The sequence below is a fragment of the Macadamia integrifolia genome, chromosome 8, assembly GCF_013358625.1.
Source record: "Macadamia integrifolia cultivar HAES 741 chromosome 8, SCU_Mint_v3, whole genome shotgun sequence".
Taxonomy (NCBI): Eukaryota; Viridiplantae; Streptophyta; class Magnoliopsida; order Proteales; family Proteaceae; genus Macadamia; species Macadamia integrifolia.
Genome location: NC_056564.1, coordinates 25725602 through 25869179, shown reverse-complemented (window position 1 = coordinate 25869179; position 143578 = coordinate 25725602). Strand labels below are relative to the sequence as shown.

The window sequence follows — 143578 nt, the reverse complement described above, 5'->3', positions numbered from 1 at the left end:
TTTCATACTATTTTTTGATCGCAATAATCGTACTCACTGATTGAGAGATATTGTGATTGGAATTTCGACGTGCAAAGAGACCTTTCAAGCAAATCCAAAGGTGCTATGTGGCACTGCACAGAGGCAACTTAGGCCCTGCCTCTTCAATGCTGCAGAGGTTGGGTCCATTGCCTATAAATGCCCCCCACCGCCACCTCCCAATTTTAAGCAAGTCTGGGAAGGGACCTTATATTGTAGGGTGACAGTAGGGAAGGGAACGAGAGTAAGGGAAAGGGAGAAGAGGAAGATACCTTATTTCATTCAATGAAAGCAAGGTTTCCTCTCTCCTAAAGTCATACTTCCATGGCAAAAAAAAAAAAAAAAAAAACCCTATTACAAAAGAAGAGGAAGCCTCTCCTTAACCAATGAAAGACAAGGCATCCCTCTTATATCCCCCAATAAACAGCCCAAAGAGCATCCTCAAATTAAATAGAGAAATTATCTTGTACCACCCCTAAAATTGAAAATAACTTGGAGTAACCCCCAAAATGAAAACAATGTCCAGTAGACCCCTCACTTTCATAAAATTAAATCAAAAATACCTATTCTGTTAGGTTTAAGGCGTTAAGTGATGATATCATCAGTCATTTTTTTGCTAAATGGCCACTCTACCCTTATGGGTATGTTAAGTTACTATGGTGACCTTCGTCCCCAATTAGTAAAGCATAGTTTGGGAAATACTTTTCCAAAATCGACAACCGCTGCTCTGATATCCCTAACCTCTGGTCGTCGTTGTGCTGCTCTGCTCCATTCACCTGCGAAGACTACATGAAGGAGGAAGCACCTCTATACGACGAAGCTGAGCACATGGTGAAAGCCCTAACCTCTGCTTGGACTTCTTCTGCAAGGTGAAAGCCATTACCTCTACTCTGTTTACCCTCAAGGACAAAAGGAAAGTGGAAGCTTCACAATACGACGACGACAAAGCTTCTGCACAATGACGACGAAGCTTCTGCTCCGTTTATCTAAGAGGTGAAAGCCCTAAACTCTATGTGTTTGTAAGGTGGATTTTTTCTCTAAAATCCCTCTATCTCTCGATCTCTGTGTTTTGCTACTATCTTTGTCTCTGTCTCTATGTTTTTCATTCACATGTGAATGTGAATCTAGGGTTTGGGTAACTGAAATCTATTGAATGTATGGTCTCTGTCCAAATAGAAATCCCACTATTGAAATCTATTAAATGTGTGGTCTTTGTCCAAATAGAAATCCCTCTATTGAAATCTATTCAATGAAAAATTCTCAATGCTTGCTATGATGAAAAATTCTCAATGCTTGCTGTGATGGAAAATTCTTAATGCTTGTTGTATGCATTGTACAAATCTACTGAAGTCCCTCTTTTTTTTTTTTTTTTTGGAAAATTTAACAATGCTTGATGTTCTTGCTCTTTTTGACTTGTTGATGGACTTGCCAAAGCTGGGATTTCACTATTGTTTCTCTATTGAATGGTTTTTCACTTCACTCTTGTTTCTCTATTGAATGGTATTTCACAATCACTGATGTTTCCTGTGATTGTGAAAGCCCAATGCTTGCTGTGAAGTGACTGTGAAAGATTTTTGTATGGTAAATTTTTTTTTTCTATTTTCTTTGAAATATTCTCATAATGCTCTTACAATGCTGTGACTGTGAAATCTTCCTTGTAGTTTCTCATATAACTTATGTAATGTACAATGCATGTTCAACCTTTTATTATATCTTGGTTTTCCAAATTGCCATTTCTTTGAACAGGTTTGTGATCAATTTCCCAATTTTGACTGTGGTTCTGAAATTTATGAGCAATGGAGAAAAGATATCTAATTCACTACCCTTACTGTGGGAGGCATGTAGAGCTATTAGTAGATCCAAACTTCTATTCACACTTGAAAATTGTGTCAGATGTGTATAAAACTGTTATCAAAGAGTTTACCCCTGTAGGTCATACTGTAAGCTTCAAGTTGAAGTCTATATTGCCAATTCTGGAAGAAATGGATGCAGATGATGACAAGTCTGTTATTACGATGTTTCCTTTACATAATGATGTGGATGTGATAAATGTATGTGTATATAATCTGTATGTAAGCAAGTATAGTATTTCAAAGTATACCATTAATAGCTACTCTGGTCTAGTAATAAAAAGAGAAAATATCCAAACAATGACCAACGTGACCCCAACTCCAAGTGGTAATAATAGTAGGCTTGTGAGGCATATTATTACGAGGGGTGGTGTTATTGGTAAGGCTTCTTCAAGTGATACTGGTACTAGAAAGGGCAATGTAAGCATTGAGAATGTGAGTGCTACCAGAGTTAATGCAAAATCCATTGATGGAGAAACTATGAAAAGTTTTAGCAGGTCCAGTATCTCAACTAGTGGAAGTAATAGTACATCTGATGTTGCTAGGGCTAAGAGTAACACTATTACTTTTGCTAAGGGTAAGGGGAAAGAAGTTAGTCAGCCAATGCAATTTGATCATGTAATTTCTAATGATGATGAAGACAGTGATTATAAAATTAATGATGATAGTGACAGAGAATATGTAGAGTCAGAGGAAGACAATGAGTCTGATGATAATGACAATTGTTATTCAGCCTATGGTAATGATGATGAGTTCAATAATGAGATATAGTGATACAGATGGTAACCTAGGTGTTGATAGTGATATGGAATACAACTCTGATGAGTATTATGAAGGGTATGACAAAGATTATGATAAGAATGCAAATACAAGGGTTGAGTTTGTTTTAAACTCTGTGTTTTATGATGTGTATCACTTTAGAGCTACCCTTCAGACTTATGCGATACATGAGGGAATTGATATTTTGAGGACAAAAAATGAAAAGACCAGGGTAAATGCTTTATGTAATGAGGATGGTTGCAACTGGAAGGTATATGAATTTGTTATGAAGGATAAATCCACCTTCAAGATCAAGACATTAGGTCCACCACACACTTGTAGTAGTGGAACTACAAAAAAGAACAAGAATGTCACTTATAGGTGGATAGCAAGAAAACTTGCTCCAATGTTGAAATCAGAGCCATATATGACTATAAAGACTATGCAGGCAATTTTACACATAGTATGATTTTGAAGTACATCCTCTACAGTGTTATAAATTATGCAGTCTGGAAAGAGGAGAGAGTGAAGAGAGCTTTGTCAGTGCATATGTCCTAGGGGTGTCAAACCCAAGATCGACTCGACTAAACTAACTGGGATTGATTGTTTATAGACTGACCCATTTACAAATAGTTAGACTGGGTTCTATTGCTTGTCCTGTCGTGTCACACCCCACTTTCAATAGACCCAACTTACTGTATAGGAATACCGGTGGTGTGAGTAAGACGCTTTCCCGTCTTATGAACGTATCAGGATCTCTGATAGCAGTACCTTAATGATTCACAATCTCACAACACAAACCAACTAATAACAACGGAATCATAAGTAAAATGGGAAACATCTAGTGATAATGTAAATATCCATAACCAAGTTTATCCGTTTACAATTAATCATAACTTATATATACATAAGCCCAAAAGAAGACCAATAGTATCATTTGGTATCAAAATCACCAAAAGTTCACCGTGCTCCTCAGGGTACGGTGTAAGCACAGTGGTCACAAACATAGTCTTGGTCATGCTCCTCCACTTCTAGTATCCACCAGTCGCTCACCCCATACTCTGGCCCAAAGGGTAATGGGTCACATGCATAGGTACAACAATACCTGCATCATCATCTAAAAGGGGGCATATACGTGGAGAAAGCTTTTCAACTTGCTCAGTGAGGAGTGGGATTTATGCATAACCAAGCAAAGGCAATCACATAAATAATTAATAATGCATGATTACAGGAATTAAACACATAGTCCATGATGCTTGTGATGCAATTCATTTATTTTATTATCCATCTGACAATACAACTAAGTCTAGTAAATACTACTATTGCACATTAGGCTGTATCCCTGGTCTTAGAACCGCCATCAACTACACAGCGATACAAACTCTAGCCGTGATTAGGAGCCTATCGATCTTAGTATACGTCCATCGATCGCCCAGCAAACCCTTGATAACCCTCTCTTGGTAGTCATGACTCTGGTATCACCATTAGCCATGCCGAATAAGTTTTTGCCTCTGGCAACAATCACATCGTATTGCGGGTGTGGCATTCTGAGAAGGTTCATCGAACATACCACCATTGGGTTATCCAACACTTTACCCCTATTGGCAAAGGGACGTAGCATAGGGAAATGTCACCTAACCATAATATCCTACATGCCTTTCATAATGATATAGTTAGTATTGACCACGCAACACTAATATCACCATCAGCCATGAAGCGGATCCATTTCTAAGTATAGTCCTGGGGTACACGATACCGGGAGCACATCTGTCATAAGGTGTAACCCACGAGTATATACCTATCTAGCATGCAAAGTAGTTGAGTATAGACTATGCAACACCTGGATTCCTATCAGCCACGAAGCGTATCCATTTCCAAATGCAGTCCCAAAGTACATGACACCGGTAACACATAGGCCACAAAGTGCAATCCGTGACTACAACTAATTCTAATCCACATAATCAATGCATGAATGCAGAAAACATGAGGCAATCATGATATCGGTACCACCTCAGCCACACTGAATCCCGTCACACATATCAATATACATCTCATATCATTTCCATCAAAATATAACATATAATAGAACATCATCATCATTTAAGAAATTTAAATAATCATGTAAAAATCTATACATGTGACCAGTTGTAAAATGATTAAACATTTCCAAAAAGAAAAACAACCATCCCTCACCTCGATTATGCTTGTGTGGATTGGGGTTTAAGTATAGCCACCAGTTGTTCAATTAGCTACTAGCCTTGGGGTAGGTGCGAGTCTCTATCTTAAGCACAAGTGTAGTCCAGTGTTATTATGTGTCAGAAATATCAAAATGGTCCCACAGGGGTTACCCCCAAAGGGCACAGACAAGGTCCCAAGTTGATAGTACTGTCATCGAAAACAGTCACCGAAAACAGTCACTTTTCACCGGAAACATTAGAGATGTTTTTGGTGACTGTAACAGAGAGCTCCTAAGGCTAAACAGGTCAGTGAAAATAGTTAGTGGAAATAGACCCAATGTTTCCACTGGGGTGTTTTTGCTGGCAGTACAAAAGCTGCCTATGAGATTTAGGACTTTTCAGCTAGGGCCCGATCACTGGGATTTACTCCGTGGAGTTTGTGTGGGATGTTCCTCACATAATTTTAAGCCGCTAAAATCCTGATTCCACCAAGCCATTTGGGAGATACATTGATTGAATGATCAAAACCCTAGATGGTCATTTAGTCTAACTTGTTGCCGGAGCTCACCGAACTTGGTTTGAGCTCGACAATAGCACCGGGGAGGTGAAAGACATAATCTCCGAGATCTAGAATGTATGTGGCAAAGATTCCATCTATAATTAGCTTGCCCTAGCTTAAAATGAAAAGAGAGAGTGGTAGGAGAGGTAGCACTTACCTCTGGCAAGGATGCGCGTAGCCGGGAGCAAGTTTGAGTCCAAATCCTTTCTCTTTCTTCTTCCCCCTCATTTCTCTTCCTTTATCTTTTATCCTTTCCCTCTCCCACATTCTTGTACAAGTGAGAAATGAGGAATGATTCCAATTATATAGTAAGTTAGGCCCTTAGGGCCTGTTTGGCTGATCCTAATCTGGTCTGAGTAGGTTAATCCGACTTCTAGGGCACGTGGGCTTAACTCCTTTGGTCCGTAGGGTGCACATGTCATAAGAGAGGTGTGGAGGAGTATTTGGAATCATCCAGGGTTGTCAACGATGCGGGTGGTGGAGCCCACGGGCATCGGAACCCAACCAGTAGCCTAAATAGCTAGCAGAAACAGAACAGCAGAAATAGACCTAGTATTTCCGATGGTCAAGATAGTTTGCTATCTTGACTATCTTGATTTCTTTTTGTCCACCAATTGGTCTCGCATAGGTAGTTGCCCTAGGCTATGCTCATGGTCTTCCGGTGCATGCCAAGATTCAGGTGTGGGGTGTCGGTCACTTACCGTCTAGGATTGGAAGGTCTGAATCCCCTCCAGTTGGATTGGCAAGCAATACATGAGCATGTGGGGTCATCTCTCCCCCTTCTCTAATGGGAAGCCGTGAGCCAAAACCCGGTGGTACTTTCCACCTTCGACCCCAGGCCTATAACAACAGTTCAAACTAGACAGGGTCAGGGCACTGGTGTAACACTTCAGGTGCCCACCCGAGACCGACTGAATAAGGCACGACTAAGACCGGCCTATTGTGCATCGACCTGGCCCGACCCTTTAATGAGTGTAGAATTCCTATTTTACCCCCCAAATTAAAGAGTAAAATGTAAAGAAAGAAAAGCCAAAAACCCTATCGAACTAACCATCTCCTAGTCTCCTTCCTTTCTCTTTGGCTGACTATTGTGCTGCTCCATGACTGTGCATTTCTTCACTGTTTGCAGGGAGAAAAGTGCAACTTTGGCTAGTGCAGCCTTTCTAGGTATGTTTTTACTTGGAACTTTGTTAGCCACGGGAAGTTATACTATGTTACCTTGTAGCAATTGCTCTTGGATTTTCCATTTTCATCACATTGTTCCTTGGTTTTGCCGTTGTTGTAAAGTAATAATATATTAATAATCTAGCATTATTATATTCATATTGGATATTTATATTAAATAATTTATGATAGATATGTCCTCTTCTCCAGGTTCTAACATATTTGGATTCATAAATGGTGCATGTGTTGGGGATTTATTTTTTATTTGGGTCTCTTTTTTTAACATGAGGAAATCTTCAACTTAGGGCACATATAGTGTTGGATGTATGATTTGGCTAATCGCACTACCCATAAGATAAGGACCATCTGCACTTCAAGTTGATTATGCCTGAACTCTATAATGCATCGTATGACGTATATTGAGCTTTTTCTTTTTTCCTTTGTTACCTTTATACTTTGTAGTCTAGAGTTCAAAATTTATGCAAGCTAATTCTGGCTGCTGCCTTCAGTGTGTATGTGGGGAAAATTTCTTGGTGCTTTTGGTGATAATTGTCTACCAGCCCAAAGGCTAGCAAAGTTTCAGATTAGATTACTGATTTCTTGTATTCATTTATTTATGTTTAAATGGTCATAGAAGCTGGGTGCCATAAATATATATTTTTTTTTTTGGATTTAATTTCATGGGATTCAATGATCTGTTGCTTGTATCATTTTCAAAACCTATTGAACACAAATCATAACCTACTATGAAACCAAATGCTGAAGAGTTGAATATGAAACTTTTCCTCGATCCCTTCTTTGCTAATTTCTGCCCTCTTATTAAGGGACAGGGTAGATAGTGTTGCTTTGATAGGACTAGGTGTTTAAAAATTTATTGTAAATATGAATACTTACATGCCTCTCTCTCTCTCTCTCTCTCTCTCTCTCTCTCTCTCTGCTTTATCTTGATTTGGTATAGTTACTTACGAACACCTTGACATCAGTTACCCTATCGAAAAAAATAATCAGAATACTAACTTGCTCTAATATCAAGTCCCAACCTTTTAGTTAATTATTTATTTATTTCCTTTTAAGTAGCTAATATTCTTGTTTGACCATGGATTCCAATTTCCTTTCAGTGTGGAATGCTTGCTTATTTATATTTGTTATAGATCATCAAGCAAATGTTAAACTCTTACAAATCTTCTTTATTGATATATTTTTTACTGAATAGATGTCAAGTTTTATTACTGTGAATTCGAATAATATTATTTTATTTTGAGAAGATTCATTTTTTATTTATTATTTGCAGCCTTTTGTTGTTTTATTCATTTGAATTGCATAATGTCAAATTAAAAAGGTCAAGAAGTTCAGATGTCTATTAATAAAGGAAACAAAGGGAATGGTTCTAGTCCATCTAGTTCAAGAACTGCATCTGATCATAATACTAGACCGGTGGTTTCATTGCTACAGTTAGTACTTTACCAAGAAATAGGAGAAAAACATCCATAGTTTGGAAAGAGTTTATTAATATCCCTAAAGAGAAAAATCCTGGTGGAAAACAGAGAGCAAAATGCAAGGTTTGTGGGAATATATATCTAGCTGACTCATCTATCAATGGCACTGGCAGTTTGAGGAAACATCTTAAGTGTTGCCTCAAACGTAAAAACAAGGATGTTGCTCAAATGTTATTGGGTGGAGGTGATGGGAGTATGGCAATAAAAACTAAGAGGATTGTTGCAGATGTAGTACGAGATATGATTATCACATTTATTGTTAGACGTGAGTTGCCTTTGTCCAATATAAAGAGTTTAGGGCTTTGATTTCTTATATTTACCCACAATTCAGTCTTATTAGTAGGAATACCCAAATGGCTAATGTTTTGAAGTTGCATAGTAGAGAAAGTAAAAGGATTAAGGATTTTTTGAGTTCCTTCAACTATAGAATGCCATTGACTACTAATTTGTGGATCTTTATAACCACTGACTCTTATGTTTTTCTCACTTGTCATTACATTGACATAGAATGGGTACTGGATAAAAAATTACTAAAATTTTACATCATGCCACCCCCACACACAGGAGCTAATATATGTGAAATTACTTCAAATATGTTGTTGGATTGGGGCATTAAGAAGTAATTGTTCTTTATTACTTTAGATAATGCCGATGCTAACCTTTATTTTATTGAGCACTTGAAAAAAAGTTTGGTATTGAAGAACGCATTGCTGTGTAGTGGTGATTTTTTTTCACAATAGATGTTCTGCTCATATATTGAACCTAATTGTAAAAGATGGTTTGAAGTTCATTGATGAATCTGTACATTTTGTTCGATCGAGTGTAGCATATGTGAAGTCATCTCAAGCAAGGAAAGTAAAGTTTCTTGAATATTGCAAGCAAATAGATATATCAAGTCAGAAAGGGTTGCATGGAGATGTTTCCACAAGGTGGAACTCGACTTATCACATGCTTGATTCTGCCATCATCTATCAGACTGTATTTCAACAACTAGAGTTGGTGGATAAAAACTTTAAAGTGTGTCCAAGCAATGTGAATTGGAAAGAAGTTGAGCACTTATGCAAAATTTTTAAGCATTTTAATGACATTACTGAATTATTGTCTGGATCAAAGTACCCAACAACAAATCTGTATTTTCATAATGATGGAAGACACATTTGTCTTTGTTGACAACGATAAATCAAGGAGAAGACTATGTGAAGAAGATGGCACAAGAGATGAAAAAGAAGTGTGACAAGTATTGGGACTCATATAGCATCATTTTAGCTATTGCAGCTGTATTTGACCCTCGTTGCAAGCTAATATTTGTTAGGTTTGCTTTTGATAAAATATAAAGTTTGGATTCAACAGCATTGGAAAAGTTTAACCTTGTAAAATTGACCTTAGCACAACTCTTTGAAGAGTACCAGTGCATGGAGTTGACTGAGGAAGAGAAGGGATTACAATTACATGCTATTGAGACCAATACAGTTGAAGATGTTTTAGATTGGGAGGTATAAATCATTATGTTTTTCTTTTTATTTTTATTTTTTTGGTTGTTTAAAACATATATTTTAATTCAATATATTACATTACATATGTTGATTGTTTTGTTTTGTAGGAGCTATCCATGTATGAGAGTTCCAATACTAATATAATACAAGATAAATTTGAATTTGATTTATATCTAGAAGAGCTAAGGATTAAAGATCCGATCAAGCATTATGGGGTATTGGCCTTTTGAAAGTCACAAGGAGCAAAGTATCGTGATCTTTCTCAGATGGCACGGGATGTGTTGGCTATTCCAGTAACTGTTGCTTCTGAATCCACTTTTAGTGCTAGATGTAAAGTCATTGGAAAATATAGAAGTAAGCTATTGCCTACAAATGTTGAGGCGTTGATTTACCTTCGAGATTGGATGTTCGGAGTAAATTTTAGAGATAATTTCTAAAAGTTTAAACCTATATTTTTTGTCTATTAAAAAAAACGTTGCTTTATCTCATTTTTTGTCATATTCTTAATATCTTACATGTCATCTTGTTCATTTGTACACTTTTAAAGCTGAATCGATTGATGATGCCAATGATTTGGCTGATGCTTTGTGGGATGTGTTGTCTTTGATGGGAGTGGTGATGCTAATATTATTGCAGAACTTACACAAAGATCTTCTAATGCCTTTATTGGAGCTAATGTTTAGTCTGTTAGGTGACATTTCACAGGTAATATTATTCTTGTTCTCTAGTTATGACATATTCGCTATTTTTTATCTTTGCATTTACTAATATTTATGTTCTTAAAGTAAAAATATTTTATGCTTCATCTATTAGGTGGGATTGATGTTGAAGCACTCCAGGTTGGATGAAATCAGGATGTTTATGGGTCATGTATCTAAATATTTAATTTTGGGGATGGTTGGATACGAATTTAAGTGTTTTTGTGATATTTCTAAATATTTTAATTGTGTGATGCTTGGATAAGAATTTACAATTTTTTATGATGTTTCTAAATATTTTATTTATGAGGATGTTTGGATCAAATTTATGGATTTTTTGTGACGTTTCTAAATATTTTAATTGTAGATATGCTTGCATGATCATGATGGACCGGAATTTTGGTGTCTTAGTTGAATTTTCATTGACATCATTTAATTGTTAAAACATGTATTCATGGAGAAGGGTAATTAAGTGAATAGTGTAATTATAGATAGATAAATTCATAGAGAGATGGATAATTAAAATGAAATTAAAGCACTATGATGGATATATTTGAATGAGGGTAAATGAATTTGCAATCGACGAGCTCGATTAGCATAGATCAAACCGTCAAAAAGTTTCACAAATATTTGATTCTCATTTGGTTAAAGTGAATTAGCCAAAAAAAAAAAATTGAAATGGTTGGTCTTGACTCTTGATTTCTTGTCATTTTTTTGGGCTTGCATGATCAGAATTAAGTGGGTTGGAATATAAGAGAGCATTTTAAAGAGGGTCCGTTTAAAAAACGATTAAAGCCCGTTCAACACTAAAAATGTCAGTAGCCTAGTTAAGGCCTAACTAAATCCCAATTGAGGCTTGATTTTAGTAGCCCGATTATAACCTGAGACCAACCGATCGAATATAAAGCGTACCATGCCCTCACTAACTAAGCTTGATTAGTTTAATGGACGGACACAGTGCAACCCTTGAAAGTCTTCAAACCTGATTAGGCTCGATCGAGACCTGACTGGCCCGACCAGTTGACACCCCTAATATGCCCAATTGCCTGAATATGGTCATTTGTTGAGAAGGTCTAACCCTGGTACCTATTTCAAGCTGGAACCATATGAGAGACATAACTTAACCAAACCTATACAATTCAAGAAGACTTTTTGTGTGCATCCAAGCTTGCAAAACTGGATTTTTGAATGGTTGTAAACCTTTTATAGGTCTAGATGGATGTCATCTCAAAGGTAGGTATGGTGGAGTCCTCTTAGCTACAGTTTTAGTGGATGGCAACAATGGACTATATCCTATTGCATTCAGGGTAGTTGAATTGAAAACAAAGAAAATTAGTCATTTTTCCTGTATTGCCTAGAAGAAGCACTTGGAGTGGAGAACTTTGACATGGGCCTCACATTCATGTCAGATAAGCAAAAGGTAATAAGCTTGTTTTAGAAATCTATATTTATATGGCATTATTAAGTGTGAATAATCTATTTTGTAGGGGCTTGCAGATGCAATTTCTCAGATTTTTCCTTATGCTCATCATATAAATTGTTGTAGACAATTATACAACAATTTCAAGGGTACATACCCAGGGCTATTGTTGAAGACCCAGTTTTGGAAAGTAGCTAGAGTACCAAATGAATTCATCTTCAAGAAAGCAATGGACGGGATGCAGCAGTGCAATAATGAAGCACTTGATCGGTTAATGAAAAACAACAAGCCTGCCATGTGGAGTAGACATGCTTTTGATTTTAGAGTAAAAAGTGAGTATATTATCAATAACATGACTGAGTCTTTCAACAACTAGGTAGTAGAATTAAGAGACAAGCCTATTCTAACACTAGTTGATGAGATTAGAGCTAAGCTGATGAAAAGATTGGACAAAAGGTATAGAAAAGTTGTTGATATGGATGGGAAGGTGACACCAAGCATTAAGAAGAAGTTGGTCTTAGTCATGGAAGATGCAAGATTTTGTAAGGCTATCCCAGAAGGATATGTTGAATTTGAGGTCATTGATGGAAATTTAAGGTTTGTGGTTAATTTGACAAACAATACCTATTGTTGCAAAGTTTGGAAAGCTACAAGAATTTCATGTAAACATGTTGCAGCATCAATCAAACATATCAGGGGTGATGTTGAAGTTTACTATGATCCATTCTACACAATAGAGACATACAAGATGGCACATAGAGAAATGATTCACCCAGTACCAGATTTAGGGAATTTACTAGCTGCTAGTGAAGATAATGATGTATAGCATCTTCCACCATTGAAAAGGCTACCTGGTATGCCCAAGAAAAATATAAAAAGAGAGCTTGGTGAAGAAGAACCTTCACAGTTGAGGAAAAAGGGTAATTAATTGCAGTGTGACATATGCAAAGGGTTTGGATACAACAAGAGAATTTGCCAAAGAGATCCACTCAACCAGAAAAAGGGACCATCTACCAACAAGAGAGGTGGTTTCAAGGTATAAACATTTTAATCTCTAATTGTTATATAAGTTATATTTTTCATTAGAATAGTCTTAACCAAAATTATTTTTTGTGACCTAATGTATAGAGAAAGAAAATGGATGAAGATGTTGATGCAGTTACAAGCTCCCAAATGGTGACCAGATCTCAAGCTTCTCAAATTGATCCTGATATGGATGCCAAAGAGAAGCAGAGGGAAAGAATGGCTAGGAAGGCAACATGGATAAAAGCTAAAACAGCTAATGAGAAAAGAGATGGTGGAAGTAGAAAATAGGGAACAAGCTAGTGTTATAATTTTTAGCCAATGTAGTCTGGTTGGTTCATGTTGGTGTGTAAAAAATTGATTTTGGGGTGACTTTTTATTGGTGTTGTAGTATTTTTGGATGATATGTGTTTGACATTGGTCTTGACTACATGGCCTTACTCTTTGTTGGTATTGTAGTACTATGGTTTTGTGTTTGACATTGGTTTTGATTACATGGCCTTACTCTTTGATAGTATTGTAGTAGTTTGGTGCAAGACTTGTTTATTTAAATTCCAGTAAATTTTGACTCATCTTCTACCTCAATGTTGATAGTAAACAGAACATTCCACAATTTAGACAAAACAATTCCAAATCAACCACATTTTCATTGATATTACAACTTGATATGTCCTTCATAAGCTTCTAGCAAGCTTTACCCACTCAAATATATGAAAAGACAACAATAATAACCATTACAATCTAACCCATCACATTCAAGCTATTTTTCAAAATAGGGATTTCTTCAGTCAACTTCTATAGCTCATCCTTCATATGTTTCTCCATTTGTATAAGCCTTTTATTTATTGTGGTTTCATGTGCCGTAGTTTCAGGAATGCCTTCCATGAGTGAACACCATGAAAAAAAACCATATCCTCCCCTTGAAAACTCTGGACAACATTAGTAGAGTTTGTTCATATTCCGGACAGACTCAGAAATCCTCACTAATGCCTTCCTATTAGATCCACATCTTAAATTCCGATAATTTAATACACATTTGGAGTTGGAGGACTCATTATCACTGCTAAATGACATGGTATGTCTAAAAAAAAAACATATTGAAATCAACACTACATATGAGAAGAATTAAAACTAGAACACTACACAACAATAAAGACTAAAGCTTATGGATTCAATCAATACATATGGAGAACAGAGATGCCCTTTTGAAAAATGCCCTTTTCAAGGGACCTTTAAGGGTATGAATCCAATTGAAGACTGTCTTTTGATGATAAATAACTTTTTTTGAGAAGACCAGAGGCAGAATCCAGAATAAAATTAGAGAGAAGGCAGCAGAGCAACTGTTGAATAATGCCATATACTTAATTGGATTAGGTACTCATGTCTTCCCAGATGCATAAAGTGTTTCACTTGCTCTCCTTTGAAGCTTTTCATCATTTGAGACTTCTCTAAATGAGATATTAATTGTGTTTCAAGTAGCAATGACTATGTCAACAATTTCTTACAACTGCTTTGCAAATGGCCAACAGTATACGCTAGATGAATTCTTTTATTTGTTTGCTTATGAGGAGACTCCATCAACTGGGACCATGTAAGATTGTCGGTTGGTCCTCTATGTTGCATCAAAGAAAGGTGGATGCTTAAAGCAAGTTAATGAATGGGTTCAGAAAGTTTACAAATTTAGAAAGATTATACAACACCTACCTTTGGTTCTTGGTTTACAGACAGGAAATTGTGGTCACTCCAATTGCTGTTTGGGCTTCCTATAAAGCCTTCGAATCCAATTGCTGCTAGGGCTTTAAGCTACAATCTATGGGAAGATTTGCTGCTAGGGGGCTATCCACCCCAGCTGATGCAAGCTGCTGCTATGCCAGAGTTGCCAGATCTATGCAATGCAGCTACGGCCTTCTGCTACCAACGGTATACTCTCCCAGCTAAGGTTGCCGCTAAGCACCTAGTGAGAGAGAGCATGTAATGGTTTAGAAGAAAATGGGCTCTTTTTTAGAGTTTTAAGTATAAGGGTAAAAGGGACATTTCTCACTTTCAGTTAACGGTGTTACAAATTAGGGGTGCAATAGACATTATTTTCATTTTTGGGGGTTACTCCAAGTTATTTTCAATTTTAGGTGTGGTACAAGATAATTTCCCAATTAAATATCTAAGATTCCCTAAGACCTCATAACAATGTTGGTGGGTGTTAGTGTAGTCTAGAACTTCTAAATCAACGTCCTGTACATCTGGTTAGTGCATTTACTACGGGTAAGTGTCAAACAAAGGGTAGGTACTCTTTGTTTCTTTTTTAGCTCTTTCCTCTATCTGTAAGTATTTGTCTATGTATTTCTGTAAATGTACATGTATTGCATTTCATCGCAATCTCAGCACACTCGCATATATAATTATTGCAATCAAGGCATATCTGAGCATAGTTAGATGATAACTATTTAGCATACACTCTCCACTTTTCCTTTTATTTTGTTATTGCATATTATGGCATTTTCAAAGTCGTAGGTCGATGACTACATTTTCTACAGTGTGGAGTGTGTTGTGTTTTATCGTGTAATATGCCATTCACTATAACTTTAGGATGATGACTATTTTCAGTATATTGGGGTGTAGAGGTGTCAATAAAAAACCCACCCCAACCCTAAGGTCTCTTAACTCAACCCTAGCCCAACCTAGTCCTAAGTTAATTGGGCTGAGATATCTCAACCCAAGTCCAACCCTATCGGGCTTAGCCCAATCAACCCAGTCCTAATGGACCCTGATTTGGCCGGACTTAACTTAACTAGACCAAACCAGCCCAATACTATTGGTTACCTTTTTTTTTTTTTTTTTTGGTACTATCGGTTATACCTGGTTACTTGATTTTGACACATTGCAAATGCCACAATGTTATCGTATATATGTAGATTGTGGAAAACCAAAGTAGACATTTTTCTATAAGTACCCATTTATAATTATTAACATATTTATATTATTATGTACTAAATATACAGGGTTAGGTTGGGTCAGATTGGATTGGGTTGAACCTCAACCCAGGCCAACCTAACTCGACCTGGGGCCTTAAATTATCAACTCTAACTTATCTTATGAGCTGAAATCTCAGCCCAAGCTCTGTTCAGGCTCAAGACGGGTTCGGGCTAATCGGACTTTTTTTTGACCTAGTGGGATGTTTTGTGTTTTTTAATGTATTAACAATTTGATTTAACTGACTGATGTATTGGCTTCTATATCCAATGATGTTGTTGGTCGTTACTGTTTTCTTCGAATATTCTTTTCCAACCAACGATCTAATTTGAATGAGACATTGACTTATGCTATCCAATGATGTCGTGGCTCACCAATTTTCAATCATTTTATTTTTAATTTTACTTTTACAGTATGATCATTCCAGACATATTATGATATATATAGAATTCTAAGTCATTCTAGACTTAGAAGTTTCCCTTTGGTTTTAGCCCCTTCCAAAAATATGCAAGTCATGTGTTTTTTTATGGTCTTTCTTTTTTGCTTCAATATGCAGGGTTTTTTCTGGTCAAAGTCTATCTTGTCTTTTCCTATATGACATTCATCTTAAAGCTCTTCCTTTTGCATTCAAAAAATCAGGCATCTTAAAAACCAAATCGATAAATCACGAACTCTGTACGCCTTACCAGGTTATGCTGGCGGATTTTCCATATGTTTTCCCCTACTGTGTCATTATATTATCAGATTTCCCCTACAAACCCATTGGCCAAGCATAACCCCAAATGGAATCTCTTGGGTATCCATAATTTGTAGATACTCCTTAGCCTTGTAAATGTATTAATGCCATTAAGAACACATATGGTATAGGAAGATCAACCTTCAACTGGGCTCTCTCAGTCTATAACGTAACACTTACCTTAGCGTCTGAGCAAAACAGACCCTTAATCATTAAGAGTCAATTTTCAGGAGGAGACGTTTTTTTTTTAATCCTAGACCCTCATCTAGGTGATGAATCCTAAAAAAAAAAAAAAAAAAAAAAAACCCCTTCTTCCCTGAGGAATAAAATTTTCTGCATGTGTAATTATAGATGTTTTTATGAATATACCTATTGTTTTCATTTTCATAAAGTATGCACTTCCTGCATAACACGAGCACTGTGTAGTTACCTATATCCCATGGCATAGTTGAGCGGCCCCTTCTGTAGATTTGGATAGTCCACAATGAAACCACACCCCTTCATCTTATACCAAATAATATTATAAAGGCACACACCACATACCTCTGATTCACTCCAAGTCGAGGTGATGGTGTATTTAGTCTTTCTTGTCAAAGGTGGATCTTATGTCCCAAAGCCACCCTTTACATGCATCATGTATGGACATAGATAGAGAAGAACTTAGGTCATTTTTTTTTTTCCTAACGACGGGTATCTAGGCCTTCGGCCTGACTAGTCTCATGGGGCCATAATGACCCCACAACCTCATGGACCGGATCATACCGAGGTTGAATGAGAACCATTCAACTTTCACTGAAAATAGTGAAGAGCACTAAACACCCCGTGTGAATGGCCCAAGGTATGCCTAGTGGAAATCGAACTTAGAATGTCTAAATTTACGGCTCGTAAGTAGTAGTTAGACCACAACTAACGTAATAGTTGTTTGAGACTTAAACTATAACTTCATTTAGCTAGTTCTACTTGTCTCAATCTTCCTCTACTGAAGGACAAACCGGCTCCATCTTTAACATTGAGATTCAGGTGTTCATGATTGCATTAAAGTTGGTTTTGATGCCCTCACCGAAATATTGGTATCATCGAGTGATGACTACGTGACTAATCCATTGTGGCATAGAATTCAACCTCGTGAAGGTCCACTTCTCTATCCCGATTTAGAGGTAAACCAATTTGAGTTGTTTCCTTCCTCTTAGATTCGGATTTTGCAGAATTAATGACATTTTTGTGAAATTGACAAACCTAGGGATGATAATGATGGCGATTTCCTCACGATAGGCCACAAACCATGACTGTGGAAACATATAGAGCTTGTTCATAGTAATGAGGATTTGATCGACTTCCACTAGGCACACCTTGAACCACTCACACAGGGTGTTTAGTGCTTTTCACTGTTTTCAATGAAAATTGAATGATTCTTATTCAATTTTGACATGACTCGATCCATACAGTTATGGGGTCAGCATGAAATACAGGACTAGTCAGGCCGACAACCTAATATAAATTTAAATTTTTAAAGTCTAATATTTTAAACGGTTCAATTTGATTTAAATCGTTTAACTAAACAGTCTCAAATCAAAATCCAATTATGTATTAATATTAGCCCGGTCTCTGAACTTGAAAACACGTGGCTGATTATTAGTGCATCATAAGTCAGAATCCAGGTACAACCCCAACAAGGAGACGCTCTTATCACAGTTTCAGACAATGAAAAAGAGGAGGGTACTCCTCTGCTTTTATCACCCAAAAGAAATAGAAAAAGGTACTGCATTTCAACCGTTGGATTGAAATGATGTGATATTTCACGTAAATATATTGAATATGAAGTGTTAAATGAGTTCCGACCCTAGTACAGCTGAGTAGTACGGATCCGGTGCTCAGGTGCTGACGTTCTCTTTCTTTCAGATAATCTAATCCCTTTACGAAGGTGTGTTGTCCTATATAAAATAGGAAAGGGCATAGAGGAAGGACTTGATAATGATTTGTTTTTCTCCCTCGAACGAAGAGTGAGGAGAGAGAGAGAGAGAGAGAGAGAGAGAGAGAGAAAAGAGAAGAGAGACGCAATCGATTGAGAGAGAATCCACCTTCGATTCAGAGTCCTTCAGGGGAACATAAAGAAGCGCAGAGACAGAGAGAGAGAGAGACCCAACTCGAGCGAAGTGCGAAACCTCCTTTCTGAAAAATCGATCGGACCCGCTCTTATCAGGTAGTCAGATAATAGGTTTTCTTTATTTATTTCTATCTTCTTCTTCTTCTTCTTCTTCTTCCCTGACTCAAACCTACCTTACTTTATCTTTGTCTCCTTATGTAACTCGATTGAACCCTAATCCGTAGTAAGTTGTTCATGTTTCTATTTCTATTTTGCTCGGCTGTTTGATATGGAAGCTTTGTTTTATGCTGCTAGGGTCATTGGATTATGATTTACATGCTGAGTATGGGTTTGGGTTTTTTTTTTTTTTTCATAGGGACAATGATTAAGCTTTTTAAAGTGAAGGAAAAGCAGAGAGAAATTGCTGAGAATGCCAACGGAAGGCCACCGGTAAAGAAACAATCTGCGGGGGAACTGCGCTTGCATAAAGGTTTCTTTTTTCTTACAATTGGACTATTGTTTCATCTGTTCCAAAAATTTGTAATTGGGAAAGTTTGTTTAGTTGTGGTAGAATAGTGGATGTTTAATTTCAGTTTTGAATGAGTTTTGTCTTATATGGTTAAAGGAGAGGTATTGTTTGGTTCTTTGGTTTGCTGGAGCTTGTTCCAGAAGTTCTTGTGCTCAAACGATTATGAATTGGTTCAGGACAACATTTTAGATCTCTTTAAAGTGTTAGAATGGGATTTGTGTTGTTCTAAATGCATAATCAGAGAATTCAAGTTATGGATTTTCAATTAGCAAAGTTTCCATTTTGATTTTGAGCTCCATTCTAACTTGAATTTACTTACAACTGCTCCTTCGTTTTCGATAAACTTATCGAGTTACCATACTTAATGCTTTGGCCATATAAACAAAGAGAGGGGGAGCGGTGTTAGAGTTCATGTAATATGGGTACTTTGGGTATTGGTTTATTATCTTGTATTGTGTTTTTACCTTACCTCTTTTTCTTTTGTGTGTTTGGTACCCTTGGAGGTGCAAACCTTGAGTTTTCTTCAACAATTTGGCTCTCTCCACCACCACCTCTTCATAAATAGGGGAACTTGAAAGTTTCTAAGATCCTCTTCAGATCAGCACGAAGGCTTCTCTCAAGTTGTCGAGCCTTTCTCTCCTTGTATCAACTAGGTTGGGGGTGGGGACTTGCAGAGCTCCTCGAATTTCAGCTAATCTATGACAGATAAATCATGCTGCTTCAAGGTCAGGAATTCTTCCTTTTTCTTCAGTCTCAAAATGGTGGGGAAATACTTCTTGTAGAATACCACCCGGCATCTGGCTCAAGTCAGGGGTTTGCAATCCTTCTTCAATGCGGTGCGCATTTCCACCAAATCATCCGCCTTGCCTTGGAGTTGGTATGTGGCATACAATGCCCTTTTGTGCATCTGTGAGGTTAAGCAGAGTGAAGTTCTTTTCTAGCTTCCAGAACTAGTCCATTGCCTTCAGAGGGTCAAGAGCATCCCCTTTGAAATTTGAGGGTCTAAGTATTTGGAACTGCTCAATAGTGCGGGTTGTGTCCACCATGATGGAACTTGTCAGTGCATGGACAAACTAGTGACCATGAGCAGCAAGAAGCCCATTATGATGCTTGATAGACTTTTAGATTTGAAAAATGAACATAGGAATTTTCTATCAATTGCATTTAGATTTGATAGTTGGATGTTGTCTATTGCTTCTATGTTAGCTCTTATGTTTGTTGAATGAACGTATAAGGTTTGTTTAGATCCTCCAACGGCTGTGGGTGAGGTTATATATTTACCCTAAATTTGATGATACGTTGCCTGATAAAACTTCCGCATAGTTAGAAAAGGATGCATGCTTGTTTGAAAATCAAATACAAGAAAATTTTAGCCAACTTTTAGACACATGTTAAGTTAGGAAACCAATCGGGAGATCATCTCCGCAAGGGTTGTACTCTTACCCTTATCCCAATTTTGGGTTGTCACACTACCAATGACTTTGACAAAACTATAGCTCTTTGCATTGAGATGCAATGGCAACCTTGGTGATGCAGAATTGAGGAACCGGTTTGGCACTTCGGGCAATCTCAACCGAGACGAACCGGCTCCGATTGGATTTTTGAGATCAGTAGGATATTTTATGATTTACTTTATTTAGCAAATATTGAATTATTTGAGAAGATATGTAATCCTTTATTTTAGGTAGCTGTTACTCAAGTAAGGAGTTTCCAATTTAAGTTTTATTTCGTTTCTAACTTTATTAGTTAGACTAAAGAAGGAATTAGAAGTTGCAATTTCAGTTTTAGATTTTAATTAGGTAAGTTTTAATTTCAGTTTAGTATAAAGAGACATGTAAAACCCAATTTCTTAGACAAATTTTGAGAATGAATTGAATTGAATGTTTTGGTTCTGGGTATGGTACAAGCCTAGGTCATGTGACATCCTCAACCCCCCCCCTCCTTTGGTGCGATATCTTCTCTTCTCCCCAGCAACTCTGAGTTCTCTCAAGGATTTCTTCCCTTTCTCTACTAGCCCTCCATCAAGTTGTATCAGAGCCGAAGGATCCAATTCCTTTCTTCACTCAACCTCCTTTCTTTCCCTTGAGTGTGTTAAAACCCTTATTCTCCTTTCCACCCTATTTCTGTTCTCAGCCGAGGGCTGGAAAAAAAAGAAAAAAGAGATCTGCTGAAACCCAACCCACCCCTGTGCCTCTTCAAGCATAACACCCCACCGACCCATTCCATTCCGTTGACCTTGATTGAAACCTTCCCCTCGTCCTAGGTTTCTGCCAGTAAAAAAAAATAAAAATAAAAAGGGTTGAAGAAGAAGAAGAAGAAGACAAGACGAGAGGCGAGAAACAGAGACCTAGTCCATATCCCATTATTTTCTATCTTCTTCTCCTGCTTTTCCCAAGGTCAGATTATGCTTTCTCCTTTCATGCGCATACTCTTTACTCTTCTATTTTTTTTTTTTCTCTCCAGTATTATTCTTCCTTGTAGCAGTTGACTGAGTTTTCACATGTTTGGACCAGATTTTTGTGTTGTAGTAAACTCCCAAGACATCCCATCAATTTCCCTAATGGTTGGCAGTTTATGCCTTCTTAGACATCCTGTGGCAACCCATTCTTGCTTGGTTTCCAGTTTTCTGCTTGTTTCTATTTCCTAACTCACTTGCTAATTTGTCCTCACTTCTAATTCTATTCTTAGTTTCTATTTTAATATTCACTTCACTATTCTATAATTTAGCTGCTGTTTTCCTGTGGTAACTGAGTCTGAAATCCTGTTTTGGTAACTTACTATTCTGGTACTCCCTTGATATATCCAAAATCTGTCTGTTGGATTAGCATCCAACTTTGCTATCGTCATCTTGGCCATTCGATCAGAACTTGGACCCCAACGGAACCCCCTTGACAAGGTTGCTGATATTGCTCTATTGGAGGGTTATTGAGAGACCAGCTGTTCTATATCTTTGTAGGCTATTGGTTCAGTGGTTCCCAACTTTAGGTAATTAGGTACTTAGGTATAGGATTTTAAGTATCCGTAAGTAACAATAATTATTGGCTGATATGTATAGGTATCGTTGGGTATTGATACGATACTTATTTAAAAAATATATATATCAGCTGATAGTTTGATACAGTCCGATATAGGGTGATATGGCCCAATACGGTGCAATACTGGTAAGATACACTTGATACGCCTTCTTTAAACCTGCAAAACAGAAATTGTGAGAGAGATGTTAAACTGAGAGCAACCATAGGCCTTGCAAACTTATTTTTGTTATCTTTGATATGAGTTGGTGGAAATCATCTGATATAAGAAACGATTATAATCTTCAGACTCTTCACCATTTCAACAAGTTTTGGGGATTTACAGTGCACAAATCATGGATCAAAATAGATTTGGGTGAAAAAGTAGAAAATTGTAGATCTTTTTTTTGGGTTATGCATCACTAGATTAGGTGAAAACTACTTCAATCCTTCATCAATTGCTATGTATTTACATATTGTATAATGTGTTTTATGGTTCAAAATTGTATTTTGTATTTATCATAAGCACATATCATGCATTTTTATTGTAACAACTGGAGGGCAGACTCCACCTGTTTATTGCCAATTTGTAGTTAAATTTAACTATTCAGATGAAGCTGCTGCTCTCAATTATAGAACTTGAGACGAAGGTTCATTTACCATGTCCAGTTATCAGGAATTCACCTCACCTTGACCCTTTTGATTCCCAATGAATGGGTGCTGATGATTCAAAATTGTATTTTGTATTTATCATAAGCACATATCATGCATTTTTATTGTAACAACTGGAGGGCAGACTCCACCTGTTTATTGCCAATTTGTAGTTAAATTTAACTATTCAGATGAAGCTGCTGCTCTCAATTATAGAACTTGAGACGAAGGTTCATTTACCATGTCCAGTTATCAGGAATTCACCTCACCTTGACCCTTTTGATTCCCAATGAATGGGTGCTGATGAAGCTCGCTCTCCTTTTTTTTTATGGTCTCCCCCATAGTGTTCTAGTCAGTCATCTTGTTATCTTCATCTTGGCTATATTTGTTATGTTTTGTCTTTTGATTGCCTAATATTGTGCTTCATTGTGTTTATTTGCTGTAAGGGATGCAGTTGGTCCGGGCTGGGCCCGGAGGTGTGACCAGCTCGAACTCGGGCTCACACATGCAGGACCGACCCCAGTCAAGTCAGGCCCAACTCAGCCCACGCCTGGAGAGAAAGCCCAAGCTCAGGGCGGGCTGGGGCCTGAGTTTTCTGCATTGTCTTGCTTACAAACACCAACAAATATTTTAACCACGTCTTTTTTCTAAAGATTCAGCATCAGAAGTTCAGAACATTATATTTTTTTATATAAGATATCACTAGATAAGGCTATATCTAATCCATAACAAATTGTCAAATTTCAATATAAAACACGAATAAAATGAATTTACTTCAATATAAAATTTTGCAAAATAATCAAAAACAGTAAAAAACAATTAGAACTGAAAGAGCATAACCATAGTATCAAGCAGTAGCACACAATAGCAAGAACCAATATACTTATTCAATGGTTGATATCATATGTATATACTAGGTTTTAACAAAGAATCACAGATAGATCACTGAGGTTTTTTTTTCTTTTGGTTGAATAAATAATTCATTACTAAGAGGAAGAGAAGGTGGGAGGGAGGAATATACAGCCCCGAAGAGAAAGAAAAAGAGCTAAAGAAGCCCAAAAAAGGCAGCAGGGCTAGTTAAAAAGAATCTAAGAGAAACAAAAAGCAGGAGACCAAAATGATACATCAAGGTTGGGGGAGGGGGTCTGGGGAAGGATGGTTGTGGAGTGCAAACCCCAGGGCACAAGAATAAGCTTGTTCCTTGGGGAATCTAACAGGCCAGCAAGGGAGAACATGAAGACATGATCAAGGAAAGGTTATATATATATATATATATATACCCGGTACTTAGTACATCAAGTATGTGTATCATAAATGCAATTTTTTTTTGGGCAGATAGTGGAGGCAGGCTTCAAGTGGGCTGGGCGTAGACGCGTAGTCCAAGGCCTCAACCTGACGCCCGGCCAGGCCTGGCCCAACCTCGGCTCTATATATTCTGCCCGAGCCTAGATAATTAAGGGCAGGATCGGGCTTTTTTGGGCCCAACTTGCACCTCTAATTTGGTGCCTCTTTGAATCTTATGAGTCAATCAAACTAGGACAGTGACATGGTATCAGGGTATTTCTTGACCACCCTTGTTGCCTATCGGTTTTTGTTTACCCCGTTGTGCATTAAATTTGTCTACCATCTAATGATCCACTTATTTAAAAATCTTTGGATGCTTAGGCACCCTTTTTTTTATTTTGGTTGCTTTTTTTCTTTAATTGTAGCTGTGATTGTGCTGACTAATGAACTGTGAATTTAAATGGTTTATTCTTTCATAACCTAGGGAAGGAAATGCGAGCTTGATGTTGACCGTATAGTTTTACTGTGGTGGAATTGCAGTCCTCCCCTTTTGTTTGTTCTTTTACAGTACCCTCATTCATAGGTACTTGGTGTCAAATTTATTGTCATCCTAATTTCTAATATAAGTTTTTTTTTTGGCAGATGTCACTGAACTGAACCTACCCAAAACAACTACCATATCATTTCCCAATGGCAAGGATGACCTGATGAACTTTGAGGTCACCATTCGACCTGATGAAGGATATTATTTGTAAGTTTTCTTCTGCCTGGGACTCTATACATAGTTTCCAAGGAACCTAGGCAATGCTTTGGCATCCAGGCGCCTTGCCAACTATGGACGATTATGTCCAGGCCCTTTCCAATGACTTGGGTCACCTAGACACCATGACAACTATGGGTCCGTAGCTTTGAATGCGGCAGCTTGTCATCTAGCTTCTGTTTAATTTTCTGTCAAATTTGTACCTTTCTCTTAAAATTGGGAATGAAAATTTGTCCTGCTCATTGTTATATGCAGCGGTGGAACATTTTTGTTTACTTTTCAAGTCTCTCCAATTTACCCTCATGAGGCACCAAAGGTCAAGTGTAAGACTAAGGTAGGCCTTCACTTCTAGTTTATTTACAATGGCCTTTTTGTTTCGCTTCTTTGTAGCACTTACTCTTTTAGCCTTATGGTATTGTGATCGACCATGTTCCGTCCAACTCTCATTCAGGTCTACCATCCTAATATTGACTTGGAAGGAAATGTCTGCCTTAACATTCTACGTGAAGATTGGAAACCGGTCCTCAACATCAACACTATCATTTATGGATTGTATCATCTTTTCACGGTACTGCTTTTTTCTTGATAGGCCCTCCTGATTTTTTTTACGTCTCTAAGATGCTGACAATTGTGTTTTCTGTATGCAGCAACCCAATCATGAGGATCCCCTCAATCATGATGCAGCCTCAGTTCTGAGGGATAACCCAAAGATGTTTGAATCCAATGTTAGAAGGGCAATGGCTGGTGGCTACGTGGGCCAGACTTTCTTCCCTAGGTGCCTGTAGCCTTTGTTGGTATAACAATTGACAATGTGGTAATATTATGGTCAAGGGTCTAAGGGTTGTAAATTTGGTTGGAAGGGCATTGTTTCTGTTACCCATTGGTTTCTTCAGGAAAAAGAAGTACAGATCAGTCCAAATGAATCAATGGGAAGGTGCTTGTATGTTGCTATATCTTAATGACTTTCTTTGTGATATTGGCTGGAAGACATGTTTTTTATTGTTTTGATGTGGAACAATAGTTGAACTTGGGAACTATACTTGCCCTAGAAGCTACTTGCTTAATTTCTTTCTATTTTTGCATTTTTTTACTTTATCCCCACCCCCCCTTTTTTTTTTTGGTCTGGTTTGCTGATGCTGCTATCATATAGAGTCAAACATGAAACTTGGCAAGTATCAGTTATTGGTTATAGCCAAATTTGGACAGCAACATTGGCAGTGACTGGTCTTTTTCTTATTGAAGATGATTGAACAATGCAGGGAGCCAGAGTACATATATGACCAATCCTTTGGGTGAAGTTGGAAATGATCTCATCACCCCTTTGGGAGGCATTTGTGAATCACAGTGCGACTGGTAAAACTCTCTCATGGGAGATGTTTCCAGTCGTAACTGTGGGAACTGCCTGGGGTTGGGTGAGAACAAGTTCTTACATGCTTTAGTGAGGAGTCCTGCTGTGACTTGGGAGAGCCCTCCCCCTTAGTGGAGTAACCAAGAAGAAAGATGGACGGAAGTTAGCCGGAGTTGCAGTGCTGTATTCGTCAACAGTTGATAGCTCTTCTTAGCAGAAAAGAGAGGGAAAAGAGAATGGAAAGAAAAAGGGAGGATTGAAACCTGAGACCTGGAACTAGCAGCAAAAGAAGTGGAAATAGCAGTTATGAGGTATGCAATCCAGTGATTTATCTGCAACTTTTTCAGGTTTAAATAGCCAAAACAAGATTCGTATAATTTAGTTGGGATGAGGCTGACTTGAATTTCAGAATGGAAGAAATGATACATTAAACCTTATTACATTTTATTTAAACTTTAATTATCATGTTCTCGTATTACTGTGTGAGACCCTCGTGCAAGATAGGCTAGCAATCAGGTGGTTTTGAGCAGAATATGGTAGTAGTATGTCAAGTCAAATATTGAGAGTGATTACTTTTATGTCACAAGCATAATGGATCGATTTTTTTGTTTCTTTTGTGGTTTTTCAAAAAGAATGTGTGCTGCGGGGCGTATAGGGTTGAGAGCTGAGTTCTTTTCAGCAAGTCAATGATGGATCTATTCAGTTGTCCTTGATTCTGATCTTTTCATGTGGATAGTAATTGGCTGTTTGGTGTTATAGCAATCTCCATTTATTTTATCTGAATCCATAGAAATCAGATTATTTTCTGTCATTCTAAACCCAAACCTGGGGTTCTTATTCAAAATGTCTTAAAATGGATCTCTGATCTCACTCTTTCGCCAGCATCAAACTTATCAACCAGTGTTATTTCCTGTTGTTGATACATTCGGGGAATTGATCCTTGCAATCCAGCCCTGCCCATCTTTGGATGGCTTGAGCCTTGTTTTTGCTGCTTGCTCCTGGGTAATGAAGTTGGTTGGGCATTTGGTATCTGATGCAAAGGACAATTTATTTTTATCGAAATGGATTATGGAATTACAGGAAGTCAAGTTGAAGCAGAAGCCCAGAGCTTGTTACAGGGACTCAACATCGCAGCAGATTGAGTGGTACCTAGTGAAGGCGGCTTGGATGTGCTCAGTTTGCTCACTGAGTTAATTCCTAAGCTGGAGATTAAAGTTTGGCCAGGGGATTTTCTGTGTTGATATTTCTTCCATTTTGGGAGAAAGAGCGCTACCCTGCTGGCAAAGCAAATGCCCAGACATGACAAGTGGTGTAAGTGGGTGGCTAGAAAAGCCAGAGGAGAGAAACTGCGGAGGCCAGTTTCTAAGGAGATAAATAATGTTTTATGTTTGGTAAATTAATTTACTTTTTATTTACATAAATAAAAGGTAGTATGCCAAGGAAATTGGTCCAACATGAACCTGTTCAATCGTTAATGTGATGAAGGGGGTGAACCCAATTCTAAAAATCTTAAACCTATCACTCTCTAACCTCTCTCCAAGAGGTCGAGCTGATTTAAGATCACATTTGTGTATTAGTATGTTTTGACGGAGGAGCACGTTTATAGGTTAGGCTATGTTTGTTTATCATAAAATATTTTATGGGATTTATTAAAAATCAATATAAAATTATAAAAGGATTAGGAAGAAGGAATTATTTTTTTATTGATACAAAACACAAAAAGTTGTAAAAAAAAAATCCGTTCTAAAAACTCAGGATGTTGATCGTTGGTACTATTGTGCACGGTTGCATGCGTGTCTGCATTGAACCTTCCTTGGTGTGGGCATGGCCGCATGATGCTGCACACAACTGCGAGCGTGGTTGCATGGTGCCAAGATGGCTGGGTATAGGTTGCGCATTATGTGTGCTTTAGGATGTGGGACATTTTGTAGCTAGTTGATGCGTGTCCTTTTGAACACCTTGGTTGCGACTTCTTGATATGCTTAAACTTGACAAGCTATCTAGTGGCCATGCAGGAGCACACAAAGGTACCTGGAGGCATGCACCCATGGAGGACTTTAAGGCAGGGACTCATATCCTCTGCGGCTGGCAGTGAAGATCTAACGGCTGAGAGGTCATGGCATATATCTCAGTCGTTCGATGTTCACTGTTATTCACTGACTTCCCATAGGCGATTTTTGTGCGATTTTTCAACCCGTGCGGACTTGTGGTAGACAATAATCACTCCATAATGTGGTTGAACTTTTTTTTTTTTCACTGAATCATGTTCAAATGTGTTTAATAGTAATTTTGGAAAACTTGTTGAATTACCAATTGGAATCATGAAATTCTAGGGATGGGGAGTAATTGGATTTCCCCCAACTCCATTCACCAACCCTGTCACGAGAAGAGATGGGTGGCTCTGGAGAGTCTTCAACAGTCGCACCCAATTGGTCGGTACAGGTCCCAATCTAAATTTTAATGCACTCCTTTCACGAAGCTTGGAAACACTGACATGACTCTTCCCTCTCTCCCTTTCACATGAAGCACATAAGAAATGAACAGAGCGGGGTCTAGGGGTCTAAGGATCAAGAATGTCAGTTGTTAGCTGTGACCTCTACAAGTGTAAGTGTGAATCAAAATGATGCAAGAAAGGCACCTAACCCTTTTGAGTTAATGAATGTAACAAGACAGTTAAGACCCACCTTAGATTGTGGAACTCTTTTTCTTTCTTTGCTTGGGTGGTAGTCATTTTAATTCCTTTCTTTTCCTATGATGCCTACGACTCCAAATAGAGAGGATCCACCCAACATGAAAATATACAGTTAAAATCGTCTTGTCTTCGAAATTAAATGGAGCAACAATAAATTCAGCTTTTAGTCTTTGTATCTCAAATTAATGAGGTTGACTACAAAGATCTATACAAAATAAAGTAGAAAAAGTTGAACCCAAACCGAATAGGAGAAATGAAGAAAAGACGAAATGATAAAAAAGAAGTAAAAGAAAGATGAAAATAAGAGGAAATAGGCATAGCCTAACAACTAAAGAGAAATTTAGCTAAATAGGATCAACTACATGAAAATCCTCATCCTCCAATAGACTAGGGTTAGGCCTAAACTATGAATGTTATTCCTTGCAAATTCTCTTATGGTCATTTTAAGCTTACCTATGGATCTTTTGGTTCTTTCAATCGTAATTAGACCGGTACTTCTCTTTACTGGGGTGTCCTTAGACCTCCATTACACATGATCATACCACCTCAATCTACTTTTTCAGAGCTTATAATAAATTAGGGGGAAAAAAAGGGTAATTCCCAAATCAACTCTAATGTATTGAGAGAAAATTTATTAGATAGTTAGATATGTGTAAAATGATCCCCTCCCATCACATTCTGAAACTTGAAACCATGGTTAAATTCTATAAAGCAGTAAAAATTCCCTTTATGATCAAAATAACATTTAATGTACCTATAATAATTTAATAAAATACATAATCTTTATTTCAAATAATTTGGGGATGTAGCTCAAATGGTAGAGCGCTCGCTTTGCATGCGAGAGGTACAGGGTTCGATCCCCTGCATCTCCATCTTAACTTATTTTATATTATATTTTGTTGTTTTTTCTAGTTGGGTTTTTTTCGGTTGGGTTTTTTTCATATTTTGAACCACTAGGCTGGGCCAGGCCTGTCAAAGACTTTCCGTTGTGATTGGCTTGACCCTATCTATATATATATATATATATATACTAGTAAGAAATACATGTGCAAATGCACGTGGGAACAAAAATGAGTAATATTAATTCAAAGTTTCATTTGTTCTCTTATGTTGAGAGAGAGAGAGAGAGAGAGAGAGAGATGAAAATGCATGTGAGAACATAAATGAGTAATTTTAAATCAAAGTTTCATTTGTTTCTCTTACGTTATGTGTGTGTGTGTGTGTGTGAGAGAGAGAGAGAGAGAGAGAGAGAGAGAGAGATTTTCCATTTAAATTTTTAGAGATAAATCAAGAATGCAACAACTTAAATTTATAGAAATAAAAGAGAGATTATTTGAAATAGAGTATCTAAATCTCCTACATTTGTAACATAAGTTTAAAATTTAAAAATAAAAGTATAATTGCAAATAGCATGGATTGTCTTTTTCCGGCAAAATTGGAGGCAAATCATGATATAATTGTCCTTGAGCGCTAAAGGTATATATACCATCTTTTCCATTTGCAAGATCTTTGTCGACATGAACTCCAAGAGATGTGAAGGAAAATATACTATTGTAAGCACGTATATATCTACGGAATTCAATGGCTTCAGATATTTGAGAAGTAAATAAAGTATATAATTCATCTGGAACCGTTGTAGATGCCAAAACAACATTTACATTACAACAACAGAATGAAGGTGGTTCATATTCAAATTTCTTTGCTCCACAATGGGTACATGGAGGTACTTTTTTAAGTACATGTACTGTAGAATTTTGTGGTTCAAATACTCCTGTGTCCCAAAAAAAAAATAATAATAAATAAAAAAAAATCAAATTAATCTTAATAATTTTTAAAATATAATTATTCTAATACTAACCTTTCAAACCAGATGGTTGATTTTCAAAATTTTCAGAATTTGAAGATGTAGAACTTGATTCGGCAAGTTGGGCTTTCAGTAGCCATGCCTGATTTTTGTTTCTTTTATTTGTATGCAGGGTTTCTCTAATGGTCCTTTTATTTCCATTGTATCTTTGACGTTGAGTGTCAGTTGCTATATATTTTGGTGGCATAGTGATCTAATAAAGGAAAGGCAATTGAGTTACAATTTGAACAAGCCTAGATTTTAAAAAGTAAATCTATTGGAAGTAAACACTATGCTGAATGGGGGACATGTTTAAGGTTATAGACCCTATATATGGAATTCAAATAAAAAGGTAATCGAGAAATCCATACCATACCAACTTCACAGAAACAACAAGAAATATATCAACAACCTGGACAAAAAGATTAAACAAATTAGAAAATGTGAGAATGTTATACCAAAATAAAAAAAAATTTGTGCAACAGGACATTTAAATTAAACCCAAGGAATTTTCATTCTTAATAACAGTTTAAGACTCTCAAAAGAGAAAGAAATACAACTTGAGAGATGCTTACAGTAGATTTAGGTAGCAAGATTGCACATTAAAGCAGGATATAAATAAGTTCTAATAATTGTAAGAAATTGAAGATGAAATAAAACCCCAATCATAGGTCGAGAGAGAGAGAGAGAGAGAGAGAGAGAGACCAAAGGATTAAAGTATCGGTATCGGTCGCCGTATCGATCGACCAAAATTAAGATACGTATCGGAAGGTATCGTATCGTATCGGAGATACACTAAGATACGCTAAAGATACACACATAAATGGATAGAAAACATTTTTTTACACACTTTTGCATGAAGAATTTGTTAAAAAAAGCTATTGATAACATGTATTATGCATAAATACTAAATTGAGGGTATCGTACTAAGAATTCAAGGTCTGTAGTTGTCCCATAAATGTAAGATCCTTGTTCACAATCTTGATTTCCACTTTAGTTAGAGAGAAATATGGCTGACAGCAACTTTGGAACAAAAATCCTTTAAAAAATCGTTTTTTTCTGAAAAATTACCCATATTGGCAATTATATGACCGTAGCGCCGATACGTATCGATACGTACCGATATATTTATCGATACTCACCGATACGTGCTGATATATACCGATACGTACCGATCGATACATACCGATACTCACCGATACGTACCAATACATACCGAAACGTACATTTTACCTCAATTTTATATTTTTCATAGAGTCGTATCGAGGCATGTTGTATCATATCGATGTGTATTAGTGGTGTATTGATGCATATCGGTATGTATTGTAGGATATATATTGATACGAAATGATTTTAAAAATGCAATGTATCGTATCGGTGTGTATCGTATCGACCGACTAAATTTAAGATACGTATCGGAGGGTATCGTATCGGTATCGGAGATACTTAAAACCATGGAGAGACCAAAAATATCACAGCTCACAACGTCTATGACGACCAAAGACATTGTCTTTGCCAAAATGGAGGAGAGGAAAAGGAACAAATTTCAGTCCTAAACAAGCTTACGATAAAGGGCTTCAACACAGAGACGGTTCAAATGAAAGAAAAAAAAAAATACAACTTCTCATTAAGCATTACAAGAGAAGAATCTCACTGAAAAACAAGCTCTCGAGGATTAAAACAGAGCCATCCAAAGATCTTCCACCAAAAGATTCAAAACCCAGAAACAGTATAGCAACAATCAGAATTCCCAAAACAAGGAACCAACATATCGTACTGAAATTTCAAAACCAATAGAATACTTCAACAAAAAACAAATGAAAATCGAAGACCTTCAATTAAAGACGCATCAAAACCAGAAATTCAATTACAGGGAAGGGGACACATTCAGATTTGATTTTACCTTTGTATATCCAGGGTTTTGTATGTTGAATTTGGCGATGATGAAGGAATGGCCACCAGGATTGATTGGAGGCGGCAACACACTGGAGAGAGCAATGCTAAGTAAAAAAAAAATCAGGATCGATTGCGAAAAAACTTTCTTCTCACCGGAATTCTAAAAAGACCCAATTGCCAACATTTGAAATGTCTCCCTCTCTCTCTCTCTTATTAAGAGAGTACCTTGAATCGATTGCGCGAAGGCGAATCGAAGCAATCGAAGTATGAAGATGGAGAAAATTGAAGGAGCAACTCGTGTGCTGAAGTGAGTGATCTCTGATTGCGTGAAGATGCACTCGACGAAGGCGAGGCAGGGGATACCAGGTTTGGTTGTTTAACGTTTATTTATCACTATATTTAGTTATAGTAATTAAATTTTAAAAGATTTACAAGATCTTTTATTTTTGGAAAAAATAGATGCATTAAAGATTTAGAGAAAATGGAGGATACCAAAAAAGAATAGAAACAATAAGGTATATGAAAAAAGTGATAATGAAAGATTTACAAGATCTTTTATTTTGGGGAAAAATGGATGCATTAAAGATTTAGAGAAAGTGGAGGGTACCAAATAGAATAGAAACAATAAGGAATATGAAAAAAATGATAATGAAGAATTTAAGGTATTTAAATAAATAAGAAAGATAAAATAGTCCAAGGAATAGAGTTTCAAAAGAAGAGAGAGAGAGAGAGAGAATCGTGAGAATTCTTTTGGTAGAAAGGGGGTTTAACCGTATGAGAGTTGGAGATTATAAGGAAACTAATTTTTTTTTAAAATATTTTTTATTGATAAAGAAGTTAAACGAAATTAGAAAAGCAATTGAGAGGAGAGAATATAGAAATATATAGATTTGTTTTAGTAAAAATAGAAAGAGATAAAATATAGCAAGATAGTGAAGAGAGAAGTAAATTAATAAAGAAAGAATATAATAAAAGATGAGAGAGAGAGAGAGAGAGCAATATATAATTTTTTTTTTTTTAGAAAGATATGGATTAATATAATTTTTTTTTTTTTTTAGAAAGATATGGATTAAAAGAGAGGAACGTGAGAGAGGGGAGGGAGAAATTTTAGAAAGATTTTTTTTTGTATTATGAAAATTCTTCAAAATATATATTTTTTGCTTTTCTCTTAAAAAAGATATAGATTTTAAGAAAAAAAAAGAGACCAACTTAAGAGAACGTGTGAGAGGGGAGGAAGAAAAGGAAAGTGGGAAAAAAGGAGGGAGAGATAAGGAAAGGGATGTGATAGGAATAAAGAAACTAAAATTTAGAAAATATATAAATATTAAAAAAATATATATAAAAGGTACCAATAATATCAAAAAAATAAAAAGAATTGACTAAAAAGATAATGAAAAAGTTGATGTATTTAAATAAGTAAGAGGGATTAAAAAGTCAAAGAAAATATTAGCCACGAAACATGAGTACATACTTTTATATAATAGTATGATATGGTCATCTTCCATCTGTAGTATATATATATATATATATATATATGTGTGTGTGTGTGTGTATGTTTTTATTTTAATTTTTTGTTAGACTTTAATAAAATTAATTACTAATGATAATGATGAAAGTAATTAATTCTTACTAATTTTGCTCTTGTATTTTTTTTTTTTTCTTTTTTATCTACGTAGTCATTATCCTCTATCTATATCCTCTATTTCTTTGAAAACAGATAAAAGTCACTTCTCATCAAGATTTTAAAAATCGGATAAGATCAATTAGGATCGTTTGGACTGAGATAGTATGAGCTGCGATCAATCCTCAATATCGATCTGTATCAATCCACTTAAGGTCTAAAAATAAAATGATCCAAAATACCAATTTCTTTTATCATCTGATTCAATTCGATATCAACTGAGCTCACTCCCAAATTTTAAAACCTTCATTAGAAACGTGATGGCAGTAGGTCATGTTAGAGTGATTTGACATAGTGGCATCATATTGGTGAGGCACATGGTGACATTGGTTGACGTGGATACTTTATTGCATTTTTTTATCATTAATTTGAATGGCAGTGATTTAGAGTCCCTGTCAAGTTGATGTGTGAAAATTGTTTGCAGGCGTTGCATCGGTGAAGTGAATATCAGATGGCTGTGAATCTCTTGAAATGCATACCTAGATACTCTTAATTGTTCAATATTTATTGCGCACCTCACCGCATGTAACAGTGGATGTGGATTCACACCTCCCACCCCTCATTCACCTTGTCAACGTGAAAGTGGGGTTTTCTATCACTCACTCTTCATTTTTTTTTTTGGTAACAGGTTTTCCATCACTCACTCAAGGTGGCCAATCATACTGCAACACTATGTCCCTAACAGCCCTTTATCCCACTCCCACCTTGAGCATCATGCCACATCTGAAAATATTCTTTGAGGCAATACATGTTCTGACATCGCTTCAGCTTTTTTTGTCAAATTTTTGTCACCTCTGTTTGGTTATTAGGAAAATTATAATTAATGAAAAACTTTTATCTTAAAAAAAAATAAAAGATAATAAATAAAACTTTTATAATATTTATTTTCACATGATTATATTATTTATATCAAGTTATATTTGGTCAGTAAATTTCATTTTACTTTTCATCAAATCTCTTGAATTTGGAGGATGAGTTTCCAATGTAGTGGCAAGCACCTAAGTGGATGGGTCATAGTATAAGTCCAAGAAAGATTGCTGGTGCAACCTTCCGACCCATATTTTCTTGAAATATGATTGTACTAGGTTAGCAGTCAGTAACAAGTGTGACCTCTCGTGAGTCCCTTATTTGGCTCTTAGTGGGATCTATTTGGCCCCAATATGGGTTTTGCAAAAAAAAAAAAAAAAAAAATCTCTTAAATTTAAAACTAAAATATAAATTAGGAAAAAATTATATCTAAAAAATATCATTATTAAATATGATAAGAAATTTAAATAGTTTATATGATCATATGAAATTGTGAATTAAAAAAAGTTAGATTGAAATCTTTTACTTTTGTTCCATTAAATTTCCCTTCCAATGAAGGCATCAATCTCTTGAATTTAATAAGGGTGGAAGTTAGGTATACCGTCAGTTTTCTTAAAACTAGTAGCTCAATCAATGGGAGAGTTGAATGGGTGGGAGATAAAGAATTTTTCTTAGAAAAAGATATTGACCCGGTTTGTTCGTGGGTCTCCCAGTTGGGGAAAGTATAGATCCATTATGATTAGGAATCTAGCTGGTCCGAATTCTATAAATAAGAAGTTTAACCACAACAAAGCAACAAATACATATTGAAATGACTGGACTACATTACATAATGTATAGTGCAATCCCATCAAAAGATGCATCATTATGTTGAACCATCCTACTTCATAACCCCAAGATAACTTTTCCCCACTGTGGCAATGTGGGAATTGGAAGGGGAGTTGTGAGCGAGATCATGACAATCTCCCCCACCCAATCCATGGGATATGAATCATATGATTGATGTTGTTTATCTGAATGTTAATTACGAAATTAAAGGTTAATCTGAATATTTTAAAAAGCTACTGGAGTAGGAAAGGTCGAAGTTTTTGCATTATTGAGGGTATCAGAAAAGAAGTTTTCATAATTAAAGTTTCGATCAACTTAAGAAGGCCCTTTTGGTATCGTTTCTGTCCCAGAAACACCGTTTCGTGTCAAAAACGAAAATTTCAGTTTCTGTGTCGAAACGCAGTTTTTAAACGAAAAAATGGTGTTTCAAAATTTCAGATTTTTATCGGGAATTTTTTTTTTTTCTTTTGTAAAATGGAACGAAACTGGGAAGACGGAACTCCATTTTGGAGTTCCGTCCAATCTCGTTTTTTTTTTTTCACTTTTTGTTCCAAAAAAACAGAAACGGACCATAAGTGCACCAAACAGAAGATTCCGTTTTTTCATTCCAATAGAACGAAAAAACTCCAGAAACGTTTTTTTAGAACGATACCAAACGGGCCCTGAGTGCTTGTTTTGTTGGTTAAGCCTTCAGCTTTTGTCTTATGTAGCTGTTGAGAAACGACACGTAGAGACGTCCTCATTTCATGTAAAACTTAAAAATTTCATCCCCTTCTGATATCTATTTGTTATCATTCATTGATCCCGCACTAATACAAGGGTTGCACGATTAGGAAGTGCTTTTTCCCATAGAGTTATCCATTAAAATAATTTTTAATAAGATAGATATTTAATTAACTAATTTGATAAAACGGGTACAGCAATGGACTAAAAGTTCTTTAAGATGAAATGCCTAATTAGATTCAATCGACTTGGAAACACAATCCTGTTCAGAGCTTTTAATTATGCCTTGCGAGGTTGAAGTCCTATGCCTTCCAGAAAGAAATAGATGCACCCTAGGCCCTAGGGATTGATTGACCAGAAATCGGATCAGTGCTTGAACCAATGCTCCAATGCCGCCCTAAGCAGTTCAGTTCAGTGTTTGCTGGCACTAGATGCACTAACGCAAAGGGCTGAACTTCACTCCACAAGAATGAAACCGTTGGGATACTAAATTGACATAGACCCCTCCCTACTGCTCGCTGGATAAGGGATTTTACAATACCATTCGCCTAAGAAATCTATCCGTTTTTCGATTTTATTCCCGTTGGATAAGGCATTATGTTCCTAATACACCAGCCAATCGTGTTGGTATGGTGGGTTCCCCATACCCACTATTCGGGAAAAAAAAGTTTGCCATAACAACTCAAACCTCCTATCGGGAAATGGGAGTTCTAACCGGCCCTAGCCTTCAATTCTGAACAAAAGCTTTGATTGGACCGAGGTTCATGCTGGGAAAGAATAGAAACTAATAACGATGGTTTACAATTGAGCTCACCGACCGCCCCCTATTGAGTAAGTGTTGTATTCCTGACTTCTATTCCCTGTTTTTGTTCTAGGGTTTTTATTCCTTCAAGAACAGCATTGCTGTTGCAATGGGGCTTTGGGTGATCATACGCCAAGACATAGAAAGGGTGTCGTTTCATAATACACTAGATCTATCTTATCTAAACCTCGCTATTCTACGATATATCATTTGTAACTCAGATTCTTCATTTGCCCGAATTAGTATTCATGCATCAGAGATAAATGTAACAATTGATAAATCAAAATGAAATCGTTTATTGAAATCAAATTGAATTGTTTACATCGGAACCACAAAACCATTTATTAAAATGGTTTAAGTTCATTTTTTGTTAACTATTAAACTATTAAAATCAATTAAATTTTGATTTATACATTCAAAAAATGGTTCATACTTTCCTAAATCTTCGATATCTCCCTAGCTCCATCTCTACAATGACGAAGTTGTTTATGTATTTTCTAAAAATAATAATTAAAAAATAAAAGATAAAATATATTTATATTTATATTAGCCGAAAAAGATTGGCGCATGATTGCATGTGCCCTGCGCTAATATAGGAGACAATCAAAGGAGAGGCCAGGGCATCAATCACAAGGGTGGGGTGGTTATTTCACTATCCAGTGAGAGCATGCAACAATCTTAGCCTTTTTTCTTAAATAGTTGCTTATTCCTTTTCAATAGTAGTAGATTTTTGTTGCATCATTACTATTTAGGAATCATATAACCGTTAATAAATGATTTTTCGTTTTGATTACATGAAACTATTTAATAAATTATTTGATTCTGGTTTCTATCTTTGCCATCACAAACCGAACCACACCATTTAACACCCTTAGCTGGAGCCTAAAGGAAACATGTCCCAATATCATATTTTTTTTCTATAGTTCTATATTTATCTTTACATTATCATTTTTCTTAAAATATTTGACACATTATGGGTGTCAATAAGAAAATCACTTAGATAATATCTTCCATTTTATGAAAAATTATATACTTGTTCTTATTCCACTAAAGGTAAACAAAATCTTAATAATGCATTAGTGAAAGTAATCCCTGTTGGTGTATGATGTCTTGTATTCCGTCGCAGTTTAATCCAGAGAGTACTGGTGTAACACCTAGATAGGCAAGATGGCGGTCCCGCTAGCCGATTAGTGAGCCGTGGGGGTTGCAAGGGGGCAGGAGGCCCCCCTACATAGGAGGGGGTGTAAGGGGGCGCAGCCTTCTACTCGAATTTTTTATTTGAGGGCAACTGTGTACTTTCCGGATTAAGGTTTTTTCGCTATATATTTGTAGCGAGAGTTTCCTTCTCTGTAATGTAAGCAATACTGAGAGGTGTGAGGACGAGCGTTGTAACCCTATTCTTCATTGATAGTGAAGCAGGATCTCATCTAACCAGAGGCGTAGGCAACCTTGCCGAACCTCGTAAAATCCATGTGCATTGTTTGTTTTATTTTTCCATTATCTTCTGCATCGTTTTAGGGTTGCGTTTCTACAATCCCATGATTTTGAAGGTACTTGACCTCGCCTAGATATAGCGAATGGTAGTCTTCCCCTAGTCTTCTAGTTAGATTCCTAAATTGGTAGTCCTTAACCGGTTCACCACTGAAACATTGTTTTTTTTTAATCCTTTTTGAAAAGACGTTTAAAGTTCACATGATTGTGATTATACAATGGGTTTGACCTCGTAACTAAGATGTACCAACATATGAGCCAGAACGTAACCCACATGTATATGCAGATTTTTTATAGTTTGTCCATTTATTTAATTATTTTCATCATTTAATGATTAAAATTTTTTAATCATTTAAATAACTCTATTTTCCATTCCTTAAAGTATTTAGGAGAAATGAATACTCTTTAGTCGCCGTTGCATTGCCTTATTGCAGCACAAAGGCAATGAGAGGATGTAAGTGGGCATGAACAAGGAGTGAATTTTTTGAATTTCACTGGGATGAAGGCATCATGTCACCACACTATGTCTGGCACAAGGGCCATGTGAGCAAGGAATATTCTATTCCCCAAATATTTATCAACCATTGATAGATCCGATCAGATAAATAGATGCAATGATTTGGTTTTAAATAATAATTTAATCCGTTTCCTTTGGTTTTGCAATATTTCTAGGGTTAAACCATTGATGACCAGAATCAGTCAAATTATGTGTTAATCCTAGAAATGTTATATGAATTATCTGCTCTAGAGTCCAGACTGGCTAGAGTCAGGATTGACCTTGACTGATCCAAACCCAAGTTTTAAACCAAATCAAAGAAGCGAATTTGATGAAGATTCCAAATTTACTAGAATTGACTAGAATCAAGCTGAACCCTAGTCAAGCTTGTTAAGGATTTAGTTATTTGGAGTCAGATTGGTATTGATATCGATATAAGAATTGACTTGTATCTGCATCAATCACTTTTCATAAAAAAAAATAGGTTTTTATTTTTATGAATTTATCTTTGATATGAATATCTGATCCCAAATTGACCTAAGTATGAGGGTCGATTTCAGCTGATATTAATACGATACGACGAGTTAGAATCGGTCCGGTTATGTCAAAGCGATAGCTAACTTTTTCTGTTAATTATTTTTGTTGGTGAGTCACCTCCGGGTGACACGACTGTTTTCCAACCATCTTCAATAGAAAATAAAGGGAGAGAGGAGAAGAAAAATTGGGTAGGGGTGCTATGGTAAATTTATCACCTAATAAACCTAACACGGAAAGGGATCCATCATTCAACTCCAAGCAAGCATCATCATAAACCCTTTTACCCTCAACTTCCAACTTGGCATAACCGGCCCATGGTGGAAGTAGACTTCTGCTTGGCACTTGGTCTCACTCTCAGGTTTCGGATTCTTACCTTAACGTGTCGGCAACCCATGCTTAGCTGTCATTGAAAAACACCTTCAAATATCCACATGGAGGTTCCCCATTGGTTCAAAAAAATAATTCCCTTACTTATTATTCATGTGCGTTAATTGTTAAAAATAGCTTACAAGCTTAGACACCACTAATCCACCCCAAAATTCCAAATATAAATATAAATTCCCAAACCCAACTCTCCAGAGAGAAAATGCCAGAGTGAAACTGTCGGCAGCGGAGAGTAGAGTTGCCGTACATTTGTTAACGCTAGAGAGAGAAAGAGAGAGGGGGAAACCCCCAAAACTTATCACGTATACGAACCAGTAGAGTTTCGAATTTCTAATCTTCACTTACAGTGTTGGAGAAGGAGGAGAAGAAGACGAAGATGATAAGGAAACGATTAAGTTTTAATGGCGGATTAAGCGAGAGCTCGACAACGACGTCAACGTCAAAGGAGGAAGAAACCAAGTGGGAGATGCGGCCAGGAGGAATGCTCGTTCAGAAACGAGGCGAGAAAGCCGATTTTTCTGCTCCAATCCTGCGGCTAAGGATATCCTACGGCGCTCTCCGTTACGAGATCTCGATTAATTCTCAAGCAACTATAGGTAAGTACGCTCAATCGATCGATGGATCGATACGGATCTGGCATTTTGGTGATTTTGAGAGGGGTATTGTGTTGATTCAGGGGAACTGAAGAAGCTTTTAGCGGCGGAGACGGGATTGCAACCGGCGGAGCAGAGTGTGTTGTACAGAGGGAGAAAGAGAGAGAACGGAGAGTACTTGGACATGTGTGGTATGAAAGACCGATCCAAGTTGGTTCTGGTTGAAGATCCGGCGAGTAAAGAGAAGAGATTCCTGGAGATGCGTAGGAATGCGAAGATCCAGACAGCTCATCGCGCCATCTCCGACGTTTCCATGGAAGTTGACAAGTTATCTGATCAGGTGAATGACTCATCACTGACTCTCTTTTACTTCAATTTCCATATCTGTTTCGTCGATTCAGTTTTTCAAATCAGATCAACGGGTCGGACCATCGGGTCATAGGATGAGAGTTTCGTCGTTCCATTGGTGATGTTACTGTTGTGTCGGTGGTGAATGGTGATAGTTACGCTTTTCAAAGCCGCGTTTGCCTTGGGAAGGGAGAAGAATCCAATGGTCATGGTGGGTCGATCATATTAAATTATTGAGGAGGGACCCATTAGATTTATCATTTAGGAGTTGATTTCATTTCAATTTTCAATACAGATGGGAAGCACTTTCGCACGTGCTTCCTTTTGGAGGAATTATGGAGGTTTCCAATATGATTGCTCTCTGTTCTCTTTTTCTTTTTAAATAATGTTGCAGTAATGGCCTAAAAGTACTGAAATTTCTGTTATTTTTATTTCTGTTTGAGAAGGTTTCTGCTATTGACAAGTCAATTGGAAATGGGATTAAAGTGCCAGAAGTTCAAATAACAACTTTGATTGAGATGCTGATGAGACAAGCAATCAAACTAGATAGTATCTCCACAGAAGGAGATACCTCTGCCCAAAAGAATTTGCAGGTTAGCTTGACTTATTCATCCCTCTATCTCTCTATTTTCTTTCACATTACCTTATTCCATCAATTTGAAATTGGACCACAGTTAACTGTACACTTGATTTGGTTTATATTTTTCTGATCTAATAGTACTTAGTTGTTGTTAGAAAAATGCTCGGAATCTAATTCAAAAACATATTAGAAAACTGGGTAACTGAATTCTGGCTAAACCAGGTCAGGGTGTTTTTGAAATTATGCAAACCTGGATTGGTAATGGCTAGATGGTCCATCCTAGATTTAAGTTTAGTTTAAACCTGTCTTCATCTGCCTAAAATTGCTCCCTCACCCACTAGACATTTATAGTGTGGGAATAGTTAATAACCCATTGAAGGACCAAGAGTTTGGCTCACATGGCATTCATTCCAAAGGAAGGGCATCAGCAACAGCAACGGACTTAAAGTTGGATTCTTTTTTCTTTTTTCTTTTTTTGGTACGAGACTTAAAGTTGGATTCGTAGTGTATTAGTAATGGGTGGGTGATGACAACCTGGTAGAACCTACTTTCTCCTGTCCTTAGCAGGGTTTCAAGAATCTGGAACGGCGGAGATGCCATTCCAATCTGGGTCATTCGTTCTTTGTATAGGAGCAAGAGTTAGGGCACTAAAACACCAATTCTGGGGTTGGTCTAGGCTGATCCCAAACCTCAGCCAAATCTGGATTCTGTGTTTTTAAACCGTATTCCTTAGAAATTGTCTAATTTATAAAATGAAATATTTTTAGCATACATTAATATATTCAGGTAAAAGAGCGAAAGAGGGGAGGAAGGAAAATAAATTAAGTAAAAAAGTAATGAAAGGAATCCTCGGTCAATGAGTAGAACACATGGCGAATAGAAAGCATAGTTGGAGAGTAACTCCTCTTCCCTGGGGGCGGGGGGGGGAGAGGATTAATTATCGCAATTATTTTATAACAAGTGACTAAATCCTGTCTGTTTTTACCCAAAAAAAAAAATCCTCTCTGTTAATAAGTTATCCCATAAATTCCAGATCTTGTTCACACCTCAGAGGGAAACCCTCACCACAAGAGGAATAATTGGAAGAGGTAACCTTCAGGACAATAAGAGCATTTCAAACCTTCAAACAAATAAAGGGAAAGGGGGCTGGGGGAGGGCTTAATGACCCTAGGTGTTTCATTCATTGTGGATGAAGAAAAGACTTTCTTTATAATTGAAGTTGAAGACAATTACTAGTGTAGTTGGCCGCACTCTACCAGTAGGTAGCAAAGGATGCAAGAGGTCATAGTCTTGACTGTCCTGCTTCATCCAGTTGTGGGGGGTGAGGGGTTAAATAATATTTCTTGTACCAAAGTAACAGCATTATATTGAAGACGGCAGACACCCAAGAAGCTCAACTAACCTAACCTAAAACTAACACATACTCGATAGCCAACAAGGCAACAATACATAAAATGGGAATAGTGATAGTTTTAACTTAGAAGAGTTGGTAAGGTTTCTGTGATTATTTTTTTCATCCACCCCCAACCCATCATCTAAACAAGAACAAAGTAGCAAGTACTTAACCTACTTGGTCTCGAAAAAAGAACTAACATAGATAAATGGAAAAGAAAAACGGAAATTAGTAGAACAAAAGAGACTCATTCTTTATTCACTCATCCAATTTTTAATTCACATCTGAACAAATAAATTAATTTTTTATTATAAAAAAATGGTGTATCCAATCCACGAACCTTCACTGTGGAGTCGGGGGAGGGTCATAATGTATGCAGCCTTGCACCCGATTCGCCGAGAGGCTGTTCTTGATTTGAAACAACCACTAGATCACAAGGGAGCAACGGATGCAAGGCTGCATACATTAAGATGTGTGAATTCCTTTTTTTTAACATAATCCATTCTTATCTTAGGAGATCTACTATATGTTTTGATTCGATCCGCAAATGTATTTCTTTTACTAGTGAATATGTGCCTATTGAAATTAAGGGATGTTTATTAAAAAATAAAACCTGACTGTATTTTGCAGAGCAAGAGAGTGCAAAAGTGTGTTGAAACCCTAGATGTGCTCAAGATCTCAAATGCAAGAGTAAAGCCTGTAGTCGTCACTACCAAATGGGAGACCTTTGATCCTCCAACTACAACTCAATGGGAATTTTTTGATTGATCTTTCTCTTCTTCACTTTCCCCATTCATTTTCTGTACTTATTGTGAGAAAACTTAAAACAAGTTATTTTAGTTGTTCTCTATAGTCTATAGTCTATTGTCCTCTTAACAAGCTGGCCAAATAAACATATTCTCTGCTTGATTGGTTGGAAGAATGGAAGCTTTAATGAAGACTTCACCATTTGCAATTTTGTTAGGAATTTTGGAATGATAATTATCTTTTATGCATTAATACATATCCCATTCTTGTGCTTCCACCCAGGGTTCTAGGAATCGGTAGCCAATCTGTATCGGTATCAGTCTGATTGATACTGGATCAGTGATATGATCTGGATAGAGGGTAAAATGGTCAACATACTGTACAATATCGATAATTTCGAGGGCAAAACTGTCTTATACGGTCGATATGAACTAATGAAGTGAAGTCGATTTCGTAAATGACCGATACCCTTCCGAGACTATGCACAAAATCCGTGTTCCCACCAACAAAAGGCGAGGGGAAAGGGTAAAAAAGCGAAAGCAGAAAGAGTTGTGTCGTTGTGATATGGACAAACACCTTATCTAAAGGTATAAAAATTCCATTCTAATGAGGGAACGAAGTAGTGAAGGAAGGCTGTGTAGTTCTTCTCCTTTTGATGTAAATCATTGCTTTGTATAGTTGCACTCATTGCTGTCACCATTAAAAGTTAGTGGCAAAGGCTCTAGAGATACTGAGAATTAAACTTTGGATTGAATATAGGGCCTCAAAAAAATTTAAGAAAATAAGTAAAAATATTTCTCGGAAAGGAAGACAAAATGAAGTAAAAGGGTTAAAAAAAAAGGGTAATTTACAGTGTCAGCCCCTAGAGAATGTCAATATTATAAGAACACCCCTCTGTTTTACCAAATTAGACTCAAACCCCAATCCGTTAGGAGAGCGGATCAGGTTCACTTACGAGAACGATCCTAATCCGTGGATTTATAATCAATTTTCTCTCTCTTTATTTACTAGATTCTAAATCCACGGACCAGGGACGCATGAGAACATTCTCGTACGTGAACCTGATCCGTTCACTACCGGTAGTCACTTGAGAAATATATCTTATATGTTGATGTCAATTGCTATATTTTATTTTAAATACCAAAATGCTGTTACGAGACTTGAAGTACCTAAACTACCCATCTAATATCCATCCCCAAATCGATAGCTACTATACCCTGACCCCAAACTACCTTCACGGCATCGAGCACCGGTGATCGTTCTGAGCACCGACGATCACGACGGCAGACAGCAACATGGAGGGACTCGCAGCGGAGGTTCTTCTTCCCTGTAGCGGCTAAACAGGCAAGCCACACTCCGACAATAACAAGCGTTGTTCGTTTCATCTAACTAATGTAAGGAAATCTCTGGCAACCAATAGCACCAAAACAACCACTTCTTCGTTGCATATTGTCGATATCTTATCGGATTCTTAATCAATCAGTTGATTCATAACCAGTTACTCATCACTATCAAAGGAGTGATGAATTTAGAAGTCCGTTCTCTTCTTCTGCTCGCTTCGGTCATCCTTTGGTTCTTTCCTAGTAAGTTTCTTCTCTACTAGGGTTCTGGATCTCTATTCAAGTAGATTTTATTCTCTTAATTTGTTTCTTTCATTCGTGTTCCAAGAATCTATCAGCTAAAGGGAATTAAGAGATGTTGGGCATTCGATACGTGCACATGAAACAATCTCTATGTGGCAAAACATGGACTTTCTCTTCTGGATCATGAATTATTTCAGCTCCAGATTCTAATGGGTACTTATATAAACTTCAGTTCTGCAACCTCACCTGGGTATGCAAGCTAATTCAAGAATAAGAGAAGTTAGAAAGCCTAGCTTCAACTCTTTCCGGCGACGGAATGAGCACAACTCGCCGGTGATAGGAATATCAACTCGGCTGGATCTCGTTGGACTCAGAGGTCGCAGGTAGGGAAAGAAGGAATGAATGAGAGAAACTGATAAAAGAGATAAGGGTGAATAGAGGGGTATTTTTGGTATAATATAATAAGGATGTTTTACTCATAAGGGTTAAAGTGTCATTTCATAGCATCACTTAACAGAGACTGACGATAGGGAGTTGGAGTCTAATTTGATGAAATAGGGTGTCCTTATAATATTGACATTCTCCAGGGGGTGGCATTGCAAATTACCCTGAAAAAAAATTAAGAAGAGAAAGGAACTCTGCTTGTCCATACCCTCTACTTTTAGACATAAGAAAATGAAAGATATGATCAAGCAAACCAAATGCATTAGTTGTTGTTGTTCTTTTTTTTTTTTTTTGTGTAATTAAAAGTACAATAATGCATGCAAATGAAGAATGTGAGGTGGAGATTAAAGTAGCATATGATAATATATTCAATGAAAAGGTCTAGTTTATTAGTCATAAACAGAGAAAAATAAATCCCTCACCTTCAATTTGTTTTTGATTTGGAAAATAAGTTCTCATTAGATTTTGGTTTCTGCATGCTGTAGCTTGAATCGAACTAATATCAAACTGAAAAACAGAAGTCGAAGCAGAAGCAATTGAAGGTGACTAATTGGTTTCCTGAAGCCAACACTTATGGAGAGGGTGTACATCTTGTCATTGCGTAGCAGATGACTTAGGCTCTCTTTGATATAGTTTATATTTCTACTTATTTCACATATTTTAATTTTTTTTCATGTATTTGATATGATTTATGATTCTTTTATTTGTTTAATATAAGGGTGTTAATTGGTTCAGCTCAGGTGTAGATGGTCAATTCGATTCAGTGTAAATTTTTTTAGGGAAAATCAAAACCGAATTATTTAATAAATAGTTTCATATATTAAATGATTTCTATTATGTTTTTTAATTTTTTATCCAAACAACTTCTTTGCCTTTAAAATTTGTAGTGAAAATGATGTAAATTTTAACATTGAATTGAAATTTTTTTTTTTTTATTGTTATATGCTTTTTTCCATTAGTTGTTTAATGTAAACTTAATTCTTTTATTGAAATGTATGTAAACTTGACATTAAATGGCTTAAACTTACTACATACATATTAATTGATTTAATGGTTTACTTAAACAGTTTATAAACCATTTAAACTTTGAAACCAATACTAAATAATTTATTAAATGGTTTCAATCTTAAAACTAAAACCGAACCATGTATTAAACGGTTTCATAGCTTTGGTGTGAACAGCTCAATTCAATTCTGATAAACGATTTCAGATTCAAATTCACATCTTTAATTTAATATAAATTAAATTACAAATCACATATAACTGAAGAGCTGTTCGTGATTTCGGAATGGGAGAAGAGATAAGATTCTAGACACCACCAACATATGGAATTTTTCAAATAATTTGAACCCAATTGATAAGAAATTACCAGACTTTACCTTATTGTTTTGGCTTTGGTTTGGCTCAATATCAGTTCAAAAATCAATTCAATCCAACTAAAATCGTACCAAATAGGCTAACTGACACCCCTATTTAAGGGTATCGATTTGGTATCGATACCAAAAATCAATACTGAAATTGTAATGAATTATCATATTAAAACCGTATCGAATAACACTAGGTATGGTTTTGGTATGAGAAAATGGTTTTTTTCTTTGTATGGTATGATATTAGTATCCAGGACAAAATTGTTTGGTATGTATGAAATTGTCCCAAATAACAAAGCATACCGAACATCGAATATCATATCTAATAAATATATATATATATATATATTGAAATCATTCAAAAATCAAACTAAACCGATACGATATCAATATTGAAATATAGGATTTTTTTCTTGGCTCTTGACCTGTTGTATCATACCAAATTAACACCTCTATTGTCCTCCTACTCACTATGTGGATTTTAGTGACTCAGTTATTTAAAAAAGATCCTCTCCAGCCATTAAGACACCCAATGAGACATTCGATGACTAGGGATGTCTGACGTCGGGGACCCATGTGTTAAAGGTTCATGTTTAAGTCCTCCAAATCGTTAAATACCTCAGTGAATGTCTCAGTGGCTGAAGAGGATCTAGATTCTTTCTATAAGGGTCTCACTGATAAGATAGAATAGATAGAATCATATTAAAGGGGAGGAAGAAGATAAAAGAGTACTCACGATGACACTTATTGAACATAAAAAGCTAATGATCGACTCAGCAACAGTGGGGAAAAGCAAAAAACAGAGGAAGACAATAAGAAAAAAAAAAGGGTTATATTAATATGGTTTAAAATACGAAAGAAAAAGTAAAAGAGGTACTTCAGATGTAAGCATTCGATGATGAAAAGATTCTAGTATTTTTTTGAGTTGGAGTTCGCACAAAAAAAAATCTATTCACAAAAGGAAGAAAAACCTTAATGGGAAAAAGAACTTTAATTTGGAGTGTATCATATGTTACTGTCTCGTTTAGTCTATCTTCTTTTTTTATAAAATGACATATATGTTCATTTATTGTAGGAAGAGAGAAATATACTCAAAGGGCATTTGTGTCACTGTACTCCTTAAGTGAGAACTTGATCCCTAACCTATATATACATATATGGGTACATGAACAACATGCCAATCCCTAACCTTGTAAATTATAAAAAAATAAATAAATAAATAAAAAGAAAGCTACCTGGTCGCATGGCCCCTACACCCACATAGGGGCACTTGAAATTACCACCCCACCCTATGAAATATATTCATGTTGATGTCTTTTTGCGCTCTCATTGGATCCCGCATGGTCACACGACCAGGCAATGAGTAAGAAAAAGGGGAAAGGTTCCCTCCAATGACCGTGTTATTCCGAACGTTGGAGAAAAAGTATTACGGGAATCCATCAATAGGGATATTTAAGATCTTTTATGATTGGTGCTAGAATGTTTCAAAGTGAGAAATGATGCCCATGTTCAGCTTGGGTTTTAATTAACCGTGCAACGGGGGAAACTTCAACCCTAAGAAAAATGGTAACAAGAAAGCAAGAGGTATAAACTAGTAAACCAAATGCATTAGAACTTGAAATTACAATTATTTATGCAAAATAATAAAGTGAAATGTATGAAAAGCAGCAAACTTTGAGGTGGTGGAGGTTAAAGTAGAATCTGCCAACGTCCAATAAAAAAGGTATTGTGTCACAAAGAGAGTCAAAGAGAAAAGCTTCCCTTCCAAAACACCCCCCCCCAGCAGGCAAAAATAAAGCTCTTACGCTCAACAGATTTTCTTTGGTGCAACCATTGCACTCACTTTGATGATTAATATATTTAGCTAAGTTTCTTTAGGGTTTTTTCATCACCTCATCAGACTTTCTTTTCATTTTTTTTTTTTTTTTTTTAACTAACAATGGGTATTTAAGTCTTTGGTTTGACTAATCCCATGGATTTATATTGACTCCATAACTGCATAGATTAGATCATATCAGAGTTGAATGAAAATCATTCAATTTTCATCGAAAACAGTAAAAACATTAAACACGCCTTTATAAATAACCTTAAAAAAACAAAAATAATTAAACTCAATACAGAGACTTCCAAAGGGAAAAATACCTTATCAATTCAAATACCCCTTCTCAAGCCCATCAAACCATAGCTTAATGCCAAGGGTACACTGTTTGCACCGACACACAAAAGAACAACCTCCAATATGGCCTACCTAGTTGCACCACCTATACAACTTTTCCGAAAGCAGCAAAAGGCCAAATATTCATATTGTGATATCATATATATTGATCCCAGTAGCATCTCTTCTTTCTCTGCAAGTTTCCCTTAAAACTGACTAGAACACCTTGAGGCTTGAAGGCATCAAGTGAACCCACAAGAGCATAGATGGCAACTAAGATGAGCTTAAAGATTCTGCTAGACAAGAGCAGAAACAAGGTCCTCTTCGCAGAATCTGGAAAGGACTTTGTGGATGTCCTCTTCAGCCTCTTGAGATTGCCTGTTAGCACCATAGTGAGACTCCTCACCCCAGCTAAAACCACGACTTGCTGCATAGGCAATGTCTATTCCAGCGTAGATAATCTTGACAAGCTTTACTTGCAACCAAACGTGGATAAATCTCAGCTTTTGCAGCCCAAGATTAGTTCTTTAGGCAATGAAATGCAAATGCTACTCATGCAGAGTGACTGTGAAGAAATGAAGCCGAGCTATTATTGTTGTCCTAAGCGTATGGATTTGATGAGTAGTTGTTGGAATTATGTGAGCAATGTGAAGGGGGCTTCGTGCGGTGGTTGTGGAGAGAAGATGATGGCTGAGATGAGTTTCGTCGAGGGACAAGGCTCGTCGACGGTGGGGAATGGTGGTGGTTGTTCTGTTGGAGGAGATGCAGGAGAAGGAGGAGGGTATGTGAATGAGGTGATGACTTATATGATTACTGATGATCTGGAGGTGAAGCCAATGTCTACCATCTCTAGTATTGCCCTTCTTAATAGGTATGATGTCAAGAATGTTGGAGCCTTGGAGGATAGGGTCGTTCATTTCCGCAGGAAAAAGGTACTTTGATATTCCCTTTTTCATAAAAAGATTTCTTGCTACCCATACTTGCAAAAAGATGCTCGCACGATCACCTAGTTGTACAAATTAGCATTCAACAAGTGTCCTTTTTATTTTCAATTATATCTCTCTTTATCTTTATAGTAGGTGGGACAAGTGTTAGATGCTTACTCGTATCAGCAGCGGATCCAATCTCACATTTGCATGTGTCGAAATGGAATAATCTCCATTCCTTATGGGTTTGTAAATACATCCCTAGGTTTTAGTTTTTTTTCTTCAAAATACCCCTTTTAATCAGAGTGGGATTCACCTGGATCTTCTCCATCTAGCTGTACCCTCCCACCTATCTCACACCATCCATTGGGTGCGGACCACATCTCACACCATCCAACACACCCCATGGATGGTGTGAAATGTGGTTGGAGGGTACAACCGGTAGAGGTGTCGATTCTAGAGACCAGATCACGTTCACGTACAAGAACATTCTCGTACGCTCACACACCTGGTATTTGAAATCCACTTTCTCTCTCTGTATTTAATGGAATCTAAATACCAAGTGTTTGAGCGTACGAGATTGTTCTCATACATGAACCTGATCCGATCTCTCAATTCTAGGCCCAGCTCAACAGGCCTGACTAAGCCCAACACATTTATGGCCTAACTTGGATTGGCCTGATTAATAAACGAGCCCGACACATTTATAAACGAGCATTTACAGTGCTGTCACGTAACCCATCAGGAACCTGATCGAATATAAGCCCAACTTGAACCGACTCCTTTAAGCCCAACCAATTCTGATCAATCATCACTATCTTTGCTCCCCTTCTTCATCTCATTCTCTGTTTTTCTATTTCCAATTGTGGTTTTTAGTTTTATCTTTTAATCAAAGGGCAACAGGTGCCAAAAGAGTAATACTCACTAACATTAATGGATCTATTGCTTGTTTTTGTTATAAATAAATCTTCAGAAACAAGCGGCCTCCTCTCACTTTCTCCATCCTCTGTAGAGTCTTCATCCTAGGCCTCATCGTGTACGCCCAAAACAAAATATTAGATTTTTCTAGTTCATATGAAAGGTCAAATCTTGAATTGATCACGTGGGTTTGCTCCAAATTTTCAAGATAAACAAGAGATTGATTTCTGAATAGTAACAATAGAGTATAAAATTTATGTGATTATTGTGGTGAACTAATGGTGGATTTGCGGAATATGTTTGAGATAGATCTATGCTTTCAGTGAAATAAGATTGAGTTCTTCAACTCTTGCATCACCGTTGAGAAGGCTTGTGTAGAGCCTGTTTAGTGCTCATTTAAAGTTAAACAAGTCTATAGTCCAGCTAAAGCCTGATTTTAATAAGCCTAATTATAGCCTAAGACCAACCGACCGAATATAAATTGTACCATGCCGCCCAATTATAGCCCAAAGCCAACCGACATAACTGTACCATGTCCATCAAAGCTAAATCCATTTAACTAAATGGATGTTAATGTAGAGCTTTAAATTGATTAAGTCCGGATAAGCTTGATCAAACCTGGCCGGTTGACACCTCAGCCTGTGAGGAACCAGATTCATCCTTTTTGGCACTTGCGATTGTGGGTGATAGGTCAAGGAAAAAGAAAACAGAAAAGATTGTGGGTGATAGAAATTTTGCCTACTGCCAGGCTCTCTCTCTCTCTCTCTCTCTCTCCCTCTCTCTCTCTCTCTCACGTTGTGCTTTATTGTGTGACCAGGTTTTGGATTTGTTGAGGGCTTCATTGCAGTCTAAGTCGGTTCTTACGGATGTCTTCCTTAAGGAAGGGATTAAATATGAACCATGTTCTTCACCAGCACTGCCAGCACCGCCACTGCCACCATCACCCTCTTCCCGGCCTAGGCCCTCCCTGGTCCCTGTCTCCACCTCTGCCACCACCATCACCACCCCAATTACAGATGGACAAATCTGTTCGGAAACAGATCTCTTTCGTGGAATTAGACCTGCTATTAACGTCGACTTATCTGTCAGTCGCGTTGGGTCTGCCGCTCAGTTGAAACCTATGAAACAAGTCCACGGTAGTTCAAAACTGGAATTGGCCCAATATCGCGAAGTGGCCACCCTTGCTCAATGTGGGTCAGACCATTCTCCAGCCCAACCCAGCCCCAGCCCCAGCCCCAGCCCCAGCCCCTTAGCCCATCGACTCCGGCCCCCGCCCCGGCCCCGGCCCAAGCCCAAGGCCAAGGCCGAGGCCGAGCCCAAGCCCACAACACCATCATCATCACCACCCCTTTCCCGGCCCCATCTCCACCCTCGCCGCCACCACCACCACTGCCCTCTCCCAAATAAAAATAGAGAATCTATGAACTATCAAATGAATTTCTTATTTTTAAAATATTTGAGATTGATCCAACCAAAAGAATTTCAATTTCTTGACCAAAAATCTATTTGTTGACTATTTAATGAAATCAATATGAAATTAAAATAGAAATCATACCAATTCTGGCCTTACCCAACCTAATGACACTTATGTTTTCTAGTTGGCATCATAATCATCATCATCTCCTTTTTCTTCTTCTCTGTTTGTGGTGGTAACCATTCTGGTTTCTAAGTTGTGGATTGATACGAGATGCAATTAGTCTCTCTTTGTATGGCTTATGTTTTTATTTACATGATCTATTTTTATTTTTACATGTGATTGGTATGATTTAAAGTTCATATTTCTGTTTATTATAAACTAAATAATTTTTTTTTTTGTAAGAAATAAATTAAAAATCAAAAATAGGGGAAGAGCTCTGTATGAGTCATGGCAATAAATAAATAATTGTTGTTTATATTCAAAGGGGATTAGAGGATGTGTTGTAATGGATCAGGATCCTCTGTCGCACGATACGCCTTGTAGCGTGCATTCAATGATCAGAAATGTCTTGAGTTGCACATTCACTACACGTCGTATTGCGCTACAGAGGAGCAAACTTGAGGGTAGTTAGTAATTCGGCATCCTTTTATAAAACCCTCTTACCTTTGTTTGAAAAACCTTTTCTTCCCATTCGTGCGACCATAGCCAAGGTTTTAAAAACTTTGGATCGGTTTCAACCTGATTCAAATTGGCATGGGATTGTTTAAGCTCGGATTGGATTGGACAGATTTATCCTTTTTTTTTATTATTGGTTTTTTTACCCTTAGATAGCACGAGTGGATTGTTATTGGATCAATCAACACCATAAATAAAATTGATCTCGATCGAGAAATTCCAGGGATTTTAATCGATCCCATTTTTTAAATTATGATCTGACAAATCGCGATCTTCTCCTGAGCGCTGATCACCCAGGTCTTGCCCATAGTTACCTGATGGATCGGCATGAGTTCAAGTGGTGATCCAAAGGCTCTGGGCGCAGCGCCTCTGTTCTAGTCGGTAGAAGTAGAGTCATTGGATTACCGCTTGGACACATGTCAATCGCCTAGGTAGTTATGGGCAAACTGGGGATCGGCGCTCAAGAGAGGATCCAAATCCGACCCTAACTGCAAAACCCTCTCTTCCCGATACCACTCTTGGCCAAATAATATTGAATGAGTAGGGGTGGAACAAGGCCGGATAGGGTTAGGTTTTTCCTAGGGCCCCAAAACTCAACTCAAGCCCAATCCAACCTTGTCGAGTTCATGCCTAGGCCGAACCCAGCCCTAATTGACCTTAATTGGGCCGGATTGGGTTGGCTAGGCTGCCCTGATTTTTGCTAGGGTCAAACTAACCCTGATTGACATTTGTGTTTTATGCATTATTAAAAAAAAAAAAAATTAATAATAATAATAAAAGCACCAATAGATCAAATGAACAATACACAACTAAAATTATGAAGTGCAACACAATGATAAATGTTCAAGACACCTAACCCTATGACTCATATGATATGAGTGTTAATCGGTTCGATTCCAGTGTTAAATGGTTTAGTTTGGTTCGATGCAAGATTTTTGAGATAAAATCAAAACCGAACCATTTAATCAACGGTTTCATATATTGAAACCGAAACCATTTATAAATGGTTTTCTTATGTTTTCTAATTTTTTATCCAAATAGCTTTTTCCCCTTTAAAATTTTTAGTGAAATTGATGTAAATTTTAACATTGAACTTTTCATTGTTATATGAATTTTTCTAACAATTGTTTAATGTAAACTTAATTTTTTCATATTGAAATGTATGTAAACTTTTCATTGAATGTGTTAAACTTGTTACATATATATTAATCAGTTTAATGGTTTACTTAAATGGATTACCAACGGTTTAAACTTTAAAATCAAAATCAAACCATTTATTAAACGGTTTAAGTTTTAAAATAAAAATCAAATCATTTATTAAACATTTTTGATGTAAATGGCTCGGTTTGATTTCAATAAATGATTTTGGTTTCAAATTCACATCCTTACCTAACTATAAGAATCAATGATCCAAATTTCATTATTTTGAATAAAATGATAGTATGACAGTCATAAATTATATTATATAAATCAGGATTAAAATCAAGGTTGGATTGGACCGAACCGAGCTGGGCCTAGGCCTCAACCCAGACTTGGCCTAACCCTAAACCGCCCTCAGATTCAAAAATATTAGCCTAGGCCCTATTCGAGCTCAAGGTGAATTCGGGCCAGCAGGGCCAAACTTGCACACCTCCTTATAAGAGTTTTATAGGAAAATATTTTCTCAACTCTAATTTCCTAGAAGCCCCTATGTAAGAAATTTTTCTTGGGATTGGCACAACATTCTTCAGGATAGGGACCTCTTTCTTAAGATAATTCAAAGGAAGGCTGGGAATCAAGATTCAATTGACATTTATAGAGATGCTTGGATTCCCTTTTTCCACTTGGGAAAATATATCCAAATCCCAGTGTGGGGGGTCGGTAAAAAATGTTAGAAATAATTTATCAATAATATCTCCTCCAATGGAATGTGTTTCTTGTAATCTCAAATTTCTCTGTTTTTGGAGGTTCAAGCAATCTGTTCATATTCTCCTTAGCATTTGTAAAACCGATTCTTGGATTTGGGGAGCCTTCTAAGGATGGGATATTTCCAGCGAAAATTGCTAGTCATTTTGCACTATTAGATTTTTATTTCTACCATAATAGAAGCTCTATACATTCTGATGATCCGTTTTGGCACAATTTGTAGAAGTTGCCTTTGCTACCAACGCTTAAGCATTTTCTGTGGAGATGTTGTAAGGATGCATTAGCAGTTAAAACTTTTATCAGTTAAAAGGGAGTTCAACTTGACTGCTACCCTAGTTGCAGTTACTAGCAATCAGGGGAATGGAATCCGAGGGGTAGGGATGAAAATTTTCACTTTAAAAAGGTATTTTTAAATCTACACCTGGGATTCCATTTCCCTTACTGCTACCAAGAGTAATAACTACTCGGCTGCAGCCTAGACAGCAGTGAATTTTTTTTTTGATTAAAAGGCATATATCCCATGATCCTCTATGTCCTTCATGTCTTAATACTGAAGAATCTATAAATGCATCCCTTATTCTAGGGGTGTCAGAAAAGGCCGGTTAACTTGAACCAGCCCTAGCCCGCCCTAAGCCCGAACAGGGCTTGGGCTGAGATTTCAGCCCATAGGGTGGGTTAGGGTTGAGATTTTTAAGCCCGAGGCACGGTTGGGTTGGGCCTAGGTTGAGATCTCGACCCATAGTATTGGGTTGGACTAGATTGGGTTAAACCCGGCCCAATCAGGGTTCATCAAAACTGAATTGAACTGGGCTAAACCTGACAGGATTGGACCTGGACTGAGATATTCCAACCCAACTTAGGGCTGGGTTGGGCTTGGATTGAGTTAAGAGAACTTAGATTCAACCCGGCCCATTGACAGCCCTACCCTATTCCATTGCCTTACTCCTATGTTGGTTGGCTTCCCCATTTTAGACTTGATAAAAGAAGCATTCAAGGTAATAAGTTAAGGAAGTATTTTCATTTCTTGCTTAATTTCTTCCCATTTATAGCTTTTCTGACAGATGCCATTATTCAATGGGTTTTGTTCCCATTTTGACTTTTGTTTGTTTTTGGTTCTCTTAATGTGGAAGCTCATACTCTAGCTAAAGAGGCTTCTATTTTGAATTTGCCTACTGTTTGTTTGGTGGCTTAAACCATCCCTTTCATTTAAAACATGACCTCCTTTTGGGTTGGAACTACTCTTCTTCTTTTAAATAATAATATAATTCTGTGTTTGATCCCAAAAAAAAAAAATTCTTTATTCCTTTCCTTGATTTATTTTTTGATGTGTATATACAGATATTATCTATCAGGGAAATAAAAAAGAGAGGAAGAAAACAATTTAATTATTACCATCATTTTATCACGTAGACATCAAACCGCAAAGGAGATTAATACTGTACCAAGTTTAAGTTTGTGTTTGTAGTTTTTTCGTTTCCATGTCACAACCTTGGAATGAAATCTAAGAAGGTATTTGTGAACCCAAAAGGAAAATGAATTATTCTATTTCTTTGACTACAAGTTTGGGTAATAGGAAATTTTTTACAACTTGAGTTCAGACTTTGTACATTTACAGCATTCTAAATTTCCCACATTTTATGGGTTTTCATTGCTTGCATATCTTCAAGATTATTAAGGACCTAACCAAAGGTGGCTAATTATGTAAAAGGGATCTGAGGAGATTTGATATTGGCTCTATTAATTGAGGGATATGAGAAAACAAAAAATATAAAGATACAAAAAGGATAATGTCAGTTATTCAACAAGATTTCATTAATTTGTTGGCTGCTGGTGATGAAGATGAAGAAAGAGGACAGGAGAAGGCACTGATGCCTACAAGTATCAGTTTTGACAATAGCTAGATAGGGTTATACTATGTATTATATTATATTATCAATTATATGTCAACTCTATACATATATAACTTTTGATTAATTATGTTACAAGATATATGTGTGCCGGCCATGAATCTTATCTGGATTTAAAGTTTTTTGTATAAAACCAACAGACATAAATCCATTTTTGACCAATCTATGGAGGTTTGATGATAAGGAGAATAATAAGCTACCTAACTAATAATGCATTTGGATGGAGATTGATTTGTGTGGATTTGTACAGACAATTTTGATAATTAATTAATTAATTAGAAAGGAACTTTCCTTACTTCCAGGAAGCGCCAACCCTCTCCCTCTCCCAAAAAAAGAATAAATAAATAGAGAGAGTGACGTGTATGCACGTAAACGTACATCCCTAATTAAATAGTAGTATTGCATTAGTGTGCTACTAATTAATATCAATATTTTTATCCTTAATAATTATGAGCTGACTAAAGGATTTTAAAATAAATAAATAAATAATGAAAAGGAATATAATTAGGAGGGTTTTTTTTTTCTGGTAAAGAAGGTAGGTAAATGTTGGGTATTTGGGTATTTCAGTTGTTGGGTCAAAGAGAATTAATGAGATTAATTAAATATGCATGGATTTATATATCTCACATGTTGGTTGATAATGCCTACGTACTGTAACTGCACTAAGAATTACGTATTCTTATTAATTAGTCAAATGCATTTATAATTTGAAATAAAAGAGATTTTATTTTAATTTGAATTAAATTTTAAGGAAGTAACTCAATTTTTTTTTAGTTCATCATAGTACTTTGCAAAAAGAGATTAAAAAATAAGGCGATAAAACAATACATTAATATGATTATCACAGCAGTTCAAGAGATGACCATTGTCTTGTTGTGATCCCACCAAATATGATAGTGTCGTAGATTGGATTTTCTTTGAACAGAGATAAGGGTCGTGCCACTTTTTAAGGAACTGATTCGTCTTGGAGATTGAAGGCTAGAATTGAATAAAAGAGAAAATATCAGCATAAATTTCACGTTGTTTTTTACAGCTAAGAAATTTAAATCCAAGACCTCTTGGTGAGGATGTGGTGGATATTGACCCTGAGACCTCTTGGTGAGGATGGGTTTTTATCTACCACAGTTCACCAACTACGCTAGACAATTGTAATTTTTACATCTCTATATTGATGTAACCGCAATCTCATGATTGCCAATGATAGGTTATATAGGGCACATTGTTGGTCAAATTTCAGATCAAGTGGGAATTATGTATGCATCATATTGTAGGTTAAGGGAAGGGAGAGTATTACCGGGGGAAGAGAGAGAGAGAGAGAGAGAGAGGCATGAACTATTCTGGACTGTTTCAAATGTAAGATCAAGCATGAAAAACATGTGGAGAATTATAATCAGAACACGGAATGAAGAGTCTTTTACACATCAAACTGTTTAGATGATTAGCCACATCAGCCAATGATATGGTCAGAAATGTCTTGAAATAAGGTTATAAATTACACAACCTGATATGGAGATGTTCTTATATATATATATATATATATATATAAATAAAAAATAAAAAAAAAATCCCGGAAAACCAAAAACAAAAGATATAGAAAGATAAATAACATGTGAAGTTGTGACTTTGATATATTCAACCTTTTTTGAAACATTATACATGAGAAGTTTTTCTTCACCCCAAAAAAAAAAAATCATGAGAAATTTTCTTCTGCCACCCTATTGGCTGCTGTTGAAGTGGATCGAGTCTTTAATCTCTAGAGATATTTTTCTTCCCATCTGCTAATGGTTATGCAGAATGTAGATACGTAGGTTATTATTTTTGGTAGTGGACGGTATTTTAGTCATTTATATTCTTTCATTCATTTTTAATAATATATCATTACTGATCTTAAGAAGAAAAAAAAAATTAAAACCTGACTAAAGAGGTTTTAACCAACTTACTTTGCTTCTAAGTTAGGTCAAATTCTTTTAATTCAAAAATATATTATTATTTTTTTTCAACACGAGGCAGCTGGGGATTGGGGAGAAGCAGATTATCGAGCAAATATGAAAATTTAGCAACAAACATTTTACAGACAAAATTTGTATAAAATTTATTCAGGTGTCTCCTAGTGAATGCATTACCATAATTTTCTTAGGCTATGTTTGGTAGCCAAGAGAAGACAAGAAAAGAAAAAAGAATCTAGAAAAGAAAGGGAATGGTGAGGAAATTTAAAACAGAAAAAAAAAAAAAGAGTATGTACGTTTAGTTATCATTAAAAAAGAAGAAAAGAAAACATTTTGTATTTTCTCATGTTTTATTGTGTTTTTGGGAAGATTTTTTTATTTTTTTTTATTTTTTTTAGTAAAAGAAAATTTCACAATGCCCAATGTGAATTTTGAAATTCAAAACTGAATCTTCACTTGATTCAGGACATGCCGAGCACAAAGAGAGCTTTTTAAATTATTTTGTACTTTTTTTCTTTTCTCATCTTGACTACCAGACATAGTCTTAATGAAAATTTTTCAAACAACAAAATAAACAGTGAAAATCTAAATTTTTTTGGTAAAATTTGTCTTCCAGGCTATTTTACATTGACCAAAACTAAACAAAAATTCTCACCTTTTTTTTTTTTTTTTTTTTTAGAAAGCCTACCTATCAATTCATCATTCTCTCTTTCTCTCATCATCATATTTACATACGAGAACGTTTGTCTACGCCCTTTTGATCGCCACATGAACTTCATTGGATCTCTTTTTTAATAACATAAGTCTCCATACTATCAATGGAATTAATATGGCAAGGACTACTTGAATAATATGATTCAAGTTTCCTCTTCAATTATTGAGTCCCTCAATTAGGATTCAATTAGTCATTCAATAATTAGGAAAACTTAAACACACATCTCAACACATAAATACACATTCCATGATCCGTTGAACCATCCAGTGAGTAATGGAGCGTTCCAATAATTGGATAAGAACTTTTTCCATAAGGTGGATGATTACTACGAATCAGCTGCCTTTATAATGTCAAGATGAGGAATTCCCCCTCCCCCTCCCCCTACAATCATGAATAAGAAAAAAGCCATTCCCAAATGCTCCCAACACTTCCATTCGTTTTGGATTCACTGCATATGTCCCACCACCTACCACTCAGAACTGTTTAACAGGGAAACAAAACCAACTTAGAGATAGAGAGAGAGAGATTTTATGAACTAATCATTAATCATCATTAGGGCCGAAGATATAATAGTCAGCACCTAGCAGCTTCCAAATTCCAGCTTTATTCCTTTTCATTTAAAAAACACTAGACTCCTCCCAGCGACCCATTCTCCTTTTCCTTGCACGTTTGTATAACTCCAACCCCTTCTCAGCTCCCTCCCTCTCTCCCCTTTCACACTATTTAAACAGCTCCAACCCATGCACATTCCACACACCCTCCACCCTTCAATCTTCCCCTACCTCCCACCTCCACACTAAAGTCCAAGCAACCCATCATCATGTCTCTCTCTCCCATTCTCCTTTGTTCCTTCCTCTTCTTCTCCTCCCTTCTCAATTCACCACTCACCTCAGCTGATGTTCCACTAGGTGAATGGACCACCCTCCAAAAAAGCATTGGCATATCAGCCATGCACATGCAACTCCTCAACAACGACCGAGTCATCATCTTCGACCGCACCGATTTCGGCCGCTCCAATCTCTCCTTACCCGACGGCAAATGCCGAAATGACTCCAACGACTCCGTTCTCAAATACGATTGCACTGCTCACTCCGCAGAGTACAACGTATACAATAATTCCATCCGTGCCCTTATGGTTCAAACCGATACTTGGTGCTCTTCCGGCGCCGTCGCCGCCGACGGCCGTCTTATCCAAACCGGTGGTTACAACGACGGCGAACGCGTCGTCCGGATTTTCAAACCTTGTGCCACTTGTGATTGGGAAGAAATCCCAAATGGGTTAAGTGCAAGACGTTGGTATGCAACAAATAATTTATTACCCGATGGCCGGATCATCATCATCGGTGGTCGCCAACAATTCAATTATGAGTATTACCCGAAATCCACTTCCACTAATATGACCTTCTCATTACCTTTCTTGAAACAAACAAGTGACCGTTATGAAGATAATCTCTACCCTTATGTGTACCTCAATGTGGATGGTAACCTATTCATCTTTGCCAACAATAAATCAATCTTGTTCAACTACACTAGTAACTCCGTGGTCCAGACCTACCCAGATATTCCTGATGGCAATCCTCGTAATTACCCAAGCACAGGCTCTTCAGTTCTTCTCCCACTTAAGCTTAACAGCTCCTCTCTGGTAGATGTTGAGGTCCTCATCTGTGGTGGAGCTCCAAAAGGGTCAATGCAGAAGGCCACTTCAGGGAGTTTCATCGGAGCACTAGATACATGTGGAAGAATCCGAATCACTGACCCGAATCCAACATGGACTATGGAGACAATGCCCTTGGCTAGAGTCATGGGAGATATGACTTTACTCCCTAACGGTCAAGTCTTGATCATTAATGGTGCAGCAAGAGGGGTTGCGGGTTGGGAAATGGGTAGAGATCCAGTTTTTTACCCTGTTCTTTACCAACCCGATAACCAAAACGTGTCGGCCCGATTCCAAGTACAAAACCCATCCACGATTCCACGTATGTACCATTCTACAGCTATCTTACTACGTGACGGTCGGGTTTTAGTGGGAGGAAGCAATCCCCATCAGTACTATAACTTCACCGGAGTTCTTTACCCGACGGAATTAAGCTTAGAAGCATTCTCTCCTGGTTATTTGGATTCCACGTATTCGGGTTTACGCCCGACGATCACCAGCCCGGTGTCGTATACCAAGTTAAAATACGGGCAACGATTACCGATACGGTTCTCGGTGCCGAGTGGGACAAAGGTGAATAGGAAGGGGATAAAGGTGACCATGGTGTCAGCATCTTTCACAACACACTCTTACTCTCAGAACCAGAGGCTGTTGGTGTTGAATGCAGGGCATGTGTTGCCTGTAACGGATATAGCTTATGGCTTGGCTGTGACGACTCCAAATTCAGCTTTCCTGGCACCTCCGGGGTATTATCTTCTATTTGTGGTTCATGAAGATATACCCAGTGAGGGGGTTTGGGTTCAAATACAGTAATATACGTACGTACCCAACATGTACGTACGTATTTGTGTAGGATATGGTTATGCCAACTTTCATCTTTTTACCATTCTGGTTTCGATTTCTTATGTAAACAAATGCCCTCAAGGTGCATCTTCTAATTATTCTTAAATAAAAATTAAATAAAGTGTATTTTTTCCCTTCTCTGGTCATTTCGCTTCCTCTATGTTTATTTGACTATCGAAGCACAAAAGCACGTATGGATTCATCAATGGATGACCCCACTTAGAACCAATGCGACCCAATACACCTTATTGTCCCACCATGGATAGATAATATGGTAATTATGATGGTTGGATTAAGAGGATATGATTTTGATTAATCACGTGTCAAAATTTTAGATTTTAATTTCATCAAATACCCTCATGTATATTAGCACGCATTCTCGTGCATGTCCTCACACAGTATCATTCAGAGTCCCATATTGGCATTTGAGCTAAAATTTAATATTGAATTTACCTTTACACAAAATTTAGATGCTAACTAAGTTATCACATGACAGATATTCGGGTCATCTAGGAAGGCCTTACTATGTAGATTGTGAATTAACAATTTCTTAAAACTTAAGCTATTAGATGGAGAGCTTAGCTAGTTAATATGTGGAAAAATAACGGATAACTTGTTTGATTTTTTATTTTACGGGGAAAAGGGCAGGCACTAGACTATGATGGTTCACGCCTCTCATAACTCTCTCTACCATATCTCCTCTTTCCTCTCGTTGTTCAATATTATATTATATTTATAACTTGTTTATGTTTTTCCTAATTTCTATCTCTTCTTGAATCTCAGATTATTTAGGTCTTGTCTAGCTGCACTCTACATTCCCCTGATTATTAGGGATTTCACAACAAGTCTTGAAGACTTGGACTAAACCAAAAAAGCTAATCAGTGGAGATTTTAGATTGGTTCTACTGAACATTAAAATAAAAAGGGACAATCTCTTTTTTTTGTTTTTCTCATTTTTTGAGAGTGGGGAAAGGGACAATCCCAGTACAAAAAAATTTTCACATAGAGAGACTAGGTGATGAAGGAGAAAAAAAGACAAGAAAAGAAACTAATATTGTATTATGGATGCATCTTAAAACATCCTAATTATGAGAATAGTGACTTCTTGCCGTTTTGAGGGAAAGGCCTAACTTATTCTCAAAAAATTTGTCGTCTTCAGTCTGTTGACCCAAGTCATGTCTCGCTAGCTAGGCCAACTCATGCCCCCCCCTCCCCTTTTTTTATTCAAAATTTTGTAAATTTTTATGTTCTTTCTGAATTTTGTGTTTTTTTATGTGTTGGGAATGTCTTCCAATCAATTTATGTTATAAAAAAAATAATAATTTAAAGTTATTTAGCTGGAAAGTAGTTTAAAAATCTTTTTGAAAATTAAGTGTGTAACATTTGGCATAAAATAATGGTCAAATTAAATCATTTTTATCTATTTTTAAATTCAAGATTCTCATGATAAAAACAATTGATCCTAAAATATGGTCCCATTCTGAGGTCGTTTGAAACTTATCAACCTCATCGAGGAACTTCGATAATTTTCTAGATAGTTGTCTTCTAGTCACTTTTGGATGATTAAAACATTAGTTAAGAGTACCAAAATATTCTTTAAAGCTCCAATCAAGACCCCATCCTATTCTAGAACATCTTCGTCAATTTGCATAACTCAAGGATGATAAAATAAGTTGTCTACACTAATTAATTCAATTCTCCAAAAAATAAATAAAAATAAAAATAAAAATAAAAATAAAAGAAAATTAAGCATGTGAGTTTACAGGAGAATTATTTTATATCTACTTCAACTCCATACTATAGAACCTGACTGGTTGTCCCGTTCAACCATATGATGTTGGGTGGTTGGACCTAGTATTTGCCACATGGTAGATATGTTAAGAGCCAAATTTTACGCTGAAGTAGGTCAACCTCGTGACATCTCAACTATTTGTGTTTACATGATCTCATGAAGGTTCATTTCATTTTGAAAAACAAATAGAAAATAGAAAATAAAAAGAGAAAGGTAACACATAAAAGGGTAAATGATTGAGTTTTACTGCGAAAATTAACATGTGGCTAATCTAGATTGTGTTTGTGCTTCCTATTCGAGATTGAATTTGCCAAATTATCATTCTTCCATGTGGCCAATTAACCATGGAAGCAACCACAGGTAAACCTACTACAAGAAATTTTACATATGAGCTTTGATTAAAAAAATTTAAAATTTAAAATTTTTTAAAAAAATTTTTTTTTAAATAATAAAATAAAATATCTCTCTCTAAGTATGACTTTGAATGGGTTTGTGGATATGTATATGTATACCGAGAATCTTGCTTTGAAGTTTGAACACCTTCCGACATCCATTGTCGACCAATGTCTAAGGATCAAAGCTTGGAACTCAACCACTCTATATGTCTCTACCGATATGCATGATTGATTGATCTTAGTTATAATTATAATAGATGGAGATAGCAATACATGGTGTATCTATATATAATATTCTGATAATTAAAAAAGAATTATTAATTAGTACTCTGAGAAGGTCAATTAAGTGCTAGAGTTTCATGCTTGCTTGCACGTATGCATCTCGATTATGATTAGCATTTTATTATTAGTTGACTTAATATTCATTATTTTATCAGATTGAAATTGTATTCGATACTGACAAGAAGGAATTAGGAAGGTAGAATGTTAAGTTTGGGGGTTGGTAATTGGCTGCTGGTTGGGTTAAGATAGAGAATTAATTGTGAACAAACATGACAATTAACGTACGTGCTATGTTTTTTTTTATTCCTTTATGATCTTATTAATCGAACAGGATCTATTAATATTTCATAGCCTCGTCAACTTTTGACTGGCAGGTGGTCATCGCATGACATTAAATTACCAATGATTATCCTCTGTAGTGAGTGTGGTCATGCAATGAGCATCGGATGGCCGAGAGGACTTTGTGTCCAGATGATCTCAGCCATCTGATGCTCACTGCACGGCCACAGTCACTGCAGAGGATAAATTTGCTTAAATTACATCTTGAAATGTTAAGAAGGTTATCATTTAGAGTGTGGATCTAGTCCTGTTTAATTTACATATGGACTCCACTTAGAATAATAACCAATTAAAGAGAGAGAGAGAGAAATTAAGTGGAGTCCATATGTAAATCAAACACCGTACGAGAATCATTCTTGTACGAGGACTTGATCCACACTCTGTCATTTTTGTGTATTAATTATGTGATATATATATATATGCAATATAGCATTTATTGAGATACTCTTATATTGGTTGTGGGTGACTCAACTATCATGTATACGAGCCACAAGAGGTCACCTCACTTCAAGCCAATTAGTTTTAAGATGGGAGCCTTATCATCTCGGGTACGTTGGGCCTCCGTCAATGATGGGCTTCTTGCTTGATCCACGAAAACAAAGCCATAAGAGACCTGCACACAAGGGGAAGTATTGAGGTAGTCCTACAACATTGGATGTGGGTGACTCGACCATCATGTATAAGAGTCACAAGAAGCCATCCCATTTCAAACCAATTGGCTTTAAGATGTTCATGCTTTTATGATTCTGTGGTTCTATATTTTCTAGTTTGAATATTACAAAGTTTGGAGACGCAAATATATTTATTCCCTACTTCGTAGAAGAGATTGTTTCTAAATTCGAACATATAACCAACATGTTGCAATAGTGTAATTTAACCATTTCGTCTCATCTCTTATCCATATGACACAAGTAAATGCGCAAGATTAAAAATTCTTCCCATACCCACCATAGCAGAAATTTTTAACCTATAATTTATATGATTTAAATTGGTCAAAAAGTACTTAGCCAGCTAACCATTATATCCTAAAAAGGAAATATTGAAGAAGTACGCATCAATAGATTAATTAAAATAGGAGAGAAACTCGTGTAGTGATCATCATATATTTTGTAAGATCTTCTGAGTTCTGAATAAGCAAACCGTGTTGAATTTCATCGTAGTGATTCGTGGTTCCAATCAATAAGGATGAGTTTGGTTAATAGTGAAACTGTCATTAAGGAGGCCGGCTTCAGCCCTCAACAAATCTCCAAAGCTTTTGCAGAAAAACATATCTTCCAATCAAGAAGAGACATAAATAATTTTATGCTACTTAAATTATTGTAATTTTACAGCTATAGGTTTATTTATTTAAAAATAATTTTATTTCTTTTGAATGAGCTCTAAATTCCAAACTGATATCTCAATATCATAGCAAAACATGTTTTTATTGCAAGTTTTTTCAATTATAAATGAAAATACTCCCTCTAGTACAAAATTGCTCCAATTGTAGAGAGAAAACGATCTACACAAAATCCTAGTTGCAAAGAGGAAATGACTTATTTACCAAAAAATAATAAAGGAAAATGACTTCATTTGACAATTGTTTTAAATTACATTTTAGGTTTAGTGAGACCTATTGTTAAATGAATTTTTTAATATATTTTTGTATTAAATAATTTTTTATTTTTCACATCATTGGATAATGCTAGGAATAAGATTTGCCACCCATTTTGAGTCACTTAGTTTGGTCATCGAGTTGAAAAGATATGACAATTGGAAGAGAAAGGGGCATGCATGATTCTCAAATTTTTTTATTTTTTATTTATATGTTTTTTTTTTTGTAGGAAAAAAAAAAAATAATCCATGATTAACATCCTTTTTCTTTTTTTTTTTTCTTTTTTTTTTTTTTTTTCGGTTCAAAAGAGCATCTTTTAGGAACTTCTTTATCCCAGAAAAGGAAGAAATAAGGGGTTACTCTTTAATAAGCACATGGTTAATTTGATAGGCAAAGAAATAGTTTCATGTTAAAAATAAAACAGCTCTAATACAACTTCAACCACCACCTCACCTCCTCTTCACTCTCACCCACGCCCCCACCCTCACTATCGCCACCACCGCGGCCACCAACACCACCTCCACCCTCCATCGCCTCCATTGCCACCCCACCACCACCACCACCAATTATATGCAAAATTTTGACTATTAAATGAAATTTTATAATTTTACATAAATTTCATACACAACAATTAATATCCGTTTAAGAAACGCATTTCTATTTCATTTCTAACTTAGAAATAAATATTACTACATATTATCAAATATGTTTTTTTTCCAAAAATATGATTAAAACCAAAAATACAAAAAGTCATTTCTGAATACAAATTTAGCCCAAAAACAAAATGATGGTCATGTAACCCTTTTTGATTGAGTTCTTATTGATGTCTAGCCTACATCAAAGACTCCTAATTGAATGTCACACTGTGCTCATTGAGGGTCGACTTCTGGGAAAGCCCAGTCACAATACGACTTGGAAATCTAACTTCTTGGACTCCTCACTGGCTAATTTCATCTTAGTTGCTTCTAAAGCTTTATGAAAGAGTTCATAAATACGTCCTAAACATCTTACTGCATGAATTAGAGTACGAAAACTTCATCAAAAATGAATTCATAATCACTTTGATTGGTTGAGAGTCTTTCAACCTATTTTTTACCATTGATGTCAAATCGCTCACATCTTAACAGTTTTGGTTGCAATTTTTCTATTTGAAGTAAAAAAGGACAAGTGATATCCCAATATATAAATAAGGCCTTGCCCACATTCAGGAGGATTTTTGTGAGTGAAAACCGTCATTCAAGGGGTTGGAAGGAACCACTACATCCATTTTTTTTCTTTGTTAACCAAGGTGTCTGGCCTAGCTTATGCACACTTCGACTAATCATCTGGACAACCCACGGATGGGTAGTGGCAGCATATTTAAGATTAAGGGTGTCAATCGATCGGGTTGGGCTGGTCTGGTCTCAGTCAGGCCTAGCCGAGCTTGGTGGGCCTATGTCCTCGGATCATGACCTACCTATTTAAGGAATGAGTAGGTCTCAATCGATGTCGTGTCGGGCTTGATCGGGTTCCAGGCTTTAATCAGGCTAATCAGGCTATAATTGAGCCTTAAACAGAATAATGTACCAATAAAGCCTTAAATGGTCTTTACCTTTCATAGATTTAAGGTACTTTAATTTATTTTTTTAAATCATCAATAATTTTGAAAAGATATTACACTTAATTGGAGTCAATAATTGATAAAAATATCAATATATACCCTATTTTATCCCAAAAAAATAAAAATACTCATATAAACGGTCGAGCTAAACATGTCGGTCCAAGTTGAGCTTGTAAAACGAGCCGGGCCTGTCAGGAGACCCATCAAGCTTACTCCTTGCACCGTGTATTACCTATTTATAAATGGGCCAGGCTTAGGCCCGACATATTTATTAATCGGGCCTGTTCAAGTCAGGCCATAAACATGTTGGGCTTGATCAGGCCAACCGGTGCGGGCTTGAAATTGACACCCCTACCTAAGATCATGTAGAGATATCGGAAAGTATACCTAACAAAATCGAATGAAACCAAAGGATTTGCAAAAGGTGGTACATGAACCTGTAGAAAACTCAAGAATGGGATCAGAAGGTATGAACAACTCAGAAGATAATAGCTTCAATTTGCAACAAAACATTGTCAAATGCTTTGCTGAAAAAGACTAAGAACTCTCCAACACCAATAAAACCAAAGCCAAAATGCCTCTATGATGTGGGCAAGGGCCTAAGTTTATAACTTGAGAGTCTTTTGAGTCTTTCTACTTCAGATAGAAACAAACTTTACTCAAAATCTAATGGTTTTGAGTGAATTAGATTTCGAGCGAAATAAAACCAATCTGGCATCAAGGATAAAACCCTAGTTAGGAATTAATCATTTTAGAAAAGTTGATAAAGCAAAGTGAAATTAGGCACTCTGAGTCGAAGATGTGATCTGATGCAAACAAAGCAACCAATCATCTCCTTTGACTCATCTCTTCTGCAAAGTTTCTCATCATCAGCATTAACATATTACAATTCCAGAAAGTCCCTTCTCTTCTCCTCCTTTTGCACACTAAGCCCTCCAAAAACCTCCAAATCCTACACGCTCAAGAAGTGCATTGCGCTCTTGCTGACATGTGCCTCGTCCAAATTCAGATTGAAGCAGATCCATGGCTTCTCCATCAGGCATGGTGTTCCCTTCACGGACCCGGACCTTGGGAAACACCTCATCTTCACCTTGGTTTCTCTTTCAGGCCCCATGTCCTATGCCCACCACATCTTCTCGCAAATCCAAAACCCAAATATCTTTACTTGGAATACCATGATTAGAGGGTATGCTGAGAGTGAAAACCCTGCGCCAGCCATTCAATTGTACCGTCAAATGCAGATTTCCTCCATTGATCCTGACACCCACACCTACCCTTTTCTTCTAAAGGCCTGCGCAAAGCTGTTGACTGTCAGAGAAGGTGAGAAGATACACTGCACTGCCATAAGAAATGGGTTTGAGGCATTAGTCTTTGTTCAGAACACTTTGGTTCATATGTATGCTGCTTGCGGGTTTTATGAGAGCGCGCACAAGCTGTTTGAGTTAATGCCTGAAAGAAACCTTGTGACGTGGAACTCCGTTATTAATGGGTTTGCTCTTAATGGGAGGCCCAATGAGGCTCTGACGCTTTTCAGGGATATGGGCTTGGAGGGTGTTGAGCCAGATGGTTTCACCATGGTTAGTTTGCTCACTGCTTGTGCTGAGCTTGGATCTTTGGCTTTGGGTAGGAGAGCTCATGTGTACATGCTGAAGATTGGTTTGAATAGTAACTTGCATGCTGGGAATGCCCTTATAGACCTCTATGCAAAATGTGGGAGCATTAAAGAGGCACATAGAGTATTTTTTGAGATGGAGAGAAGGAATGTTGTCTCTTGGACTTCTTTGATTGTTGGCTTGGCCGTTAATGGGTTTGGCAAGAACGCAATTGAGCTCTTTGTGCAGCTGGAGAGGGAGGGATTGGTTCCTACTGAGATTACCTTCGTTGGGGTCTTGTATGCCTGCAGTCATTGTGGAATGGTGGATCAAGGATTTGAGTACCTCAAGAGGATGAGGGAAGTGTATGGGATCGTGCCTAAGATAGAACATTATGGTTGCATTGTTGATTTGCTTGGTAGGGCAGGTTTGGTACAAGAAGCACATGAGTTTACTCAAAATATGCCACTGGTGCCCAATGCTGTTGTTTGGAGGACTATACTTGGCGCTTGCACAATTCATGGGCATTTGGCCTTAGGAGAAGTTGCACGAGCACACCTTGTCCGATTAGAACCCAAACATTGTGGCGACTATGTGCTGCTTTCCAACTTGTATGCATCTGAGGGGAGATGGTCAGATGTGCAAAGGGTGAGGAGGAAAATGTTGAGGGAAGGAGTGAGGAAAACCCCTGGTCATAGTCTTTTTGAGCTAGGGAACTGTGTGCATGAGTTTGTCATGGGTGATCGATCTCACCCGCAAAGTAAGGAGATTTATGAGAAGCTAGAAGACATCACAAGGTTATTGAAGTTGGAAGGTTATGTGCCCCGCACAACGAATGTGCTTGCAGACATAGAGGAGGAGGAGAAAGAGAATGCACTATGTTATCATAGTGAGAAGATTGCAATTGCTTTTGCTCTGATCAATACCGCTTCTCGGACCCCAATTAGGATTGTGAAGAACTTGAGGGTTTGTGCAGATTGCCATTTGGCTATTAAGCTCATCTCAAAGATTTTTGATAGGGAGATTGTTGTTAGGGATCGTAGTCGATTCCACCATTTTAGAGATGGATCTTGTTCTTGTGGGGATTATTGGTGAATATTAATTATCATGGGTTAATTCTGTCTGTTGAGTGAACTTAGTAGGGTCAATGCCAAAGAAAAGCAATTCTACTTAAAAAGAGTAAAAGGAAGAATGTAATTAGTTGGACATTTTATTGTGCCATTTTCAAATTTATAAGGAATTGTTATGCCAAAGATATGCACAGATCGCTTTTTCTTGTTTTTCATTTTTTCTTAATCATTGCCAACTTGTGTGCTAACCTTTGAAAAGAATGTAATTAGTTGGACATTGAAGGTGGTAGATTGAGTTGAACTTCATTTAAAGCAATGAGGACCAACAATTTCACAGTCTGCATCCATCTGTGCATCATGTTTGGAGAATGCAAAATCCCAATGGGATGCCAAAGATGCTAGCAGTTTTTTTAAAGTGGCAGAGGACTATTGACCCAATTGTTTTAGACCCACTTGGCTACTTGGGACCCAACCTAAGCTATGAAGTTTGGATTCTAGAGAGGAAAGGAATGAAAGTTGCTTTGATAGAAGTTGACATGGGACCTCTACCCTTCTGAAACAGCTGAGGGAAAAGTTGCCAGGTTGAGAAAATTTTAAGCTGGAGGTGAGTGAGCCACAAAACCAAAAACGGAGACTCAGTGAATTTCACAGCATACTTCTTTCAATTCCATGAAATATGTCTCTGTTCTGGTCTACCGCACATATTTACAGAGATTTGTCTTCAATTCTGTTACTATTTGTCTTCAATTCTGTTACTTGTCTATGTCCCAGCTCTGGCTGATCCCTCTTAGCCCTCCTCTCAACATTTTGTCTATCAATCAAAACAGTTGCACTAAAATGCTTTGAAAATGGAAGATTAACTCTCGTCTTTCATGGGTTGTTGATTTCCCTCTGTACAGAGCCTGAATCTTTTCCATTTTTTATTTTTCCAGACTCTTCCTGGTATTGCATTCTTTTCACTGCAAAAGATATTTCTAGTTCCAGAGTTTTGAATCCGTGCTCATTATGTTTCATCTGATTTCATCAATCTTCATTTCAAAAACACGATATGAAATCTTGCCTTAAGGCTTATAGTCAGTTGTTTAGATATCCTCTTCTGTTCAATTGCTTCATCCGGTTATGGATCTGTTGCTTCCCTGGGAAACTGAATTTGAGCTGATCTGTACATAAGTTAAAGCAAAAGGCTAGTCTTAAGAGAAGAAATGGTAGAGTATCTGATTTTCTGTAATACAGCTTGAGATTGAGCTTGCTGAATTCAGAATTTTCACTCATGTGCAATCTTGCGTTCTGCAAGTAAGGTCGGTTGATTTTGTATGTTTTTTATTTCATTTTATTTTACTTTAATAAAATATTTAAGCTCATCGCTTGTCTATTTGTATTTTTGTTTGAGTCGGGAAACAGTCTCTCCACGAAGCGGAGTTAAGGCTGCGTACATTATGACCATCCCCTGCTTCGAAACTCATCAAATAAGCTACCCAAGCTTGTGATGTTCCTTTCCAGCAGAGGGGCATGCACATTGATGGATTCATGCAGGGTATGAACTATGAAATCCGGCCACATTGATATGATACACAATTTTGACCAGTTTACATAAATTCCTTCTTGTTATAAAATAATAAGTGCCTATGGACATTTAGTGCGAGTCTTCAGCATATAAGGTTGATGATTAAATTCACAGATTAGAACTGATGTAATGTACTCTTTCTTATGACTTCTCATACCAGACCATTTGGGAGTACAATGGGGGTCAAATGGTTTATTATAATTTTGTACCTGATTACTAAACCCAGGAGATTACAGAAGCGAATGTGGCAACATGTCATAAGAAAACAAAAACAAGAACCAGATTCAAATTCTGCTTTGTCCTGGTTTTTTCTATCTGCCGATTCGCTCCACCCCACCACACACACCCCCCCCCCAAAAAAAAAAGAACTTTAGTTTCTTTTCTTATTTTCTGTGTTCCTGATCATGAAATTGGAAGGTCCTCCTTTTGAACATTGAGTTTGACATATCCTAGTGAATTTTAGAGCATTAAAGTCAGTCAACTTAGCATAATACTCCAGGGTCAGCTAACCTAGGGGCTCTTGGAGTGTGCAAAGAGGCCTGAAACACTAGTTTGACAAATTAACAGAGGCTACTGTTGCTTTTAATTAGACAACACATTGGACCAGTTTCTATTTTAGTAAAGACCCAATGGGGGCTCCTCAACCTGGGTTTTGACACCGTTCTTCTGATTAAGGGAAAAAAAATTATGGGGATGAGAATGTGGAGAGTTTTTATTATCAGCATAATGAAGGTGATCAAGTAATAGATACCCCAGAAAAGGATCCTTTTTAGGTGCTGAAGAAAAATGACAAGGCCCCTACCACAATAATGGATGCTGGAAGTATTCAATTAGATCCAGAAATTAGATGACTCGAAAGTGAAACTCATTCATAATCGAGCCAGTTTTCTTGATTGTGTCATTCCTTGATGTAGGTGTTCAATTCGATGCACAAACCATGGTTGTTATGGGTGTATTTTTATTTGGACAAAGATATGCTGAGTCCAGGTATGTTCAAGAAATATCCCCACTTTAGATAGTTTTGTTCCTCCACTTATGCTTTCTATTGTTCCTTAAACTTCCTTTCTGGGAAAAATGTATTTCACATGCTAATATCCAACTTCATCAATCTGTTGGTGCATACATTTGATCAGCTTGAGTCAATTATTTCAGATGTGGGAACTGATTTTAGCTCACAAGTTTTCCAGCTTTGGTTATAATATATCAGCATGAAATGTATATAATCTCAAAAAAATTCATACAGGGTAATGTAATTTTGAAGATGCTGCTCCTGTCAATCTTAAAATTGAATTAGCAAGAAGTATTCTCACCAAAAGGATTTGATGCAACCAGTGCTGGTGTATTGTTTATCCTTAGCTAATTTCTTCTCAACTTCGTAGCTTTTGATGCCATGCTATGAGCCACAGTTCAAGTCATAACATCCAGATGTGAAGAAATAGATTGAAACTTGGACAATGCACTATCAATCTCCATAACAGAAGATTGAAGCTACCATGGAATGAATCCCAAATCATTATTCGGCACATGCAGCATCTCAAGTGGTCCAATTGAGATCCTGTTTATGGAAGTTCAGGTTTCGTCTTGATGTTCTTTCACTGGGGACCCATCTGCTCCAACACATCATTGAAGAGATGGCATAGTCTCCAACATTAATGTTTATTCCACTTCCATTTTCCAACATTGAAAGGATCTCATCATCACGGATATGGCAAAAGGCGAATACACTTCGAAGAGCTCCAGGGGTGACTTCAATATCGAAAGCCTTTCGTGAAACCTCTGGCTCCTGTATTTTCACTTTAATTTCCAGTCTCTTCTGTGGAACCTTGTCCTCCCCTGTTTCCATACAAATGCCAATTTTTTCAAGCCACACAATGTCATTTCTTCCGAAAGGGCGGTACTCAAAAACCACCCAGAGAATAAGTCCAGTGATCTCAAAGCCAGGACTGGGAAGGCAAGCTCCCTCCATTTCAAAATAGCCAACCCGCCTTTTTAATATATGCTTCCTCATATCTTTAAATCGGTCGGGGATTGCACCCCCAGGAAGAGTGAGATGTTCTATATGTTCGTACATATCCTGTGAGAGAAAGAAAGATGACTTATTAACTAACTGAGCTGATATTAAGATGCTTAAGCGCACACAAGCACAGGGGGAGAGAGAAAGAGAGAGAGATCACCTGCACAAGTTTGTTCCCGAAAGAATCACCAAGACTAGTGCTACATCCATGCATGAACAAGAGTCTCAATGATGGCAATCCAATGAGGCCTTCCATCTCAGAAAGCTTCCAGCAGTTGTTGAGGCATAACTTTTCCAGGTATTCCAGGTGCGAAATGTCTGGTACCCTTACCAAGGAAATACAATTTGCAGCATCTAAGACAATTAAGCTGGAGGGAAGCTTTGGAAGAGACTGAAGGATTATACAATTCTGCAAATAAAGTTCTTTGAGAGAAGATAAGCCACTGAAATCATCAGGAAGGTCACTGAAATTATTGTTCCCCAGATTCAACCACACAAGGCATGAAAGCATTCCAAAATCTTGTGTTAATTTAACAATCCCAGTTCCTGACATGTTAAAACATTTCAGATATCTCATCCTTTCCATTGAAGCTGGAAGCTTCACAAGCATCTCACAAGATGAAATATCTAGATCCTCCAAATGCTCCAAGGATCCAACGCCATCCGGTAAGTTTGTTACTGCAGATCCATCAATGTGAAGCACTCGTAGATTTTTCAAATTGCCAATGGAATCAGGTAACTTTTTCAATAATCTACAAGCTCCAATTTTTAGCTTCTCAATTTTGCTTATGTGCACAGGGAAGTCGGGTATTTCTCTGATTGCTGTACCTTCCAAGTTAAGCTCAACCAACGATTCCATTTTCCCAACTGAAGTTGGAATGCTTTTTAGTAATGTACACTGATGCAATGATAAGCTCTTCAATTTTGACAGTGATCCAACTGAAAAAGGTAGTGCATCGATGTCAGTCCCATCCAATATAAGGGTGACTAGAGATTCCAAATAAAAAATTGAGTGAGGTAAACGGGTCAATTTGCTCATTGTTGCCATTAGTACTTCAAGGCTTTTAAAAGATTCAACTAAAAATGGTAGTTGTTCGATCGCAGTTCCATCAACAAGAAGCTCTCGTAAGTACTTCACACTGCCCATCTTTAAAGGCAACTCTCTCAATTTTGAGCAGTTTGAAAGAATTAGAATTTCAAGTGATCTCAGTTCGCAAATACTTGTTGGAAGACGCGGAAGATTCTTGCAGTATCCCAAATTCAAGAACTGCAAACAATCGAGATTCCCAATAGATTCGTGAACCTCAACCAGTTCTGCACAATTTTGAAGAATCAATCTCCGTAACCCTTGTAACCCTGAGAAGTCCGGGGTTCTAATTAGGTGGTGACATCCTCCAAGGTCAAGTACTCTCAAATTCAACAAAGACTGTGAAGCAAAAGGTATTAGTAAGACTATAAGAAACTAATTCTACTACTTCTAAAAGCAATTTGTCTTATTTCAGGTTTTGGTCTAACCAATGAAATTACCATTTTGTCCTTTTCTTGATTTTAAACAAGTTGCTTATTGTTTAAGCAAGGTACTTATGATTGTATGGAACTTTTTTGTAATCTTTTGTATCTCATAATTATGTTTTAAATGTTTTATTCTTGTCATAGGTCTAACCTATCAAAATGCGATATCTAAAACAACAACAACAACTTAGCCTTTTCCCAACTAAATAGGGTCGGCTATATAGATCTGCATAAAAGGAAACATAAAGAAGGAACAAAGAAAAAGAAAGCAACAAAACAACACCACAGGAACATCCCATCAACAATCAACCGGTAACAATAGATCTTTGCCCTCCAAACAGCTTGCTTGAGGTCATACTAGAGTCGAGACCTAGCCTCTGCATGTCTTTTCTTACAACATCCTCTATAGTCATTTTAGACCTACCCCTACCCCTTTTTGCTCCTTCCATCTAGATTTGGTCACTCCTCTTCACTGGGGGATCCCTAGGTCTCTGTTGTACATGCCCATACCACTTTAAGTGACATTCCCGGAACTTGTCTTGAATCGGGGTTACTCCCAAATCATCTCTAGCCTGGTTATTCCTTATTCTCTCTCTCCTAGTTTTTCCACACATTCATCTCAACATCCTCATCGCTGCTACACTCAGCATATCCATGTTACTCTTCTTGACTGCCCAACATTCCGCCTCATACATCATAGCCGGTCTTACCACAGTCCTGTAGCATTTTCCTTTAGGCTTTAAAGGAATACGTCAATCACATAACACTCCAGATGCCCCTCTTCACTTCATCCATCCTACTTTAATTCTATAAGAAACATTGTCTATCCCCTTCCATGTTTATGATTGACCCCATATATCTAAAACAATGGCTTTGCGGAACCTCTCTCCTCAAGTTTCACCATTTCATTATCCGTCCTTATGTGACTAAAGTTACACATCATATACTCCGTTCTCGTTCTACTAATCTTAAGACCTCGTGACTCTAGGGCAGATCTCCATAACTCCAACTTATCATTAATCCTTGTTACTGTCTCATCCACGAGGACAATATCATCGCCAAAATTATATACCATGGAACATCCCCTTGGATGTTCTTGGTTAAGTCGTCCATAATAAGGTTAAACAGATAAGGGCTTAAAGCAGAACCTTGATGAAACCCAATAAAAATTGGGAACATCCTACTGTGACCTCTCACAGTTTTCACACTGATGCAGTTCGGTGTGGGAAGATTTGGGATTAATCTAGTACTTTGATTTGTTTAGTGTAGCGTGTGGTCAAGTTAGTTGAGAATTTTAATTTTTATTTAGATTTCAGTTTCTAATTTAGGTTAGTTTCCATTGTTACACTTTGATTGCCTATATTGATATAACTCCGACGGAGATTTCTGTTTTGGAATTGAAGAATTGAATGACTGACTGAATCAATGGTTGAGATCATGGCTGCCGTGAGGCTTGCATATCCCTCCCTCCTTTGATCTTCTTCTTCTTTCTTCTTCCCTTCCTAAATCGATTCTCTTCTCTCTCTCTCTCTCTTTCTCTACCCCTCTGAAATATCTCCTCCCCCTTCCCCATCAATCGGTGGCTACTTCTTTACTGTTTTTGCTGGGGTGTATCACGATATTTCCTGCTGCCCTGTTTTGAAGTGGATTTTGGTGACCCATAGGAATCGATAGATCTCCCTCATCTCATATTTTTTCTTCATAAGCTTTTGGGTGTTAGTTCATCATTGAGGGGCGACTCTAATCCTTGAATCTCAGGCCTGAAGTGATCCCTGCTGTGAGAGATTAATCTGCAACCCTATCCAGATCTGCACCTGCCACCCTTGTGATTTCAGAAGCTTTGTATTGAAGTAACACCTGATCTGTTGGGTTTTTGTTTTGGAGGGTTTAATAGAGCTGGGAGATGCGATCCTACGCATGCAATTTCAGCCCTAATCGATAAATATCGAAGGAGATATCTCCTCTGAAACTCCTCCTGGTCCTCCGCCTCCCTCTTCTTGTCGTGAGGTTAAAGAAGACACCTTCTTCCCCACGATTTCTTTTTCTGCTTTAATTTTGTCACCCAGTTGCCAAAATACCCTCCTTTACCCTATTATTACCACTTAGCCTATCCTTTTACCTTTGCTTCCTAGTTAAATTTCATTAAAAGCAATGAAAAACACTAAACACCCTGTGTGAGTGGCCCCAAGAAGGTTAGAGGAGTCGAACTCAGAACCACATGCTCCCTGAGGTAAAGACCCCTTGCCCACTCGGCTATCCCTTAGGGTTAATACACATCTACTAAGTTGAAGAATGAATGCTTTGGGAATTTTTACCAAAAAAAAAAAGAATGCTTTGAGAATAAAATGTGAAAATTTAACAGACATTTATGTACTTTATCTATAGTATTAAAGGTAGCAATGAGATTGGTCATTCATTAAGAAAACTTCTGGTCATTCACTATGAAAAATTCAAATCATCCCTAAGCTAATACTATGCTAAGGTTTATATGTTTTAAAAATAGTAATTTACACATGGAACATGTTTGTTGCTATGAAATTCCTAAATTACCACAAAGCTTATAATTAAACTTCAAAAATTCCAGGAAAAATCTTACTATAATACTATTATATGTCATTTTATCTATATAAATAGAGTTTAAATTCAAATTGGAATTAACATTAAGGTCTTTAATATAAAGTTTTCATAGAAATATAATTTAAAAATGGGCGAATGGAAGGTAACCAGTCATGTTCGCTACGCCCTCCAATGGTGGAGTGCACATGGGTATCCCACTAGAGAGCATACCGGGGGGAGGGTCACATTTCTCCCTTTAAAAATTAATTTTATTTTCATATGATATCTTCCTCATTCAAGGAAGGGTATGGATAGCTACCACTAGATTGTTTGATGAACTCGACCTGGTTAGTTAGAAAGGCATAGTTATTATGAAAATAGTAAATTGTGAAAAGGAAAAGAAAAGCAGAATGATTCAAAGTACCTGGGTTGGTTGCCAATTGTCAAATTCCTTCACATGGCTATTTGACAAGTCAAGCACAGTGATATGATCTGGAAAGTAAGAAAGTGGTACATATTCCAAGGGGCATCCCTGCCAACAAAACCATCTAAGGTTTGGAGGAAGATCACTGATGCAACCTACAAGCTTTGCATTATCAATCCGGAGCAGTTCTAATTGAGACATTCTTTTCAATGCTTTGGTACTCACACTAAGTGCTTCAGTATTATGAATATTGGGTAGTGATGTGGCTTCTTCAAATCTAACAGAGAGCCCTCTAACATTTGCTGCTCGCTGCGAAGAGACATCTTTAAGTTACTAATTGCACATAAAAATAGCAAACAAATTAATTTAGGCAAGAGACACATAGAATGGCTTTCTTTTACAATCCACCTACTCTGTGCTCTGTGAACCAACAAATTAACTTTGTTTGCAAACATATCATCCTTACAAGTGAGAGAGAGAGAGCAAGCCAGTGCACAAGGCTCCCGCTACCGCAGGGTCTGGGAGGGGCAAATGTACGCAACCTACAAGTATCAGTAATAAATACAATTAATTTAATTATTTACCTTGTGCTCTGCCAAGACATCCATGACTTCTTCGTACTTCCATAACCTACTACGGTTTCCAGGATCATTTGGGCTTTCTTTGTAGACAATTTCTCTACCCATGTTCTGTACTAGATTATCCATCGTAAGCTCCTTGTTCTTACCGATCTTTACAAGAGACTTCTGAATTAGAATCTTGATTTCATTGTTGTAATAATGTGTGAATATCCAAAATGCGTATTCCAGAGGATACCCAATGATGAAACAAGCAATGTCAAGAAATATTTCCTTCTGTTCATAATTTAGTCCATTGAAGATTATTTTGAACCGCCTCATCAATTCTTTGCTAGGGCTTTCTTTCAAATTCTCTAAGGTACTCATCCATTGTGTTGGTGTCTTTTTAGATAAGGAGGAACCCAATTCTTCAAGAGCCAAGGGTAGGCCCCCAGTTGCAAGTACCATCTTCTTTGCAAGTTTCATAAGATCTCTTGGAGGATATTTACTCCCAAAGGCATTTATACAGAAGAGTTGAAGCGATTCATTAAATCCTAATTCATTAAGCTTGCATGAGAAAGCAATGAAGCCCCTCCGTAAAAGTCTGTTCTGTTGAAACCAAGATACAAAATCCTCATGATTTCTGGATGTAACTATGATCATACTCCCCATACCAAACACGCATTCTGCAATAGCTAATCCATTTAGTTCAGACATACAGTCTACATTATCTAGAACAAGGAGCACCTTCTTTTGGTGTAAAATGTCTTTAATCATACGTACCCCATCACACTCATCACTAAACTCATCGTGTATTTTTCCTCCCAAGATGTCAGATAGAAGTTGTTCTTGCAAACGAACTATGTCTCTGGATTTTTGTAAGGACTGTTGAATATCCTCAAGAAAGCTGTGGCATTCAAACATAGTTGTCTTACCAATTTGGTCCCAGACAGCCCTTGCTATAGTTGTCTTGCCAATTCCAACAACCCCATATATCAAAACAAACTTGACGGCTATTCCTTTGGAATCTTGCTGTAACAATCTTAGAATGCTCTGTACACGCATTTCTATCACAACAAGATGATTTCCAACTTGGGTGTTACTTAACTCAATTAGAACTTCCTTGACTACATATTGAACCAGCTTTGCTTCATACCTGAAAAAACAATTTCAGAAAAAAGCAGAGCATATTAGCCAGTTAACTAAATAGGTAAAAATCGCCACACCACCACCACCCCCCAAAAAAAAACCGGTTAATTGATTGTGATCATAAAAGAGGTGGCAGAAAATAGGTCTTAGATTAGTAGTCATAATAGAAGTAACTAAAACTATAAATTCAAAATCAGAGATGCTAATTAGGTGATTCCACATATCCATTTGTCAAGCTAGGCAGATGTATATGTTGAAAAAACAAAACAGTTAAGAAATGAGAATAAGAAAATGATTTGTCTTGTCTAGAATGACTAGAGTAAATTTGGGATTACAACCAATTACAAAAGGAAAGCTAGGGAAGGATGAGTCATAGACATTATCCCAGTATACAACGAATCTAGACAATCTAGTCATAACCTTTACTTTTAGCACTTCCCTTCAAGTTGGTGCATAGATGTCTCTCATGCCCAACTTGCGTATAATAGGATGAAATACCTTATAATTTAAACCTTTAGTGAAAACATCAGCTGACTGATTTTCGGAAGTGACAAATGGAATGGAAATCAAGCCTTGCTCAAGCTTCTCTTTGATGAAGTCACGTATCAATCTTAATATGCTTAGTCTTGTCATGCTAGAAGGGATTATAAGCTATACGGATTGCTGCCTTATTATCACAGTAGAGTCTAGTGAATGTGGTTGACCTCAATTGGGGAATCAACAGATTTATACCCAAGCATACCAGTCCCACTGAGAAGATCTGGAACATACTCCCTCTAGGAGATAAAGATACATCTACTAGACCTTGCTACCTCTATTCCCAAGAAGTATCTGAGAGGTCCCAAATCCTTGACCTCAAACTCCTTGGCGAACTGAGATTTCAACTTGGAGATTTTGGTATCATCATTACCAATTATTATTATATCATCAACATATACCTCAAATAGTATCGACTTCCACTCTCCCTACGCACCATCCTATCCTCAGATCTTCGTGCACATCCTGACATTGAAGTAGGTAACAGCCAGGAGACTCGAACTCGAGACCTCCTGGTGAGTTTTCGCATGCTACAGCTCACCGACAACGCCAGGTAGTTGTTGTTAACCCAGGGAGTTAACATTACACAAATGGATTCACACCGCTTTCTCTTTGTTTTCCGTCACCCTCTAGAGGTGGAAAACGTTCTCGGTGGAAGTCCATGGTCCGTATCTGGAAATCTTCTAGTCCTTGAACGATGGAATGAATCCGGACAGTGGCTATTCCAGTTCCAGGATTTCTAGACACGGTTTCATGGAATCCCCCCTGAAATCCTCAGCCCTCAACTGAGCAGGCAGCTCTCAAGGAAAGTTGGCTCTCTGATAGCAACCCAGCTTATAGAAGCCCCTAGGGATGGAAGCCGACAAGCTTACCTCCGCTGCCGTATTCGGGTTGATATTCTTAAAGCGCTAACAGCAGTGGTGAAGATCAAGTGCCGTTCTGGGTCAGAAATCCCCATTTCAGTCGGCTATGAAAAGCTCCCCTGATTCAAAATCCTAGAAGAGAGAAGAAAACAAAACTCACTCCCGTTCATCTCCCAACTCTCTCCGGAAAAAGATCCTCTCCATTCGTTCCATCTTGCAGCGAATTCCTATTCTGCCTGGAAATCTACAGGATTAATAAGAACCACCAGCTGTTCTTTGGCATGATGGGTGCATGACAAAGTAAATTATGAATGTAGGAAGAGAACAGTACCCGTTAGTATCTTTGAGGTTCAATCCCGAGAGGTCGGCTGCTTGTGTCAAAGCTTTCCTCCATCTATCCACCGTTGCTCGCCCGAAACGCTCTTCATGCCTTCCAAACGGCTCTCCAAAACTCCCCCTCTGGTGTCGTACGTCCGCAGGATCAGCATCTTCGAGGAAAACAGGAATGACCTTTTGGCCCAACAATTGCCTGCATTCCATGATCTTCACAAGTTCGTCAAGGCACCATCTCGAAGAAGCATAATTCCTCGAGAAAACGACAATGGCGATTCTTGATTTCTCGATCCCGCTCATGAGCTTTCCAGAGATTTCTTCTCCTCTTTGCATTTGCTCATCAGTGAATGTATCTATCCCTTCCCTGAAAAGAGCCGCACGGAGGTGATCTGTGAAAGTCTTTCGAGTGTCTTCACCTCTGAAGCTCAAGAAGACTTCGTAAGTCCATCCAAAGGTGGCAGATGAAGAGGACAATGAAAACGGAGCAATCGCCATTGATCTGAATGAAGGTGACTAGCAGACTTACTTTATTTTGCTGTAAGTCTCTTTCTCTCCGCACAGTTTACTCGGAAGAAAACTCAGTTTTTCTAATCGCCTGGATGAGACTTTTTCACGGCGCCGTGCGAAAAAATTCATCAGTGATTTTTTAAATTCGAACAAAGAATTTTCTTCGGCCAGCGCGTGCCGACTGGCAAGTGTGGTTGAAAACTTGAAATTCCAACCGAGTCTTCTGTAGGTTCGGTACTTTGGTGTCCGTCAAGAAAAAAAAAATTTGGTGAAGCATAAAATGAAAGTAAGGAAAATCATTGTGGAATGGGGAAATTACTTCGACGCCTTGTATAATGGCCCGATTGGTTGATATCATTCTGTGAGATAATTTTTTAAAAATAAAATTATTATAAAAATTGTATTATTTTATTGATTTAAGAAATTCACATTCTGTTTAGTATCCAATAAAAAAAAAAGTCTTAGCTAAAAGATGAGAAAAAATAAGGAAAAAAAATTTTCCTTTTTCCTTTTTATTGTTAGTCAAACAAACATAATTTTTTTTTCTTATTATTTCATTAATCCCCACAAAACCTAATAGCGTTAAGCCTAGTCTACTGTAAGTGATTGAATAAAAAAATAAATAAAAATATCAGTTTACCCCCATGAGTTATTCAACTGAATTTTATGAAGTTCATATGATTAACTTAATCTTAAAGGCATTAACTTAAAAAAAACCCAAAGCCATCGTTTGCAGTGGTGAAGGTGAAGAAGAAGACTAAAATTTCCAGGAAGGCTCACCATTGCAACTCCCCGGTGAAAGTAAGAGAAGGTTGCAGGTGCTAGAGGATGGTTGATTTCTCTTTGTGGGGGAGGGTTGTAGTTTAGGCTTGCGGTTAGTGGTGGGCAACGGTAGCTGTTGGTGGGAACCCAATCGTAAGGTCTTCTTGTTACCGACTGATGGGTTAGTCTTCTTGCCTTACGGTCTTAAGTTATTTTCTTTGGATTTATCGACACATGGTGGTCGGTCTTCTTGTTGCTTATCGGTAGATTTATCCTTTTAAATCTCATGGATGAGGTATTTGCTTATCCATTATGCTCGATTGGATCTCGTCCCTACTATTCATGTCTCATTGTAACAAAAGGGGTGATCATCATGCCAATCACCTTATTCGGGTCTTTAAAAATGGGTTGTTATTCATCTGCAAGGGAGGATAACAATGGTGGTAGGCCACGGTCACTTCTTCAACTATCTTTGTGGCCAGTCTCATGGCTCGTTCATCCTTGCTTCATGAGATGTCGATTTTGTAGCTTTTTAATGTGTTCCCATGAATGGTGCCAGTCTGTTGCGGCAATAAATCATCATGGGTTGCTTTCATGTTCTGCACAGAGGAACAAACACAAGAGAGTGAGCAACAAACTGATATGGTGAGAGACTCTCCAATGCCTAAGTTATGTCTCTCTACAAACAGTTGTTCCATTAATAATGAAAAAGTTTTCATCCCCTTTTTATGGGTTTACTTTGGTATTTATAGGTAATGGTGGAAGAGAGGTGGATATGGAGAGTCACGTTTTGGCAAGTAGTTTATTCTCGGCATGAGATCTCTTGGGAGAATCTCATTAGGAAACTGGTTCCTTATTTAGAGAGTCCATAGTTGGATGGATCTCATGGATAGATTGTTTCCTTGTGTTGGTTTGGATTTGTATCCAGGTGGGTCTCTTAGAGAGAGCTTTTTGTGTGCTTCAAATGATAATATTCTATTGAGCTCGCAATAAGACTCGCTGAGCTAGTAGTGGATCCCCTTATGGAGGAAATTTATTGTTTTAGGATTCTCTGACCGTTGGTAGCATAGTCGCTCGGTTGCTAGTAGCTCAGCCACTTGATCGTTGTCACTTGATAGTTCGTTTGATTGGCCATTCGGTTGCTCAGTTGCTCGATCGCTTGGTCACTTGGCTGCTCTTTAGGGATGAGCTACGGTCACTCTTCAAGGATGAGCTATGATCACTATTTTGGGATGACCTACGGTCGCTCTTCCTCTTCAGGGATGACCTACGATTGCTCTTCCTCTTTAGGGATGACCGACAATTACTTTTCGTCCTCGAAGATGACCGACTATCTCTCTTTCGATTAAGAAATGATCGACTATCACTCTTCATCTTCAAGGATGATCTACGGTCGATCTTCCTCTTCAGGGATGACCTACGATCGATCTTCCTCTTCAGGGATGACCTACGATTACTCTTCCTCTTAAGGGATACCTACAGTTGCTCTTCCTCTTAAGGGATGATCGACGATCGCTCTTCCTCTTTACATTGGTTGGTGGTATTTTTATCCTCATCAAATTTCTTATAACTTTATATTCTAGAAACGACATGAGTTACATGACACATTTTAGAGATAGTCCTCAATTTTGTTCGGTAGAAATATATGAATACATCGTTTTTAATAACATCACGCAAGTATGGAACAGGTACATCGTTTTTAATATGAAAATAAAAAGTAAATTAACCAAAAAGAAATATATGTACATCATCAACTACATTCATGGTACATTTTTTAAAATGCCAGTGGGGGTGGGGTAGTGTGGGGGAGATATAGAGGGGGAACTGCTGGAGGTGGCGGAACATTGCTAATTTAGGGATTTTGAATTATAGGTGGGAAATGGTGAGATTCTACTTTAATTGGGGAATTGGAAAAGAATTTTCGAGTAGGAGAATTTGGGTAATTATAGGGTTAATATAGGGAAAGCAATTTGCCCAACATTGACAGGTGATCGGTTTGGATAAAATAAAAAAGCCGGAGGTAGGAACCGCGAAATTTGGAAAAAAAAAAAAAAGAGTTTCCCGCGTTACTTTTTAAATTTTGTTACGATTTGGTCATTTGAAATCAAATTCCCGCGCCATTTATGTTTGCTTTTGGTCTCCCCGTCCATACTTATTACTCTCATTATCTCATCAGTCTGTCTTTGTTTTTATTCCTGGTCTTCGTTTAAGATCTTGTCTTCTCTTAGTGTCCGTCGCGAAGTTTTACTTTTTATCTTTCGATTGGAAAAGCAGCAGAGGAAGGTCTCTACAATGGCGGATATTGCTCACCTGGAAAAGATGGGAAGAGAACTCAAATGCCCCATATGGTAATCTCTGCGTTTTGAACTCTCAATCATCTTTCATGGGTAGTAAGACTTCTTTCTCTCGGGAAACCGTATATGATGTCTGAATCTTCCATTTTCCTTTATCTTTCCGGGTTCGACAGTAATTTCTATACAAAAGCGCTTTTTTTTATGGTCTGAGATTTCAATCAATTTAAAAAGCCATGGATATCTGAAATCTTGGCTAAACGTTTACTGGGTTCGAGATGTTGGTTTCTTATATTCTATTGTTCATTTTTATCACCCTTTTCTGGAGAACTATATGTAGACCTCGAAGTCCCTCTTGCCTGTGCTTTATGTTGAAGAAAATCGATTGTCTAAAGAGAAGAATTTGGTTTAGAATCTGATTTTATGTAATACCCGGTTTTGCAGCTTGAGCTTGCTGAATTCAGCGGTTTCACTCACCTGCAATCATGTGTTCTGCAAGTAAGCTCTGCTGATTCAATAAATATGCTTTTGTGGTATTTGTTTTTGTTTTTTTGTTTTGTTTTGTTGTTTTTTTGTTTTTTTTGTTTTTTGTTTTTTTTAAATGAAATACGATAGGTCATTGTTTATATTTTTGTGATTCTGTTCTTTGCAGTTCATGTATTTTGAAATCCATGAAGTCAGGATCAACCTGCCCGGTTTGTAAAGTTCCATTTCAGCGGAGAGGTATGTGGACTGACAATCTTATTCACAAGGGGAAAATGAAATATGAAATCAGATGGTATTGATAATATAAACAGTTTTTATAATTGGCATGAGTTCCTTTCTTTCATTTATGTAAAGTGATAGTCTTCAGCATATATTTCTCGAAATTTATTTGTATACTGCATAGATTTGTTGAGGCTGATGGTTTGGGAGTGCAAAGGGATCAGACAATTATCTTGAGTTTGGTGGTTTGGAAAATACATATGTTTACCAAACTGTGATACCTTATCAACAAATAGAAGATTGTCTTTCTTTTTTGGTTCTGAGTTTGACTTTCGTAGTCAATTTTGGAGCAGTAAGCGAATCAGCTTTCCATAGTTATGGGTCCCTTAAAATAAGGGGACTTTGGGGGCAGAGAGAAGAGGCTCCAAATAGCACTTTAGAAAATTAATAGATGTACTTTGTTTTTTAAAATAAAGTGGAAAGCCCAAGAGGTGGAAGGTTAGAAATATCCTTTCATTTTCTTAACTGAGTTTTGTTGGTAGAACCATCCCTCATGAAACCTGACTGACCCATACTTAATAAATACAGATTAAATATCCATGCATACTCTAACTTTTATATGCCTCTATAGCCTTAGTCTACTATTGTGCTCCCTAATGTCTCAAAAAGGTATACAAAAACCAAGAATCTGATTTGCTTTTGCTTGTTTTACTTCTATTCCAGAACCTATATCTAACAGAAAGTTGGTTGGTAGAATTTCTCATGAGGAATTATGTACATTGGTTGATATGGTTTTTATGTGGCTTTTGCACATTTCTCAACTGTATGGATGCTGTTGCTTTCCCTCCTATTTTAATTAGCTGTTCTGGCTGCAGAGGTTCGACCTGCTCCTCACATGGATAACTTGGTAAACATTTACAAAAGCATGGAAGTTGCTTCAGGAATCAACATATTCACCACCCAGACTGCAGCAGCAACCAACATATCTGGTAAGACTAAGAAACATTCAACTGAAATGCAGTGGCTTCATTGAAGCTGTAGAACTGTCAGGCATCAAATAATCTTGTACAGAAAACAGCGTATGGGAATCTGAGGCCTATGCTTTACCTAAGCATCTACTAAACAGGCCAAGCTTTGGGCTAGACCTCCCATTCCCTCTCACACTATTACATCTTAATGAGGAAAAGAAAGCCATAGATGTAAATATGTTTTTTTTTTTAATTACTTGACTGTCTTTTCCCAGAAATCATAACATTGTTCTTTGCTTCATTTTCAGTTTTTGATGTATTTGATGATCGATATTTTCCAAGAAATGCATATGGTACATGTATTTGTTGTGTACTGAGAAAAGAAAAAATTAAGTGAAAGAGCATCAACATGACTTGGTTTTGCCTTTTTTCTGTTAAAATAATGAATTAAAAAATGATGGATATTAGTACATGGTAATGAATATATATCAACATCACAACAGAACAAGAAGAGCTCATACATACATTTTAATATTTTATTGGTTGTGTTGTAACCTTACCAAAATGATTTCCTATGTGTACATCACCGTGACTAGGCACTTGCCTATTTGGAAGTCACCTATAACATGTCCCTAAAGCCCCATTTGGTCTTCTTTTTTTCAATGGCATTACTCAGATGATAATAGCGGTTGCTTCTGCAGCTCTGTTCGGAAGTAAAAGTGATGAACAGTCTGGGAGTAAATGAAATGCTGATTCTGGTTCAGGAAATTAGATGTCAGATTTGGGAATTCCAATAAAATGTTTGCGGCATAATTGAAGGGGCATAATTAAAATCCAAGTTATTGAAATGCCTTTTTAGGTACAAACTCACGATGGAGAATGTCTGTCCAGGCCCATAGCTTTTCTAAGGAATGGTTTGTAATTCTATACCTAACATAACTGTCAACACCATTTCAAGGCCAAGGTGCCTGAGGTGGGTGCCATATTGGTTATTTTCCATATTCTAATTTAGTAATTTCTAGGTATGTTTCTATATTTCAGGCGTCTTTTCCATATCCAAGTATGTTTAGTTGACTAGGTTTCGGTGCCTCTGTACACAAGGCAACTAACTGCCTCGGGCATCAAGGCCTATCCTTGCTGCCTATGAAACGCTTGGAAAACTATCTTACTTAGTCCAATCCATATATTTCCTAAGTGCATGAATTGTTTATGTAATTGTATCCATTGGAAAATATATAAAGCAGATATTTTGGTTGTCAATGGGATATTTATGCCATAAACCTGTATAACAAGGACACATTTATTTGTCATTATTGACCATGTCTGCATGTGTCGGACATTGACATGCATGTTGGCACTGCTGAACACTTACGGAAGTTTTTCTTTAAGAAGGAGAATTTTTTTTGCGAGAAAGGGAGGAAAGTAAACATTTCCTGTATAAAAGGGCATACTTTATACGTAATACATATTTGCATTAGGTGGAAACCATATTATAGTCATACATAGGCAAATGCTTGCAAGAAACAGATTTAGTTATAATAGTTAGGAAGGTACATTATTCTTCCACTGTTGGCATCCCAAAATTCATATTTTCATATTAACTCTTTTGGTGTTTCACTCAAAGTCTATATTACATGGATTTGGTTGTGCTATGAATTAAGTTAGTTTTGTAATCCCAGAACCATATCATATCATTTGTAGATATGTGTGAATTTCACAATTCATTTTGCAAGGAAATACATCTCAACCTCATCTTATGTGTGCTATTGTTTTTTATTTGTTTGTTGCTGAAAGATGTGCAGACCCAGGGTAAAGATAAGAGTGATTTGGGTAATCCAGAGATTGGTGAAAATTCATGTAAAGAAAACAAGAAAGAGGGAAAATTCAAAGGGAAAAATACAGAATATGTGAAAACCAATGAAAAGATTCCTGGTCTTCACCTGGAAAAACCTTCATTTCCAGCCAAGAAAAGGGTACAAGTGCCACATTATCCTGTGTCTGAGACCCCAACAAGGCCCAAAAGATCAGATGCAGGATTTGGTAAATCTGTTGAAGAGCCACAGGACAGTTCATTCCTACCAAACAAGAATCCTATTTCTAAAGAAGTGGAGGAGCCCATATTGTCTCCTTTCTTCTGGCTAAAGGAAAGAAATCACGAAGATGATGACACAGATAAGTTTTGCAGTCAGCACACTGAGGGTGACATTGTCATGGATACACCACAAAAGGCTCCTTGTTTTAGCGATCTAAAGGATTCAGATGATGACACTGCCACTACAATGACAGTCAATGTAAGTATTCAGTTACAGTCACAAACTCACAGATGTCTCGAAAGTTGAGCTCATCCATAGAGCTGGTTTAGTTGACTTGGTTGTGTCAAATACTGCTTTTGGTGTAGGTGTTTAATCAGGTGCACAAACTGAGAATACACTCCAAAACCTACTGATAGGTTTGGTGGTTTGACTAGCTTGTTTTAAACCAGTACATATGGAAGTTCAGTTGTATAATGGGATAACCTCCCTCTACTAGCTTGCATAGGATAAAAATATTCTAAGCTGACCCCTAGCCTTTCTGATTTATTTTAGAACTCTACCATCTTTAACATTCTGTAAACTGGATTTGTGTCACTCTATAACATTCCCTTCCCCTTGCAACTTTCTGTTTATCGTGTTCATTCTGAGCCAACATGAAGATTGCTTACAGTCTTACACACTTCAATCAGGGTAAATTATCAAATTCTTCCCCCCACCCCTTTTTATTCTTTTATCTTTGCAAATGATATATATATATATATATATATATTTTTTTTAACTTTTTGAAGGGAGAAGTGCATAGTGGATTCAAAGGCGTAGACGCTTTTGAAAGTGAGATGTTTGAGTGGACACAAAGAGCTTGCTCTCCTGAACTTTGTTCAACACCAATTAAGAAACAGGTATTGCATTTGATTATGTGAATTCGATGATATATATATATATATATATATATTTTTAAACTATGTCAATATGCCACCTAGGGATCCATGGTTAATCTCATTTTTTGCCTTTTAAATTAGCTCTGCTGCTATTTATTTGATAATAAATGATGTGCAGGAAATAAATAAAGATGAACTTTGTGTTATTCAAGAGGAAGTTGATGCAACTTTGCATGCTTGCACTACATCTCATGGTGGCAGAACCATTTCAGAAAATTTGAGAAGTATTAGTGCCGGAACTGAAAATGGAAACGGAGATTTGTCTAACTCTGTACCCCCAACAAATAAAAGTGCCGAGTCCTCAAAGGTAAAAAAGAAATCCAGAGAAAGGGCTAAAAGAATCAACGGAAGATCCCAAAGGAAGCGTCTTAAACTATCATTAGATGGAGATCTTGGAGAAGTGCCTATTGATTCAAGCGAGATGGAAAATTTGAATGAAGGGAATAGGTGTGACATTAATGATGATGCTCTAAAATTTGTGAGACAAAACATTAGGAGGGGCAAAAAGACCAGTTCAATTGCTACTGTTCTACGAAAAGCAGTAGATGTTTCTACAGAATCAGTTCAAGCAAAAGTGCCAAAAATCAGGAATCAAGAAGGTGACAATATGGGTGCAGAGTTGGCTGTTTCCTCTGGTGAGGGGGCTAGAAATGATGAAAATTTAATTTCAAGGTGTAAAGCTGGGAAAGGCGGTGAGGTTGCTGATGCTCATCATCAGAAAAAGCATCCTAAAAGAACAAAATGCCAAAGAGTTGATGATGCAATTGCCAGGGTGTTTAATGAAATTCCTATGAACGCAAATCGAGAATATGAAAATATGTGTAACCAATTGCCCCTATCCTCTTGTTTGAAGGCTAATAATAGTGAGAATCTTGATTTGGGTGAGAAAACTGGCACAATGGCTAAAATGAGGGCAAAGAGAAGGAAGGACAGATTGAATAACTCTCCTGATGCTAAGTCAAAGGATGGGTCAGTTGATGAAGTTATAAACAATTCTAACAAGAATGCTACAAAGAAGACTGAAAGCATTGAACACCTTAAAGAAAATCTTGAGGTTAAAGCTCACAGAAAATTAGAAAATGCAAAGGTTCTTGCTGTGGTTAATAATGGGTTTCTGCGTAAATGTGAGAATGTACCTAATCAAATTCAGTGTGCTTTCTGCCGGTCTTCTCAAGATTCAGAGGTATTCTCAACTTCATTATAATTATTATTTCTTAAATTTTCTTTATTTCTTTCTTTCCCCAAAGGTATAGCCTTTAGATTATTATTTCCTAAATGATTGGAAGTTAATATATAAATAAAATTACAGGCTTCAGGAGAGATGATGCACTACTTTAGAGGCAAGCCAGTTGCTTCAGATTATGATGGGGGATATAATGTTATTCATTCACACAAGAACTGCACTGAATGGTATGAAATACTTCACATGAAAGACAGAAAATTCTGAATCGTCAATTTTGTGATCGTGCTCAATTTTATGGACAGCCTCAAGGGTGAACATTTGACTTGGTTGAATTGTGATTTAGTGATAGTTTTGAAGGCAAGACTGGCCGCTGAACTGTCAAAATGGCAAGTTTTTGGCCAAACCGGTCCAACCCTTTATTTTGATCCAGCAAGCCAAAAGCTTGAAAAAGCTGGCGGTAAATTCAAATAGTTGGTTTTGATCTCTTGGTGAAAGCTATCCAGTTTTCTCCACATTGTTGGGCTAGGATCAAATATGATTTTGTTTTGGATCAGAATGTGATGTTATTTTATTCAGGTTCAAACTGATTCAATTGGCTGGTATATTTCCAAAGCTGCAATATTAATTGAGTCAAGTTATTTTTATCTAGGTTAGGAATTAAGACTGCCTCAATGTGGTCTACCTTATGAGTGTATTCATTCATAAATTGCTGATAGTCTACCCTAGTCAACATAGATGTTGGGCATTACATATCATCCTCAACAATTCATACATTTAAAACATATGGTAGAATGAATGTATGCAATATATATATATATATATATATTTTAAATTCTTCTGTAATGAAAAATGTCTTACATTTTTTAAATATCTGTGATTCAGGATATTCTGACTGTGTATTTGATTGGATTGAGTAAACTATTTTAGGGCTGGGGGATTGGTTTTAGCAACAATTTCCACATGTTATTCCAATTCATTTCAAAATTTATAATCTCTTCAAAATTTAATTACAGGGCACCTAATGTGTATTTTGAAGATGATACTGCTGTCAACCTTGAAACTGAATTAGCAAGAAGTAGAAGGATTACATGCAGTTGTTGTGGGATCAAAGGTGCTGCTCTTGGGTGTTATGAGAAAAGCTGCCGCAAGAGCTTTCATGTTCCTTGTGCAAAGTTAGTTCCACAATGTCGATGGGATGCTGTAAGTTCAGTTTGATTGAGAATACGGACTTGTATTTATTTTAAAAAGGATTCTTACTCCCTTTTAAAAAATAGTGTTGTACTGATATTTATAGATCAATAGTATTGTACTGAAAGGCACATATTTCCTCCAACAGGAGAACTTTGTGATTCTATGCCCTCTTCATACTTCTTCTAAATTGCCTTGTGAAACTTCTGGACCTCAAGAGAAAAGCAGAAAGAGGTCTATTCCAAAAGGGTGTGTTTGGATATTCTCCTTTTATTATTATTATTATTTTTTTATATTTGTTTTTGTCAATTATAATCTTGAAGCATGCCTGAAATTTAGTATTAGCTTCCAGGATGATATTTATTCATCTTTTATGGTTGTATCCAATTGAAATGTACAGAGAATCCCATGCTTGTAAAACCAAAGTACCAGTTAAACATGGCTTGACTGGTAGCCAGCAATGGAAGCATTCTGGATCTTCTAACAAATGGGTTCTTTGCTGCTCAGCCCTTGCTGGAGCAGAGAAGGTAATTCAAAACAACTTGAGTAGAACCTTGGATGGGACACTGAAGAGTCATTAAGAAAAATATTAACAATAGGAACTACAGGAAACTGTCTCTGAGTTTGCAAAATTGGCTGGTATTTCGGTGACTAAGACATGGTGTTCCAGCATCACCCATGTCATTGCATCTACGGATGAGACTGGAGCTTGCAGGAGAACTTTAAAATTTTTGATAGGTGTCTTGGAGGGAAAATGGATAATGAAGATTGACTGTAAGCAGCATCTTTTCTTTACACAGATTTGTCAATCTTACCATTCTATTTATATGTTTTGAAAGAGTTAGCCTTTTAGTTCATATAACAGATATTTTGTATGCAGGGATTAAGGCTTGCATGGACACATTGGGACCTGTTAATGAGGTTCAATATGAAATCAGTGTGGACATCCATGGAATCAGGGATGGTCCTCGGTTAGGAAGGCTGCGGCTACTTAACAAGGTATCTATCTTCTCGTAGAGAAATTACCGTTATAGATCTGAGTCTAGAATTCAGTTCTTTCTATTGCAATAACTGTTGCAAAAAACAACTTTCAAGCTTCAAAAAACCCAAAATTGGATGAAAAAATGACAGTATTTTTGTACACAAGTTCCTTGACTAATTTCTTCTGTGGTTGCTGCTCATATTCCAATTCCCTTCTACATTTGATTTGTTATGCAGCAACAGAAGCTTTTCAATGGGTTCACATTTTATTTAATGGGAGAATTTACACCTTCATACAAAGGATATCTCCAAGATCTAGTTGTTGCAGCTGGAGGAACTGTTCTACAGAGAAAACCCATTTCAAAAGACCAGGGAGGACTATTGTCTGAATCTTCAAAATCGACTTTCATAATATACAGCCTTGAACTACTAGATAAGTGTGATACTGTAAACAAGACTGAGATCTGCAATCGTAGAAGGGTTGATGCAGAGGTTTTGGCAAATTCAGCTGGAGCCAAAGTGGTGAGCAATTCATGGGTTTTGGACTCTATTGCTGCCTGTAAGTTGCAGAGCCTTGCATGATACTTGATTTTAGTTCTTGGGCTAGTCTGTGTTATGTATATGAATATCATGTAAACTATTCTCATACTCAATTCTTCTCAAGAATTTTATATGATATCCGATTTTTATAGAATCTATATCTGGTTGGAGTCGATGGACTCTTGTGGTTCTTTTTCTAGAAAGAAAAAAAAAAATTTCCGTTGCCGGGACTTGAACCCGGGTCTCTCGGGTGAGAGCCGAGTATCCTAACCAACTAGACTACAACGGAAGGTTGATATAACGTAAAGAACCTTAGAATATGACTTAAGCTTCTCATTTAGTTTGGCCTCCCTGGACTTAAATTTTATAAATCTACGGAAAGAAACAGTTTTTGGAATAGGTGATATAAAACAAGGAAGAATGCTACCTGGGGGCATAGGTACATGCCTAGACACAACATGTGTAGAAAGATCATGTTGCCCTAGCATTAAAGAAGCTCCCATGCCCTTTTCCATTGAACCATGTGCTAGGGTATACCTACGCCAGCAGGGTGGTGTTCTTTTGCCCATAAAACAAATAGAAAAGCAAAATTTACGAGGAAATTGTATTAGGTGAAAAGGTAGATAATTAATTTGGCTCCAAAATTTGATCCAAGTAATTTAGACAATGTCCTACAGTCCTACTTGTCCAACAATTGTTGCCACATCACATTCAAATGAAGAAAATGACACTAGCAATTAACCTCTAAACCTCCTCCTGAGCCCTCAAGAGCGTTCTTCTTGATTGCTGTGAATTTGGCCACCAAGTCATCAAAGACTCGGGATTTCCAACCTCTTCACATGGAAGATCTGATGATGAAATTACCAGTGCTTGATAATTTGAAGAAACCTTCTTCTTTGGATCAGTGAAGGTAGAAGTACTCTTGGTGTCTCCAACTGAAGTTTTCCACTGATACCTCTTCTTGATTGCTGTAAATTTGGCCACCAAGTCATCATAGTCTGGTAGCTTTGGGTGGACATGGCTTGGGGTAGAGGATTGGAAGTAGCTCTTACAATCTCCAACCTTTTTACATGGAAGTTCTGATGATGAAATTATTGGTGATTGATAATTTGGCGAAGAAACCTTCTCCTTTGGACCAATGGTGTCTCCAACTGAAGTTTTCATCTGATACTCTTTCTTGATTGCTGTGAATTTGGCCACCAAGTCATCATAGTCGGGGAGCTTTGGGTGGACATGGCTTAGGGAAGATGGCTGCAGGTGGCTCTTACAATCCCCAATCTCTTTACATGGAAGATCTGATGATGAAATTATCGGTCCTGTATGATAATTCGGCGAAGAAAGCTTCGTTGTACCAGTGAAGGTAAAACTCTTGGTGTCTCCAACTGAAAGCTTCCTCTCATATTTTTTCCCAGAAAAGCTATCAATTTTTGAATTATGAGGTAAGTCAGAATCTTTCTGCAGATAGAGGATCTTTTCCTTTTTTTTCCCAGCTGGTTTCCTTCTCTTGTTAGGATTTTCATATCTTGATCTTCCATTGCATTCATCACTACAGGACTCTATATGACCTTCATCACTATTGCCACCATCTGAATCTGATAAGTTCTCTCTGATAGCTCTAAACTTGCTTCTTGGAGGATTATGATCATATACCTGCAGTCCCCCAAAAGAAGGAATTTAATCAACATATATGCCATTAACTATATTATAAGTACTATCAAAGAAAGAAAGAAAAAAAACTTTAATTTTATAACATTTATTGTAGACCCACCTGCTTTATTTGCACATTGGATGTCTCATGTAACTTTCAATGGCCCAAGTTGAATTTTGTAATCCATTACTATTTCTTCTATCAATCTAAGCTTATGTTCATATGTTATATCCTTAATGCAGAGCTTGGCAATAACCTGTGTTTGTAATGAGCATGCAGCCAATATAAGTACCAAAATAAGAAAAATGGGAAAAATCCAAGAACTTAGTTGGGAGGTATGTGACAAGAATTTAAGGAAGGCCATTTCAAGCTTTAATTACCTCTTTGTTCACATAGTTCTCAGGCAATAGTTTAATAGCAGGATTCTTAAAATCATAGCTGTATTGCTCATCAAAAAGCTCCCACAGTCCTTGAAGCTCAGGCATATCATTGCACTTTCCAGCAACATGTGATAGGGATGCCATTGCCTCATTGATGTCATTAAGAAAATCTCTGAAAAAAAAAAAATGCAAAATGAATGTTACTTTCAATCATAATTAACAACAGATAGATCTCAAACTACAAGGAACAAAATTTCAATATTACATTGGAAAGCCTTAATTATATGCTAATTAGTACCTAACTCTGCAAATATTGCGAAGGTTGAAGTCAATAACCTCGCAGAAATGGTCCAATAGATGAAGTGCATCCCATATATTTTGGTTCTTCAAGTGCTGCTCAGCCTGAAAAATAAGATAGGCATGAGTTGGAAATTGCAAACACAATCTCACATTGCACAAAGACGCGGTTCAGTAAGATTGCGTAGGTTAGGGTTATAATAATGGCTTGTCCTCACACTTTTCTTAGATTGATTATAGAGAAAGAACCCTGATCACTACATATGTATAGTAAAACCCTATACATGTGATTTATTAAAATACCCATATAATCTTAAAAAAAAAAAAAAAAACCTCGAGACTGCCACCCAGAACCCCGCCATAGACCTGCTAACTCACTGAGGGCCAGTAACACAGATAATGCACAAGGTGGGTTGATTCCTCCAGGCCTTGAAGATCTATGGAATACAATACATCTTACCGAAAGAGAGAGAGAGAGAGAGAGAGAGAGAGAGAGAGAGAGAGAGAGAGAGAGAGAGAGAGAGAGAGAGAGAGAGAGAACCTTTGCAAAAGCAGTATCAAGTTGGCCATGCACGAGTAGCTGAGTCATGTCTTTTCTCGACTGCTTGAGCTTCAACTCTTTCAGGGTTTTTGCATTATTCAAGCAGATTCGGCACTGTTGAGCAGCTTCTTGCTGAAAAAAATTAATCAAACACCTCCATTAAAAACCAAGCTCCGGTAGAAGAGAATAATTTTCATATAAATTGATTAAGAAAAGCCATGGGTTCATCATTTCTCATATATATACCTTCTGAAGACTCTTCTCCTGTACCTATACAAGTAGACCATGTCCCTCTTTGATTGCCTGAGATTGCAACGTAGCTTGTATAGAAACATATCCTCCACTTCTTCTTTGTTTCTACAGTACTCTTAGGTTTGTAAGGGAGTGGAAACGCTGAAACCCACAATTGCTTCTTGGGATATTGATCTTTGGACAGTTTACGCTCAGCTTATATTTGAAATTGTACGTACGTGTAAGCTACTGAACTTAAAAGACATTAGTTTCAACTTTCAAGATTCTTAGTTAGAGTTGGTGATTGGTTTCATGATTCCTAGTTCAAGTTAGAGTAGGTTTAGTAGGCAACCACTACTATTCTTTGGTGGGGCCTAGGGCTGTGGATTTACAATTTTAATATGACTAGGAAATAACGGTCATTACACGTCCGTATACATCTTTTGCTGCTTTGGCAGACATGCACAGCTGGGATCCTGGGATTCCACATCCATGGTTATAAATATCGGTATCGGATCGGGGCGTATCTGTCACTTTGGTCAAAAGTGATACGGATCTGGGATTCTCGATACCGATATTTATAACCGTATGATTCCGTCTATAAAGTGGGCCTGGGCAAATCTGTAAAAAAAAAAAATGAAAATTTTATTGAAATTGAGGGTAAAACCATCTCATATTCTCCATACCTATATTTATAACCATGATCTCCCATCTATAGTCTAAACAATGGGTTGAAATCGTCTGCAATTCCGATCTCGTACAATTCCTTGCAATACCACCTTTAGGCGGTGACACGTGTATTGATACCAATACAATGGCTGAGATCTGGTACAACTAATAAAACATTAAATCAGTGAAAATACATTTAAATCAGATCTGGGCCATTGTATTGGTATCAATACACGTGTCACCGCCTGAAGGTGGTATTGCACAGAATTGTACGAGATCGGAATTGCAGACGATTTTTTTCCCTAAAAAATGGGTCCCACTCAGGGTTTAAAAAACATAGAATTGGGTTACACCTGATTGGAATCGATTAGGATCGCTGAGAAGTTTGTCGGAATCAGCCAAAATATGCCTTAGCCCTAGTTCCTGCACGAGGATCATATTTAGTAAATTTGAGTATAATATGTGTATTTTTGTCGTAGTCAAATGTTTCAATAAAAAAGTCATAATTTGATATATTTATCCAAAAAAACCATATTATATACATATTCTATAGATATCTGCATTACACGCTATTAAAATTCATATGATATGTTTTATATTTATTAATACAATTAGTTTGGGGAAAAATACCAACAAAACAACATTACCCCTTTTTTGTAGGTTTCTCGATTTTGAGAAAAATGTAGATGACACACTTATCGTTTTCTTATTTTATTCATTCTAGTATTGTCCTAAATCTATTAATCAAATATCTTATGTGTCTACCATCTTGTTCCTATCCATTAGTCTATTAATTCTACTTAATTATATTTTTGCCACTCAATTTAAAAATTTACATTAATTACGAATATGTCGTTAGTTATTACAATTGACTTATTGAATATTTGAATGAGCCTATCCGCGATCTAATTCTGGTTTTAGAAACCGAGTTTGTATTAGTATGGTTCTTGTGGATTTTCTTGTTTGATAAGATAATATCAATGATAATACTTTAATTTATAAAATGATTATCCACATGTTATTATTTTTATTTTTTTGACAAATATATGCAACATTTATTATGATAGACATGGTTAAACTTAATTAATATTAGATGTTTTTTTTTCTTTGAAAATGATTCCCTATTGGAAAGCTAACTAGATTTAGGTGTTCATGAAAGCATGAGATATTATAATTTAATCATAAACAATTAATTTTAGTTCATTCTTATTATCAAAATAAATACTTATTTTTGCTCCCGGATTTTACAGAGCAATCGTATTAAAACATGTACCTTATCATTGCTGTGTTCATTTTATTGTCAAATTTCTGAAAAGTATTATTGTTGTGACTCGTTTAATTGCCGTGCATATGTTCTTGTATTATTGTCGTACCGAACTTACTAACTATGATGAGGATCGAACAAACCGGATACGCCCCGGAATGCGGATCCAGATCTGGATCGGCCAAACCGATCCATTCTTGAAACCCTGGTCCCACTCCAGAACAGCAAGTGGGTCCCATTATCAAGTGGCAGGATCTGCAAACGGGGATGGATCTGGGCACATGGCTGGGCCTAAGTTTTCATCAGCCCAGACTTGCACCCTTGGCCCCAAATCCCAACCATCTTAGACGTGGGAGGATACATTTTCATCCTCCTATAGGTAGTGGTAGTGTCACTGACCGACAGTGAGTAACGCGTAAAGCTTCTGATCGATTCGCCTTCCTTCCACTGTTTCCCTCTGTTATATCTGCTTGCTTCCCATTTTCTGCAATTTTAGAGGGTAGCAGAAGAAGCTTTCATTTGCAGGCCTTGAAAAAATTCCTCTTCCCAAGCACTTGATCTCAGGTGTTCTTCTTCTTCTTCTTCTGAGTTCTGAGCATAATTTTGGGTTTTGCTCTACTGCAATTGATGCTCTTTTTTGTGACCTCTATTTTCTCAAATCTTTTCTTTGTTTTTAAAATTTATGGTGGGGTTTTGAATGGTTAATGAGTTGGATTTAAAGATGCTTGTTCTTCATCCCCACATTTTCCATGATACCCACAATTTCGTTTCTTTTATTCCCTTTTCCTTTTGGTGATTCTTCCTTACAAAGTTGTCTGGGGTTTTCATATTCAAATGGCGAGATACATGAATGATGAGTCAGAGATGGGAAAGCTTGTGCATAATTTGGCGAAAGAAATTGATGTCAAAAATGGAAAGTTGGAAGAAATGGAACGCAAATATGCAGAGCTTTCTGTATCATATGGTAGGTTGATGGAGGAGAAAGAGAGGCTAAATCAAGCTTAGATTGAAGGTATGCTTTGTTCTGTAATTAGTTTTCCCCTTTCTTTGTAAATTACTGTTCTAATTGTGTTCCTTCCACCACGTGCTAAGACGGTTGCTAAGTGTTGATGGATTAGCCACTCTCTTAGTGCTCACTGTAAGATGATTTCTTACATGTTAGGATTAGTGGCTTTTGGCATCCAACAGAAGCCAGTTTCAGCTAAGATTGGACCCTTAAGTAGCTCCTAAAATGTAATTTTGATGATTTTCTTTTACTAGGAATAGTGAGGGATGAATTGGTAGAAACATTCTAAGGATGGAATAATTGGCTTCAATATGTATATATGTATGTACAATTTTCATTTTTATTCTGCTCTGCTACTTTGTTGTTGATTTTTGAGCTCTAGATGACATACTCTTATGTAGTAAATGTAACAAACTTTCGGATGCAATTGCCTACATTACATGTCACCTTAGCTTTGCATCCGTAACTATGTGATCTTATTATGATCTGTGTTTTATTTTCCTTAGAAATGAGGAAGATGCAGCACATTGCATCCAATCCCTTTACTTGGTTTCTCCAAAAGAATAACAAGTCAGATTGCGACCTTGAATCTCGAAGACTAGAACTTCAACAGCAAGCTAATGAAGAGGGGAGGTGTGAGGCCCAAGATGCCCTTGAGTGGGAAAACATGAATCTGGGGAATAAAAAGGTAAATATGCTAGGTGGGCTATTTTTTATATTTAAATTAAAATTTATAGTCATTATTCACTACTATGAAATCATAAGTTTGAAATTTTCAACTGATATTCTTCTATGGGAAGTCCTTACTTCATTGCCATGATTCTTAATGTTGTGGAGCCAACAAGACGAAGGAATTCAGATTGATCGGTCTCTGCAACTCAAAAGGGAGTGACAATGCCGTGCGTTACAAGGAAGCAACTGATAGAATGCATACATTAAACAATGATATAGCTGAGAAAGAAAATGAAATAGACAGAAAGGCTTATTGGTCTATGTCCCGAGAAGCAACAGCTGATTGGGGACCACCATTGCACATTTTCATGGGTGTGTGTTTCTTATATAAGAAAGGATAGTGCTCCCTGTTAAGCTGTTCTATGACCGCTGTTCTTCTTGCAGATTCATCTGGGAGGAGAATAATAATTCTAGAACCGGGCAATGCCTTTGGCAGATAAAATTTAACAGAATCAAGAGGTAGAACTGAATCTTTTTCAAGAAAGATAAGTGTAGAGAAAAAAAGAAGTTTATAATGAGAATGAAATATCATAGTTTAAGAATATCAAGTTTTAGAACAATCCCATTGGCCTGTTTATGAGAAAAAGAGATTTTTCTCCAACACATCTTAGTGAGTGAGAACTTCTTTCTGTTAGAGTTTCTTTAACATGATAAAATCCGTTTGAATTGCCTAGGAAAATGCACTATAGACTGCACTGGAACAGAGTGAATCTTGTCCATCTTAGATGCACCTCCTTGGACATACCTAGTTCTTATTTCCAATGGATGGATTATTTTGGAGAGTCATGATCCAATGAGAGTCTGCACAATTTAGAGGGCCATGGCTATGGTCGTGGCTTCTTTTGGAGGGGGAGGATTTTCCTCCTCTTTTTCGTGATGGAGGTTCTGTTGGTGGCTCTAAGGGACTTGGGGAGATTTGTGAGGAGATGGTTCTGTAACAGAGGGAGTTGGGAAGGGAAGGGAAGGGATGTGATTGGGTTTCTCTTTGGTGAGAGGACAACTAGGCAGGTTGGTGCAGGTTTGAAGGAGCATGGTGGTAAGGATGGAGTTGCATGGAGTTCTTTGTTTGGGCCTGTGTCATCGAGTGTTGGAGGGATAAAATTCTGGACTATCTGCAAGTCCAACTAAGCTGAAACTGGAGTTGAGTAGGCCCCTCAGCAGTGTGAATCAACCTTCAAAAACTTGGATCAGATCAATGCTGGATATAAAATATTGAATTTCAGAAATTAATCCAGATGCTGCCGCAAGCTTGTAGAATAGAATAAATCTTCAAAAACAATCTTCAACTGTCAAAGCACTCCATGGTAAACTAGAATAGACAACAGGAACCCTAGTTTTGTTATTGTCTCAGTATTAATTAGTGCCTGAGATTCATATAAAGCAGCATAGGTTGTTGTAAACCTTCAACTGAGAACTTCTTAGACTCTGAAAACCAGAATTGATGGAGGACTGGATATCAGTTCTCTGATACCATGTAAAGAGAATCCAGTACCCAGTCGAGCAGAACAGAACAGAAAGAAAGAACACATGGAAAGAGGGTGAGAAGGAAACTGAGCCAGCGATAAGGATTTCTATCGCTGGACATTGCTTAATTTATAAAACAGAAATTACAGTCACAATCTGAGAAGGATAAACTGAATAGGAAACTACTCAAGGGAGTAATTACTAACCAAACTAACTACTAACTAGGCCTATCTCACGATAGGGGCACTCCCTCTATCGTGAGTAAGGTCCAATAGGGGTACACACCCCCTATAGAACCAGAACTACAACTTAACACCAACCATCCAGCTATTTGGATAGCTTTTTTTTCTTTTTGATGCTCCTTAGGTTAATATTCGTGTACTTACCACCAAAAAAAGTTAATTTTTGTCTAGTCTTTATACTACTAACATACAGGGATATATATTCCAAAGTTGTTTCACTAGTAGTTTGCAACTTCATGATGGACATATTTTTGTACATGTTTCACCATAGTGTTTATAACCTCTGTTTGTTCTTTATCTGTGGAGTGAAGTTGTCATAGTTTTTATCATGGTTTTATGTTCAGCATCATTGGTTCATTCTGTTTGAATTGTGTCATATCCTTGTAATGTTATGTTTTGGTAATGTAAGAAATATACGCACGTTGGTATGTGAAGGTATGTGAACATCTTGGATTGTTGGTCATGGTCTTTTTCTTGATTAGCTAAACTACTTGTTTTAACACTCGTCAACAAATAAATATAAAAAATAAAATTGAACTTGATCATCTTATTGCATCTGGAATGCAGCAAAAGCCTAACGCAGCGAAGGGAAAATTGCATGCTCTACAAGATATGGGAACTACCACTATTTACCATTTGCAGAAGCAGATTGAAGATCTAGTTAAAGAACTAAAAGAAAAGGTTGATGAAGCGGAAGATCTGGAAACCTTGAATCAGACGTTAATGGTTAAAGAGCGCAGAAATAACCATGAGTTACAGGAAGCACGCAGGGAATTGATAAATGTAATGATTTTCTTATATGTTCTTCAAGTTGTGTGTCCCTATTTTATTCTATATGCTTCTCTTCTCTGCCTCCTTGATTTCTAGGTGCACCATAAAGTGTTTTTCTTGACCATAGGATTTTGAAGAATTATTCAATAAAAGCACTAAAATTGGGATCAAGCGATTGGGGGAGATCAATGAGGAACCATTTCAAGAAGTGTGCGCGCAGAAGTTCTCAGCTGAAGACTGGGAGGTCAAATCTGCTGAGTTATGCTCTTTCTGGCAGGAACAAATTAAAAATTCAGATTGGTATCCTTTTAAAAGGATTCATGTTGATGGAATACTGAAAGTAAGTAATCAATCTCCCCAATCTGTGAATATTGTTCCCTTGTTTTGCTCCTACTGATTCTTATATCCTTGAAGTTCTGCTTCTAGCTACTGAAAATATGTAGAATTCCAAAACATATTTTATTTATCATTGTGATGTATAAGTGCTGAGAATTGCAGGAAACAGTTGATGACAATGATGAACAATTAAAAAAGCTCAAAGAGGAGTGGGGTGACAAAGTATGCAATTCTGTAACTACAGCATTGTTAGAGTTAAACGAGTACAATGCTAGTGGGAGATATGTGGTTCCAGAACTGTGGAACTTCAGTGAAGGAAGAAAAGCCAGCTTGAAAGAGGTTATCCGGCACATTCTCAATCCGATTAGGGCCCGTAAGCGCCAAAGAAGATGTGACCAACGTCAGGATTCATTTCAAATTAGAGATGTTATTGTGCTTTGACTTCAATAAAATTTGGAATCTCTTGGCTATGCTGAAGTCTGCTGAAATTCCTCAGAAATACTGGGTCAATGTTCAAAAGCCCTTGTATGGGGCTATTCAGATATTGGTTTGGGACTTCATATTTTCCTGCTGTCCAGTTCCAGGTTTTATTTGGTTTTCGTAACTTCATATTTCAGATGCTGTATTTGTATTTTGGCTTTTCTTTGGCCATAAGAAGCCCCGTGGAGATATATACCACACCATTCTGTAAGGGAAGATACTGGTACCCATAAACTAGCTCTTTGTATCTTATTAGTTGAAAGTGAATCTTGTTGCCATTAATGATCTACTCACTGGCCAACTGGAACAAATTTTTATATGGTTTTGGTCAAATGTTCATGATTGCCAAATTCGGTTCTTCCTATAATTGATTGAAATCAATTAAAATATTTGAGTACTTGGAAAGATGATTTAATAAAGCTTTCAGTCAATTTAATTTGGGTACTTATAAAGAGGATCTACAAAGAGATTTTTGGATGCTCAAAAGGCTGAAACTTTCTAGGTTCTCTATAATGAGATATGCATGTTTAGTTTTCAATAGGAAATTTATATCTGAGAATTTGTTGAAAGAAAGGGTGGGGAAGGTAAAATCATAAATCAAACAAAATAAAAGGAAATGCACTAAAAAAAAAAAAAAAAAAGGGAAAAACAAACGCTAGAAGAAGGGCTTGAACCTTCGACCTTGTGGTTAACAGCCACACGCTCTAACCAACTGAACTATTGAAAGTAAAAGTACTTACATTATTTGTTAAAGATAATGATAACGCTGTATAGGATAATTTGCCAAAGTGGGCCCTTCAAAATATGAAAGTAGAAATAGAGAGGAGATTTGTTCCAAATGACTTATTTCTAAATAGTATAAGGTCGCCTGTATTGTGGGGTCCTAAAATATCCCCTATTGGAGGAAGTCGATAGTACACTCCCCTTGTTGCGATACCTTTTCCTGCCTATCCAAAGGCCATGGTTAAGGGATACCCCCTTCATTAGTAGTGACAAAAAACTTGGTCCTAAATATATGATTAACAACATATGTTGCATTTAGATTCTTTGTTTTATTTTCATGTCATGTTTTTGTTAATTAAGTTGAACCATTTAGCCATTTTGTCTTTCTTTTTTTACTACATGCTAGACTTGGCTTGATATGAAATTTCTTAGGTAGAGAATGACTACTTCATATTTAGTAAACTATCTAATACCAAATGCCTATAGTAAGAGGAGAGGGTCATTATACAAAGCCGACACACTGACCCTTCTATTAAATAAATAGAGAAACCATAATTTAAGTCAACCTAAACCTTAAAGCGATTTTTTTTTGTACCTAGGGTAAAGAGAGAATCTCGTTCATCTAGTGTGATTTAATGCTATGATTAGACTCTTGAACAATAAGTTTCATCATTAACTCTTAACTCTTATTGACAAGGTCTAAAATACATTTCTTTGGTCAAATAAAAAAAAAAAAAAGACAATCTCTTTTTTATGTTGAGTGGCATTGGAAACTAGAGACCATTATTTATTTATTTATTTTTTATTGTAAATCTGTTGAGATATCCTTATGCCTTCAAGGGTCCCTGGGAGGAGTGTGGAGTTGGAGGCTCAATGGATGGTGAACTCATTCAGTGGAAATCTGATAGGATGCGTTGCCAAGTAAAACTTTTATTGTACCATCGACCACATTTGGAAGGAGAGGAATTTTAGAATATTTAAGAATAAGACTAGCACAAGACCGATCATTATCAAAAGCATACTATCTGATGTAGAGGAAAGATGTCGGGTTATCATTTCCAAGGGTCCAAAAACCCTTCACAATCAATTTCTTGTGGAGAAGTGGGGTGTTCAACCCATATGGTCTTCTTGTTAAAATTCAGTTTTTTGTGGTAGTGAAGATTTGTGTTTTGTCCTCTCTCAGGAGGTACCTTGGGCTTGTTCGGTAGGGTCTTCCCCCTTTTGGTCTTATGTAGTGTTGCTGTTGTGTTGGGGCTTGCCTCCATCTAAGGGGTACCCCATTGTATCTGTATATTGTTTTTCCTTATTTTGCAATAAATTTGATATTATTGATAAAAAAAAAAAAAGGTCTTGTCAAATTGTTGAAGAGAATCTCTTTCATCATTGGTGGAGCAAAATTGGATTAAACCTTAAATAAACAAAAAGGTAGAGGTTTCCCATGATGTTAAGAGTGGGAAACTATACCAAAGAGAGGACATGGAGACAAATTCGTTTGGTAGGGGTCCACATTTTGTTGAGGAGAATCAGTGTGGGTTTCATGACTCATTATGTGAGAGGGCATAGGAAGGGATCTCCACTTCGACACAATTTTACCAAAAAAGATCTCTGCTAGAATTTTATGTCTTTCTGCGATTACTATGTATCATATATGGATGCGTCGAAATAAATTGGATGTTAGTGTTTCTACCTGACTCACAACCTGCGTCTGTGGATGCTCACTATATGTCCTCTTTTGAGTATTTTGTTTCAACTTCTTTGGATCAACTTATTTTTATTTGTGATGGCTGCTATGATTCAACTACATGGCTGCAGGATGGGTAGCTGTTTGCCTTTATGATTATCTTCATGAGTTATCCAGTTGTGGGGATGTGCAGGGAACCTGTTGGCACCGAAGGCCAAAGGAATCCTGCTAGTTTTGCAACAGGCGCCGGAGAAAGGACACTGGAGATTAACCTTGTGGATAGATAATTGATTCTGCAGCACAATCAAGCAGATTGGCCATGAGAGCTGTTTCAATTGTTGCTGGCTAGATATTTCATCCTTCTGTCTAAAACTCAATGTATCTGTTTATATAAAGAACTCATATGTAGTATCAGTAGCTAGTAGGTTAGAAAGAGAGAGAGAGAGAGAGTGAGTAAAAGCATGTTGGTTTTAACTTTTAATTGGATACATTACAATTTGTTAACCTATTAATAATAATGACAACAATCCCAAACAGCAAAGCTGTGTTTTGGGAGGCCTTGGCTGATCAAAGAAGAAATCCTGATGACAAGGGATGATATATGAGATAATGGACTAGTACTAGTACTATTACACCTCTCTACTCACTTGCTGATCAGGCAAGAACCGAAGGATTTCTGGCATTAATTTCAGTTTTGGGCATAACACATTCCCCTCTCTTCTGGCAATCTGTTGAAACTTTCATCTCAAAACATTGAAACATATGTTCCAATGCTAAGAGCTCCTCCTCAATCTCCGCCGGTTGTTCCTTCTCCTCGGTGATGCGATGTTGAAACTCATGAATCTTGTTAAGGCCTGCTCTAACATCTACAGTTATCTCAGACATCTTTGCATGAAGTGTTGTGTTCTCCTCTTGTGCATCCCTTAACTTCCTCTTCAATGATCGATACCCGTCCAGGGACTTGAGGAGCTGTTCTGAAAGAGTCTTGTTTCTCTCTTGGAGAGTTGCATTAATTTGAGCTTCTCCTACTCCACCACAACCCTCCTTGTGCTCGGCAGCACAAAGCTTCACCTTTGCCAATAACTTCTCATTCTGTGCTCTAAGATCATTAAGATGTTCCTCTGTATCATTCAATTCTTGGACCTTTCTAGCTAGTTCAGCAACCATTATCTCCTTCTCCTTCCCTAAGCTTGAGAACATCCTTTCAAGGCTCTTCCGGGCTGCCAAGCTCGCGCTAAGCTCCTTCCGTAGCCTTTGTTCTTCATTGGTTATCGGTTCCGGTGGTGGTGGCCTTTTGTCCTTTGGTATATGACTATACTTGACTTCTGCATCAGTCCGGCGAATTTCAGTACTGCACCGCCGCAGCTCAGCTTCCCTCTTCTTTCCGAAAGACTCTGATTTCTGGATCCGATGTTTAACATCATCAAGGATTGTCATCATACCTGCAACTCTTTGCATTCTCCTTCCATCCTCTCTATTACCAACCTCATTATGATCTTGGACTAATTTCAATAGCAGCTTAATATTTGTTGCAACACCTAACAAACAAATCAAAATCCAAAAAACTTGAGCCAAACACAAAACTGGGATTCAAAAATTAATCCTTTAGAGAACATACTTAACTGTTTATATTGATCATAGATAGATAGATTGATGGATAGACAAAAGGAGATCCAAAATCATAGGACACCTGAATGTAGAGTAAGTTTTCTTATTTGATAAATGAATTACCTTCTAAAGTGTGCTCTTCATGGCAAACGAAACCAGAAGCCGATGGAGGGATCAACTGAGGAGATGAATTGGAACGTTTCTTACTCATAATCACAAAAACAAGAAGATGAGATTAAGAACAAAGAAAAGTTTTGGTTCTTCAAGGAGAGGCAAACACTTTCATCAAAGCCAAGAAGAAGGAGAAAGGGAAAAGTGTTTTATTTCTTTTGTATTCAATATAAATTATTGAATATACTTTTCTGTTATTCAGAGATCAAAGAGAGAGAGAGAGGAAAGTCGTTCCTCTACTTCTCTGGGTCTCAACTCTCAACCTTTCTCTCTCTCTCTCTCTCTCTCTCTCTCTCTCTCTCTCTCTCTTCTTAATGTGTTCTTTTGTTTTTTTACCCATTTGGGGGTAAGGGGTTGGTTTAGGGTTGTTAATTCCCCTAAAACTGTGGGTGATGATGGTTTGACTCTTTCATTGGCAGTTGGATTGCCTCACCTTCTCATACAATTACAGCTGGTGCACCCCCCTCTAGATGTGGTTGACTGTTGACCATTGATTCAATGATTGCATCAAAACGACAAAATTATATATGGTTAAGTTGCATGGTGTCTTAAGCACCACCACCATTCATGGATTATAATACATTGGCCTGCTGCCTTAGTGTGGACTATATCTTCTACTCAAGTTGAGATTTAGGTCCCTAAATCAAATTGAGATCCCAGATGAAATTTTCAATTGTGATAAAGAATGGCTCCAGCATTGACAGTGCCGGAAACCTTTCTCCAACTAGGAATTTTGGGGAGGGATTGGCGGGTTTAGTCCCACATTGGTGGGATAATGTGCGACTGTTGGACTTATGACCTTGGAAAGGGCCTTTAAATATTTAAGGTTTTTTCTTTTGGATAGATTGCTAACAAATGATATCAGATTAGACTGTGTGAACCCAAGATAGAGAGAGTTGATGCAATAGATGTACTTCATGGAGGCTTCATGACTTTTAATAGAGGGTTTCGTTATTACTTGTCCATTCATGCCGTGGTTCCGGGTTCACAAATCTTACCCAACCAACAAAAAAGGTCAGAGGCTCAGATTATCTCTTTTCCCAAACCCCCAATGAGTCGCCTTCATCCATACATATGCATTGGCTGACCCTTGACAACTCAGAACAAGGAGAAAGAAATTTGATCATCAGATCACAGTTTTCCAGATCATAGCTTCTGATAAACCACACCCAGTTGACTGCATCTAAGGTTTTGCAATATAATAAATCATACAAGCTAAAGGACCTAGCATTTGATTAATCAGGGTACTAATCCAAGTTAATAGAACAATATATATATATTCCCTGTGATCCCCTGCATATCATCCCTATATGATAAATGCACTAAAAAATGCGCATAACCTGTCATGAAATCAGAGTCAAGGTAGTATTCTGTTCGTTATTCAATCTACAAGGAAATTAAGGTACAAGCAAGTCAAAGATTTGTGCAATCCCCAAGCTTTCCTTCAAAATAAAATAGTAGATACCATGTGCACACTTAATGAAAGAGCTAGAGGCAGAGAGAGTTGTAATGTTGATAGGCCACAGGAATGTGCAGGTGGTATAATGAGAGATTGTTGTATTGGTACTAAAATGCAAAACCATGTCTTCCATGTAATGCAATCTCTTCCCTGGAAAGTCACAATCTGTTATTTCAACCACAAGAATGCATAAGAATGTAAAACTGCTCAGTTATGCATATTGAAAAGAACATTCACTTTCTATTCAAAATAACTTCATAGGGAGTATATTACCTGTACCAAAGATGAATGACATACATGTCCTGATCGACTCACTACTGAATTACTAAAATTATTCACATCAATATTAACCGAAATAGTCAATTGATGCACTGTAACTTGTTAGCCCCCTATGGACAGACATACCATTGATGCCCTTGGTACAATAGAACCTGTTAGCCCCCTATGGGCAGATTTACTGTCCTCATTAACAAAACCGGCAAGCAGGATTCAGTGGACCACTTATGATCGAAGAATTATGAGTCCCATCAAAAAGATCTCCAAGATTCAAGCTGATAAACCAATTCCATGAGGTCTGATTGGGATTTTTTCATTTTCAACCAGGTTGCTTTGCACAACTAAGTTTACACAAGCACCTCAAACAATGCAAGCCAAAATAAATACTTTTGTCAGCCACAAAAGTCAACTTAAGTGAATCTACCAGTCTTTCTTTCCCTTCAGAAATTTTTTTTAACTGATTCCCAGAGGAACAACCACTGCCCTTTTACAGGATGCCATTTAAGGATTTACCCCATGCCCCAAGTACAATTATATCTTAGGACATTGTTTCACAAATTCAAATTCAGAACCCTTAAACAGCATGGCACAGACCTGATTTCCCTTCTACATGGTCAAGCTTCCATTACCCAATTCCCAGACGAGGGAAAATATGTCATGCACATTGTCAGTTCAAAAAATCAGAATGGTATTCAAAGGAATGATTTATGGTACAAAGGAAATTGATAGATCAGAGGGTCAGCCAAATATCCAATGGGATTAAACAAGAAAAGTAGACCTCCATATTCAGTTCAGGAAGGAAAATATACCAGAATACAAAGATATACATAGCATTTGTGGATGATCTTCAATGTGAGATTTAAAAATTATTCTCTAATATCTTTTCCATAGGCCAATAAGATAACCATTCATCTGAATCTTCAAATTAGTAGATAACACCTCAATGAGAAATATGGATAGATCATTATTTTAGGTTATAAAAATTTATTTTAATCAGTTGCATCCATTATAATCAAAGTCCAGGGTTCCTGTTGATTGGGAGTGCGAAGAGTCCTCAGTGACTGCAGAAGAGAAAACATTCATGATCAGCAAATACTGAAAATAATTCCAAGATTGAAAGGTTATGCTACTACATGGATATGATGAGGTCTGACAGGACAGCAGATCAAAGCTTATACAAGAGTTAGCTTAGTCACCCCATACCCCAATGATTCAACTGAATGCACCCAAATGAACAATTACAACAACAAACAACCTATGGTTCATCACCATCATTATCAGAAGCAGCAGCAAAGCAGAGCTCAACTGGTTCCTTAGATCCTAAAATGCAAGCTTAGAACTACATGCAATCCATTCTATACTGTAGTCCAGTGTAGAGAATTACCACAACCATGATGGGTCAAAAAGGCATTAGCCCAGTCTCAAAACTCTCTTAAATCATATGATAGAAATGCAAACCATCATCACCCCTCCTATTTTTTCTTTTGATGAGAAAGTACCTCCTAATTGATGAGAAACATTTATTGACAATTCCTAGATCATAATACTCTCGAATTATCATAAATTTCACAACACGAGATCCTAAGTAATGATTCAAAATAGCCGATGGGATCATATCACACCCTCAGCTTAGGTTTATGCGATCACCAACATACAGCATAGGTGTATGTGATCACCAAGATAGAATCTCATATATGAACAAGCAGAGGGGGAAAAGGATAAAAAGGAAGGGAAAGGTGGGCTGGGAGAAAGATTGGTGAATATATAGGGCAACTGATACCTCACCCAATTAATGAATGCATCGAATTATCCCTAATCTTAAAGAACTTAGTATTTATCATCTTAATTAACAATTTGAAAAAATAAAAATAAACCATACCTGCATATGTATGATCATAAAAAAGATTCAGCACCATTACATAAACAAATTTGTAGGGTGGGGGAGGGAGTGGAAAAAATCCAATTCAGCTCCATAACAGACATTCCACAAGGCCCACTATAATAAAGTTTCTGATGCAGTACAGGGCTACTGTAGGAGGAAGAAGCCCACCTGAACCAGCCCATGGTTCCTTGGTTCTGGTTTATGTCGACAGTCGGGCTGGTTATCAAACAACTCTATTATCTCACATGCGTAGGCTTGATGTGGGAGATCAGATCTTGCATGGGTCCCACTTGGAGATTGGATGTGGCTGAATATGTTCTCTTAGAGATCGTATTTAATTTAGTTTCTATTTTCTTAGTTTTTGTAATTCCATGTAATGAATTGGTTAGTGGTTAGGTAGATACTACATAGAAGTTTCTAATTTTGTTACTTTCTATTTTGTATGTAATAGCTATGGATCTTCTAGAAGGATTCCATCTTAGTTTCTATTTTATATGCTTTCAATTTTCCTTGTAATAGCGAAGGATCCTTTCTAGAAAGATTCTTTTTTAGTGTTTGGTTGGTAGCCAAGTAGCAAGGAAGAGTTTCTATTCTTGTAATCAGTTCATTGGGTATTATAAAAAACAGAGCAAACAGCACACTAGCCCACAGATTTTGGCTATTGTTCAATTGAATGTTTCTCTATGGTGGTGATGCTGAGAGTAGCCCCTGTGGTGAAGCAAGTGCAACCCAAGATGGTGAATTTTTGGTTTGGGACTGGTGGTGAAGCCTTTCCCACAGGCCATAGGTGGTGAAGCCTATTGTCATATCCCCTTCTTCCTCTCATCTTCTTTTTCTTTTCTTGTTTCTTTTACTGTTAAGCAGAAATTCCAGCAAGCATATACATCTAACTGTGGTCTACATTGGGTCACTTCTAATCTTTAATTGGTGTACTATCATTGCTATTATTCCTCACCTAGTGTTCAGCAGGACTTCACCAAATACCTCCATGCGGTTTTCTTTTGTCCATTCTGTGCAACAGAACTTCAGATTTGCATTCCTCCCTAACCATGGTCGGATAATATGTAATTTTTAGAATGCTTTCTACCCCTTCCCATCTACATTTGATCCAAGTTTGGTGTTCATCCAATCAGCCACTTGCGAGTTCTAGCTGTTTTTCTTTTTAATTCTAGATTTTTAGTTTCTATTTTCTGTCCTTGCTTGTTTCTCCCAATATAACCATCATCTGCCCCTATTTTCAGTTTTCTGGTTTCTATTGTCGGTTTTTTTTCCAGCCTAGCTTACCTTATCAGTTTCTTGAAGTTATCGATAAAACAATACAACTTAGTTTCTTGAAGCTATAGGTAAACAATACAACCCATTGGAAACAATGCATGCCAATACATAGATCATGCATGATACTCCATGATATTGCCAAGAGTAATGGAGATAAAAGACCCAAACTTTAACGATCCAAAAAGGTTTGCACAAATCAGCAGAAGAGCAGACTAGGCTCGGTAATAGAAGCCTTGAAGGTTCTGAAGTAATGCACCAAGCCTGGACTCCAACTCATCTGTAACCACATGGTTGGCACATTACTTAATAGCCTGCATAGTATGTCTGAACAGAAATATTGTTTATCTTCTAGCTTTCATTGCTTAAGAACATTGGAACTAGAGATCAATTTGAGTAAAAAATACAAATAAGATCATGGCTGCATTTAAAGAAGATGTTGAACATTCCGCTATTACAAAATGGAATGAGTGCTTGAGTGAGAGATTTACGTTTAATATTACAAAATAAGAAAATAGTCAAGTAGAGAAGACTCGAAACATGTCAAACAAATAAATGAAGGGGGAAAAAGAACTAAATGTGAGAGAAAGCACCTTTCATTGTGCTTTTTATTGTAATGTAAAGAAATAAAACTCAAATACCTAGCCATATTCCAGCCAGTTTTAGTCCTCATCTTATGAATACTTGAGAAGCAGCGGGGTGGGGGGTGGGGGGGGGGGGGGGAATGAGATTCAGTACTTCCTTCTCCATGCATGCCACTTCAACTTCAATTGGAACCACAATGGAGAGATCCCAAGAACTCCTCGAGCTAACCTTGGATCAAACACATCAAAGTGTGCACGACGTAGTGAGTCCAACAGAACCTGTGCAGGCACAGCTGGCAGAAGCACTGGAAGAGCCTTGGTAGGTACCGTCCCAGCCAATTCACAAGCTTTCTGTAGATGGACATTAGCTACTGATGCTATCTCAAAAACTGCATCTGACAGCCCCTCACGGTTGTCCATCTGAATTTCTGATTGATTTCCATGCTTAACTAATAACCCGTGGTTAGATGCTACATCAGCTGGTATATAGGAAATATGGCGGTTACGACTAGCATGATAAGGCAGTGACTTAAGCAGCAATAGAAGGCCACTTGCTTTCCCAATATGTGAGGCGGCATGATCTGCTGCAGTAGAACTGATACCACCAGCTTGTAGCGTCAAATAAAGCATAATGGATGCTGTCTCCTCAGCATATTTCTCTAGCTCACCGACTGTCTCCGGGATGTCAGTCTCATCTCTTCTTGCATCATTGATCCGAGCTTCAACAGACCGTTTAAGCCAACCCTTGCTGATTTTATGCTCAGAGATTATATGGGAGAGGGCCTGAGCTGTTGGGTGCTCAATGACCTTGTGAGCAAAGATCTTGTCTATGGCCTCCTGCCACCAGAGGAGACGCATAAGGCCAATTCTGGGATCAGAAGCAACATCCATGGCTCTAGCTGTCTCCACATTGAAAGCACGGAGGGCAAATGCAGCCCTCCGCATGTCAGGTGGGAGATGGAGGAGACAAAGGTAGTGGTGATAATCATAACTCCGTACTTGCTGCACACAATACGAGAAGGCTGCTTTGAGGCTGCTGGATGCAGAAGTACCGTTCATCAGACCTTTTATTGTGATCGCTTCTGTAAATCCCCCAAAGTCAATAATCAAATTAATATCTATCATTGAGTATTACACCGAAAGATACTATGTAAGAAGGACTTGCCTAGTAGTCCTTTTCTGTGTGTGTGTGTGTGTGTGTGAGAGAGAGAGAGAGAGAGAGAGAGAGAGAGAGAGAGAGAGAGAGAGAGAGAGAGAGTTTATAAGAACACTTAATATATTAATAGAAGGACAATATTGCACTAGCTTTAGTTGGCAAAGAGAAAAGCAGTGAATTTTCAGATCATCAATCTCCACCTTCAACAGATTTCAGTTCGCACTAATGGAAACCTTTTTTTTTTTTTTTCTGGGGGTGGGGGTGTTGGAAAAAATGTTATTGAACAAGAAGAGATGTGCGGAAGAAATCAAGGGAAACTAAATCTATGAAAACTGCACAGGTATACATTGCACACCTAGAAATCCTGAAATTTATTCTCATTGACCACAGAAGTAAAACCTGGTGATCCAATGTGTGAGTATGTTAGGTCACAGGCATTTTCAGCAAGGTGAGAAAGTGACCATGAATCTTTTTCTCCGACATAAAGCAGCCTATCATTGTGGATGGCTCCCTCAATGAGAAAACGATGGTTCCAAACGAAATGATTGAGCTTTGATTTTGCCTAAAATGGTCAGTCACAGCATTTTAATAAGCCTATCTCTGCTCCATTGATGGATGAACAGAATCTTACCCTATGATAATAAAAAGAGTAAAAAGGTCCATAACCAGGAGTAAGTCTGCATTCGGATGGCTCCAGGAGGGGTTGATTGGAGACAGCCCTGAAATTTGGCATTTCGGCGCAAAGTGGACACTATCATCCTAGAACTCCCATCATAATGCTGGCAGCACCCACTTTTTATCATTGCTGCAGGCAACATCCCTAAATTTTCTCCTTAAAAAATGAAAATAGAATTTCATCCCATTATATTTTAGATCAAAAAAGTGGGTTGACTTCCATATCACCTCCATGGTCTCCCTTGCAGAGACTAAGTTCACCAATTATATTTCCCTCAACCAACTGTAGCAGATGTACAGCAATTGCATATAATGCACAGCCAAATCACTGAGTCAGCTGAGGCTCCTGCATCATACCCTGAGGGTACCTCTTTAGCCAAAATGGCGAAAATTATATCAACTAGAACATATAAAACCGTATTTCAATTCCTAAATCAGCCGTTAAGCCTTCAATCTTTCCACAATAAGTGGATTATGCTCATAGGAGAAAACCCTCAAGGTCCAACCCCATAAAACTGTTTCAAAGCATTTTTTAGTTCTAACTTTCTTATCAACAAATAAATCCAAGTCAAGTGGTCACAAGATGGCTCATATTCTCCTAAATCCAATTAAGAATTCCCAGATAACGCCAGGTTCCAAGCATCTGCAGCTACTTAAATCCAAATATAATCCTCAGCCAGAAAGCCTAAAATCCAATTTTATTGAGATTATAGTTTAAAAGACTAGAGAGTTTGAAGCACTTATCCTCGTTAATCACATGAACCCATATTTTTGTAATAGAAACATTTCTATGGTTCTCCGTTATTCTGATAATAATTGTTCGGCCTGTACAACTATAGTTTGACTTAGTTTTTGCATCAATGAAGGCCTCCGTTGATATATATGTTCATCACATAGCATTTGCTTATCAAGCAATGAAGATAGAGCCAGTCAACCAAGAAATGATTTTGACAAGTCCATTTTGGATAGTCATGCAATGGTTTTTTATCAGCTTGTGTTGGAATCCAGAAGCATAATTCTTAAATTCGTATCAAAACCATCGCCAGACCATTCTACAAACACCAAGTGGGCAATTGAAACAAATTGTTCTGAAAACCATAAGCCCATATACATAGATGAGAAAATGGGCACTGAATATAAGGGAAAGAGTGAACCTCATACCTCTCTGCCTCTTAAGAACTCTCGGAATACACAATGAGCATCAGCTTTGTCACAGCACTGTCATCCAAGTTTCTCCATCAAAATTAATCCCATCTAAGTAAACCTAAGAGCATCCTTCGATCTCTGGGAGAGTCTGATAAGCAGAGATGAATAAAACGATTGCAGCCTCAGAGGCTCTCAGCTCAGAAGGAAGAGCTGAGAAAGATGAAGCGAACGCAGGGGTTGGGAGTTCGGAGAATTCATGAGGAGTACAAGGAGAAAGGCAAGGGCATTTTGGGGCAAACAAAAGTTAGGATCTACGGACTTTGGCCGGGCTAACCCAAGCACACGCTCGAAACTGGACCACTTTCGCCTCGCCTGGCCAACATCGATCCAATCCCTCTTCTGGGCATCGCCGTATCGTTACGTAATTACTTTTAACGGTATAAGGAGCATTGGCTTTCCATCATCGTTAACAAGAAGCATTAAGCATATATAGAATATAGACATTCCATTTTGAAATCGGCCTCGGGATCGCACAGAGCCGATACTGATCTGTATTGATATGTATCCAAGAAAAATACCCCTAGTTGTTATTAAAAAGAATGTTTTTACCTTATTACCCTTCGTTCGTAACAATCCAATGATAAAATATCAGTCAAGAATTGGGATTGAACAGAGTTGTGGCCAATTCAATCTGATACCTCAAACCGTGATAAGAGGGCAGAGGCCGTAGAACTCTTATTATTGTGTTGAGCGAAACCCAATAATTCCTTGCAAGAAAAGAATTTTACCGATAAACTGGAGGGTAAGCTTTTCAAAGTTTTTTCTACGGGACATATGGGTCTTAATTAAAATAAAAGACCTGTCTTGCTGGTGTAGAAAACACCAGTGTACAGGACTAATGAAAAGGTGAATCAGCATCTTCAGTGCCTGAGGGTAGGAAGGCAACACTGTCTTTTGGCATATCCCGACTATGGGCATTCTTTGCACCAGGACAAAGTTCTTTCTCAAAAAAAAAAAAAAATTAAGCACAAAATGGCAAAAGAAATTTCTTATCATGGGTTAAAAAAATCTACCCATCAGGGTATGCTTGGTAGCCAAGAGAAGAGAAAGAAAGAAAAGAAAAAAGTATAATTTTTGTATTTTTTTTTTAAAAAATTTCTCTTTGTGCTTGGTATGTTTTCAACCAAGAAAAGATTCAGTTTTTTAATTTAAAAATTTCCTTTTGGAATTGTGACATTTTCTTTTGCTCATAAAAATATCTTGCCAAAAACATAAGAAAATATAGAAAATATAAAAACTTTTCCTTTCTTCTCTTCTAATAATAACCAAACATATATATATATATATATATATATATTTTTTTTTTCCCACCATTTCATTTCATATCTTTTCTTTTCTACATTGTTTTTTCTTTTCTTATCTTCTCTTGACTACAAAACATAGCCTAAATGTCCTTCACCCATTTGAGTCTCATTATTCTCTATGTTCCTATTGTATGAAGCCCGAAAAACATATGAATTAAAAGATTCTCTCTTCACCACTAGATGTGGAAAACTTGATAATACAAAAGATCTCCACCAATTCTAAGCAGCTGCCATGTTTTTTTAACCCCCTGGCATCGCTGGCAAGATTAACTAGGGTTTTCATATTTCAAGAAAAAAATTATTTACTTAGGATTTTATGTACAAATTTTTACCAAAAAAAGGATTTTATGGATAAGTTGGCGTTAGGATACCGTGATTACGTATCAATTTTCATCAAAATCAAGAACCACAGAGAGTGTGCATCCAGGATAAAATGCATAACAGGTTGGAAGATAAATTGCCAAATCCCTTTTATTAATTAAAAATAGATGTATATATCAAAGCTTCTTACATAAAGATTTTACATTATTTTTTAAAGCCAAATTTTCTCGTATCATATTAGAGGATTTTGACTACAATATGTGGGGTTTTTCTTCAATGGTTGCTGCTGCATCTTTTGGAACAAAAAGCCATGCATCCTTCCAATTTGTTGTCATCTGCCATAACAAAATAACCCACAAGTTATCTTCCATTGTCAAGCAAGATATGATTTGAGAGAGAGAGAGAGAGAGAGAGAGAGAGAGAATACCATTGATGTAAGTGGAGCATGAAGATTGGGAACATCCAACAACACAATAGAAATTTGTATCTAAATTAATGGAAGCTTGAGACACTCCTCCTCCAACACAGGCCAAACAATCAACACCACATGAAAGTAATGAACCACCTTTTATGATACATTTGATGCAACTGAAGCATTTAGGAATAGATATGGCTGAGGTATGCTGTGCAACCACAACCATAACTAAAAACATTAAGAAAACTGATCTAATGTTTCTTCCTCCCTCCATAGCTCTTCTATTTTCAAACTTAATTAGGTCTAGGGATGTGAACTAGATAAGCCCCATATTGTATGAATTTATAGTCCGAAAAAATTTATTCTGATTTTTATTGAATCTTTTGAAAAGGAAAAATAAAATTCTCCTGAATATTCTAGGATAATACAATTTAAGAAAGTAAATCGAAGCACATTTTGATTAGAAAAATATAATAAATTTTGTAAAAAAAAAAAATGGTTGTCAGATTGATTCCAAGCATGAAAATATTTTTGGATAAAAACTTGCCCCTAATATTTTTATAGGAAAGTGTCTGGATCCTCTCAACAACAACAATGACAATAATAATAATGAAGTCTTATCCCAACTTAATGGGGTTGACTACATGGATCCAGATATTTTCCAACTCATTTTTTTCTCTGACTTTCTCTCAATCTCTCACATGCACGCAAGTCAACAATTAGGTGCATGCAACCCTAGGTGGTTGGCACAAAGCTCACCCAATCTCTCACATGCATTTAGCCTAACACCTAGGTGCACATAATACTTGGTGGTTGGCACAAAGCTCAAATGTACATGTGAGAGGTTGGAAGGAGTTGGAGATGATCCAAATCTTAGCAGATGTTGATAGAAAATACCTAATCAATACCCTTAAAAAGGAATCATTTCCATATGCAAAAAGGTCATTTTAGAAGAATGGAAAAATGAAATAAGAAGAATGGAAAAATGAAATAGGCACAAGGGTCAGTACAGTACTAACTACAGTACACTCCCAACAGAGAACATTATCCATATTTTATAGAAACGTTTAAAAAGAGAAATCAAATACACTAGATTCTAGAATAATACAATTTGAGGAAGTTAATGAAATCATACTATAAATAGTTAAAAAAAAATCAGGTTTTGACTCTGACACGTTACCGGAGTCAAGTAACAAATACTGAAAGTGTGAAAACCTGGTAAAAATTATGTAAATTCGCCCTAAGTATAAAAAATATTGGGAACATAACTAATAATGAAATTGATTGATTACTAATTACTAAAAGGATAATTAATATCGAAATCACAAAATGACCCATATTATCCAATCATTCATTGAAGTATCCAACTAATTAGTGAACAAGGAAATCAATGGAAGCACTATTACAGTACAAATCAATGTATTGGTTTCATTCGGTTTGGTTATTGGACAGTTCGGTTTGGATCGGTTTTCAACCGGTCTCAACAGACCTTAGTCCAAAATCAATCCAATAAGGATCGGTTTGGTTTGATCTAAGTTTTTTTAGTCGATTTCGATCGATTTTATCAGTTTGGACTTGGTTTTCACATGCCCACTATGGGTTGTGATTACGACTAAGAATGTGACTTGTCCAAGTCACCAGGTTTTGAGAAAGATGAGTAAAAACCTGATTTTGCAACTATTGTTTGAATAGAAAGAAAAAAAGGTTTTAAATGAATGTTTATCAATTTAATTCCCAACATGAAAATATTTTTGGATGGTAGTATGGACCTAATATTTGTAATGAACTTTTAAAGTGAAGAAACAAAATCTCTTGATTGTAGAATAATGCAAATTTAGAAAATAAATCAAAACATACTTCAAATAAAAAAAAAAAAAACATTTTAAAAGGAATGCCAGCGTAAAAATATTTTTAGATAGAAACTAACCCCTAAATTTAATTGAACCTTTGAAAAGGAAAAATAATATTCTCTTATTTCTAAATAGGTACAATTTGAGAAAGTAATTCAAAGCATATTTTGAATAAGAAAAAAAATAAAATTAGAAGGAATGCTAGTATGAAAATATTTTTGGATGGAATCTTGCCCCAAATATTTGTATTGAACCTTTAAAAGGGAAAATAAATTCTCTTGATTTTAGAATAATACAATTGGAGAAAAAAATAAAAATAAAAATAAAAACATATTTTGTATAAAAAAAAAGAGGGAAAAGGCTAGGTATGCTAGCATTTCCTGACCGTTAAATGATAAAATTGTAATATGTACCATTGGATGAAAAATGACAATATACGTAATATGTCTTATGTTAGTGGTATGAAAATAAGCAATACAGAATTCACATTCATGTGAGTTGCAGTCTGAAAAGTACTATGTATTGTTTATCTCTGTCCCTCCTTTCCATGATGCACCTCCAACCCACCGGCTGGGTCAGCTCTCCCTTTCCCTCTTCTCTGTGTCCAACTTCTCCTTCCCCTCCCACTTTCAGAAAACAAAGCCAACAAGCTCTTGTGCTCCCTGAAAGTTAAACTCAGTTGTGTCACATCATTTAGACCCAACTTCAAAGTTAAAAGGAGAGATCTCTCTTGCATAAGGAACCCAAATGAGCGGCACAACCCCTATGTTTTCTGCAACTCTAGTCTTTCTCCGCCATTAGTGGGCCCTTTCTTCCAACAACAACCATTCTAAGTCAGCTAAAAAAAAAACCACTCTGAGTCATTAAGCACTTGAACCCCTCAAGAGAGTATGATTGCGTTGTACAATACTTTAAAAAGCCTTCTCTGGGAAAAGGTCTGCTTGAGCCTTCTCTGTTTATGCAGATTCCTCTCCAACAAGCACAAAAATTCATTTCGCCGCAAAAAAATGGGAAGTAAAACTCCCATGAGAACCTAAATGGATGGATCATCTAGGCCGCCTCCGATTCAAATTATCGGGCATCGATAACAGACAAGATTGCAGAGAGTTATTTTTTGGGGGGTAAAATCATGTTTGAGAGCAGGGGAGAATGAGGTGTGGACCGCATTATATCAGGGATGATATGGCTCTATTCGGATTCACTTTTTATTTGTGCCTGATATGGCCCTATTCAAAGCGTGCTTAGGGACAAGGAATGTTTTGTTCAACACCAATTGATTCAATCCATTAACTTTGGGAGTTCAGTTCAATTCACTAATTAACAACCCCAAGTAAGTCAACCGTCTTTCATACACGCACAAGAGAGAAAAGCTATGACCTGCTCATACTCAGAATCGATTAGGGTAATGACAATACGGAGATTCGTCTCCGGTAAGATTTCTTTCCCAAGTAGAAGATAGAGAGGATTGTAGGCTACGGCAGTAGTTACGCTATTAGGCCTGCCACAATAACTGGGCAAGGATCTGCTTTCCTGGTTTCAAAACCTTCCCATGTGACTCAAATCCAAGTTCTTCTTGCCTAATGCTAATCCTTAATCTCTAATTGCAGAAGCCTTAAATAGAGAATTCCTTTTGCCAATTGAGCTATTTCTCTTCACGAGAGTATCTCTAGGGCAATAATTTTCAGTATGTCTTTGATAGCATTGAAATCATGGTTAGAGAAGCCGATTTGAACCATAAACCTTGAACTCTGCAACTACAACGATGGATAGTGACATAACAGGAAGGAGATTAGGTATTCTGATTTTCAATCGTACCGTATATCTAAATATGGCTGTAGTATCTTAGACATTTGTCAAACTAGAGACAGAAACCCATCCAATGGTTTGAATTAAACCTAAAAAATCCTACGGCTAACATCTTGCTAGCATACGTTATTCCAAGGTAACCCGCTAGCATGCCCATCTCTCTTCAAAAAAAAAAAAAAAAAAACACTTCAAAAGAATGTTTGCCAAATTGATTCCCAAGAGGAAAATATTTTTAGATGGAAGCTTGTCCCTAAAATGGCTCCAAGAGAATAGGAAATAGCTACATATTACTCTTATCAAACTACGAATATGATTTGGAGGTCTAACTTGTTTCTGTCTGTTACGAATTGACAACACAATATAACAATAATTAGCCACCAAACAAAAAAAAATCAAGGTGGGCTCTATCCCACGATAACTAGAGCTTCCTCTAAGGATGTGAAGTTGAAACCAAATTGAATCGGGTCGCTTACACTAAAACTGCAAAACCATTTAGTACTAAATGGTTCGGTTCTGATTTCAAGTTTAAGATCGATTAGTTAAATTGGTTGGGTCAGTTTTAACCATTGGTTTCAAACAGAATTTGACACCGTGAAAATTGTACCATTTAAACCATCAAAATCGATCCGATTAACCTATATAATGATTAAATATCTGGTTGTTTTAACAAAACATAATGGCTTAATTTAGAGAAGAATTAAGGACCATAGAGGTCCAACAGTCTATTCAATAATTTACTCCTATTATGTAGTTAAATCCATGCTTGTTCGATGCCTTATTTAATTTGATACAAGATTGAAGCGTTTATCAATAAAAACAAATTTTAGTAAGCATGCAAATAAACTAGTAAACCGATTACTAACCGTTTAGAAACCTTATGGAATAAAACGTGATCAAAACTGTTTAAAACCGTGAAACCGACACCATTTAAAAATCGTAGAATTGAAACCGTTTACTAAACAGTTGCGATTTCAGAAAGTTCAAACGTTTAGTAAATGGTGCGATTTTCGTTTTAACCAAATAAATGTAAACCGAATTGAACTGCACCGTATACACCGAAACAGAACTGATTAACACCCTTAGCTTCGACTATTTTAATGAAGAAATTACAAAACCTTCAACCCTCACATCTTCTTACGAGATTAACCCTATATATAGGGTTTCTGGCATATTACAATATTGAGAAATTCTAATACTTGAAAATATAAAATTGCCCCTTGAATAGGGCACTGCCTATCGTCCTTGCAACCCCTACGGTTGGAGTGGGACTACCGTTATTAAAAAAAAGGGTAATTTACGGTGCCACCCCCTAGAGAATGCCAGTATTATAGGAACACCCCCTATCTTTCACCAAATTAGACTCAGACCCCTACCGTCCGTCACTGTTAAGGAATATACCTAATATGCTGATGTCAGCTAGTATATTTTATTTTAAATACCAAAATGCCCTTACTACCTTATGTACATTTTGGTACTCTTACTATATTTCAAGCCCATATGGCTAAGAAGTCGGCCTCCGTCATCGCTGCTGCCCAAACCAGAAGGTGAAGGTCTCTCTCTCTTTCTCTTTCTCTTTCTCTCCGTCGTCTTCTTCCTTGTCCTTGCGGCTGAATAGAAGGGGAGGAGCTTTATTCTTCTCTACTGTTTTATTCCCAGTTGAATCTGTTTTTTCTTCTCCACAGAGCCCAAAGCCCAAACCACCACCCTCTCCTCCCTTCTCTCTCCTCCCCTGCCCCTACCCAACCGCTTCCCTCTGTAAAATCCCCACCTTCTCTTCTTCACTTATATCTCTCAATCTTTAGATCTCTTTCATGGGAATTTCCAGCCCAAACCCACCAGATTCTCTTTGACGAGTAACAGAGATGGAGTCTCTATTTTTTGATGATCATGGATGATGGATCCATTCTATCTTCTTCTTCTTCTTCTTCTTCTTTTCATTTTTTGTTTCTTATTTTGGTTTCTCTGTAAACACGAGAACTTGAATAAGAAATTTATTGTGTTTGTCTGATGGAAATGGAAGAGAAACCGTAGTTTAGATCTTCACAAAAAAAATAAAAATAAATAAAAGTTCAGGCCTGATTGCCTGAACGCCTCTGGCACCTGAACCTGTATTTTTAGATTAAAAAAAGAAAAAGAAAAAGAAAAATTTACCGATCCTTCATCGATAAACTACACGATTTTCGATCCTTAACCCATCCTTGACCAATCCTTACCGATATCAATTCATATCGTATCGATTTTAGCTGTGACCGATACCGAGTTTTAAAACCATGGTTCTATTTGCAAAATAATGTTAATATACATTTTTGCCTGGGTTAAAACATAAGTCTTAGTGAATAGGGTATATTGGTCATTTTAACTCTCCATTTAACAGTGACTGAAGGTAGAGGGTCTGAGTCTAATTTGATGAAAGAGAGGGGGTGTTCCTATAATACTAGCATTCTCCAAGGGGTGGCGCTGTAAATTATCCTAAAGAAAAATCACCATTACTTTTATACAAAATTACCCCTTGAATAGGGGACTGTTCGGGTCAATATAATTGATGGATTTGTAGTCCCAGAATTAAAGCTAATAGGCATTCTCTATGGACCATGATTTTTGCCTTGCCTGGCCTGGCCTTGGCTTGGTTTTCCACTGTGTGTGTTGGTGTGAAAACAAAAGGGTGGGATGTCATTATTCTGTACTCCTAAATGAATCCAACGAAATGAAACTTGGCTGTTGTTGCTGGGTTGTAGCTTGCAGCCAAAGAAATAGAATCTTAAAAGATATTTTTTAAGATATTACAATCTAGGAGAATATTTGTAAACAAGAAAGTAAATTATTCAATTTCTTTGGTTGTGAGTGGGGATTGCAGCTACTTGACTGCAACCCAGGTAACAACTAATTTTTTTTTATTTTTTTTCCAAAAGCCAAAACCTATACTTGGATTTTTAGGAAAATGTTGTTCTTAATGGTTCCATTAAGTTTCTTCATTACAAAGGTAATTTTGAGCCACATGGATACGATGTGGCCATTCTTGCCATTAGAATAAATTGTTTTTCCTATTCACAAATAATTATGCAAATAATGCAATGACAGTGAGAAAAAAAATTAGTGATATTTTTAGATGAAAAATCTCATGCCATCTATTTAAAAAAATAAAAATGGATTCAAACTCAAAACCTAAATTGGAATTGTATTACGTAATGCTTGTCCAAAATATAGAAAATTTTGGGACAAGGTCCCACCAACGAACATTTATTGGAACATGGTCTGCGACCCCAAACTAATTAAGTAGTAATTAACCAAAGGACAAGAGGATAAAATGCTCAACAGGTTGGTAGATAAATTGCCAAATCCATTTTATTAATTAATTAAAAATATTCTTACTATAAAGATTTTACATTATTCTTTGAACCCAAAGTTTCTCATATCATATTAGAGGATTTCGACATCAATGTGTGGGACTTTTTCTTCAATGGTTGCTGCTGCATCTTTTGGAACAAGAAATCATGCATCCTTCCAATTTGCTGTCATCTGCCATAACAAAAAAAAAAAAACCCACAAATTATCATCCATTGTCAAGCAAGCTATCATATGAGAGAGAGAGAGGATACCATTGATGTGAGTGGAGCATGAAGATTGGGAACATCCAACAACACAATAGAAATTTTTATCTAAATTAATGGAAGCTTGGGACACTCTTCCTCCAAGACAGGCCAAACAATCAACACCACATGAAAGTAGTGAACCACCTTTTATGAAGCATTTGATGCAACTGAAGCATTTGAAAATGGATATGGCGGAGGTCTGCTGTGCAACCACAGCCATAACTAAAAACATTAAGAGAACTGATCTAATGTTTCTTCCTCCCTCCATAGCTCTTCTTCTATCTTCAAACCTAGTTAGGTCTAGGGGTGTGAACTAGATAAACCCCATATTGTATGTATTTATAGTCTGAAAAGATTTATCCCGACTGTTATTGAACCTTTGAAAAAGGAAAAATAAAATTCTCCCGAATATTCTAGGATAATACAATTTAAGAAAGTATATCGAAGCACATTTTGATTAGAAAAAAAAATTTTGTTTACCAAAAAATAAATAAATAAATAAAATGGTTGTCAAATTGATTCCAAGCACGAAAACATTTTTGGATAGAAACTTGCCCTGGCCCTAATATTTTAATAGGAAAGTGTTCCTATCAGGAGCATACAGATTTGGATCCAAATCCTCTCAACAACAGCAACAATAACGGTAAAACTTTATCCTAACTTAATGAGGCGGGCTACATGGAATCTTAATCTTTTTCAACTCATTTTTTCCTCTTTTTCCCAATCTCTCACATGTATACAACCCCAGATGGTTGGCACAAAGCTCACCCAATCTCTCAAATGCACGTAGCCCAACACTTGGTGTAAGCAGCCCTAGTTGATTGGCATGAGAGAAGTCAAAGGGAGTTGGAGATGATCCAAACCTAGCATATGCCGGCAGAAAATACCCGACCAGTGTCTTTGAAAAAGAATCATTTCCAAGGGCAAAGAGATCATTTAGATGTATAGAGGAATGAAATAGAGTCAACAGACACAAGAGTCCAAGAGTGTACAGTACAGTACTCTCATGCAGAGAACATTATCCATTTTTTTTATTGAACCATCTAAAAGGAAAAATAAAATCCACTTGATTCTAGAATAATACAATTTGAGAAAGTAGATCAAATCATACTTAGAAATAATTACCTGGAAAATCAGATTTTGAATCGAACGAGTTACCGAGTTGAGTAAAAAAATATTAAAAACCTGATAAAAAAATTATGTAAATTCGCCCAAGTATAAAAAACAGGAAGACTGGGTCTGAGTCACAACGATTTTTCTTTGGCTCGGATTTTTTCCCGATCTGGTTACTCTCCCTCCCCCATTCCACTGATCTGGTCAATGCCATATTTACCAAGAAAATGAAAAAAAGATCTGATCATTGCTGTTCTATCACAACTTTCCTCCTCTGCCGTTAGCAGAACCTTCCACCTCTCCCTTCCCCTCCACAACTGTTGCTGACTTGTTCCTGCTATGACAACTCTGCCAGTGTTATTGCGACTCCATCTCCGCAACTATTGCTCCACTGTCACCACAACTTTGGAACATAATTACAACTAAGAATGCGACTAGTCCGAGTCATCAGGTTTTGAGAAGGATGAATCCAGTGAAAAATCTGATTTTTTTTGGATGGAAAAAAAAAAAAACGTTTAAATGAATGTTGTGAAAACATTTTTGGATGGAAGCATGGACCTAATATTTATAATGAACCTTTTAAACGAAAAAAAAAAAAAAAAAATCTCTTGATTCTAAATGGAATAAAAAAAAATAAAATACTTTAAAAGGAATGTCAGCATAGAAATATTTTTGGATAGAAATTAGCCCCTAAATTTTATTGAACCTTTAAAAAGGAAAAATAAAATTCTCCTGAGATTCTAGAATAATACAATTTGAGAAAGTAAATCAAAGCATGGTTATCCGCTAGCTCACCGGAAACCATTTTTTTGGTAGAAAGCTTATCGTAAACCTATTGTTTGAGAAAGTAAATCAAAGCATAATAGAATAATACAATTTTGAAGAGGGGTTCCCGGTTTTGATTTAAACGTACACCCATATTGCTTAATGAGACGTGTGGGAAGCGGTCTCTACCCACATGGGGAGAGAATTGAATTCTACACGAAGAGAGAGAGAGAGAGAGAGAGAGAGAGGGAGAGAGATGGGGATAGATTCTTACTTAAACGGGCGTAGGCATCAGATCTTGTAATTAGTATCTGCAACTCATTCACCAGCAGTGTTTTAAGACCTCAAAACACACACACACACACACACACTCTCTCTCTCAACGTGAATTTGAAATTGAAATCATTTATCAAAATTTAACCGAGCCATCTATATCGAAATCGTAAAATCATTTAATAAATGATTTGGTTATGGTTTCAAGTTTAAGACATTAGTTAAATGGGTTGGGTTGATTTTAACCGTTTAATCCGGTGGTTTCAAATCAAATTAACAATGTGAAAATCAAACCGTTTAAACCATTAAAATCGATGATTAACTCATATAACGATTAAATATTTGAATGTTTTAACAAAACGTTATGGTTTAATTTAGGGAAGAATTAACGACCATATATTGAGGTTGTCTAAGAGTCTATTCAATAATTTATTCCTATTATATAGTTATGTAGTTAAATCTTTTCTTGTTCAATGCCTCATTTAATTTGATACAAGATTGAAGCGTTTATCAACAAAAGCAAATTTTAATAAGCATGTGAGTAAACTAGTAAATCGATTACTAACCGTTTAGAAACCGTATAGAATAAACCGCGATCAAAACCATTTATAACCGTGAAACTGACACCATTTAAAAACCGTAGAACTGAAATCGTTCACTAAATGATTGCAATTTCAAAAAGTGCAACCATTTAGTAAATGATGTGGTTCTAATTTCAAAAAAAATAAATATGAACCAAATCGAACTGCATCATATGCACCAAATCGAACCGATTATCCATGAGTCACATCGCAAGGAATGTCATTGTCATCGGGGAGTTAGGAGTTACTGAAATTTGGACCGATTCATCCATTTAGGGGTCTCAATTCGTGGCCCGACCCGACTAAATTTATCGGGACTGACCGTTTATAGACCGGCCCGACCTAGACCATTTATTAACATGTCGGGCTTGAGCCTGACCCGTTTACAAATGATATGTCTCGGTTTTGCTACTTGGACCATCGGGCGCCCGACCGAGACCGACCAAATAACACCCACCAAGACTAGCCTATTGTGCACTGGCCTGACCCGACCCTTTAATGATTGTAGAATACCTATTTTACCCCTCAAATTAAAGAGTAAAAATTGAAAAGTGGTTATATTTGATATCATTTATTGATTTATTGTCCTTTTTTGGGCTTGCATGAGTGGGCTGGAATATAAGAGCACATTTTAAAGAGGGTTCGTTTAAAAATCGGTTAAAACCCGTTTAATATTAAACATGTTTGTAGCCCGGTTAAAACCCGACTAAAGTCCGATTAAGGTAGCTAGATTATAGCCCGAGGCCAATCGACCGAATATAAAACAAACCATGCCCTCAATAACTAAGCTCGATCAGTTAAATGGGTGGATACGGTGCAGTCTTTGAAAGTCTTCAAATTCTATTAAGCCCAACTAAAATCGGACCAACCCGACCAGTTGACACCCCTACACCCATTCATCCATGGGATGATGCATGTGGTTTCAGTGTGTCTTGAGCTCCCAATGTTTCCACCATGAGAAACCATCAAACCTTTTAATGTCGATTGGTGTTTATGTGTATTTTCGAGAACTCTCATCATATATTGTTATAACTTTGGAGTGTAGCTACGGGTGCCAATCCAAACTCGCACCGGTTGGATAGATCGGATCCAACCATTTAAAGATCAATGGGCTGGGTCGGTCCCTGTTTGCCAAGTCGAAGCCGCAATGAGTGACCGATTGTGCCAGCCGAGCGACAAGCATCCTTCCATCTCTTCCAAACACTCTCCTCCACGGAAGGGTGCTTGACGCTCGGCTGGCACAGCCGGTCACCCATTGCGACTTTGGCTTCGCAAGAGGGTTAGCAGATGAGAAAAGACTAACATTGCAGTTAGCGGAGCTGCATTATGCCACGTATCCGAACGTGAACAAAACGTTCACGGAGCGAGCCAGCTCGGCCAGGTTCAACCTTATTTTGTGAAGCGAGTCGTGATGGTTCAGAGACTCGGTGACGATTCCAGTTATGCGGAGGAATGGAGGAGGGCCATTGGGATGGAAAGCGAGGGCTTGGATGAGAACAGGCCACTGTAAGCCGTACAACAGGTTGAACGTGGATGCAATCGTGGCCACGTTCTTCAACCCTCACATCTTCTTATGAGATTAACCCTATATATAGGGTTTCTGGCATATTACAATATTGAGAAATTCTAATACTTGAAAATACAAAATTACCCCTTGAATAGGGGACTGCCTATCATCCTTGCAACCCCTACGGCTGGAGGGGGACTACCGTTATTAAAGAAAAGGGTAATTTACGGTGCCACCCCCTAGAGAATGCCAGTATTATAGGAACACCCCCTCTCTTTCACCAAATTAGACTCAGAGCCCCTACCGTCCGTCACTGTTAAGGAATATACCTAATATGCTGATGTCAGTTAGTATATTTTATTTTAAATACCAAAATGCCCTTACTACCTTATGTACATTTTGATACTCTTATTATATTTCAAGCCCATATGGCTAAGAAGTCGGCCTCCGTCGTCGCTGCCGCCCAAAGCAGAAGGTGAAGGTCTCTCTCTTTCTCTCTCTCTCCGTCGTCTTCTTCCTTGTCCCTGCGGCTGAACAGAAGGGGAGGAGCTTTATTCTTCTCTACTGTCTTATTCCCAGTTGAATCTGTTTTTTCTTCTCCACAGAGCCCAAAGCCCACACCACCACCCTCTCCTCCCTTCTCTCTCCTCCCCTGCCCCTACCCAACCGCTTCCCTCTGTAAAATCCCCACCTTCTCTTCTTCACTTATATCTCTCAATCTTTAGATCTCTTTCATGGGAATTTCCAGCCCAAACCCACCAGATTCTCTTTGACGATTAATAGAGATGGAGTCTCTATTTTTTGATGATCATGGATGATGGATCCATTCTATCTTCTACTTCTTCTTCTTTTCATTTTTTGTTTCTTATTTTGGTTTCTCTGTAAACACGAGAACTTGAATAAGAAATTTATTGTGTTTGTCTGATGGAAATGGAAGAGAAACCGTAGTTTAGATCTTCACAAAAAAAATAAAAATAAATAAAAGTTCAGGCCTGATTGCCTGAACGCCTCTGGCACCTGAACCTGTATTTTTAGATTAAAAAAAGAAAAAGAAAAAGAAAAAGAAAAATTTACCGATCCTTCATCGATAAACTACACGATTTCCGATCCTTAACCCATCCTTGACCAATCCTTACCGATATCAATTCATATCGTATCGATTTTAGCTGTGACCGATACCGAGTTTTAAAACCGTGGTTCTATTTGCAAAATAATGTTAATATACATTTTTACCTGGGTTAAAACATAAGTCTTAGTGAATAGGGTATATTGGTCATTTTAACTCTCCATTTAACAGTGATTGAAGGTAGAGGGTATGAGTCTAATTTGATGAAAGAGAGGGGGTGTTCCTATAATACTAGCATTCTCCAAGGGGTGGCGCTGTAAATTATCCTAAATAAAAATCACCATTACTTTTATACAAAATTACCCCTTGAATAGGGGACTGTTCGGGTCAATATAATTGATGGATTTGTAGTCCCAGAATTAAAGCTAATAGGCATTCTCTATGGACCATGATTTTTGCCTGGCCTGGCCTTGGCTTGGTTTTCCACTGTGTGCGTTGGTGTGAAAACAAAAGGGTGGGATGTCATTATTCTGTACTCCTAAATGAATCCAACGAAATGAAACTTGGCTGTTGTTGCTGGGTTGTAGCTTGCAGCCAAAGAAATAGAATCTTAAAAGGTATTTTTTAAAATATTACAATCTAGGAGAATATTTGTAAACAAGAAAGTAAATTATTCAATTTCTTTGGTTGTGAGTGGGGATTGCAGCTACTTGACTGCAACCCAGGTAACAGCTAATTTTTTTTTATTTTTTTTCTAAAAGCCAAAACCTATACATGGATTTTTAGGAAAATGTTGTTCTTAATGGTTCCATTAAGTTTCTTCATTACAAAGGTAATTTTGAGCCACATGGATACGATGTGGCTATTCTTGCCATTAGAATAAATTGTTTTTCCTATTCACAAATAATTATGCAAATAATGCAATGACAGTGAGAAAAAAAATTAGTGATATTTTTAGATGAAAAATCTCATGCCATCTATTTAAAAAAATAAAAATGGATTCAAACTCAAAACCTAAATTGGAATTGTATTACGTAATGCTTGTCCAAAATATAGAAAATTTTAGGACAAGGTCCCACCAACGAACATTTATTGGAACATGGTCTGCGACCCCAAACTAATAAAGTAGTAATTGACCAAAGGACAAGAGGATAAAATGCTCAACAGGTTGGTAGATAAATTGCCAAATCCATTTTATTAATTAATTAAAAATATTCTTACTATAAAGATTTTACATTATTCTTTGAACCCAAAGTTTCTCATATCATATTAGAGGATTTCGACATCAATGTGTGGGACTTTTTCTTCAATGGTTGCTGCTGCATCTTTTGGAACAAGAAATCATGCATCCTTCCAATTTGCTGTCATCTGCCATAACAAAAAAAAAAAAACCCACAAGTTATCTTCCATTGTCAAGCAAGCTATCATGAGAGAGAGAGAGAGAGAGAGGATACCATTGATGTGAGTGGAGCATGAAGATTGGGAACATCCAACAACACAATAGAAATTTGTATCTAAATTAATGGAAGCTTGGGACACTCTTCCTCCAAGACAGGCCAAACAATCAACACCACATGAAAGTAGTGAACCACCTTTTATGAAGCATTTGATGCAACTGAAGCATTTGAAAATGGATATGGCGGAGGTCTGCTGTGCAACCACAGCCATAACTAAAAACATTAAGAGAACTGATCTAATGTTTCTTCCTCCCTCCATAGCTCTTCTTCTATCTTCAAACCTAGTTAGGTCTAGGGGTGTGAACTAGATAAACCCCATATTGTATGAATTTATAGTCTGAAAAGATTTATCCCGACTGTTATTGAACCTTTGAAAAAGGAAAAATAAAATTCTCCCGAATATTCTAGGATAATACAATTTAAGAAAGTATATCGAAGCACATTTTGACTAGAAAAAAAAATTTGTTTACCAAAAAAAATAAATAAATAAAATGGTTGTCAAATTGATTCCAAGCACGAAAACATTTTTGGATAGAAACTTGCCCCGGCTCTAATATTTTAATAGGAAAGTGTTCCTATCAGGAGGCATACAGATTTGGATTCAAATCTTCTCAACAACAGCAACAATAACGGTAAAACTTTATCCTAACTTAATGAGGTGGGCTACATGGAATTTAATTTTCTTCAACTCATTTTTTCCTCTTTCTCCCAACCTCTCACATGTATACAACCCCAGATGATTGGCACAAAGCTCACACAATCTCTCACATGCACGTAGCCCAACACTTGGGTATAAGTAGCCCTAGTTGGTTGGCATGAGAGAAGTCAAAGGGAGTTGGAGATGATCCAAACCTAGCATATGCAGGCAGAAAATACCCGACCACTGCCTTTGAAAAAGAATCATTTCCAAGGGCAAAAAGATCATTTTATATGTATAGAGGAATGTATTAGAGTCAACAGACACTGTCCAAGAGTGTACAGTACAGTACCCTCAAGCAGAGAACATTATCCATTTTTTTATTGAACCATCTAAAAGGAAAAATAAAATTCACTTGATTCTAGAATAATACGATTTGAGAAAGTAGATGAAATCATTCTTTGAAATAACTACCTGGAAAATCAGATTTTGACTCGAACGAGTTACCCGAGTTGAGTAAAAAAATTTTAAAAACCTGATAAAAAAATTATGCAAATTCGCTCAAGTATAAAAAACAGGAAGACTGGGTCTGAGTCACAACGATTTTCTTTGGCTCGGATTTTTTCCCGATCTGGTTACTCTCCCTCCCCCATTCCACTGATCTGGTCAATGCCATATTTACCAAGAAAATGAAAAAAAGATCTGGTCATTGCTGTTCTATCACAACTTTCCTCCTCTGCCGTTAGCAGAACCTTCCACCTCTCCCTTCCCCTCCACAGTTGTTGCTGACTTGTTCCTGCTATGACAACTCTGCCAGTGTTATTGACTCCATCGCTGCAGCTATTGCTCCACTGTCACCACAACTTTGGAACACAATTACAACTAAGGGCTCGTTTGATAACGTTTATGTCGTTTTTGTTTCAAGAAACGGCAGAAACATAAATTTTCATTTCTAGAAACAGAAACGGAATTGAAGGTGTTTGATAAGTCATGTTTTTAGAAGTCGATAGTAACTAGTGAAAGAATTGTCCACATGTCGTTTTCAGAAACGGCGAAACAAGGAACTTGTTTTGCTTGGGTCGTTTCTTGAACCATAAATAAGTAAAATTTTCTATTTCTATTTCTAAAAATAAGTGAAACGAAACAGTTTTATCAAACGCTTTTTGCTCCGTTTTTGCTATTTTTGGAAACAGAAACTATAGAAACGCGTTTCGTGAAACGTTATCAAACGGGCCCTAAGAATGCGACTAGTCCGAGTCATCAGGTTTTGAGAAGGATGAATCCAGTGAAAAATCTGATTTTTCTTGGATGGAAAAAAAAAAAAACTTTTAAATGAATGTTGTGAAAACATTTTTGGATGGAAGCATGGACCTAATATTTATAATGAACCTTTTAAACGAAAAAAAAAAAATTTCTCTTGATTCTGGAACAATGCAATTTTAGAAAATAAATCAAAACATACCTCGAATAAAAACAAATAAAATACTTTAAAAGGAATGTCAACATAAAAATATTTTTGGATAGAAATTAGCCCCTAAATTTTATTGAACCTTTAAAATGGAAAAATAAAATTCTCCTGAGATTCTAGAATAATACAATTTGAGAAAGTAAATCAAAGCATTGTTATCCGCTAGCTCACCGTAAACCATTTTTTTGGTAGAAAGCTTACCATAAACCTATTGTTTGAGAAAGTAAATCAAAGCATAATAGAATAATACAATTTTGAAGAGGGGTTCCCGGTTTTGATTTAAACGTACACCCATATTGCTTAATTAGACATGTGGGAAGCGGTCTCTACCCACATGGGGAGAGAATTGAATTCTACACGAAGAGAGAGAGAGAGACAGAGATAGAGAGGGAGAGAGATGGGGATAGATTCTTACTTAAACGGGCGTAGGCATTAGATCTTGTAATTAGTAGCTGCAACTCATTCACCAGCAGTGTTAAGACCTCAAAACACACTCACACACTCTCTCTCTCAACGTGAATTTGAAATTGAAATCATTTATCAAAATTTAACCGAGCCATCTATATCGAAATCGTAAAATCATTTAATAAATGATTTGGTTATGGTTTCAAGTTTAAGACATTAGTTAAATGGGTCGGGTTGATTTTAACCGTTTAATCCGGTGGTTTCAAATCAAATTAACACTGTGAAAATCAAACCGTTTAAACCATTAAAATCGATGATAAACCCATATAACGATTAAATATTTGATTGTTTTAACAAAACGTTATGGTTTAATTTAGGGAGGAATTAAGGACCATCTATAGAGGCTGTCTAAGAATCTATTCAATAATTTACTCCTATTATATAGTTATGTAGTTAAATCCTTTCTTGTTCAATGCCTCATTTAATTTGATACAAGATTGAAGCGTTTATCAATAAAAGCAAATTTTAATAAGCATGTGAGTAAACTAGTAAATCGATTACTAACCGTTTAGAAACCGTATAGAATAAACCACGATCAAAACCATTTATAACCGTGAAACTGACACCATTTAAAAACCGTAGAACTGAAATCGTTCACTAAATGATTGCGATTTCAAAAAGTGCAATCATTTAGTAAATGATGTAGTTCTAATTTCAAAAAAAATAAATGTGAACCAAATCGAACTGCATCATATGCACCAAATCGAACCGATTATCCATGAGTCACATCGCAAGGAATGTCATTGTCATCGGGGAGTTAGGAGTTACAGAAATTTGGGCCGATTCATCCATTTAGGGTCTCAATTCATGGCCCGACCCGACTAAATTGATCGGGACTAACCGTTTATAGACCGGCCCGACCTAGACCATTTATTAACATGTCGGGCTTGAGCCTGACCCGTTTACAAATGATAGGTCTCGGTTTTGCTACTTGGACCGTCGGGCACCAGACCAAGACCGACCAAATGACACCCACCAAGACTGGCCTATTGTGCACTGGCCTGACCCGACCCTTTAATGATTGTAGAATACCTATTTTACCCCCCAAATTAAAGAGTAAAAACTAAAAAGTGGTTATATTTGGTATCATTTATTGATTTATTGTCATTTTTTGGGTTTGCATGAGTGGGCTGGAATATAAGAGCACATTTTAAAGAGGGTTCGTTTAAAAATCGGTTAAAGCCCGTTTAACATTAAACATGTTTGTAGCCCGGTTAAAACTCGACTAAAGTCCGATTAAGGTAGCTAGATTATAGCCCGAGGCCAATCGACCGAATATAAAGCAAACCATACCCTCAATAACTAAGCTCGATTAATTAAATGGGTGGATATGGTGTAGCCTTTGAAAGTCTTCAAGTTCGATAAAGCCCAACTAAAACCGGACCAACCCGACCAGTTGACACCCCTACACCCATTCATCCATGGGATGATGCATGTGGTTTCAGTGTGTCTTGAGCTCCCAATGTTTCCACCATGAGAAACTATCAAACCTTTTAATGTCGATTGGTGTTTATGTGTACTTTCGAGAACTCTCATCATATATTGTTATAACTTTGGAGTGTAGCTACGGGTGCCAATCCAAACTTGCACCGGTTGGATAGATCGGATCCAACCATTTGAAGATTGATGGGCCAGGTTGGTCCCTGTTTGCCAAGTCGAAGCCGCAATGAGTGACCGATTGCGCCAGCCGAGCGACAAGCATCCTTCCATCTCTTCCAAACACTCTCCTCCGCGGAAGGGTGCTTGACGCTCGGCTGGCACAGCCGGTCACTCATTGCGACTTTGGCTTCGCAAGAGGGTTAGCAGATGAGAAAAGACTAACATTGCAGTTAGTGGAGCTGCATTATGCCACGTATCCGAACGTGAACCGAACGTTCACGGAGCGAGCCAGCTCGGCCAGGTTCAACCTTATTTTGTGAAGCGAGTCGTGACGGTCCAGAGAGTCGGTGACGATTCCAGTTATGCGGAGGAATGGAGGAGGGCCATTGGGATGGAAAGCGAGGGCTTGGATGAGAACAGGCCACTGTAAGCCGTACAGCAGGTTGAACGTGGATGCAATCCTGGCCACGTTCTTCAACCCTCACATCTTCTTACGAGATTAACCCTATATATAGGGTTTCTGGCATATTACAATATTGAGAAATTCTAATACTTGAAAATATAAAATTACCCCTTGAATAGGGGACTGCCTATCGTCCTTGCAACCCCTACGGCTGGAGGGGGACTACCGTTATTAAAGAAAAGGATAATTTACGGTGCCACCCCCTAGAGAATGCCAGTATTATAGGAACACCCCTCTCTTTTACCAAATTAAACTCAGACCCCCTACCGTCCGTCACTGTTAAGGAATATACCTAATATGCTGATGTCAGCTAGTATATTTTATTTTAGATACCAAAATGCCCTTACTACCTTATGTACATTTTGGTACTCTTACTATATTTCAAGCCCATATGGCTAAGAAGTCGGCCTCCGTCGTCGCTGCCGCCCAAACCAGAAGGTGAAGGTCTCTCTCTCTTTCTCTCTCTTCGTCGTCTTCTTCCTTGTCCCTGCGGCTGAACAGAAGGGGAGGAGCTTTATTCTTCTCCACTGTCTTATTCCCAGTTGAATCTGTTTTTTCTTCTCCACAGAGCCCAAAGCCCACACCACCACCCTCTCCTCCCTTCTCTCTCCTCCCCTGCCCCTACCCAACCGCTTCCCTCTGTAAAATCCCCACCTTCTCTTCTTCACTCATATCTCTCAATCCTTAGATCTCTTTCATGGGAATTTCCAGCCCAAACCCACCAGATTCTCTTTGACGAGTAACAGAGATGGAATCTCTATTTTTTGATGATCATGGATGATGGATCCATTCTATCTTCTTCTTCTTCTTCTTTTCATTTTTTGTTTCTTATTTTGGTTTCTCTGTAAACACGAGAACTTGAATAAGAAATTTATTGTGTTTGTCTGATGGAAATGGAAGAGAAACCGTAGTTTAGATCTTCACAAAAAAATAAAAATAAATAAAAGTTCAGGCCTGATTGCCTGAACGCCTCTGACACCTGAACCTATATTTTTAGATAAAAAAAAGAAAAAGAAAAAGAAAAATTTACCGATCCTTCATCGATAGACTACACGGATTCCGATCCTTAACCCATCCTTGACCAATCCTTACTGATATCAATTCATATTGTATCGATTTTAGCTGTGACCGATACCGAGTTTTAAAACCGTGGTTCTATTTGCAAAAGAATGTTAATATACATTTTTACCTGGGTTAAAACATAAGTCTTAGTGAATAGGGTATATTGGTCATTTTAACTCTCCATTTAACAGTGACTGAAGGTAGAGGGTCTGAGTCTAATATGATGAAAGAGAGGGGGTGTTCTTATAATACTAGCATTCTCCAAGGGGTGGCGCTGTAAATTATCCTAAAGAAAAATCACCATTACTTTTATACAAAATTACCCCTTGAATAGGGGACTGTTCGGGTCAATATAATTGATGGATTTGTAGTCCCAGAATTAAAGCTAATAGGCATTCTCTATGGACCATGATTTTTGCCTGGCCTGGCCTTGGCTTGGTTTTCCACTGTGTGCGTTGGTGTGAAAACAAAAGGGTGGGATGTCATTATTCTGTACTCCTAAATGAATCCAACGAAATGAAACTTGGCTGTTGTTGCTGGGTTGTAGCTTGCAGCCAAAGAAATAGAATCTTAAAAGGTATTTTTTAAAATATTACAATCTAGGAGAATATTTGTAAACAAGAAAGTAAATTATTCAATTTCTTTGGTTGTGAGTGGGGATTGCAGTTACTTGACTGCAACCCAGGTAACAACTAATTTTTTTTTTTTTTTCCAAAAGCCAAAACCTATACATGGATATTTAGGAAAATGTTGTTCTTAATGGTTCCATTAAGTTTCTTCATTACAAAGGTAATTTTGAGCCACATGGATATGATGCGGCCATTCTTGCCATTAGAATAAATTGTTTTTCCTATTCACAAATAATTATGCAAATAATGCAATAACAGTGAGAAAAAAAATTAGTGATATTTTTAGATGAAAAATCTCATGCCATCTATTTAAAAAAATAAAAATGGATTCAAACTCAAAACCTAAATTGGAATTGTATTACGTAATGTTTGTCCAAAATATAGAAAATTTTAGGACAAGGTCCCACCAACGAACATTTATTGGAACATGGTCTGCGACCCCAAACTAATTAAGTAGTAATTAACCAAAGGATAAGAGGATAAATTGCTCAACAGGTTGGTAGATAAATTGCCAAATCCATTTTATTAATTAATTAAAAATATTCTTACTATAAAGATTTTACATTATTCTTTGAACCCAAAGTTTCTCATATCATATTAGAGGATTTCGACATCAATGTGTGGGACTTTTTCTTCAATGGTTGCTGCTGCATCTTTTGGAACAAGAAATCATGCATCCTTCCAATTTGCTGTCATCTGCCATAACAAAAAAACCCACAAGTTATCTTCCATTGTCAAGCAAGCTATCATTTGAGAGAGAGAGAGAGAGAGAGAGAGAGAGAGAGAGAGAGAGAGAGAGAGAGAGGATACCATTGATGTGAGTAGAGCATGAAGATTGGGAACATCCAACAACACAATAGAAATTTGTATCTAAATTAATGGAAGCTTGGGACGCTCTTCCTCCAAGACAAGCCAAACAATCAACACCACATGAAAGTAGTGAACCACCTTTTATGAAGCATTTGATGCAACTGAAGCATTTGAAAATGGATATGGCGGAGGTCTGCTGTGCAACCACAGCCATAACTAAAAACATTAAGAGAACTGATCTAATGTTTCTTCCTCCCTCCATAGCTCTTCTTCTATCTTCAAACCTAGTTAGGTCTAGGGGTGTGAACTAGATAAACCCCATATTGTATGAATTTATAGTCTGAAAAGATTTATCCCGGCTGTTATTGAACCTTTGAAAAAGGAAAAAAAAATTCTCCCGAATATTCTAGGATAATACAATTTAAGAAAGCATATCGAAGCACATTTTGACTAGAAAAAAAAAATTGTTTACCAAAAAAATAAATAAATAAATAAAATGGTTGTCAAATTGATTCCAAGCACGAAAACATTTTTGGATAGAAACTTGCCCCGGCCGTAATATTTTAATAGGAAAGTGTTCCTATCAGGAGGCATACAGATTTGGATCCAAATCCTCTCAACAACAACAACAATAACGGTAAAACTTTATCCTAACTTAATGAGGCGGGCTACATGGATTTTAATCTTCAACTCATTTTTTCCTCTTTCTCCCAACCTCTCACATGTATACAACCCCAGATGGTTGGCACAAAGCTCACACAATCTCTCACATGCACGTCGCCCAACACTTGGGTATAAGCAGCCCTAGTTGGTTGGCATGAGAGAAGTCAAAGGGAGTTGGAGATGATCCAAACCTAGCATATGCCGGCAGAAAATACCCAACCACTGCCTTTGAAAAAGAATCATTTTCAAGGGCAAAAAGATCATTTTAGATGCATAGAGGAATGAAATGGAGTCAACAGACACAAGTGTCCAAGAGCGTACAGTACATTACTCTCAAGCAGAGAACATTATCCATTTTTTTATTGAACCATCTAAAAGGAAAAATAAAATTCACTTGATTCTAGAATAATACAATTTGAGGAAGTAGATGAAATCATTCTTTGAAATAACTACCTGGAAAATCAGATTTTGATTCGAACGAGTTACCCGAGTTGAGTAAAAAAATATTAAAAACTTGATAAAAAAATTATGTAAATTCGCCCAAGTATAAAAAACAGGAAGACTGGGTCTGAGTCACAACGATTTTTCTTTGGATTTTTTCCCGATCTGGTTACTCTCCCTCCCCCATTCCACTGATTTGGTCAATGCCATATTTACCAAGAAAATGAAAAAAAGATCTGGTCATTGCTGTTCTATCACAACTTTCCTCCTCTGCCGTTAGCAGAACCTTCCACCTCTCCCTTCCCCTCCACAGCTGTTGCTGACTTGTTCCTGCTATGACAACTCTGCCAGTGTTATTGCGACTCCATCTCCGCAATTATTGCTCCATTGTCACCACAACTTTGGAACATAATTACAACTAAGGGCCTATTTGGTATCGTTTCTGTTCCAGAAACGTCGTTTCGTGTCAAAAACGAAAATTTCAGTTTCTGTGTCAAAACGAAGTTTTTAAACGAAAAAATGGTGTTTCAAAATTTCAGATTTTTATCGAGATATATATATATATATATTTGGTATAATGGAACGAAACTGGGAAGACGAAACTCCATTTTGGAGTTCCGTCCAATCTCGTTTTTTCAGTTTTTTTTTTTCACTTTTTGTTCCAAGAAAACAGAAACGGACCATAAGTGCACCAAACAGAAGATTCTGTTTTTTCGTTCCAATAGAATGAAAAAACTCCAGAAACGTTTTTTTAGAACGATACCAAACAGAGCCTAAGAATGCGACTAGTCCGAGTCATCAGGTTTTGAGAAGGATGAATCTTTTAAATGAATGTTGTGAAAACATTTTTGGATGGAAGCATGGAGTAATATTTATAATGAACCTTTTAAACGAAAAAAAAGAAATTTTCTTTTGATTCTAGAACAATGCAATTTTAGAAAATAAATCAAAACATACCTCGAATAAAAAAAAAAAAAAAAAACTTTAAAAGGAATGTCAGCATAAAAATATTTTTGGATAGAAATTAGCCCCTAAATTTTATTGAACCTTTAAAAAGGAAAACTAAAATTCTCCTGAGATTCTAGAATAATACAATTTGAGAAAGTAAATCAAAGCATGGTTATCCGCTAGCTCACCGTAAACCATTTTTTTGGTAGAAAACTTACCGTAAACCTATTGTTTGAGAAAGTAAATCAAAGCATAATAGAATAATACAATTTTGAAGAGGGGTTCCCGGTTTTGATTTAAACGTACACCCATATTGCTTAATTAGACATGTGGGAAGCGGTCTCTACCCACATGGGGAGAGAATTGAATTCTACACGAAGAGAGAGAGAGAGACAGAGATAGAGAGGGAGAGAGATGGGGATAGATTCTTACTTAAACGGGCGTAGGCATTAGATCTTGTAATTAGTAGCTGCAACTCATTCACCAGCAGTGTTAAGACCTCAAAACACACTCACACACTCTCTCTCTCAACGTGAATTTGAAATTGAAATCATTTATCAAAATTTAACCGAGCCATCTATATCGAAATCGTAAAATCATTTAATAAATGATTTGGTTATGGTTTTAAGTTTAAGACATTAGTTAAATGGGTCAGATTGATTTTAACCGTTTAATCCGGTGGTTTCAAATCAAATTAACACCGTGAAAATCAAACCGTTTAAACCATTAAAATCAACCCATAGCTCTAACTTTCTTATCAACAAATAAATCCAAGTCAAGTGGTCACAAGATGGCTCATATTCTCCTAAATCCAATTAAGAATTCCCAGATAACGCCAGGTTCCAAGCATCTGCAGCTACTTAAATCCAAATATAATCCTCAGCCAGAAAGCCTAAAATTCCATTTTATTGAGATTATAGTTTAAAAGACTAGAGAGTTTGAAGCACTTATCCTCGTTAATCACATGAACCCATATTTTTGTAATAGAAACATTTCTATG

General features: G+C 37.1%; 10 protein-coding genes, 1 long non-coding RNA gene and 2 other non-coding genes across 19 annotated transcripts; 8 read left to right on the top strand and 5 right to left on the bottom strand.

Moving 5' to 3' along the window:
* Positions 1–18321: 18321 nt before the first annotated feature.
* Positions 18322–25750, top strand: LOC122087140 (NEDD8-conjugating enzyme Ubc12). Of its 3 annotated transcripts, none has more exons than XM_042656148.1 (7): positions 18355–18398; positions 18484–18560; positions 18820–18933; positions 24561–24669; positions 24934–25012; positions 25130–25246; positions 25326–25750. In XM_042656148.1, exons 3-7 carry the CDS (start codon positions 18825–18827, stop codon positions 25461–25463), a joined length of 552 nt encoding a protein of 183 aa, XP_042512082.1. In that variant the 5' UTR covers positions 18355–18398; positions 18484–18560; positions 18820–18824; the 3' UTR covers positions 25464–25750. The 3 variants fall into 3 exon arrangements, with proteins under 3 accessions (XP_042512081.1, XP_042512082.1, XP_042512083.1); XM_042656149.1 differs by having other exon boundaries at positions 18366–18390; XM_042656147.1 differs by having other exon boundaries at positions 18322–18560.
* Positions 25751–29517: 3767 nt separating this feature from the next.
* Positions 29518–29590, top strand: TRNAA-UGC. The gene has a single exon. It is a non-coding gene; the product is annotated as a tRNA-Ala (tRNA).
* Positions 29591–30264: 674 nt separating this feature from the next.
* On the bottom strand, positions 30265–32815 carry LOC122087141. 2 transcript variants are annotated; one of them, XR_006142671.1, is made up of 4 exons: positions 32465–32815; positions 30933–30973; positions 30577–30775; positions 30265–30489 (listed from the first exon to the last, which is right to left on the bottom strand). It is a non-coding gene; the product is annotated as an uncharacterized LOC122087141 (long non-coding RNA). The 2 variants fall into 2 exon arrangements; XR_006142670.1 differs by having other exon boundaries at positions 30577–30973.
* Positions 32816–40394: 7579 nt separating this feature from the next.
* On the top strand, positions 40395–44075 carry LOC122085692 (BAG family molecular chaperone regulator 2-like). The gene is made up of 4 exons (XM_042654198.1): positions 40395–40802; positions 40883–41139; positions 41594–41740; positions 43751–44075. Exons 1-4 carry the CDS (start codon positions 40583–40585, stop codon positions 43886–43888), a joined length of 762 nt encoding a protein of 253 aa, XP_042510132.1. The 5' UTR covers positions 40395–40582; the 3' UTR covers positions 43889–44075.
* A 5527-nt stretch (positions 44076–49602) lies between these two features.
* Positions 49603–52773, top strand: LOC122086837. Its single transcript, XM_042655782.1, has 2 exons — positions 49603–50348; positions 52078–52773. The coding sequence occupies exons 1-2, from the start codon at positions 49683–49685 to the stop codon at positions 52771–52773; spliced, it is 1362 nt and encodes a 453-aa protein (XP_042511716.1). The 5' UTR covers positions 49603–49682.
* A 7986-nt stretch (positions 52774–60759) lies between these two features.
* On the top strand, positions 60760–62292 carry LOC122085790 (aldehyde oxidase GLOX-like). Its single transcript, XM_042654372.1, has one exon. The coding sequence runs from the start codon at positions 60775–60777 to the stop codon at positions 62290–62292; it is 1518 nt and encodes a 505-aa protein (XP_042510306.1). The 5' UTR covers positions 60760–60774.
* A 6583-nt stretch (positions 62293–68875) lies between these two features.
* Positions 68876–71201, top strand: LOC122085978 (pentatricopeptide repeat-containing protein At4g21065). Its single transcript, XM_042654618.1, has one exon. The coding sequence runs from the start codon at positions 69134–69136 to the stop codon at positions 71009–71011; it is 1878 nt and encodes a 625-aa protein (XP_042510552.1). The 5' UTR covers positions 68876–69133; the 3' UTR covers positions 71012–71201.
* Positions 71202–73696: 2495 nt separating this feature from the next.
* LOC122085767 (disease resistance protein RPV1-like) lies at positions 73697–83248 on the bottom strand. 2 transcript variants are annotated; one of them, XM_042654343.1, is made up of 5 exons: positions 82494–83248; positions 79641–80769; positions 79057–79365; positions 74725–75990; positions 73697–74624 (listed from the first exon to the last, which is right to left on the bottom strand). In XM_042654343.1, the coding sequence occupies exons 1-5, from the start codon at positions 82988–82990 to the stop codon at positions 74085–74087; spliced, it is 3741 nt and encodes a 1246-aa protein (XP_042510277.1). In that variant the 5' UTR covers positions 82991–83248; the 3' UTR covers positions 73697–74084. The 2 variants fall into 2 exon arrangements, with proteins under 2 accessions (XP_042510277.1, XP_042510278.1); XM_042654344.1 differs by lacking the exon at positions 82494–83248 and adding an exon at positions 81701–82292.
* Positions 83249–85939: 2691 nt separating this feature from the next.
* On the top strand, positions 85940–94747 carry LOC122087390 (protein BREAST CANCER SUSCEPTIBILITY 1 homolog). The gene is made up of 14 exons (XM_042656500.1): positions 85940–86112; positions 86500–86553; positions 86708–86778; positions 87636–87749; positions 89523–90019; positions 90550–90660; positions 90818–91882; positions 92009–92109; positions 92896–93082; positions 93219–93319; positions 93471–93597; positions 93679–93844; positions 93951–94069; positions 94289–94747. The coding sequence occupies exons 1-14, from the start codon at positions 86057–86059 to the stop codon at positions 94631–94633; spliced, it is 3114 nt and encodes a 1037-aa protein (XP_042512434.1). The 5' UTR covers positions 85940–86056; the 3' UTR covers positions 94634–94747.
* A 60-nt stretch (positions 94748–94807) lies between these two features.
* TRNAE-CUC lies at positions 94808–94880 on the bottom strand. Its single transcript has one exon. It is a non-coding gene; the product is annotated as a tRNA-Glu (tRNA).
* Positions 94881–100010: 5130 nt separating this feature from the next.
* On the top strand, positions 100011–104941 carry LOC122085460 (factor of DNA methylation 1-like). Its single transcript, XM_042653903.1, has 5 exons — positions 100011–100633; positions 101134–101315; positions 103633–103848; positions 103964–104176; positions 104335–104941. Exons 2-5 carry the CDS (start codon positions 101136–101138, stop codon positions 104611–104613), a joined length of 888 nt encoding a protein of 295 aa, XP_042509837.1. The 5' UTR covers positions 100011–100633; positions 101134–101135; the 3' UTR covers positions 104614–104941.
* Positions 104942–107506: 2565 nt separating this feature from the next.
* On the bottom strand, positions 107507–111180 carry LOC122085489 (nuclear matrix constituent protein 1-like). The gene is made up of 2 exons (XM_042653942.1): positions 108788–111180; positions 107507–108594 (listed from the first exon to the last, which is right to left on the bottom strand). The coding sequence occupies exons 1-2, from the start codon at positions 108873–108875 to the stop codon at positions 107711–107713; spliced, it is 972 nt and encodes a 323-aa protein (XP_042509876.1). The 5' UTR covers positions 108876–111180; the 3' UTR covers positions 107507–107710.
* Positions 111181–111355: 175 nt separating this feature from the next.
* On the bottom strand, positions 111356–117651 carry LOC122085490 (NADH dehydrogenase (ubiquinone) complex I, assembly factor 6). 3 transcript variants are annotated; one of them, XR_006142136.1, is made up of 3 exons: positions 117301–117651; positions 114366–115390; positions 111356–111631 (listed from the first exon to the last, which is right to left on the bottom strand). XR_006142136.1 is itself a non-coding variant. In XM_042653944.1 (3 exons), exons 2-3 carry the CDS (start codon positions 115365–115367, stop codon positions 111625–111627), a joined length of 837 nt encoding a protein of 278 aa, XP_042509878.1. In that variant the 5' UTR covers positions 115368–115390; positions 117301–117651; the 3' UTR covers positions 111356–111624. The 3 variants fall into 3 exon arrangements, 2 of the variants coding, with proteins under 2 accessions (XP_042509878.1, XP_042509877.1); XM_042653944.1 differs by having other exon boundaries at positions 114538–115390; XM_042653943.1 differs by lacking the exon at positions 111356–111631 and having other exon boundaries at positions 114116–115390.
* Positions 117652–143578: the final 25927 nt, after the last annotated feature.

What these genes read in the sequence shown, in the direction of transcription:
- LOC122087140 (XM_042656147.1), top strand. Translation starts at nt 18,825, where the DNA reads ATGATTAAGCTTTTTAAAGTGAAGGAAAAGCAGAGAGAAATTGCTGAG. An exon ending in CCTGATGAAGGATATTATTT is followed by an intron (nt 24,670 to 24,933) that starts GTAAGTTTTCTT and finishes TGTTATATGCAG; the next exon opens with CGGTGGAACATTTTTGTTTA. An exon ending in GATTGTATCATCTTTTCACG is followed by an intron (nt 25,247 to 25,325) that starts GTACTGCTTTTT and finishes TTCTGTATGCAG; the next exon opens with CAACCCAATCATGAGGATCC.
- LOC122085692 (XM_042654198.1), top strand. Translation starts at nt 40,583, where the DNA reads ATGATAAGGAAACGATTAAGTTTTAATGGCGGATTAAGCGAGAGCTCG. An exon ending in TAATTCTCAAGCAACTATAG is followed by an intron (nt 40,803 to 40,882) that starts GTAAGTACGCTC and finishes GTGTTGATTCAG; the next exon opens with GGGAACTGAAGAAGCTTTTA. An exon ending in TTGACAAGTTATCTGATCAG is followed by an intron (nt 41,140 to 41,593) that starts GTGAATGACTCA and finishes CTGTTTGAGAAG; the next exon opens with GTTTCTGCTATTGACAAGTC.
- LOC122086837 (XM_042655782.1), top strand. Translation starts at nt 49,683, where the DNA reads ATGGCAACTAAGATGAGCTTAAAGATTCTGCTAGACAAGAGCAGAAAC. An exon ending in TTCATTTCCGCAGGAAAAAG is followed by an intron (nt 50,349 to 52,077) that starts GTACTTTGATAT and finishes TTGTGTGACCAG; the next exon opens with GTTTTGGATTTGTTGAGGGC.
- LOC122085790 (XM_042654372.1), top strand. Translation starts at nt 60,775, where the DNA reads ATGCACATGCAACTCCTCAACAACGACCGAGTCATCATCTTCGACCGC.
- LOC122085978 (XM_042654618.1), top strand. Translation starts at nt 69,134, where the DNA reads ATGCAAACAAAGCAACCAATCATCTCCTTTGACTCATCTCTTCTGCAA.
- LOC122085767 (XM_042654343.1), bottom strand. Translation starts at nt 82,990, where the DNA reads ATGGCGATTGCTCCGTTTTCATTGTCCTCTTCATCTGCCACCTTTGGA. An exon ending in AACCTCAAAGATACTAACGG is followed by an intron (nt 80,770 to 82,493) that starts GTACTGTTCTCT and finishes TTGTTTTTTCAG; the next exon opens with GTATGAAGCAAAGCTGGTTC. An exon ending in ATGTCTTGGCAGAGCACAAG is followed by an intron (nt 79,366 to 79,640) that starts GTAAATAATTAA and finishes GTCTCTTCGCAG; the next exon opens with CGAGCAGCAAATGTTAGAGG.
- LOC122087390 (XM_042656500.1), top strand. Translation starts at nt 86,057, where the DNA reads ATGGCGGATATTGCTCACCTGGAAAAGATGGGAAGAGAACTCAAATGC. An exon ending in CACAAGAACTGCACTGAATG is followed by an intron (nt 92,110 to 92,895) that starts GTATGAAATACT and finishes ATTTAATTACAG; the next exon opens with GGCACCTAATGTGTATTTTG. An exon ending in AAGAGGTCTATTCCAAAAGG is followed by an intron (nt 93,320 to 93,470) that starts GTGTGTTTGGAT and finishes TGAAATGTACAG; the next exon opens with AGAATCCCATGCTTGTAAAA.
- LOC122085460 (XM_042653903.1), top strand. Translation starts at nt 101,136, where the DNA reads ATGAGGAAGATGCAGCACATTGCATCCAATCCCTTTACTTGGTTTCTC. An exon ending in TGAATCTGGGGAATAAAAAG is followed by an intron (nt 101,316 to 103,632) that starts GTAAATATGCTA and finishes TCTGGAATGCAG; the next exon opens with CAAAAGCCTAACGCAGCGAA. An exon ending in CACGCAGGGAATTGATAAAT is followed by an intron (nt 103,849 to 103,963) that starts GTAATGATTTTC and finishes TCTTGACCATAG; the next exon opens with GATTTTGAAGAATTATTCAA.
- LOC122085489 (XM_042653942.1), bottom strand. Translation starts at nt 108,875, where the DNA reads ATGAGTAAGAAACGTTCCAATTCATCTCCTCAGTTGATCCCTCCATCG. An exon ending in TGAAGAGCACACTTTAGAAG is followed by an intron (nt 108,595 to 108,787) that starts GTAATTCATTTA and finishes TTTGTTTGTTAG; the next exon opens with GTGTTGCAACAAATATTAAG.
- LOC122085490 (XM_042653943.1), bottom strand. Translation starts at nt 115,367, where the DNA reads ATGAACGGTACTTCTGCATCCAGCAGCCTCAAAGCAGCCTTCTCGTAT.